Raw genomic sequence first — 144,179 nt, 5'->3', positions numbered from 1 at the left:
CATTAGAGCTCTCACGTGAGAACCCTTTCTTAAGAAGCCAATTTTGAGTGCTGAGTAGTTCAGATCCACTGGATGTTTCTGCTAGTGTTCATTCCTTTAAGGTAGACTCCGCAGTCCCTGAAGTCAGGATTAGAGGCAGTTTGTAGGGTGAAATCTAAGGAGGTGAATGAGCAAGAGGAGTCAGTGAACTAAGACAGCTTCCCTACTGTGGGCCTCAGATGACCATGTACAAAATGTGCCCTGCTTTTTATGCCCTGTTTTCAATGCCCTGTTTTTCTGTCTTCACATGGCACCTAAAAGTGCTGTATTTCTTCCTTAAAAACTGAGGAAGATACAGCTTACACTGATCCTCTGCCTGGGATACTAAACTGCCTGGGCTTTTTATTTTTTGTATAGAGTGGTTTGATTACTGAAATTCAATCATTGTCAAAATACCTTGGTGTGATTTGAACCTCTGTTAGCCCCTTGTCTCCTAATGTATGCAACAGCCGTTGTTAGTATTGTAATATCTTTGCTTCTTGTCTCAAATGTAATGGAATTGCTGCCAGATGCTTGCTAGGGCTGTAGAATGTCTTGGTATGATCTGTAGGTGCTGCTGTCTTTACTAAATTGAAAGTCCTTTCTGGTTGTTCAGAAATGATCAGAGTTCTTTTTATATTATCATTTCCCCCTGCTGCTTGCAGGCACCTGACTTCTGATTGTGACAAATCTCTCTTCCATTTCTTCATTTATAAGGTAATCTTTCCACAATGCCTTCATTTCATTTTATCCTTCTTCTTTTCTGCACTTCCATCCTGCAAGATGTGCTAAATGGATATACTTCAAAACCCTCAGTGCTCCTTGGAAAGGTCTGAGTAGCTCGATCTTTTGTTTTTAATCCTTACTTTTTGATTTGCTTTCATGTCTTTTTAAATCTAGTTAATGAAACTCCACCTGCCAGCGTTCTTTGTGCCTTTTAAAATGCTTTCTTTTATGTTTGTATGTCATATTATACCTGCTTAAACCCTACAGCTGTGTGACATCAGACTATTTACTAAGACTGAATATCTCTTCTATTTTTTTTTCCTTTCACAGTTTCAGAAGCACTTACTGCTGCATATAGCTATATAGACCTGTGGGCTACCTCTGCTTCTCAGAAAATTTTTGTGCTGAGAACCGAGGCCTATAGCATAAAACCCTTTCCTCTGTTAGCAGTCCAGATCAGTAGTAATACTGATAATGACCAAAAGCACAGAGCTCAGTGGACTTATTGCTGGTTATGAGCTCCTCTTTTGCAGTTTCTGTGTCTGTCTACGTGCTGCTGAAACTAGATATCAGTGTAAGGGTATAGTTCCCAAGTAGTATGGACCTCTAAAATGTCAGATTCAGCAAAATCTGCACCTATGAAAATCAGGAAAAAACCTAAAGATATTTTCAGCCATAAACTCTTGACATTCAGGAGATACAGTTAAAATATCTTAACTCTTTTCCTGGAGCTGGCAATAGTTACTCGGGAAAGCTGGATGATGTTTCACTTGTCTGTATTAGGGTACCTCTCTTTAGTGTGTGTGATACACAGTGGTGTGCTATCCTGCTATGCCTTGGTCCTGCTATGCCTTGATCTTTGACACACATTCACATTACCATAGGTGTCTTCCAGATTACCAGTGCAAACCACCCTCAGTCAGCATTCTTACTGTGGTCCAGCAGATCTCTGAATGGGAAATAGCACCTTGTCCTGTGGTTGCAAGGGCATAGTAACATGGGCAGAGCTATTATGGGCTCTTGCAATTTGTGCTCTATTCTGCCTCATCATGTGATTGGTCATCCTCATGTGTTTCCAAAGACTGTGCAACTCACTCTGTTTTCAGATAAATCAGCCCCTTTTCCATTGGCTGAAAAAATTAGCAGGGCTCTAGTTCAAAAAAACATTGTATTTGCCCAACTGAAGAAATAAAAATCAAGGAAAACGACTGAATATGCTTGGGAAAACTCATAATGCTTACAGTCCGCTCTCGGCTAAGATGTAAATGCCCTGCATACACACAGCAGGCATTCAGGAACAGTAGCAAGTTCCATGTTCCCTTAAGCCTGCTTATATCTCTTGCTTAATCCTGGTTAAGGGACAAGCCATTGCAGTTTAACATTGCCTTTAACAGTACTCTCCCACTGCTTCCTGTGAAGGACAGGGCATTCACTGAATGAGGTTATTGTGGAAGTTTAACAGGGCTGTTTCATCATGGCACACCACATTCGTGGCTCTTTTTGATGATGAAGCTGAGCTTGGCATTCAAAAAAGGTGAGAAGTGGGCGGGTAGTTTTTAATACGAGTAGCTGCTCTGTGGCTTTGGGAGAATTGCTTTCAGAAACATGAAAGCCCTTGCCATTACTTTCTTTGTGATATATAGCACTTCGCTGCATTTCTGAGTACAATGCTATTATTTTCCAAGAAATCTCAATCATCCTCTCTCCACCTACCCAGCCTGGACTAAATGCAAACAGAAAATCAGTGCTGCTTTTCCATCTAACTGGTTTGGTATTGGGAGCTAGTAAAGGTACCACAGAGAGAGAGTCTGGGTGGAGTAAAGCAGCACCCCAGGCTGTGTCCTTTCAAGTATTTTCTATGGGGCCCAAGGATGGTGAGGCCAGAGCAATGCTGATGACTAACTCTTGGTGATGGTGCCATGGGATCAGTTGGGAAAGCAGAGAACAAAAATTCTAGTGGAGGTGCAGTTTCAGTGCAGTGCTCCCAACAAATGAGCACACAATTTGTTACCTTGAAGTGTGTTGTGTCTTGTCTTACTGCAAATGCCTTCTCTTTATTTCCAAGCATGAATGAGTATTGATCACCATTTGTCTTAGCTATCAGTGAACAAGAGGTCTGTAGTGTTCTGATATTGCCACCATATAGCTGGAGTCTTTAAGAAAATCTTGCCACCCTTCAAGCAAATTTTGTGAGTAAGCGCGTTTCCTTGGCTTGTCAAATTGCACCACTTTCAATTTTCTGCTGGGAGGAAGGACTAGATACTAACATTCTGAGAGAATTTAAAGAAATTAAAAAGCAGGGGAGAAGGGGAGTAAAAAGGATGAAGATTCAAAAAGTGGTATGGCAGCAAAATGTAGACCAGGTAAAAGACGGGCAAAGGTTTAAAATGTGTCTTATTTGGAGCTAGCAGATCGGTTGGAATAGTCACTAGAAGGCTGCAGTTGGAAGCCAGGCAGAAACACTGCACTTGATCCTTTGCAAAATGTGATCTGCTATAGATTTTCACAGGATCTTTTCAGGGTTCAAGCACATTTCAGTGGTAGATGAGTGTTAGGAAACCACTGAGGTATCTTGTGGTAGTGTGGCCCATAGGTGGATTCATTCTACCTGTGGAGCACAGCTGTTCATTTAATTTCTTCTGACAGGAATTTAGTGTGCAAGCAGCAAAACAACTCAGAAATGGAGATCTGTGACAGGCAAATGGAGACAGCTTGCAGGAAGGTGGCAGAGCTGAATCAAAGCTGTGCCTGAGCTGAACCTGAAGCACTGATGTAGGTGCATTTTAAGAAAGCATGCAGATTTTGGAGCACTTTGAAGAACAGATTTTTATGAGAAAAAGGCTTCACGACTTGCTTATGACAGATGCTTCAGTATTACCCTTCTAGCCACTAAGTTCCTCACTACTTTTTACTGACTAATGCTGAAAAATTTGATTACTGTCTTCCTGTCCTCTCCTGTTTTCTGTGGTATTCATTATAACTTGTTTTTATAGCACCCCAGACTTCAAAGCACAGCCTGAGATGTCTCTGTCCTGACCAAACGCAGGGGAGGGGAAGCACAAAATTTGATGTCTGATCCACAGCATGAGAGCACAATGGTAATCTCAGTCCTGCTGGTTTGTGACATATGCAGCTGAATTGATATGGACTTCTGATTTATCACCAAAGTAGCAATGAAAATTCAGCTGACAACACATACTTTGAATTTCTCTCTGGGTGTTATGAGGCTACTTCTCCAATACTTCATATCAAATTAAAGCAGCTTTATGAAGACATATGTTTAACAACTGAAGCTTTTAAAGTGGTTTATCATTTATGTTGCCTTGAAATCACTTTAGCTCATTTCTGCTCTAGGAAAAGATGCCCAAGTATGCAGACCTGTCACAGCTCCCATGAAGTTTTCCTTCCCATGCTTCTGGCCAGTTCTCCAGCTTTAGTGAGAAGCTGAAAATTGTGTGCAGGTACTTTTCCTATAGAAACCTCAGGCTTTTTGCAGTGGGATGGCAAAGCTGACCTGCTTTGGCTGAGGGATTTTTCACATGACATGACAGCTGGGCTTACCATTTATGGCTAGGGAATAATGGAAAGATATAATGTAGACATTCCCATCAAGTAATATCCACTCATGTGCATGCTTTCTGCAGATGTTCACCTCTGTGGCATGGCTCTGTCTTTCATACATTGGCAGTCTTTCAACAGATGGGATCTATGAATCTTGTTCTCTATTTGAACATTTCTGTTTGTTTTATTTGAAGATTTCAAGGTAGCGGCTTTAAGATATAGAATAACGTAGAAAGCTTCCTTCTGTAGAGATGGACAATAAGAGGGAGGAAAGGAGAAAGGTGTCTGAAGAATAAGAAAATCAGTGTGACCAAGGTTGTGAATTATCTAATTTTTAAAAAATGATTTAAGTTCTTAATACAGATTCCAATACAGTGGAAGAGGATATATATCTTATCTATTCGCAACACAGGATATTGTACAATTGTGTCTCTGGCTAGGCTATGTTTCTGCAATAAGTTCAGAACAATGGCCAAGCCATATCCCTACTCCCATTCCAGTAGTCTCTCATGCCAGAGATGTCTGTCACTGTTAGACTTTTAAAAGCTATGTTCTTCTGTGGTTGATATGCTGGAGGGAAGGGATGCCATCCAGAAGGACCTTGACACGCTTGTAAGGTGGGCTGATGCCAACCTTATGAAGTTCAACCATGACAAGTGCAAGGTCCTACACCTGGGTCAGAGCAATCCCAGGCACAACTACAGATTGGGCAAAGAAGAGATTCAGAGTGGCCCTGTGGAGAAGGACTTGGGGGTGCTGGTCGATGAGAAAATGAACATGAGCTGGCAGTGTGTCCTCGCAGCCCAGAAAGCCAACCGTATCCTGGGCTGCATCAAAAGGAGCATGACCAGCAGGTTGAAAGAGGTGATCCTGCCCCTCTATTCTGCTCTTGTGAAACCTCACCTGGAGTATTGTGTGCAGTTCTGGTGTCCTCAACATAAAAAGGACATGGAACTGTTGGAACAATTCCAGAGGAGGGCCACGAGGATGCTCAGGGGACTGGAGCACCTCCCGTATGAAGACAGGCTGAGTAAGTTGGGGCTGTTCAGCCTGGAGAAGAGAAGGCTGCGTGGGGACCTAATAGCAGCCTTCCAGTACCTGAAGGGGGCCTGTAGGGATGCTGGGGAGGGACTCTTTGTCAGGGACTGTAGTGACAGGACAAGGGGTAATGGGTTAAAACTTAAATAGGGGAAGTTTAGATTGGAGATAAGGAGGAAATTCTTTCCTGTTAGGGTGGTGAGGCACTGGAATGGGTTGCCCAGGGAGGTTGTGAGTGCTCCATCCCTGGCGGTGTTCAAGGCCAGGTTGGATGAAGCCTTGTGTGGGATGGTTTAGTGTGAGGTGTCTCTGCCCATGGCAGGGGGTTGGAACTAGATGATCTTGAGGTCCTTTCCAACCCTAACTCTTCTAGGATCTGTCAGTCATGGGTTTATTTTCAGAATATACAGTAGGACTGTGTTTACACTAGAATCACCAGGGAAGTTTCCCAGGAACTTCAATGATAGTCCTTCATTTTTCGTTTTGTTGAATAGCATGTGTAATTGTGTGAAACCATTGAGAATTGGAGCTTTTTTTCTGGACAGCATGTGCAATTTCATTTGCTGTCAGCAGAATACTTTGTTTTTACTTTAAGGCATTTCTTAGCCTTTTTTAATTCTGGAATCAGCTGGGTCTTTTCTTTAACTTGAATCAAAGGATTCCAGTAATGATTGTCCTAGTAGTGTTGGGTGAGACTCTTCTTACTGTATTTAGAAAACCCTGGAGGCTTCCATGTTAAGATTCCTCATAGGCAAACACACACACACACGAACTATGAGACATTCTATTGATAATTCTCCATTCTTTATAAAGACAGTCTAGCCAAGTCTTTCAGAAGTCTTTAAATTAGGTGAGTTGAATCCTCAAACTGGGGATTAATCCTCTAGAGGAGATTGTTGCTGATACAGAATATAGTGTTGCATTTTACAAGTTGTAGACTTGATTTGTCTTTGATTTTTGTGGGTGTTTTTTTGGTTTTTTTTTTTTTTTTTGTTTAATTGGGTTTTGGTTGGTTGGTTTTTGTGAGCTCTACCACGAATCTCCTGTAAAGTTATGGGAGACTCAGTTTACCCTGTTTACTTCCTAAAATTCCTTCCCATTGGTCTCTTTAGGGCTGCAATTGTACCTGGGAGTGTACAGCAAATTGTGTAGTTGTGTCTTGTCTTCTGATGGGCCCTCTTGTTACCTGTATTATCCACAGAGCAACAAGGGCGGTGTTTCGTGCAAACCTGTTTTCCTCAGGGAACCTCTCCAGTCTTTTAACATCTCAGACAGAGACTACTGGAAATGCTAAAGGTCTTTACCACCTACTGCCTCCTTATCTGATGCATTATGTCCTCCAGTTCATTCTCTTGGTACCTATAATCTGGGAATCCTGTCTCTGTCTCTCATGGGCTCCCAGGCGAAAACAGTTTTTCCTGGAACTTTCAGGATAACCTTTAAAAAAACAAGCTGTGGAACCATTTGAAAATTCCTGCTCAAATGGCAGTGTTTCCCATAGGGAAAAAACTCTCAAACCAGATAAGTATGCAGTTTGTGTAAGGAGCTCTCTTTCAGCAAATAATTTATGAAAACATTAATAAAGCCCAGCTAACATCTTCACTGTGTGAAGTACAAACACTGGCTTATAACTTGCTTTCTGACTCCACAATAATGTACATTTTTCTTTCAGCAAATCAAACATCCTTGGTTGTTTCCCCTTAGGTTGCATTTTCTTTATTAATGCTTCCAGATGTCAGCTGAGCCAAGTTTTCAGGTAGGTACAATGACACAGTGGTATACTACAGTAAATTCCCCAAGCTTGTACTCTGAGTGTTCAGTACAGTGGATGCAGTGAACCTTGGGGGCCTTTATTTTTATAATAGCAATAAATTCACCTAGTGAGATGAAGACTTATTTTACAACTCTTTGATGATAGTAGCACTGTATAGTGCAAAGCCAGTGAAACTAGACATGCTTACATAGTACAAACTTTGAAAAAGGAAAGAAAAAATGTGATTGCTGTGGAAAAAAACCAAGCTATTCAGCTGTCTGAATGCAGAACAGAGGAAAGGTGGGTTTTACCATATAGCCACTCTTTAGGCTCTGAATCTGCTAAAGGACAATACCAAAGGACATTATGTGAGCCCCACAAGCCAAAATGTATCTTGTGTGAGCTTCAGTATAACAGTAGGGTCCATTTGAACACTCCCTGTCAAGGATGAAGGCCCTTGATTAAAGAAAATTACAAACAAGCAAAAATGTTTCCCAGCCTGCTTAGCAAAATGTGGCAAGCAGAGACGAGACCTGAGGTCAGGTTTGCTGTCAGAATGCTTTTGTTAGTTATCCATTATGGAGTTCCTTTGGTCTGGGTCAGATCAAATCTAAACCACTTTATAGGCTTGAAGTCTGTACACGAATTTCATTTTGAGCTCTGTTTTTAGCCATGGAGTTTGGCTTCAACCAACAAAATAAAGAAATAAAATGTATATTTTCTTTTAATTCAGGCCTTTCTTTTTCAGTAGAAAAAAATATGCATCCAACAAGGAGTATTTCTATGAAAATTATTAGTTGAGTGTATTTTCTGACATGGTCACCTCATGAACATTTGCAGATTTTTACAGTATTTTGCCCCCTTTTTGCCAGGTCTGTGGATGTTAAACAGTAGAAGGATACTTCAGATTCCATGATCATTTGTGTCACTAAGTCATTTAAAGTCTTTATTGAAACAGCAGATGGGGTTTGGGAAGAACAGGAAGCTTACAGTACTGGAAGCTGTGGTGTCCTAACACTATTTCTCCCTAGCTTTGACTTTAACTTGGAAAACATACTTAATCCTTTTGACCGTCACTTTCTGTCTACAGTCAGCTTTGATTTATGTAATGAATGCATGATACAATATGAACGTGTTATCAGTGTTTACAACTAAAGAATTACTCCTAAAACTGCAAGCTCTGCTCCTTCATGTCTGTACAGAGCACACATAATTGTGCACATAAATAAGACTTTAACTCAGAATACATGTGTAACCAAGGCAGGAGAATACATACTGTCTTATAACATTGGCATGTGTCCAAGACAACTATTTTTAAAGGATTAATTGCCTAGTTTAGACACTGTAAAAGAGAAATCTTTGCAATAAGATTCAAAGTCTGGCAAATTCATTACAGAAAGAGCTTGAATAGCTAGGTCTGTTTAGCCTACCTGAAAATAGACTGAGCAGAGGCTTGAGTACAAGACATCAGTACTTTCAAAAGTCAAAACTACTAAATAATAAAGGCCTCTTTAATCTATCAGGGAAAGACATGAAGAAAGCTAATAGCTGAATGTTTCATTCAGACAAATTCAGATTAAGAATTGGTGCCTTATTTCTAAGAGTGAGATAGATTGATCAGCTACTGGCGTAACTTTAAGGGATGTGGAGTCCTTATTTCTTGAAGCCTTCAAATGAGGGCAGAGCAATGAAAATCATATTTTTAGATTATATATTTTAGCAAAAAGAAGAAAAATAATTGCCAGGCTCAATACACAGGTGATGAAATTTAAGGGCATGTATTACACAGGAGGTCAGACAAGGGGATCTGATAGTCCTTTCTGATCTTAAACATCTGAGTGAAAGCAGACCAAGGAAGAAAGCTTATTCTCAGTATCTTCAAACACTGAATAAATTGTTAACATTTATCACCCTGCCTGTGATTTCAGCATTGTGCTTGTGAAATGCAACACAGAAACACAGGAACTGGGAACACTAAAACTGCAATTGCATTATATGGATGGCAGGCAAAGCTTTTATCATCCAGCACAAGGCTACTGTTGTACCCTGGAAAAAATATGTCTGTTCTGGCAAACACTGAATCTCACCTGCTTTATGCAAAAGGAATGAGAGGGAAGGAAATATATACACATAACAGTACTTCCTATCTGACATGAAATATGTTTATGTCTTACTCTAAGAAACAGAGCTGCCTGTATATTCATGAAGTAGGTACATTCAGGTCTACAGACATCCTATAGACACGGAATTTGATTAGTATGCATTTTGTGCATCACTTGATGGAAGCTGACATTCCCCTGAAGTTAAATGCAGTAAACCATTATCAGAAGATCCTGCACTTCCACATGCATTATTGAGCAAACCTGAGGATTGGACAAGTGGACAAGTCAAGTAGGAAAAGGAATTTTTCAAAGGTGTCTGGAGATATGTAAGGGAGAGGAATGACATGGCAGTCATGGCATTGGGTAATGAAAGATATGCAAGTGGAAGTTCTAGCAAGCTGTAGCCTTGCCAAAGGCACACATGGGGTGGGAGAATAGCAGCAACTTCATTCATAGACCAGTTATATCTAAGCTAGACTTTGGTAAAGTTCATCACAACATTACAGGATGAACTCCTTTAAAAAGGTCTAATCATGTATCATACACAGTTTTTATGATAGGGTACTGGTGGATTTGTAGTAATGAATCACATAAAAAGCTGATGCAAGAAAGTGAAGAATGTGGAGGTCAGCAGAAGCAAGGCACCGGTTTGTGTAAGGACTGAATTTCTAGGTGAGAGTCAAACAGACATTTATCTGTGAGCTGGAGTTCATATGTAATACTGGAAATCTGTGGGCAATACATGCTTAGCAAATAAGGATAGGCTTATGCATGCGTTTTAAATACTCAGAAAAGCCTTAGTCTGACAAGTAAAAGATTTAAATACCAGACTGTTTGTGTGAGATAATGAGACTTGGTTATGTCTCCTTTATAAAGCAAACCTTACAGCAAACTTGAGCTCCTATAGTGATTAAAATAATGCTAGTTATATTGCTTGTACTTCGCTTATTGGTGGTCAGTATTTTCCAGGGGAATACAGTGAATTTTGTCAATGTTGATGACCAATGAACAATACCAACAGTTAATGGAGGCTGGTCACTTCTATAGCAGCTTACTTTTTGTGATTCATGTTCTTCTTAATACATACCTATCTGTGTGAGTGGTTGAGTTCCAAGAACTGAGGTGAAAATTGCCCTGTTTTATTTTTCTTTCTGGTCACAGTGCCATTTTGCCAAAGTCTTTGATAATGTAAGGAGCTCTATAAGATTTAAGATGACAAGCAGATATGTGCACTTTACTTGGATTTTTTGCAGGTGTTTTGCCCCGGATAATATCACCCTACTAGACTTTTTTAAATTTCATGTAACTCTGTTTATTTACACTGAAATATTTCTGGCCCCAAAGGAGGAACTGTCCCAAATGTACTTGTATAGAGATATATCCTTTTTCGTGGCTTGATCTAAAGCCTATTGGAAAGAGAATGTCTACAACAGGTAACATTACAGGTTAACAGGTTAGGTCAAAGGGAGAGTTTAATTTCTATTCAATTTTATATGTTTTTTCCAGTAAGGTCCTCTTCATCTGGGAGCAGCACGAGGCTGGAGCGAACCCAGAAGAGAGCTAAAAACTGTTCATCCAACAATTTCAGATATATTTCTAGAAGCAAGTAAAAATTCCATGAAGCAAAATGTACCCCACTGTTAGAAATGCTGTGAACAAAGTGTGACAAAGAAATCACTGTCCAAGGCAAGCATGTCGCTTTAGAGCAGAGGCAGCAGGTGACCGTTCAGCATGATTGAACAAAGCAGTTTAATAGAGGCAAGATATAGAAAACAAAAAAATTAACAGCTCAACTAATTGGGGACTTACTCAGCATGCAGTCACACAGCCAAAAGGACTTTAATTCTCTGCATTTACTGAAGGCCCGCAATACTGGTCTTAAATTGTTAAGAACACATTAACACCTTAGTGCAGAGCAAGACGTAGAGCTCCCTGAGCTGAAGTTCCCAGCCATGTGCAAAAGGTAAAATAACTTTAATCCCCTATAAACAAATCAGGACAAAAGTTAGAAAGATTGTTCCTTCTCTCTCCCCACCCCATCTTTTTTTTTTTTTGTTTTCTCTAAACAGGGAGCACATAGTGAATAACAAGTATTTAAATCATGCCTATTTTCTCTGTTGTCTTAAGCTTCACTTTAATGGTGTATGCAGCATAAATGTCAGCAAGTGCAACTAGATGTTTTTCTGAGAGATTTTGACCATGCTACGTTAGAAGGCATTGTATTCATATGTATCTTATGGTTTTCAGACTGCAACCTTTCAAGCAAGAGGGCTGTCTAATGATTTGCTTTTCAACCACAGTTTTGCCTTGAGTAGTTGGTACTCTGCTGTGCTTTCCTGGCCCTGTGGTAGCTTTCCACATATGTTGGTGCAGCCATTCTCTGAACTGGGCTGGGAAAACTGGTTCACTTGAGAAAGAGTAGCACTAATAATATTAAAATGATGATTTCCAACTGGATCAGCTGGACTAGATTCCTGGTCTGTTTTGCAACCTGATTACATAAATCTTTTACCACCACTACCTGCAGTCACAAGAGGAAAAACAGAGGGTAAAAAAGTCAGTTTAAGCAAGTTGGACGGCAAACCTAGTTCTAGAAAAGGAAACATGCTGTTACTAGTAATCATTTCAGGAGGTATAAGTCTCTCTACTGGAAAACATTTAGTGATCTAGTATTAAAAAATTATTGAAAACTTTTTGCTGAGTTCTGGGGAAGGTTCGTGTTAATACTGCTTAATGCCAATACTGTTATGCGATGTGTAGAGCAGATGGGTGGCAGCTGAACTGCGATATAGCGCTGAGCTTGGTAAGCAGTGTTGGCCAGCATTTGCAGATTCAGAAGGGAGGGACAGGTCTATTTTTGTACAGCCATACCCTCTCACCTCAATCCTTGCTGTTGGCAAACGGTATAATTTCCAGCTAAGGGGACCTGCTGTAAAAGAACCAGACAGATTCTTAGACACCATCCATTTAAGACAGTAACAGCTCTCAATGCTGAATGTGCCGCCAGAGCCAGCAAGAAATTTGGTCTTACATGCAGACTCACTGCACAGCTTGCTATAGGAGTCAGTTCTTTAAAACACATCTGATATTGCAGAGACTTGAGCCACAGATGGTCTAGTAAAAGGCACTATTTTTAGGGCAGCATTAGTAATTCTGTTTTGTTCTACCTAGCGATAGAAACAATAAGTATAGGAGACAATATTTTTCATAGCACTGCTTCTAACCCTTATGGGGCCATGAGAAGGCAACCAAGATACTGATAAAATCCTCTGCTGGAAGTCCCTTTCTACATACTCACTAATGACTTGCAGTGTTGCCTAATGAAGCTACCATGGGGTCTAATGCAGTTGTTCAAGTTGCTTGACTCACTGTGGTAGACAGAGATATAAACTATTCAAAATTGGTGCTAGGACTAAGGATCATTCTTGGATTTCTGGTGTTCAAGGGAAAAGGAAACTACTTTTATGTATGTTTTTCTTGCTTTCAGGTGCATAAGGGGTATTTATTTTTAATCTCTTTCTTATCAAGAATAGACATCTTTTTATGTTTTTTTTTTTTTTTTGAAAATTCTCATGCAATTACATGCTTTCCAGATGTTTCAGCTTAGAGAGAGGTGCTACTGTAGTCTGTGGTAAAACCGCAAGCTTTGGTAATATTGCAAACCCTGGGTTCCTCTAAAATGTTACATTTGGGGTCAGGCTTTTCAAATAAACCTCTAATTAGCAGGATAAGGTAAGGACCAGGAGGAACGGTAGCAGTTTGGTCTTGTACATTACTACGCATAAAATTGACAGATTTGGACTGATGAAACCCTACACCCAGGTCCTGCATTGTTGAGAAAATTTTCACAACTTGAGAAGATTTGACCTTTGTGTGGCAGTTTTGCATGTGAAAGAGTGGATCAGGTTATATTCTATTGGAACTATGGTATACACTCTGTATTATTTTTCTCGTTTTATTTGTGTGAATAACTAATGCTTTCATTTTCATGTATTCACATTACAGAAATAGAATTCCTTATTCCAATATAATAATTTCTAGCAAAATAAATATTCTGCAGAGATTTGCATAGCATTAATTCCCTACTTGGGTTGTTATAAATATTTATAAACTGTGTGTAGCTGGAGCTCTGTATGGTTAAAGATGTTACCTAAACCTCTTAGGGGAATAATTTTGTAGTAATTCTTTGTATCATTTGTTATGCTGTGTACACTGGTTAGCTCTGAGGTTCATGTGCCCTTAGCTTTGTTTCTCTTAGACAATCACAGTGGTAGCTTAACTGTAAAAACAGCAAAACCCGTTTTTTAAAACACTAGTCTTCATCAGATGGTATTAATACAAACACTACAGATTGTATCTGGCATCAGTGCTGGCAACTTTGATTTGAAGATCTCTGTGTTAGCTGATTCATACTATCCACTTTCACAGCAGAGTATCTTTTCTGTTAATGTAGATGCTCATCTTGATTTTTGAGCTAACTTTATTTTTGCAGTTGAAGCATGGGGAATTAAATGACTCATTCTAAGGAGCAGGAGCCCAGAGTATAACACAGAAATTATGATTTGGTACAGGTCTTTAATGCCTCTTCTAATGGGAACTGCAGTACAGAATTGAAGTTTGGATGGTCACAGAAGGTCAGACTGATATCCTATAGAAGGGAAAACACTTTTATTCTACATATTTCTCAAAAACAAAGAAAAAATCCAATTAAAACCTTAAACCTGCAGAACACTGCTTTTTCACTTTCTGTATGAGCTACTGTAATATTTCTAGCAGCTCTGAAGTTTGATTGCATTTTTAGAATTAGTTTTATCTAAAAAAATGTGTTCGTAGGTCATTCAGTGTTAATGCTGTATAGTCAACTGCTCTATGTTCGCTAGTGTTTTATCCAGGCCAATTTTGAATATCACAGAGGAAGTGGTCATATAAATAAAACTGTATTAATAGAATAATTGGGTGACATTTAAAATGGTGATGTTCGAAAATTGTTTAATGATTTGCCAGGATTAGTTTTGTTTGTGCTTGAAGCAGGAATTGCAAGTCAGGTTTCTTTCCTGTCTTAGGCGCTGGTACACCAGTGCATGTCAACTTGTGACCATGTCCATTGGACAGTATCTTTCTGCATATACATACGTATATGTAATCACATGGGATGAATTGCTGTTACTGTTTGTTAAATGGCTGCAGATACGTGGTCCTTTTAACATAGCAAACATTCATCTTATTTGAGGTTTTGAAGAAAACAAAGAGAAATATCCCCATTAAAACTGGCTAAACAATTTTGAAAGTATTTTTCATACTAAGAATTATAGATAATTTTGGGGAGCTTTTAATCTGCTCATATATCATAGAAAAGAATGAGTTACTGCTGAAGATAATAGCCAAAATACTCATTAACTTGTTGGAGCAAAGTCTTAACAGTTTTAGGTGAAATGCACAGAATGGAGATGGGCAGTTCCAAGTGGCTTTTCACTTTTTCCAAATCTGCCTTGACCTGATTACTCTGGGATGAACACATGCTCACATATGAATTCTCATTTACTCCGAAATTAAAAAATGAAGTCATTAAGATGCTGTATGACCCCATATTTGTGAGATGAAACTTTTTATTTTAGTAGCAATGAGTAAAATTTCAGCTTAGATTTTTCTTCTTGGGTGCTGTTGTCTTTTCTTAAAAAGTGGCATTCTATGTATTATATTTTTTGTAAAAATTTATGAACTCAAAGTTTTCTGTAACTCTAGAATATATCTATAGGTGTCTGGTAGATATTTAATGACTGCAGACAGTAGGTCTGTGTGAAATGTTTTTTTTAAATCAATGTATAATGCATAATAATTATTACATGTTTAAATCTCTGATTCTTCAGTGCATAGAACTGCAACCTGCCATTGTGTTGCTCCATAGTTTATGACCTAATTTTATGTACTTTAATATTCTTTGTTCTTCTAAGTTTATTTACTGTGCTGAGTAAAATTATATGATCCATAGAACAGATTAAGGAACAGGAAGCTCAGTAATGCAAGTTTTGTGTTTCTGCTACCTGAAGACATTATGATAGGGCTGAGATGATTTGAGGAAGCTATGCGCCTCTTATAAATTCTGGTAGATTTTGTGTAGTCATTTATAAAAATGTACTATGGAATTTTTCTCTAAGGATGTGAAATCATCCTCTGCTGGGTAGTTCAGAACATCTCTGCCAGTTTGGAGCTAGAGAGTAATGTTAACTACAGTGACTGAGCAATAGGTATACTGCGGAGGTTCCAGTCCCCAGTGAGGCAGATAGAAAATTATCAGGGATAGCATAAGGGAATGACTAAGCATGAAGCTTGGGCAAAAAGTCGTACCAGATTACTCAGGGTTTTTTCCAGTCTGGTTTGGAAAACTGATGTGGACAGACACTGAAGAACATTTCTGGGCAATCTATTGTACTACTTGACTGCCAGCTGGTGAAAAATGTTTTTTTTTGAGACTCGTGAATGCTATTGCATTAGTGAAACAAAGAACTCCAAGGAAGATTGTTTACTCTAGCAGTAACTCTTTGTTTTTAAATGCTTTGTAATATTGGAGTTGTACATGTTGCAGCAGTCCATCTTCCTACCCTGACATTCAAGTCCCTGAATTCAAAGCAAATGCCCTTACATAGTAAAAGCCCTGGGGGTTAGCGCCTTTCTAGGTGACCTAGATAGTTTCCCATGAGAATGCCTTGAGATTTGTCCATATACAGCCCCTTGCTTCCATTTAGTCTCAAGCGCTAGGGGTTTTCAGGTGCACCTGTGATTCGGCAGAGCCATATGAGGAGCCCAGGAGTAGAAGAAGGTCTTCCAGAGTTGAGACAGAGATCTGAAAAGTGTGAATTAGCATTTCATTCATAAATTTGCCTATGATAATTCTCCCTAATAAGATTCTAGAGTATATGAGAGACATTTTTTAAAAATGGGTTTGTGTTTCCGTGAAAAATTAATAAACACAATAAGCAATCATAGTACCTCGGTACATACTGTCTTTCACATGAGGAGCTTAAAGTGCTTCACAGCCACTAATTAATTAAGTCTTACAACACACCTGGGATGGAGAGTTTATAATAGCAGTTCATTTTACATTTACATTAAACGCAGGCACAGAAAGGTTAAATGACTAGTCCCCAGTGACACAGCAAGTCAGGGCTAGACCAGAGAGCACAACTGCAAGGCCCTGCTTGGATGTCACTCTGCTGGAATGGTGGAAAATACTTATTACAAACACACATTTCATAGCAAAGTAAATAAGATGTGTAAATATTTATCTATATGGAAAGTTGGGGATAACAAAATGTTCTTGTGATATCGTGAAGTTCATATTGTGCAGATTGAGCAATAAATGCAGAGTAATGCTTCACAGAACTCATTTCACATTAGCAGTACAGAATGATGCCACCAGTCCCCTGCCATCCACTTCTGCAAACGTGTTGTAGATGCAGTAGCAGGACTAATCTTGCTTTGAGAATGTCTGCAGCTGGAGAGAACTGTCTGCTCTGAAGTCCCATATTTCTTGGTGCTGCAAGAATCTATCTGTCCACGCACTTTTCAGGTCTCTAGTATATTATTTTCTTAACCTGAGTCCCCTGAGGTGAAACTGATTAAGATACATTTTTTTACCCAGAGCCAGCGTAAGTGGCTCTTGAAATGTGTTTTATGACAATATTAGGGGACTTAATTTCACTTAAGTCAGCACTGGAAGCTACCTAGGGAATCCCCAGGACATTTTTTCTTTACAAAGGAGATAGCTGAGATTCAGCTTCTCATGTTGGAGTTGCTATTTACGTTAGGGATAGGCTGGAGAGTATGGAACTCAGTCTGGGAACAGGTGATCAGTTAACAGATTCTATGTTAAATTTTTGTGTTTCTCAGCCTGGTCATGTTGGGAAGTTGGATGGGCAAATGTAAGAATACAGAAAAAAAAAATAATGAAAAAGCTCAATTAAAAATAGAAAGTTAAATTATTTAGAAGTATAGAATCATAGAATAGTTAGGGTTGGAAAGGACCTTAAGATCATCTAGTTCCAACCCCTCTGCCATGGGAAGGGACGCCTCACCCTAGACCATGTCACCCAAGGCTCTGTCCAACCTGGCCTTGAACACCAACAGGGATGGATCATTCACAGCTTCCCTGGACAACCCATTCCAGTGCCTCATCACCCTTACAGTAAAGAACTTCCTTATATCCAATCTAAACTTCCTCTGTTTAAGTTTTAACCCATTACCCCTTGTCCTGTCACTGCAGCCCCTAATGAAGAATCTCTCTCCAGCATCCTTATAGGCCCCGTTCAGATACTGGAAGGCTGCTATGAGGTCTCCACGCAGCCTTCTCTTCTCCAGGCTGAACAGCCCCAACTTCCTCAGCCTATCTTCATACGGGAGGTGCTCCAGTCTCCTGATCATCCTCGTGGCCTTCCTCTGGACTTGTTCCAACAGTTCCATGTCCTTTTTACTCTGAGGACACCAGAACTGCACACAATACTCCAAGTGAGGTTTTTGAACTTGTTTGGTTCAAACCGTGTCTAACAGTGTAGCTTCTGCATGGGCTACCAAATTTGTATTAATTTGAAACACACTGTAAGCCTTTGAATTTTCTGCCCTTTCCCAGTGGGAAGGTGCATAATGAACTTGCATTGTTTCCTCTGAACTGTAATTCTGGCTTTTTTTACCAGCCTTTATCACTTTCTGAAGTTAATTGACTACTACCTGCCAATTAGTGGACTCAATCTGTTCCTGGCATGAATTGATGTGGTTTCAAAATAAATGAAATTTATTTTGCAAGTTTGCACTCCATAATGAAGACAGTGTCATAGCTTGAGTGATAAGAGAGCATGCCTTTTTTCATCTTAGGATCTGAGACAACAGGTTTTCACAGACCTCATCCCATGGACTGGTAATTGCCCTGATGGTCGGTTCCCTACGCATGCTATACCCAACAGCATAACTAACAGCACAACTAACAGAACCATGTTTAGGGAAGTTGTCTCAGCTATGGGACACCCAAATTCAATCCATTTTTCCTTATGTGCTCTAAAGAAGAGAACAGACACTAGGTCCAGTTTTCTCCTAAATACACTGATCATAAAATTTTAAGTGTTCTCAAATGGGACTTGCTTATCCTTTCCTTTTGAAGTTGTTCACATTGGGCTAAATGAGTACATTTATATATATATATATATACACACACACAAGTAGATATATATAAACTTCTCTCTGGATGTAACTCACAGCTTTATAGAACTGTCAGAACTGTAGACTACATGGATTGTTGCTACACTGTATATGTTTAAAACATTTTCTTAAGCCCATTCACCTGTTTCTTCACCTTAGATCTTGACTATCCCCTAAAGAGACATTAAACACTATCATTCTTTAAGCTTCCCTTCTTTAACATCCTAGTTGTATCATTATGCGTTTGAATTGTTTTGCTTCTTGTTTGCATAGGTTCATCTTGAATGGCTGATCCAGAGCTAAAAGGTGGATTTTGACATCAAGGAGTGTTAGATAGGCTAAGCCATAAAAATGGGGCTTTGTCTCCTTGTTTGTAACATTTAAATACACAGAGATTGATTGCAGGGTCCTTCCTGAGACCCCCGTCGTGGAACACTGTAACCTTCCAAGAAATAGTGGTCTCTGGTGGGATATATCCAAACATGGAGTTCAGCTTCTACTTACAAGCATGGCAGAGCAGGAGACTTCCACATTAAGTGCTTTTAATCCTGTTAAATCACACAACTTCTTTGTAAGTAATTCAGTCATCTTAGACAACACTCTCCGCTTCGTTGAGACCTACATTCAAAATTCTTTCTAGAAAATGGCTTCCTTTCTGGTTGCTAAAAAAAATGCTTTTGAAATGCCTTTAGATGATTTCTTCCTCTGTGAAATGGTGACTGGGACTGGGGCATCTTTTTACAGTGCGGTGTTACTGGAACCAAAACCCACATCATCATCCCTAGCCTTACAGTGGAGTGTTCTACTGAATGCTGTCAACCCACCAAAGCACTAATTTCTCAAGTACTTATTTTGTTACCATTTAATTTAAGAGTTTATATGCTCACTTCCTCCCATCAATGCAGGTTCCTCAAAGAAAAACAAATCTTGAGCTACATCCTGCTTTCTGTGCATTGTGCATTTGTGCTCTGCATATGTGATACCAGACCTCAGAAGGGCATTTGTAGGGTTGGATGGGGGTTTGGGGTGAAAATGCAAAACTACTGTTTTTCACGAATGATTTATTAGGCATTTGTAACTGCTAAACTCATTGTAAGCCCATAAATTTGCATACATTTTTACTGATGTGACCCAATTACAGAATGAAATGAATTTCATTAAAATGTATACACTGGCTCTCCATGCAGTAAAGTGCTTATTGTTGGCTGCCTTTTATATCTTATTGAGGGAGAAGCTCGTTTCAATGAAGTCTGTAGGCTCAAACATTTTATGTTTAGACTCAGATCTTACCTCTCAGTTCTGTCAATGCTTTTTATCCTCTTTGTAGTCAGCCTCATCATATTGCTTTCAAGTACTAAGGGTAATCCCTGTAGCTTTCACAGGCATTGTCAGCTGCTTTGATGCATGATCCACTACAACATGCAAGTGGGTGCTTCTTCCAGTGTGAGAAGTTTCATAGTATACACCTTATTCTTTATCTTCAAGGTGATGCTGGAGGATGCACTACCTTTCAGCTCCTCCACATTGTTCCCAAATCTATAGGGAATAGACCTCTCTTTTTAATATAGAAAATAGATCTTCTGGTGGTGGTAAGTTTGAAATTGGCAGAAGGATGTTGAATTGAATGCCTTGAAGATGAAAGTTCTTTCTTCACAAATGAGGAACAGCTGGAACAAGTATACAGTATACAGGCTTCACAAGGTCCTTTTCATAGAGAAAACTCACTTCTGTGCAAAGCAGCTACTTAAGTCTTCCTTAAGACCTGCTTTAAAAATAGCTTTTGAACATGTGATCCTTAAACTGTTTTTCTGCCTTACTAGCATAACCCATCCCTGTTAATATATATCCCATTTGGGGGGGGGGGGGGGGGGAAGATTAAACACTGAGTGTTTGGTTTTCTTTTGTCATGTTTTGAGTTAGTATATTTTAGGGGGGCATGAATGCAAAAACTGGTGAAACCCCACCAAAGCAGTTTAGTACATAGCAATTGCTATTTTACAGACGCAATAGTGAAGACTGTACACACAGCAAACAACCCAAGGGGAACACTTTTGTACCAAAAACTTATCTGCTTTTTCCTACTGTATCAGTTAGTTTGATTGAAGATACTGCCACTCAGTATTAAAACTGCCTAACCTACATTGTATGGCAGCCATCTTTAATTCCAGCTGGCTGTGCGCACTTTGTTAGACATGTAATATGCAAGGTTTCATATGCCAATAGCATTTGTTGAAGTCATCTGTTGCTCTGTAGCCTTCTGTCAAATATGCAGACCGAATCTCATTAACTTTAAATGAAGTAATATGAGGCATTCATCAAGAGATGTCTCTCTTTTCTGTGCAGTGAGATGTGAGAGGGAATACTGTGATTTGTATTGCATGTTTTCCCAAGGTAATGTTGCTTTTAAGTTTGTGAATTTAAAATAATGTAAACAGACATTCATACAGTGATGAAAGATGTATTATAGAACTTTGAGGTAAATAGATAGAGACAGTATACATCTGTATACACCTTTATTTCTTCATACCAGCGGCATCACCACTTCCAAACCTACTAAACTCAGGAGACAGAAAAATAATGTCTGTTTGAATGCTAGCTTTCTGCAGAGATTAACACTGAGTGGGACATTCCATAAACAAACACTGATATTTCACTATGGATGTGTTGACATGCAGCAAACTGGCTGCAGTCATGGGAGGCACGTACCTGTCCTCCAGTCTTGTTATTGAGTAGTTTCAGCTATAAATCTTTTTGTGTTAATGAGGAGAGCCCTAAAAAGGAGAGTAATTTTTTTATAATCAGAGTAGACTCAGTACAGAGAGCAGCAGGGCAAGTTGTTTCTGTATGCTCCATATCTGTTGTTCATACCTAGCAGACAGCTGTATTCAGGGAGATCAGCATTAATTCCTGCTCATTAGTTGGTCTCTTTACTAAAAGTGCCAACAAGGGAGCCAGTTAGTGCTGACTGGATGTGATCTGTTTTTTATGGACTCATCTGTTCAGCCCTCAGGGAGGCCAAGACCTACCTGCTCATTTCACACAGGCCTTTGGGCTACTAGCAGATGATAATGGCAAATGATGATTAGCCTCCATTGTCCTGCTCTGTATTTACAGTGAGAATGAAAAGCATAATATTCACTGCCATCTCTACACAGCCTGCAGTATTTATTGCTGGTGCAAAAGGGCCCCTCAGGGCTATGAACACTTTCATTTATTAACCCTAGAAGAAAGACAGCATGAGCAAAGACCGTATTACCACCATCCATGTAATCAGTAAGCCTCAGTCCTACACTGAAGGGTTGAAAGTAAGAATGCTTTGACTGGACGTCTTTCATTTTCTGATGCATTTATTTCAAGACTTTCTGAGATCGCTGGAGAGAGAGCTAATTAACACAGTCATGGGTTTGTGTGCTGTTGGACAGCTGTCCAAAGCAAATGAGCCATGACCAAGGAGGTGCTTTTGCATGGGTCACTGAAATTAGCCATGATTTTACTGTATTTCAATTATTTTTCACAAATGGACTAAGGTAGATTCATTTCTGGCAACTAAATGTTAGAGGCAATCAATTGCTACTCGATTTCTTTGTATATTGTCTTGCTCTCACATTTCAGACTTCACTGTTTGATGGAATTTATGCCTCCCTAGAGAGCTGACTGCACTTTTATTATCTTGCTCTTGCGGCAAAAGCAGTGTCATCACTTCATATGCCTGTGACCCTTCTTGTATGCACAAACTTCTTGAGGCATTCCTTTTTGGTTGCAAATAATCTCTGCCTTTGGATAGTGTTTTATCTTGAAAACTTAAGTATGAGGAGAGCAGATTTGTGTTCTGATCTTTCTTATCTCCCAATATTTCACACTATAAAAAAGAGGGGAGCAGTTCCAAATTGTAGGAATTGAGGAATTCTAGGAATAAGAGTTCAGATAAGAGTTCATCAAAACTTCTTTCCTTAGTTTATAGATCATGTTGTATCTGATACAGCTTACAAACTATTCTCAGTATTCTTAAATCTCACTACTATTAATTAAAATGTGCATCAATATAGAATTGTTTGGGATAGACTACGAGAAAAAATGACCAACATGCAGCAGCAATGCAAAACACAAGTTTTGCATAGGATTAAAGAATTTGAGAATAGCAAGAAAAACCAGTAGTCCAGGGGTGTTGTGCAGGCTGTGCTCTATTGGGATGCTTGAAATAACATTATTCTTTGCACAAATTAAAATGCAATCTACAGTACATCCATGTTTCAAGTGTTTTAAGATATTGATTTCACAACTCTTGATAAGGAATTCTTCCAACTGTTCAGTGCCTCTTAAATCCAGTGTTATACAAGACAATATACATTATAGAATCACAGAAAGTTTAGAGTTGGAAGGGACCTTAAATATAACCTAGTTTCAATCCCCCTGCCATGGTGTCCTGGGTTTACCAGGAGCCGTTTTGCTCCTTCTTAGTGACTGGTGCAAGCTCTGTGTTTTGACTTCCAGCCTGGGCAGAGAGCTGATAACACCGATTGTTTTTAACTGTTGTTAAGTGATGTTTATTCTGGCCAAGGACTCTGTGAGTCTCATGCTCTGCTGGGGACGAGGGGAGGCCGGGAGGAAGCAGAGACAGGACACCTGACCCAAACTAGCCAAAGAGGTATTCCATACCACAGCACGTCATGCCCGGAGAGGTAACTGGGAGTTACCCGGAAGGGCAGGCTCTCTCTCTCCGGGGGGGTCGAACTCGTTTGGCGGTGGTATCGTATTCTCTTGTTATTTTCTCTTATCAATATTATCATTGGTGGTAGCAGCAGTGATTTGTGTTATACCTTAGTTACTGGGCTGTTCTTATCTCAACCCGTGGGAGTTACATTCTCCTGATTCTCCTCCCCATCCCTCCAGGAGTGGGGAGGGTCGGGTGGGGGGGGGTGGTGGTGAGTGGACGACCTGTGTGGATTGGTTTAAACCATGACAAATGGGCAGAGATGCTTTCCACTAAACTAGATTGCTCAAAGCCTCGTCCAACCTGGCCTTGAACACTGCTAGGGATGGGACATCTGTGATTTCCTGGGTGCCTCACCACCCTCATAATAAAGAATTTCTTCCTTATACCTAATCTAAATCTACCCTATGTCAACTTAAAGCCACTCCCCCTTGTCCTGTCATCACATGCCCTTGTAAAAAGCCCTTCTCCAGCTTTCTTGTAGGCCCCCTTTAGGTATTAGAAGACAGCTGTAAGGTTTCCTTGGAGCCTTCTCTTCTTCAGGCTAAACGAGGCAAACTCTCTCAGCTTGTCTTCACAGGAGAGGTGCTCCAGCCCTCTGATCATCTTTTTGGCTCTCCTCTGGACTCACTCAAGCAGGTCCACATCCCTCTTGTGTTGGGAGCCCCAGAGCTGAACACAATGCTCTGGGTGGGGTCAAGGACATCACAGATCTCTATTTATTTTTTAAATTTAATATTGCCAATGTTTCAGAAAGAAAATATTTCTTAATAAGTGCTATTCTTACTAAAGTATTAATTTTGCACTTTCTTCAGCAACTTTTACTGTTGTACAACATTAGAAATAGGGTTACTATATTCGTTTGGCTTCTTTTATTTAGGGGACTGGCAGCCAAGTGGGCAAACTGCATTCTGGGGTACATTCAATACAATATAACCAGATGGTCAGAAGAGGTGATTATCCTACTGTATTCAGCATTGGTGTGGCCTCACCTTCAGCACTTTGTGGTCCCACAGTTTAAGAAGGATGTGGAGGTCCTTGAATGTGTCCAGAGGAGGGCAACAAAGCTGGTGAAAGGGCTGGAAGGCATGTCCTGTGAGGAGCGGCTGAGGACATGGGCTGTCTAGCTTGGTAACAAGGAGGTTGCGGGGTGACCTCATTGCTTTCTGCAGCTTCCTGAGGAGGGATGTGGAGAGGGAGGTACAGGTATCTCTTCTCCCTGGTATCCTGCAACAGGACAAGTGGGAATTGATCAAAGCTGCGTCAGGGGAGATTCAGACTGGACAATAGGAAACATTTATTTACTGAGAGAGTAAAGATTGTAGAACCCATCCAACTGAACTAAACTACTCCTGGCGAAATAGTTGTCTCTGCCTCCTGGGGGAGACCTCTGCATGGCCACTGCAGCACGGAGTTGCTGACAGAGTACCATGGTTGAAGCAAAGCGGTCTTTAATGCACAGGGCTTGCTTCAGAGGCAGTTTCAGACTGCCTGTTGGCTGGCTGTACTCTGACATGCCAAACTTCACAATAAATGAAGTCATCTAGAGCCTAGCGAAGCAGACACACTTTCAGGATAAGTGGGATTCTGTCTGTCCAAAAGAAGGTTTATGGTTACTTGTGGTGTTCTTCTCCCTTTCTTCTTCTTCTTATATATATATATAAATATATATATATACATATACACAATTTTTTTGTTATTGTTTGGCAGTGCAAACAGATTTTGGTCTGGAAGGAAATATCTATACCTCAGCTTCATTTGCAGGCCCAGGGGCATGCGATTCTCCTCTATTACCTAATTGTTGAGTTGTAGCTAAATCACAAAGTGACCTGCCTGATATAGCTATGACAAGCTATTTTTTTAGCATTTACATTGCTGACTAGCAGAAAATGATGGCTGGGTCAAGACTTCTACTACAGTTTTCCTGGGAGATGGTAGTGTCAAAGATTATGACTGAACTTTCCTCTGTCTGGAACATGGAAGAGAGATTGTCTATTAACATGGTCTCACATGCCCCACCATCAATTGCAATCAGCCTAAAAAAGGTGTCATGGGTTAACCCCATTTTTTCGTTTGCCTCTCTCATGTAGGTATTCTTTTTTTCATGATATGCTAAGCTAAATAAGGCATAAGAACTTTCACAACATAGAATGTAAAAGGAGAGAAAAGTAGAAAGCAAAAGAAAAGAAAAAGCCCCTGAGCAAAAGCTCAAGTTTAGAATATTTTTTCATTAAATCTTGGCAACTACTTTAGGAATTAAAATATTACTGGTTTTCAAATTTTACAGTTGACTAGCCTGTGAATTTAAAAGTGTTTGGGGAAGGTGAATAGTTCATTAGCTTGTTCCCTCAATGACACTTTCAAATGCTTTCCTTATGGTGACCTCTATTTTAAATTTATGGGAATTACTTTAGTGTCAAACAAGCTAAGTGGTGCATTTCATTAATGAAAAATTAATGGAGAAGACCTTGGGGTAGTTTGCAGTACTTGTTTACAATACATATAATTCATTAGAAGAACATCAGTCAACCAAGGACCCTGTATGGCTGCAGTCATGTTGTAAATGGGACTCTATTCTCTTTTTTCAGTGAATGAAAGTATGAGGCAGGGAAAAATACACATAAAAGAGATTTAATGAGTCTTTGGAAAAGTGTTAAAAAAGGTACACAAGTCATAAATTTCAATTACTAGCTCTCTACTCCAACCATGCTTATTAGTGTAGGAACGAGGTATCAGTTCATAAAAACAGGAAAGTATTTGTGACAGGCAGGGACCAACTGACTTGCAGAAATCTGGACTGTGGTCCACTGGTTAGAATAAGGGACCAGGGAGAAATTCTTTATGCTTATGTTCCCTCTGCCACTGAGAAGACATGTGACCTTAAAGCAAGTAATTTCTCTCCAGAAATACTTATGCTTCTCAAAAACTTACTTCTTTAGAAGCTCCTGAGGGATAGCCTTTGGAGAGTATCTCACTTGGTCCTTCTACATAATGAACAGCATGGGTGCCTGAAAAATCTAAGTCACATTTCCATGCAAAGTGAAAGGCCTAGTTTATTATCTCAAAAGAAAAGCTGTGCAAAATTGTACAGTTCAAATATATTCTCCAGCTTAAATCAGGCTATGGTTACCCATAGGCTTTGGCTCAGAAATGAAACAAGTCTTCTCTTTAAAACTCTTTTCATCATATAATAGGTGAGGAGTCTTTTAAAGACACTACCTTCCAAGCACTTTGATGCCAAAACACCATCCTGGATTAAACATAGATACTAATAATACTTTAAAGCCTATTTATATGATACAAATCTCCCCATTTTATTATAGGTATTCTTATCAGACAAGTGATCAACACTGCACTAGACAGTGAATCCTGAGTTATAAACAGTATGGTATAGAGCAATTCAGGCATATGGATTCATAAATATGTAGTATTCTGAAGCACAGAAGAATTTCTAGGAGGTCCATGTTCTCTTTCTCTCCACTTTAAAGGAACACAAAAAAGTATAGAGCTTGGGACAAGCTATATGATAATATTACTTTGTAATGATGTCTTGCTATGAAATCCACATATTACTGTGCTGGAAACAGAAAGTTGTTTTTTGAGTGTAGAAAGCGCCTGTTGTAGTTCAGACTTGTTGCAAAATGAAAGACTAAGAGTGTAAGAAGCCATACCTCAGTTTCCCTCCCTGTATAATCAGAAAAATGGTATTTGTAAGATTGTTGTACCACCTTGTTGTTTATCCTTGGCATTGCTTATATGCAATCATTGAACTGTCATCCCAATTCTCATGGCAGACGTATTCTGCAATTCTCTTTTTAGAAAAGAGACATTCTTCTCTTTTTAGAAGAATGCTTTCATATGCTCTGAGCACCTGACTGCTTTCAGTGTGATCCTCCAGGCCTGCTGGGGCTTGTTGGTTGCCAGTTTTCCAAGCAGAGAATGCCGATCTGTCTGCATGAATGAGTAAATGAGGAACGAGAGTTACAGCTTTTCTGGCTTTCTACTGGCAATGGATTAATAATGTAAAGTACTCAGCAAGACAATTTATTTGTTTGTGCTGAGATTAAATGGAATCACTTGCAAAACTATGTGGGTTTATTACTATAATAACTTTCATACAGTGATAACAAATATGAGCACCATAATATCATCCAGATCAGTCCTTAATGGTCACAAGTGCTGTTTAATGTTCTTAAATCAGTTTTGGAATACAAGCTCTGAGTATTATTTTGTTTAATAACACTAATAAAAACAACAAGAAAATATGTAGATGTTGATTATATTAATCGTAGGGGGAGGAGAAGAAATTGTAATTATAGAGTACATTGAGACAGAATTGATGTGACATTAGCAAGGTTTTTCCATTTGCAAGGTTTTTCCCAACACAAACCGGTTGATTCTATTCTGCTCTCATGAGATCTCACTTGGAGTACTGCATGCAGTTCTGGTGTCCTTAACATAAGAAGGGCATGGAGATGTTGGAACAAGTCCAGAGGAGGGCCACAAGGATGATCAGGGGTCTGAAGCACCTCTTATATGAAGGCAGGCTGAGGAAGCTGGGGCTGTTCAGCCTGAAGAAGAGAAGCTGTATGCAGCCTTCCACTATTTGAAGGGGGCCTATCAGGATGCTGGGGAGGGACTCTTCATTAGGGCCTGTAGTGATAGGACAAGGGGTAACAGGTTCAAACTTAAACAGAGGAAGTTTAGGCTAGCTATAAGGAGGAAGTTCTTTACTGTAAGGGTGGTGAGGCACTGGAATGGGTTTCCCAGGGAAGTTGTAAATGCTCCATCCCTGGCGGTGTTCAAGGCCGGGTTGACAGAGCCTTGGGTGACATGGTCTAGGGTGAGGCATCCCTTCCCATGGCAGAGGGGTTGCAAGTAGATGATCTTAAGGTTGTTTCCAACCCAAACTATTCTATGACTCTATGATTCTATGTCTTAAGAAGCTCTTTATTCTCTTTCACAAGGCTTCAAAGTTTTGTTCAGAATGAACCAATATTAGAAGATGGACAAGCATCAGGTTTTCATGTTGCAAGACTGCAGTTCTGCTGTGTTGAGGACAAGTTTATTTAGCTGTGGCTATCCCTGTGGAAGACTACAGTATTTTTCTGCTCAGAAAACTAGGATGAAAATGATAAAAAATTCCAGTAATTATGATATCATCATCCTTTTAGAGAATGCCAATGATTTCCTCACAGGCTTGGCTTAGGACACACAGGACCTTTCCGTTAACAACAAAGCTGATGGGAAAATAGCTTATATTTTTTCTTTTGAACAAGAGAATTAAATGCAACTGCATTTTTGTGTTCCATGAAGAATGTTTTCCACATTCTAGGAGAAAAAAAAATGAAAAAATTGTACTCCCAGACTGTATTTCCTACAGCTATTATTTGCTGTAAGGCTCTCTTTCTTCTTGAAAAGTTGAGATTGTGATACATTGTGAAAAACCTCCAGCCTTAAGAACTTGGGGTATGAAAACTAGTAAGACTTCATGAGACATTACAGCAGCGTTTCGTATGTATTCTGGGTACTTTCAGCTAGGAGGGGATTGGGGTACTTTTCAATTGTGTTTGCTCAGCTTTGTTTTTGGTTTTGCTTTGGTTTTGTGGTGTGATTTCATTTGCTTGGCTTTGCTTTTGTTTTTTGTTTGTTTCTTTCTTTTAGTTTATCAACCAAATAATCTTAGTAAGATTGAAATCTTTGATTTACAGATCACCTGTATGAGGTCAGCTGGCCTACCTGGTTTGTGTTCAGTACTTTCTGCTGCCTTCAAGCTAATAGATTACACCCCAAGGTGCCCCAAGGTTCATGAGGGCTTGCAGGCACTGTGAAGAATGGCTTATTACTAGTACTCATTAATTGTTTTGCTTGCGCTGGAGGCCAGTCCTGAATGCTTGAGGGTAAAACAAGAACCAAGCCAAATATAAACTGGTCACTTCACATCCCACGTGGGAAATATGTCCTTGTAACATCCAAGCCTGCAGTATTGGAGTCTGTGGTCTACATATGTAAATAATCACTCAAAAAGGCCACCTGCTTCCAGTATATTGAATGTCTGAAATACATGTTCATCAAAGGATTTCAATATGTAGGTATGACTGGTTCTATCTAGTTTCCTGTACACTAGATCTAGTGTGTCTTTAGTGCTTTAATTTTATTTTAAAGACATTGGCTTTACATACTATTTCATTTAATAATGAAGCTCATAATTGTGGTGTATGATGACATGGACTTCATGGAGGTACAGAATTGTTTATTTAACAAAGTTACTTGATTATATACTTTAAGCTTACAAGGGTGTTATTACAAATAACCAATAAAAACCTGCCACACAAATATTCCTCTACAGGTTACTCAATCACCATTTTTCGTAACCATTTCCTTATTATTGTTTCTAGCTGATATGTGCTTTAGATGTAGCAATCTATGTTATTGCTTAAGCAATCATCGCTCTTACAGGCTATGTTTCTTTTTATGACTACATATCGGTTAAGCACAAGATATCTTCTGCTCCCAGAACTTCCTATTCGAAACAGTCTATGAGGAACAAACATTATTTATCTCCTTGGTCCACTTATGCCAGCACTTTCTGGTTAGCCTCGCATACGCAGCTGCATTGCGTTCTTAAGATAATCCTCAACACATAATTATTTATCTAAACTAGATTTCTCCAGGTTTCTAAGTTATATTAAGCTATCACTGATATTTCTTTCCACTTCCTCTTTTGTTTTTCATATTTGAATAAGTACCATACAGAGATGATGAACAGTTCAATCATTTCTCCAGTTGTCTTCAAGTCTGAAGTTTTAGTCAGAGCCTGGTAGACTGTATCTCTGAATATGGCAGTGCAAACTGCTACCTCAAACTGTCTCACTCTTCTAAGTGAAAAAAAACCAACCAAAACCTACAAAAGATATAGTCTTTGTAATGATGTTATTCCTTTCAGTCAAAGATTAAGTTTCCAGCAAGGAGAGGATTGTTGAGTTTGAACCATTAATTCACTTGTGAATTTTTAACACACTCAACAAAGTGACAATCAGTGCAGAATTTTCTTCAGTTTCTTGGAGCCACCAGATAACCATCAGACCTTATAATAAGAAAGGCTGTTAGTCATGCAGACTGGGAAAAAAAGCCCTAGAGCTTAAAAGCTGTTCAGCTGTGAGCAATTTTGTTGATTTCATACAACCAAGACAGACAACAAAGCCTAGAAGTCATCATAGACAATATCGAAGAACATTGGAGAAATCTCTTTTCTTGAAATACCTTCTACTTGATAACACCAAGGACTGAAAAGAAACAATGCTGTCCGAGTTTTTAAAAACTGTATTGGAAAGAGAATTATTTGACTGGCCTCTGGCTGACTAGTTCACTTAATAGCTTATATCTTGTCTTTTTTCTAGGGTATCTGATTTTTGGCAGATTCTCAGTGTCAGTTTGGAATCATCTCATTAAGCTCCTAAATCAACACATGAAGAGTAATGAAATATTTTAAGACATTATTGTTGTATACGTTGACAAGCTCTTGTATCAAAGATATTAATTTTTTAAATTAATCTCTAAATTTTGCATCCTTTGACTATGATAATTAAAGAATGTTTCACAGACACTGGGAGTTGCCAGTTCAACACCTGTATAAAAGGTTGTCATGTGAATGCAGTGTCAAAGTTCGGGAGACCATTATAAAATGGAAGGAGAAAATATTTTGCAATCTCTCAGAATTAGGATCTGCGATTCTTATGTAGTAAGGTAAACTTCTGGTAAAGTCAACAGAATTTTTCACCCACTAAGGGTTTAAGAGCATGGCATAAAAATCTGGAACTGGTTTACGAAATGAATAAATTTGCTTCGAACTGTGGAGACTAGTTCTCCCTTATCTGCCTTCTCGAATTCTGGAAAGTATTTTGTGGGTTTTTTTCCCCTAGAATTTTCATTAGCTTCAGGAAATATATGAGAAAAAAATGCAGAGTACACCGCAGAGAACTGTAGGTGGTCTGTTGACATATTTCTTCTTTAGTATTATATTTCAGACTGATTTGTGGAATAATATTCTTAAGTGGAAAGAATTTATTAAAGATATCAACAACTATAAATACTGATATTCTACACAAGATTTATACTAATGTTGTTCTCCTTGTTAAGCAGGGACCATATGCTATTTAGATCTCTATGCAAGAATAAAAAAAATCTGATGGCTGGTAGGTATGCTAGAGGTGAACATACAAGAATATGAGACTGGAACTTATATTGTGGGTAGAAGGTACCTACTGCAATCCACAACCATTTCAAGTGTTTAGTTGCTGCTGTTTTTTAATGGTACTTCTGTCTTTAATATCGTTCCAGAGCCTCACTGTTTTCTCTGATGATTAGTATCCGTATGCCATCCTACACATTTATTCAGAAAAACAGAGAGAGATGATGGGTCAAGGACATTTTTGTGAAAAGCATAAAGGTCGAATTTGATGTTTTCCACAAATAGTTAGCTCACTTCGGTCTAGTGATTCAGCTGTGCTGGCAAACTTTCTTTGTAAAGTGCATTTAGCCAAGGAAGTGACTCTGTAGCTATTTTTGTTCAGTGTGTTTTACATATACTCTTCAACATAAAAATTAGAAAAGCACAAAAGGAAATTTTTATAGCTCTTAGATAAGGAAACAGTCATTGTTCCTTTATTACTTCCTCTGGTCTCTTGAGATTAAAAAGAAGTCTCATGCTAATTTAAACATGTTTTGATCAGTCAGCTTTCAGAGGATTAACCTTCACTTGTAGAAGGTTTCTCCTTGTGATCTCTCTTTTCTCCTTGTGATATATTAGGTAATATATAAAATAGCTCAATTTTGATATGACATTTTTGTTTTGAAATGATGAGTTGTCATGAGTTATTATTTTCTGTTTGGTGGAGATAAATTTCAGACATTATTTACTGTATATAAACATTAAAACATTTTGTGTACCTCATTGTCCCCCTGCAGTGTGTTTTATCACTCTACATATTAAAATAAATGAAAACAAAGAAATAATAAAAAAGTTCATACTTCTCCTAATTGATTATATTCTGTGTATCTTACATAATGTGGCTCACCTGAGTAGTAGTGCAAATGTCCTAAAAGCCATCAGATTCTAAAGTAATCTCATTATCTCTATTTTGCATTTGAATGTGAGAGATATGAGTGACAATTTGGTTTAAACAATAGTTCTGCTTTGGCAGCAATACCTTGCCTCAGTGAATAACAAGTCTCTGTGAACTAATCAAAAGAATACTATTGCTTGAATATGTTGAATGCTCTGGCTCTATTCCCTCCTTTAAATGATGCATTTCAACTTCCCTTTGCCCAGCTCTGGACTCTGCTCGATATGGTCCACTACATGTGTATGGCTTATATCTGAATGATTACTAGGAAAAGCTTATGCTGTTGGACAAGATTCTTCTACAGCTGAATCACCTTTTATTACTCTGCAGGTTTTCCACAATGCTTCTCCATTAGTTCCAGATGGCCAGTAAGACCAGTTTTTATGCTATTTGAGGGAGCATCCAAACTTGGCTGTAGGATGCAGACTAGAGCAGTTCAACCACTTTTGCTAATCCTCCTGTAATAAAATTTGAGATGCTATAGGCTGTGAGGATATATTTAACATTTGCCTTTATTCTTAAGGGAGGTACTGCACTCATAGCCTATCTTTCTGCCCTATGGATAGATTGCTTCTGGAAGGAAAAGTTGTAAGAGAGAAGGTTCCTGTTGATCAGAGTACAAAGACGAAATTTATGTTTTGAAGTTTAGAGTCACAGATGAATTACACTTTAATATGGAAGTGTTCATATCTACTGGTTTTGTTCTTTTATATCTATTATTTTTGCTCATGTTCTCACCTTCAGTGATGCTCAGTCTAATGCATACCTATTTCCAAAAGGCGTTGAGGTGGAAGAGGCTTTCAGAATTAGTGAACTAGAAAAAGTAAAATAGCAAACTTTTTCATGCCTGGACCAAATTTATCCTATAATTAGCCCCAGAAATCCCACATATTCTCCTTTTTTTTTTTTCCTACAACACAGTGTGTTCACTTTTAATTTCAGAAGGGCTAGGAAGCCTACAATAGCTGTTCACTCTGACTTGTGGCACAGTAAAGAACTCGACTCGGCTTTCTTGTGTTTCTTTGATGTATGTTTTAGATGAGTCTATATAAGTGCTTTGCTGTCAAAAGAATTTGTCTCTGTTTCTGAGAGAGCTTTTCCTCGAGATAGGAAATCTCAAACTTTCCCCCAGGTGAACAATGTTATCAATATTACTTAGTACAGGATGGCAAAAGACTGCACAGCTAGAGCTGGAAGAAATTGCTCTAGCAGGCAATTTGCAATAGAAGGGTTTAAGAGTGACACCAAATCACAAAGACATGAGTAATACAGAGGAGGTGTGATCAGCTCTAGTCTCTTTTCCAATTGGAACAATAGGAATTTTGAGGTGACCCCTGCTTGAACTGACTTAAATTATGGAGTGCATACTCCAGTACATAACATAAGGAAGACAATTTTCTGTTACTGGCAGGAAGCATGGAAAAAGTCACCTGAAAATGAGCAACTTGGGAACAGACTTTCAGAGAATGTGATTTCATGTAAAACAGTAATAACCATAGGAAAAAAATTGAGAAGGGAGGTGACTGGAGCTAGAATCAGTGATATATTTAAAATAGAGCTAGATGAGATTCTTAGTAGACACACCACAGGAAAAGAAAATAATAGGAAAGAGGAATGTGAAACAAATGAGGGACGTGAAAAAAAATGAGGGACATGAGAAAAATGGAAAGGATCCTACTACTAATCCTGGATTACCACTGATGTTTTTTTTCTATAATATAATGATTGTGTTATTATTCTGTAATGACAGAAGCTTGCATTTGAAGAAGTTGCACCAATGTCAACTAGCAAATCTTTCCAACAGAAGATTAGGAATCGGAAGCAAGTTAAATAGATACACATAGTTTTGCGTGCAGACTCAGTGAGTGCAGAGAGAAAGGAGTGGGGGTAATGAAAGCAGGGGTCTTACAGAATAGAAATTGAAGACATAGACTGTGCAGTATTTATTGGGTAACTATGCTGTTCTGATTGCCTCTTAGCGGTTACCCTTTCACGTTTCCCCTGGTGGTAGAAGCCATAGCATGTGTGTTTAATCAAGAAATAAGGTATACTTACCAGTGGCTGGAATGGCAGATTAAGACTAGAAGTTGCTTGATTCTTATTTATCTACTGGCTCACTATATGTCTTTTTCTCACTTGCCGTCCCATCTCTGTGCCTTATTTTCCTTGTCTGGAAATTGGGGTTGATGATGCTTACCTGCTTCATAGGGCTGTAGTGAACAGGAGATATACCCTGTCAGAGTGACACAAGAAAGTGAAAATATCATTAAGGATAATTGTCTTCTCTAGCTGATGCCAGTACTGATTTGGAAACAGATACATTTGGGTTTGGTAATCCTCCTGGGAAAATGTAATTGCATTATTTCGACAACAGTGTAATCTTCCTGGTCTTTGAAGAACCCCCCAGTTTCCAGCTGCATAGGGTGATCTTGCTGCAAGACCCTACATTAGTAAAACCTGTTTATTTAAATGCTTCATTCTCATAACTTGCCCAGTCCACCAGCAGATATTTTAAGTTTCTGTGTCATGACAAATACATATAATTCAAGATGAAGAAAAAATATCTCAAAATGAATTTTTCCAGAAAAATATTCCAGTTATTTTTGTGACTATTGTGATTTCTATGAATGTTTTTCAGAAATTAGCCATTATGAACATTTTTTATTTAATCATAGGCATTAGCAGTGATTTCTTCCAGCAGCTGATTTAAACAAAGTAAACAGGTAGTATCGGATTAGTTCTGTCACTTTGCTGGTGCAGCCTTTTGAGTTTCAGCTGCCAGCTAGAACTCCCCAAACCTTGATTTTTCCTTCCCCTTGTTTTCTCCCATTGGTGCAGAATTTCCGCCTGTGGCTTGTCAACATGAGCACACTTTGACTGAACGTGAAATCCCTTTGATTTTCAACAGATAGAAGTTCTACAAGACTGAAAAATATTGGTTAGGTTGAAGGAAAACAAGGCTGAATTGTAATTAATAACAATTAAAACTAATTAGTTACCCATACTGGGAGGAATTATACATCATGTGGTTTAATTCCCTTTCAGTTTCACTTAGCTTTAGGTCTTCTTTTTCCCCAGCTAATATGATACAATCTAGTCAGTGAAATTCCTGCGTTACTGGTTACTGGACTGAAGCAAATTAATGAGGTACCCATTTTCTTTCATATCTGTAAAGCAAAGTGAAGGGGACTACAGCAGATTAATATGGTAAAAGAATATGCCAGCTAACATGTCCAATAAATGGCTTGGGGAAAAAAAAGTGAAATACGACAAGCTTGTAGATTTCCTCTTGAAAAAAAACCTGTGCTTTAACTTAAACTCACCCTTCTGCTCAGTCTTTTACTTTGATTCCTCTGGAAAATAATCTCCTGATTATATTCCAGGCAGTAGAAGTCCCAGTTAAGAAATCTGTGCACATTTAAAGTCCTACAATATATAAATAAAGAAAGAAAAAAGGAGTGGGGGACGAAAGCTCTCTAGTGAATAACTTGCTTTTCATTTTTTCCACCCTTGTCCTCAGTGGGCTCCGGAAGCTTTTCTGGTAAGAGGAGTGTGACTACATATAGGTGAGGAAGTGGTAGGAAAATGCTAATGGGAGCTTTGGAATTGGCTGTATTCTGAATTAAAACTAGCTTTTTATTCCTTATGTGAGTAGTGTTGGGGAACTTCGTAGCAGCCAACAGCTGAGGTGCTGCAGCTAATTAAGCAACTGCCAGAAGAACCAAAAGCAGAAATAAAAGTTCCTTTTTTAGTCTGATGAGGCTGCATGTCAAATCTTTTCTCTCCCACATCAAAGACCTAAGTTGTGCTCTCCAACTATTAAGTTGATTTAACCATGGATAAGAAGGCTGTCTTTGGATAAAGTATTCTCATTCTGATATGGCTTTATCTGCTTAAAAGAGAGTAGCATGTGTTAACTCTTGCTTTGCTGTGGGTTTTGTCACGTCACCCATTCCTGAAGCATGTTTTCTTCTAACCTTGTCTAGGTACGGGAGAATGGACAATAGGGAAGAGGACAATAGGGAGCTTGGGGAGAAGATTACATGTATGAAGAAAAAGTAAAGTTAAAATGAAGCCATAAAGATTCAGTTAGAGCCTGTGTGTTTACTAATCTCTTCAGAATGCCAAATAAAGCCCTTTTATTGACAGATTTACATCTAGATATGCTGCAGAAAAATTAAGCAGCCCAGCCTTAAAATTACTGCACATTTCTCATTCAGGCTCAATGTTTTGGACTGCTGTATGGATTTTGATTTTTATCCCTACCTGATTTTTTTTTTCAATATAAGTATTTGCATTACTTGATTTATGATATATGGACCCCAATTTTATGATTTGGATTCAATGCTGTGCAAGCACCACTGGCATCCTTTCATGTAATTCTGGTTTTGTTTGGATATGATTGGGTTCAGAAAGAAAATTACAACGGAGCAGAAAGCAAGGGGCTGTAATAATTGGTTCAAGAGTGAGCAACAGAGGGACCGTGACATAATGAGGTACTTATAACATGCTAGCTTAGTAAGAGTTGATTCCATCATTTTACAGCCAGAGACAGATAAAAATCATTTCATAGAGAGTTACAAATAGTTTAAAAAACCCAGAAAACAAACAGTCTGAATATACAAGAACATGTGTTTTCTTCTCAATTATATTGGTGTAAAAGAAGCAGTAATTGTCTTAGATTTATGCCATTGGAAAGCTGATGTATCATTCTGATCATGTCTTTTGCAACTTGACATCGCTAAGTATTCTTCTTTTAGTCATTCAACTCTTGTCCATATAGCCAAAATTGTGACATTTACAAAAGCTTAGTCTTTCAGCATTTATAGCTTTAGTGAATTTTACACAAACCCACAGGTTTTCCTAGAAATCATTCCAAACAAGAAACAGATCTTCTAGATGGCAATAATTCATTTGGGTATGAGAAACTGGGTGTAGAGGTGGTGCTTTTCCAACCATTACCTACTGACCATAACCTACAGTGGTCTATATCAAGCAAAAAAACTTCTGGCTCATTTCAGGAGCCTTTCCTCCAACATTTCTGGAAGAGATGACAAGTTCATAACTGTGCCACAGATTACATAAAATATGAGGAAATCCAAGCATTGGTTCCTAAAGACTTTTGGAAAAATGTGTGCCAAAAGTGAAAGCAGCACCCTTCAGAACTGCAAAAACCCATAGGAGAAGTGTTGGCTCAATACAAGAAATTACTTGCTCTGTAATGTTTATTTACCTCGGTGCTTTTAAAAAGGCCTGTAATGGCAATAACCTTGACACAGAACACTGATTTAATGATGGCTCGGCTTTCTTCAAGCTGTCTTCTTTTTAGGTGGTCATTAATCCGCCACTGATGCCAAAGGCTTTTGACTAGTGTGTTTAATTCATGGAGGTTACACAGGGTGCTTTCTATGAAGATCTGCAAGTGTAAGTTCAGGACCAAATTAATTTCTTCACATTTTTGACCAAAAATCTCCAGCATTCTTGATATATGTGTCTGTGTAAGTCCTTTTGACTTAAACTCTGGAGATGAAAAGGGAAGGGAAAGGAAGAGAAAACAGAGGAAAGGAAGGGAAAAGAAAGGAAGGGAAAGGAAAATAGAGGAAGGGAAAGGAAGGGAAAATGAAGGAAGAGAAAGGAAGGGAAAATAGAGGAAGGGAAAAGAAGGAAAACAGAGGAAGAGAAAGGAAGGGAAGGGAAAAAGTTTTGTACCTCTTTGGCACCCTGGTTCCCCTTTTATTTGCCCACACTGATGTGGGGTAGGTCTGGATTTTGTACTACTGCCAGAGCTTTACTTTCTCTGTAAGCATCACCCTCTGTGACTCTCAGTGTGGCAGCAGTTTGGTTGTTTGTTAATTTGCCCCTGACTCTCTTTCCTTCTCCCCTGTAGCTCCCCTCTGAGGGCAAGAGCTGGGCATTATGAGAGGAGTTAGTGCAGCTGTCCATCATGGCAGGTGGCATTCTGGCCACTCTCAGCTGAATCAGAGGTGAACTTGGTAATGGATGAACCTCTGGCCCCATGGTAACAAGAAGAAAGAGAGGGGACTGACTTTTGATCAGTAGGCTGCTTTATAAAGAGTAAAATAACCCTCTAGTGTCAAGGTCAAGAGCTACCGCAGCTGTAACAAACCAACAGGAGCATGTTCATGAACCGTTTAGCACAGTAGAGCAACACCAGAGGAAATTCAGGGTGTGATGCAGATTATCGCAGAATTCCTTAGCACCCTTGTGCTGGTTCTTTAGCAAGCACGAACAGATTTCTTGCTAAACCTTCTCTGTTGATATCTGTACTACCTACCTGCTCTTCTTTTTAAGGTTACAAGTGTGTGTAGTTAATAAAACATTTAATCCTCTTCATTTTTAAAGTGTTAACCTGTAAATAAAAAAGATAAAGTATGCAAGTTTCTGTTGTTTCAGAGCTGAAAGTCTTCCATCTAAAGCTTGCTTTATCACTTTTTATAGATCAGTTACTACATCTCTCTGAGGAAAATGAAAAAGCCTACATTTACCATCCCCCTCCAAATCTGGCTCTTATACAAAAACATCGAGACTGAATACATCAAAAATGTCTCATCTGTTCAATTGACTATCTGACAATGCCAGTCTGGGCCCTGCAGAAGAAATGTGATAGCATAGAGATTTCATCTTAAGCATTTGGATGCTGTGATAATGATGAAGTATGAGCTGAGTGGTAGAGTTTCTGTATACCTGGAATATAATTCCACAGCTACTTTTGTAGCCATAGAATTGCAAAGAGTGTGAAAACAGTGCCAATTAAAGTAATCAGTCTAGCACTTAATAGCACTTTACATTTTCAAATACAACACATTAATGGACTGATCTTTACCACACCCCGTGAAGTATTTTGCTTTGCATTTCCTATATACGTAAACTGAGAAACTGCTCTCAGAGGAGACAGGGTATAATTTAATTTGTTCTTATAACAGCTTGGGATCTCATTGAGAACTGTTCTATGACAGGAATAACTGCTTTCTGGTGATTTTAATTTCTTATTAAATTCAGCCAGCTCTGGGAACCCTTAGTTACTTCACAGGCAGGTTGGATAAAGTAAGAAAGGTAAACTGTCATGAATAGCACTGTCATGAAATAACTTTTTCTAGCACCTTTCCTCTCTGTTAAGTTGTTGTCCAGTCAGCAGAGAAATATGTGTAACATGGGACAGTTAAATAAGGCCTAACCAGTTTTAGCTCCTGAAGCTTCAGCTAGTGCATTTGCCGCAGCATTTACAAGTTACCATCCCCTTCTTCTTTATATTACTTTTTGTGAGGACAGTTGGGAGTGAACAGGAAAGCAGCTGTGATGGCTGAGGCAACTTGGTCATTTACAATGAACAAAATAAGGGGGTGTTGTATTGCTTAGATAACAGAGTAATTTTTTTTTACTGTGGCTAGTGTCTTGGGTGGAGGTGTGAGGGGGGACAGGACAGGAAATCAAACAGAAAACCAACACTGTACAGTAGATGGAGGTGGCTTTTGGACTGTAAAGTGTGTTTTTATTACATCATTTTTCTCAAATAAGTAATTGAGGTTCAACAACTCCTGACAGGAAATGGCATGCAGACAAGCCTTGTTTCAGGCTGAAGTAGAAGCATCTATCATGTAAATTAACTCTGAACCATGCCAGCAGGCTGCATACATTGAAGGGATAATGGGTGGATGATGTATTTCGTTATCCTAAGCCTTATTTATCTACTTCTTCCTTTTTTTTTTTGTTTTTAAGCAAGCAGCTATAGTGATAATTGCCAAATGTCCATACAATAGAAAAACATGATTATCCAAAGAAATCTGAAACCATAATCAGGTACTAAAAGATTAAGTGGGGGACAGTCTCAGACACAGAATCATAGAGTCATAGAATGGTTTGGGTTGGAAAGGACCTTAAGATCATCAAGCTCCAACCCCCCTGCCATGGGCAGGGACTTCTCACACTAAACCATGTCACCCAAGGCTCTGTCAACCTGGCCTTGAACACTGCCAGGGATGGAGCATTCATCAGTCCTTTGGGCAGCCTGTTCCAGTACCTCACCACCCTCAAAGTAAAGAACTTCCTCCTTATACCTAACCTAAACTTCCTCTGTTTCAGTTTGAACCCATTACCCCTTGTCCTTCCACTACAGTCCCTAATGAAGAGTCCCTCCCCAGCATCCTTATAAGACCCCTTCAGATACTGGAAGGCTGCTATGTGGTCTCCATGCAGCCTTCTCCAGGCTGAACACCCCCACCTTTCTCAGTCTGTCTTCAGGCTGCTTTGCATCTGTTTTCTTCCCCATTTCTACTCTGCTTTGTTCTCCTTTTCTCTGAAGAAGCCAACACCACATTTTGGATGTCTGATATTAACCTAAAGGCAGCATTTAGGTGTTCCCTAAATGCTATCTTCTTTTGTTTCCTCTTAAACCATCAGGAGCTGGTGGCCTAGAGGACATATCTGTGTGGTACAATGAAGTGTGCCTAGCCAGTAGAAGAAGCAGTTTATCTACACCTGTTGGAAATTACTATAAAAAAAAAAAAAACAAACCAACATATGGAAAGGGAAGTTGATACTTCATTTCAGAAACTCCAAATAAGTTGATTTAACCACTCACACTGTCACAGCCACTTACTCACAAATACTAGGATGTGCATGCCCAAGTTCAATTTTGTGCCACGTGGGAGATGAGACATGCCAGCTATTGAGCACTCATCGTATTGTGGAGCTCTTGTATGATGATGCTGAATTAGTCTTGGGATGGTCTTTTAAAGTCATTAGGAATTACAGGTTATTACGGGTGTGCCCTCTGATTTAGAATCATGCAGAAGTTTCCATAAATCCTAGGCAAGGTTACTGTTAATTCTCCATTTTGTCTTGTTTTTAACATATGTTTGGCATATATACATGTCGTGGTTTAAACCCAACCACAAACCTCGTTCACTCACTCCCCCCCTTCTTGCCCTCCCCCTGCTCCTGGAGGGATGGAGAGGAGAATCGAAAAGAATGCAACTCCCACGGGTTGAGATAAGAACAGTTTAGTAACTAAGGTATAACACAAATCACTACTGCTACCACCAATAATAATAATGATAAAGGAAATAACAAGGGAAGAGAATACAACACCTCAGCACCAGCCAACAGATAACTTGCCCCACTTCCCCCAGCCGAGTACCGACCGATACCTCCTCCAACCCTGCAGTCCCAACCCTTCCGGGGTAACTCTCCGTTACATCCTGGGCATGACATGCTGTGGTATGGAATACCTCTTTGGTCAGTTTGGGTCAGGTGTCCTGTCTCTGCTTCCTCCCGGCCTCCCCTCCTCCCTGGCAGAGCATGAGACTCAGAAAGTCCTTGGCCAGACCAAACATTCGAGCAGCAACTGAAAACATCAGCATTATCTGCACTGTTCCCAGGCCAAAAGATCAAAGCACAGCACTGTTCTAGCTCCTAAGAAGGAGAAAAATGGCTGCTACTGCTGAACCCAGGACAATATATATCTGTGTTTTCTTTGTGGGCTAAGAAGAAAAGGAATGGCATATGTGATGGGCTGTGACCTTCATGCCATCCTCTTGCTTCAAAGGATAGGATCTCCCCCTAATGACTCATTTGTGCTATGGTCTTACCAGAGTGCAGACTGTCTGGTCTTGACATGAAAGCACACTTCTCATTTCTATTTCTGGGAACAGAATCCTTATATATCAATGCAGACAATTTTTTTTTTAAACACTTCTGTTCTTTCTTCTGGTGCTTGCACACATTTGTTTCCATTCATACCTAGTTTGTGCTAATCTTAGTAACTCTGTTCAAGTCAACGCATGGTTACAAGCTCAACAAAGCATCAGCAGGTGAGTCCAGGCTTACCAGATCATTGTACACTTACAGTGGGCTAGCTTGGACAACTACCTTTGTTGACAGGCTGTCATGGTTTGTTTTTCTGTATGTTTTCCCTGCTGTAGGCATATCAAGGATGAGGGGGTCATTAAGAACAGCCAACATGGTTTTATGAGGGGGAAGTCATGTATGACCAACCTTATAGCCTTCTATGAGGAAGTGACTAGGTGGAGGGATGATGGTAGAGCGGTAGATGTAGTTTTTCTTGATTTCAGTAAGGCATTTGATACTGTCTCCCACAGCATCCTCATAGATAAGCTAAGGAAGTGTGGGCTTGATGATCAAGTAGTGAGGTGGATCGAGAACTGGTTGAAAGGAAGAAGGCAGAGAGTTGTGGTCAATGGCGCAGAATCTAGCTGGAGGTCTGTGACTAGTGGAGTTCCTCAGGGGTCGGTGCTGGGACCGGTGCTGTTTAATATTTTCATCAATGACCTGGATGAGGGAACTGAGTGCACCCTCAGCAAGTTTGCTGATGACACAAAACTGGGAGGAGTGGCTGACACACCAGAGGACTGTGCTGCCATTCAGCGAGACCTGGACAGGCTGGAGAGTTGGACGGGGAGAAACTTGATGAAATTTAACAAGGGCAAGTGTAGAGTCTTGCATCTGGGGAAGAACAACCCCATGTACCAGTACAGGTTGGGGGTTGACATGCTGGAAAGTAGTGAACGGGAAAGGGACCTGGGGGTCCTGGTGGATAGGAGGATGACCATGAGCCAGCAATGTGCTCTTGTGGCCAAGAAGGCAAATGGCATCTTAGGGTGCATTAGAAAGGGAGTGGTTAGTAGGTCAAGAGAGGTTCTCCTCCCCCTCTACTCAGCCTTGGTGAGGCCGCATCTGGAATATTGCGTCCAGTTCTGGGCCCCTCTGTTCAAGAAGGACAGGGAATTGCTTGAAGGGCCCCTCTGTTCAAGAAGGACAGGGAATTGCTTGAAGGAGTCCAGCGCAGAGCCACAAAGATGATTAAGGGAGTGGAACATCTCCCTTATGAGGAGAGGCTGAGGGAGCTGGGTCTCTTTAGCTTGCAAAAGAGGAGACTGAGGGGTGACCTCATCAATGTTTACAAATATGTGAAGGGTAGGTGTCAGGATGATGGAGCTAGGCTTTTTTCAGTGATATCCAGTGATAGGACAAGGGGCAATGGGTGTAAACTGGAACATAGGAAGTTCCACGTTAACATCAGGAAGAACTTCTTTACTGTAAGAGTGACAGAGCACTGGAACAGGTTGCCCAGGGGGGTTGTGGAGTCTCCTACACTGGAGATATTCAAGGCCCGCCTGGACAAGTTCCTGTGTGATGTACTGTAGGTTACCCTGCTCTTGCAGGGGGGTTGGACTAGATGATCTTTTTAGGTCCCTTCCAACCCTTGGGATTCTGTGATTCTGTGTATATTATCTAGACAGTGCATGGTTTGCAGCCTCATAGGTGCTCATCATCACTTTCACAAGTTCTCAAATGGCAGATCAAGCAATGAGGGTGAGTTTTCTCAGTAGCTCAGACAGCTTCACAGCTCACTGAACTGATGTGCAGCATTACTTGCTGCAAAGTAATTTTCTGAACTAATACAGCAGCTAGCTAAAGACCAGCCATCACAAATTTCTTTATAGCAGTACATACCTAGCATTTTGCAGGTCCTGTCAATGGTTAGCAAACACAATATTGTATGACTGTAATCCACAGAAACAGCTTTTGACAGTGGCTGTAGGTATGTTAGAATGGCATCAGCAGGGAGTTAAACCTTTTGCTTCTAAAGTTCATTAATACAAGCATGTGCAGTGGTACAGGGTTGCGTCTGGGTGAATTCTGAAACATCGTTTCCTCCACTTCCTGTCCTCTTAAATGGTATGCTGTAGAATGTTAGAAAAGTCTGTTCCAAATCCACACTTTATTTGTGCAATAGTTCAGAAACAATAGCAGTCACCCATCTTAAGCCAAGCAAGACATGTTGCTATCTACATTAGAAGGCAATAAAACTCACTGCTTTGAAACATGAGGAGAGTGAGAGAAGACAGCTGGAATTATTAACAGTTTCATTGACCCATTCATAAATTACTTGAAGGAATGTCCAGAGAGACCTTGATTTTAAGAGGTGACCGAAATGACCACAGGGAGCTATTACCAATTCTTAAAAGTGAGTAAAACTGTACTAAGCGAGTTAATAGCATCATGAGCTTGAGATCACAAGGTTCCTGTTATATCCAAGAGAACTAAAGCAAATCAAAGTCAGGTCTGGTATTAAATTTAGAAGGAGTGACTTCCAGTACTAGATCAATCTGTCCTGTTTTACAGCTATCTGTTTCAAGTTCGTGTATAGTGCCTGCCAATGATATCTTTTGTATGGTGAATGTTATTATACTGATTTTAATGGGATTGCATAAGTATGACTGTAATTGCACATGGTAAATCGCACAGAAAGTTTCAAAGTAACAGATACTTCTTATTCATCAAGAGAAGTACTGTATTTTTAATGTGAATTCTTTGGTTACTGATAGCATGTAGAACCACGTGGTATTGAACCTGAGGTATTCAATACTATGAGCTGGGGGTTCAGAACTGGACTCTAGCAACAAATTAATTTCTGTGCCCAGATAATATACAGTGCTTTTTGTCAATCATCTGCTTTATGTTGACTTTGGGGTCAGAAGATACGCATTTTCCATTGAAAAAAAAAAAGAAAAAAAAAATTTGTTGTTATATTAAACAACTGTAAAGAATTTGGCATTTTAAATCAGTGTCCATAAATTATGGTTAAAAAAATTATTTTACATAAGTTCTTATGTGCTGATTTATTATTATTGGCACTCCCTGATATTCCATAAACTGCCTAGCAATTTCAGAGAAAGCATTCCAAGTTGTATTGCAAACTATAGCCCATCAACAGCATCTGGCTTTCGTAGTTCATTAACAATGAAGGAAAATGTATCTTGCTTTTTCTACTCTTCTGTTTATATCTTCACCTTCATCTTCTCTGTCATGCCTTTCCCTCTGTCCAGTGCTTTACTGAGGCAATCCAACTCCCTAGCACTTTTCTGTATGTTAGATGTCTCACAGTGTTGAAAACAAAATCATCTTGTGAATCCAGCAAGCACTGCTTTAGTGTGTATATGGGTGGATGGGAGTGAGGAGGAAGAGAAGAAGCCCACTCTTTCGGCTTGGGGTGGTTCGAACACCCCATGTCAAGTAACTATTCTTTGAGTGGCTAGGAATTCTGTGAGAGGATCAGAATGTAAGAAGGTGTTGTGTAATCTGCCTGTTCTTCTAGAAGGTGATTCAGAAACAGATGAGACAGTCCTCTAGAGCTTCAGAGATCAGCTGATCAGAGAATGTCCTGCCTCTGTGTTTCTCACACAGTAATTGAGTTGCACCCTTAAGCTGAAAGCTGCCTTCTAGATTTCTCATCAAGTATCATCAAGTCATGACACTTTCTGAGCTTCATCCAGGGCACATATCTCTATAGAGATAAAAGCTGAGATAGACTCTTCCACAAGGTCTCCTTAGACAAGACAGATAGGAGCTAGTGAACCAGAATGAGAAGCGAGTAAGAAAATGTGCTGTTCATCTTTTTATACCACAGGGGAGGGTAAGCATTTGTGGCTTGAAGTGCTGAGAAATCCACAATGTGTCCTATCTCGAATACACTTTTTAGCATGGTGTGTGTTATAAGTAAATGCAGTGAATGGTGATAGAAAACCTTTGGGCTTGGCAGTAAGAAAATACAACTGCTCTGCTTCCTGTTCAAAATCTTGCTTCTACAGTTCCTCATTGCCCATTAAGAGTACAGATGCAGCATTTTGTTCCAAACAACAGTCTTAAGCAGCAACTGTTGCACATGTTAACTTTGTGGAGATCTCCTTAAGCAAACACAACTTTGACAACATTGGCTGATAAAAGGGGCTGTGCTGACATCTACCTGCACTTCTCGAAAGCATTTGACTTCATACCACATGACATTCCAATTAAAAAATTAAAACTGTGCAAAATTAATGTACTGCATAATAAATAGATTATAATTGGCTGATGGATTTCAAAAAGGGAATTGTAAATGAGGACTCAGAATCCACAGAAGGTATTTCCAGCGCAATTCCCCAGGGATTTTCCTGGCCTAATACAATTCAGAGATTTTATTTATGGCTCAGAAATGAGGAAATAGTGGCTGTAAAATTTGCAGAGAGTACAGTATTAGTTAAGAGTAAACAGCACTAAAGTTTGATCAGTTTGACAGATCAATCTAGTTTATTTGGGAAGTGCCTCTTGTTTAACCAGCACAAATGTTAATGTAACCAAATGCAAGGTCGTGTGTTTGGGAACAAGGACAACAGGATACACATGCAGAGCTGGTACTTGCTTCCAGGGAAACGGTGACCCTGAAAGGAGTCAGAAGTCAGGGTGCCTAATTGGCTGAACAAGAGTTCTCAGTGGGAGGCTGTTGCTGAAAACTAATGTGACCTCAGATGAAAAAGCAGAAAATTATTGAATAGGAGCAGGAAAGCAGGCTCTCCATACTGATGTGCTCTTACGGAATCTTGAATAAGACCATTAAATGCATCCCTGATTGGGAGTAGAATCTGCACTGTGGGAGGCAAAACCAGTGCACAGCACAGGCCTCTGGCATGGTACCCTGAAGTGAAGACACCTGAAGAAATTCTCTGTCACTAGGGACCTGTTAGAGTTTCAGCTTTCCTTGACATGATACAATCTGCATTTAAATGGTAGCTTTCAAGTCGCTCTGTGTTTTTTGCACTGAAGTGTCAGTCACAGCTAGGGAATAATGAACAGAACTGTCCAGCGTCTAATATAGTGTTGCTGAATAATAGAAGTGGTGAAATCATGACTCTTGATTTTATTCATGTTCTAGAAAACTCAAGTCCATTGCCTGCTTGAAGGAGTGGGGAAGAATATAAAAAATTGGTGGGGAAGAAAATAGTGTGAGAGTTAAATAATTCATTACATTACATTGCTAATCAGCCACCTGAGGGGATAACAAACATAAGTCTTTTCCTGCTCAGCGGTGACTTTCCTGGTTAATACTTCCATTCAGATGCTAGAACTTCTATTGAATTTACATTCTAGATGCTGAAGAAAACACTATAGTTAGTGATAGAACTCCAGTGTGTTTCTGTACCTCCTGAGATCTATATTCCACTAAGTGTTTTGAGGCTATACTTGCAAAACTGGGAAAAGAACACTTTACAGAGATGTGGGCTCCTTCCTTCCTTCCTTCCTTCCTTCCTTCCTTCCTTCCTTCCTTCCTTCCTTCCTTCCTTCCTTCTTTCCTTCCTTCCTTCCTTCCTTCCTTCCTTCCTTCCTTCCTTCCTTCCTTCCTTCCTTCCTTCCTTCCTTCCTTCCTCCCTCCCTCCCTCCCTCCCTCCCTCCCTCCCTCCCTCCCTCCTTCCCTCCTTCCTTCCTTCCTTCCTTCCTTCACCCACCAATTAATTAATTCACATTTTCATTCTTTTTAAATATTTAAGTGACTTTAATTTGATCTTTATATTTAGGGAGATGCTGTTGAAGCCCACCCTCATGTGGACAGTGCGATAGCTGTGTTACTATGTGTTGCAGAGACCTGGAGAAATTCTTTCTCCTGTTAAAAAGAAGGTTTCGAATAACCATAGCAACAGTAGAACCTGCTGTGAGTCTTACAGCATGAAGTGTTGCAGATGTCTACTTCTGGGAATCAAGGAGTTAGTCAAGGGTATTTCTTCTGTGTGATGTTGTCCTGCCCCATCTCTCCCAGACTGATCCTAGAGAGCCCAATGTAGAAGCAAGGGAAGTTTCTGACAAATAGCTTATGCTTCAATTTTCTTATGTTTTTGTTTTTTTTTTTTTTTTTTTTCTGATTGATCATGCATTGGTTATGGATTTTTTCTATGCCTTGTTTAAAAGAAATCCATGTGAAATGTTTAATATTTCATATTGAGTATTCAAAGCAAACCACACAAATGCTTGAAGAAGTGAGTGTATTTTGTGGAGAGTGAAAAAGGACATTAGCTCATAGGAAACGATTTGCCTGGCCTAATTAGATCTCCTTCAGGGAGTTCAGTAGGAATGTGACTGACCTGATGAGGGAAAAAAATCACATCTATGCAAAGGTTACCAAACCCCAACTGGGCTAGGTGTTCTTTTATCTTGCAGCAAACACAAAATGTTTCAGTGTAACTTAAGATATTTTTGACTGTGAGGTAGGCTGAGCTCCCTTGCATTTGTCGTGAGCTGATAGTCTGTAGCTGAACATCAAGTGGGACTCAGGTGCTGTGCAGCAGCTTAAGTCTGAACTGACTTGGTGTCTAACTCTTTAGATCCAGCTCTAGGATTGGGCTAAAAAAAGGGCTTCAGAAAGTACCTTCAACTTTTTTCCTTTTCTTCTTCTTATTTTAGCTCTCCAGCCAGCCTGTTTCAGTCTCATGCTCACAGGTGAAAGCAAATTCTGCACTGAGTCAGAGATTTGTGAATCCAGATGATGTCTATTGCTTTTCTCACGGCTTTAGCTGAATTACTCTGGTGTAAAATGTGCATGACTGAATTCAGTAATTGTTAGTTGGCTGTGTCCTAATAGTTTTTGTTTTTTAATTTTAAAATGTTTAATTCTATATTCAGTATAGACTGAAGTGTCTGCCTGCCCGCCCTCCAAACCAGCAATATCATAAATCACATTTCTGCAACAGTATCCTGCTTGCTGAGGTTGTGTTGAGCATATATGTATATATATATATATACGTGTATATATGCAGTCTCTGCTTATGGCCCAGCTTGACTCTACTTGACTCAGTACATAGTCACAGCAGGCTCAGGTCTGCCAGCAAATCCCTGGCAGAGGTGCCAGAGCAGACACCAAGAAATGAAAATATGAGTTTTCATGCTGGTGAAACTGGCATGTGGGCATTCACTTAAAGACAAGAAAGTATCTCTTTTTTGCTTGTGGCATTCATTTCCGTATAAAAAATGTGTCCATGACAGAGCAGAAAAGCCTTTGCTTTTCACAAAGTTATTAAAAATAAACTGTTACACTGCTGAGGATTTTAATTGGAGTTGTATCTATCTGCCCAGCTCTTCCACGGATTTTAAAATACATGTCTGTGATTGTCTGAGTATTTGCTTATGCTCCTAGGCTTCATCACCTCGTACTCGCACAGAAGAAGAGGGGCTTGAAATTCAGCACATCCCCCAGTTTCTTTTCAGGCTGGGAAGGTGGGTAGGGATTTCATCTACCACCAGAGAGCACTGAAACTATGTGCTGGAGTCAGCCGAGCGGGCTTCCAGGGCAGGTACTCCCTGCTGCTGCCTGTTCCTTTCACTAGCTTTCCCTTCCAGCTGGCCGCAGCAGGAGGGTTCTTAAAGGAGTCCCTGAGCAGGACCGCTCTGTGACCATTTTACCCTTCTGTGAGTCGCACCCTCGCAAGTGCTGGGCAAGGGGGAGCTCTACCTTGCCAAAGGGCAACCGGCCACTTGTGCAGCCCTTTGCATTAACCTCGAACTTGAGGTGTATATACGGTCTGAATGCATCTGGCTGTGGACTGGGAAAATGGCACTGCTCTCATTTTGTTGTCACAGTCCTAGTGCTCATTGTTGCTCAACCACCAGAAGAGCGAGCAACACAGCATCTGCCCCAAACCAGGGAGCTTTGACACCCTGCTCCCTGTCCTCTACAAGCTGTTTGTTACTCACAATAAATAATGATAATGAGGTGTTCTGTGATCATTCATGTAGTTTGCATGCACTGAAACCACTGCACTGTGCAAGCTTAATAATGACTTTGAAATCAGATGTCTCCTTTTTTAGGAACAGCAAAGAACTTTGTAGATGGTACAGTGCTGTACAGGTCCTGCCCCTAAAGTAAACATACCTGCAGATGTGAAAACAGCATTTAGGTACTCCTTCTGGGAAGGCTGCCAGGCAAAATTATACTCATCCTTAGTTTCATGCCTAATTGCTGTGGGATATTCACCATTGAATCAAAGTACTGTTGGAGATCCAAAGAATACCACACCAGAGCATCATTCTTTTGTTCATTTTCTGACTGAGTCTTCCTCTTAGTTATAGGCAGTATCAAAGGGCTTTTCCCTTCTCCTCAGTAGCAGGCTAGCAGGGGGCTGAAGCGTAAGGCTTCCTCAATTCTCATCCCTGGGGTTAAAATGTAAATGGGAATGTGGCAGAGGTGTGAGCTGGCTTTCTATGTCTTCCTTTTTTTGCAATAACTCATGCTGTTCCGGCAATGTTGATTCAGGTTGTCAGAGTAATGACCTACTGCCCTGTGGAGGTAAGCTGTTGTTAGAGCTATCGTTTCAGAGTCAGTGCATTCTTGGGCAGCATCCCTTATAGCTTGGCTATCATAGTAGTACAGTAGGAGATACAGATCTTACGGATGGAGACACCCATGATGCAGAGTCTTCAGTGAATAACATTAGGTAGCATCCTAATGCTGCTGCTCATTCAGCAATGTGTGGGTTAAAATGGACAGTCTGTGCTGGGGGGGGTAGTCCTGTCCTGGGTCGGATAGGAGAGAATTTTGTTTAAGTCCTGTGACTTGAAGCAGCATCTTCCTGTTGTTTACAGCCCTCCCTTTCATGTAATTCCAGGGCCATATCCTGCTTAATTTATAGGCTCTGACAAGATCTTAGAGCAAGAATGATAGCATGGTTGTACAGCACAGGCTATCATTTAGTATCTAAAGTGCCGATTTGCTGACAAAGTGTAATCTAATACAGTGTTGTATAGTGTCTGTGTTTGATAGGGAACCTCTAAAAGTCACCTTAGATTTAGAAGGGGAGAATTTAAGCTGTTATATGGGTAATGACAAAGAGAAAAGCAAACAATTCAGGCACAAATCTCCATTCTCCCCCTCAATGGAGATTAAACAAGGCAGGAAAATACAATCTGCCTGAAATCTGACATTTTTTACCCTGCCTGTTATTAAGTATAGTTCCTGTTCACTTCCCCCTCCCCAGGGCTGAGAGCGCTTTACAAGGAGGCACTTGTACACATATCCACACACATATCCCCACAAAGTGTTTTGAGAGAGATTGTTTTGTAGTGTCCCTTGCTAGCAGGGTTGAAAATGGTTTTATCGAAATCTCAGGTTTCAGGAAGGGGTTTATGATTATGCTGTGAGGATTTCATGAGGAGGATTTCTCCTACTGGCTAAGCCAGGGATCTGTCTCTTCAGGACTTGCCAGGCTCTGATGACAAAATGGCATGTTGGAAAAAGGCATGAAAAACTCTTTCTGATTGACTGCAGGCTAATTCCCAAACCTGGCACTTTTTTTTTTGTTTTGTTTTTGTGGTTTTGTTTGTTTTTTGTTTGTATCTTTTCAAAATATGCTAGAATCACAGGAAAAATAGTTTTAAATTGTAAGGGGCCATTCTTTGGTTTAGAGCTCCACTGTCAACACAATGGAATCTATGAGTCGTTTTTTATGCTTCTGGCCCATTTCATTCTTCTTTTTGCTTTCAAATAGCATACCGCTTTAACAAATATAAGCAGGGAAATTATTTCTCACCCTGCTCAGAAGCTTTGAAAGCTAAACATTTAAACTAAACCAGAGATGCTAAGAGTTGAAAGTAAGTTGAACTGTCGCCATCGATTTCACAGAACTGCTCCTAGAGGCAGCAGTAGAATACCTTATTAGTAAGACATGTCTAGAATGGTGGTTTGGTGATATTTCTAACTCTTTTTCAGGCATTTCATGATGACACATAAAACCTGCTGTTTGCATAGCAAACAATATGTATAGTTTCAAGGAGAAGTGACCAGCTATTTGCTAAAAGAGGAAAAGCGATCATAGAATCACAGAATAGTTAGGGTGGGAAAGGATGTTAAGATCATCTAGTTCCAACCCCCCTGCCATGGACAGGGACACCTCACACTAAACCATGTCACCCAAGGCTCTGTCCAACCTGGCCTTGAACACTGCCAGGGATGGAGCATTCACAACCTCCCTGAGCAACCCATTCCAGTGCCTCACCACCCTTAACAGTAAAGAACTTCTTCCTTATATCCAATTGAAACTTCCGCTGTTTAAGTTTGAACCCATTGCCCCTTGTCCTATCACTACAGCCCGTAACGAAGCATCCTTTTAGGCCCCCTTAAGATACTGGATGATGTTTGGGCATCAGTACATTACCCTGAGATATCAGACTACAATAATTGATCACATTAATAATAGGTTATGCCAAGCTGGGCCATGTGACTGTAAGGGAAGACATAGGAAAACTTTGGCAAAATATTTCAAACAAGGACACTAATGTTTCAGTTTTGGGTGCTCATCTTCAGAGTATTCAGTGACAGATTTTAGACTACTGATCGTGCCCAGCTATAGCAAGAAGTGAAGGATATTCTCTCCAGAAATACAGTGGTGATTTTTTATTTTTTTTTCAGCTGAAATTGGTGCACCTGAAATTGGAGCCATCTTTGAAAATCAGCCTCACTGACTTTTATCTTAAAAAGAGGCTACCAAGACCAAGTGTAAGCAAAATCTCTGAAAAAAAGCTTAGTGACAAAGCTGTTTTCTTTAGCCCTGGAGATAAATATGTGAACAGCAAGAAGTAATTTCATGGTAAACTGGACTGAGACCTCCCAGATTTCCACCCCTTGTGATTTTATTGAAGTATCTTTCATTTAATCCCAGAGCCAGAAATCCCTTTCAAGACTCTCTAGGAGATTAAATCTGCATCCACATTTGCCAGATTCAGTCTTTCAATAATTTTGCATTAAGCTGCCTAAGTAAAAGCATGAGTGATAGGTCTCCATTAAAATAAGAGGTTTTAATCTTCTTCACAGAGCCAGTAAAAATATTTCCTGTTACGTTATTCCATAGTGGTAGATAATTTAGAATAAAAACAGATGAGTTTACTGTGGAGGATATTCTTCAGGAAGGAGCAAGAGCTGCCTCTTGCAAGTGTATACCAGCACTGGTTTAAGAGCTGGATGTCAGCTGCCTAACTGAAGGAGTCTTAAGCTCTCTCTTACTGGCTTACCATTGAAGATGGATAAAGGGTAAGTCCAGGACCCCACATCTTCTTCAGTGGAGTTACCAGGCAAGAGCCAGTTTTATTTTCTCTCTTTTAGAAGCAAAATGATATTGAAAATTCCTCCTAGATAAGCAGCTGGCAAGCGAGAAGATTCTTTTTTTGGTTACTTCTACATGAAAATCTATTTTTTTATAACTATGACAAGAGAAGTAGTTACAAAATCTTCACTGTGAATTGAGACTTTTTTTTCCAAAAAGCATGTCAGCTTCATGCAAAATTATCTTCAATTTCAAGACAGTTCCATTAAGAATCACCTTTGAGTTACAGAGTCTCACAGCTGATGGAAGATACACACTTTCTCATTCTAAAGAGATGATGGTAACTTTTATGTCTCCAATCATTGTTTCCTTAATTCATATTGTGCTTTATTCTCTTACACAAAACCTCTCCTTGCAACAGGGTACAGAATATACATTCACATTTCTGGTGCCTCAAAGGCAGAGGACAAGTGAGATTCAGATTCAGCTCTTTGTGGAAAACATGCAATGTGCAAGATACTGACTTAAAGGAATTTTCAAACCCTCCAGTTGTTAAGAAGCATTATGGTGGAGAAGAATCTTCATGAGAAAATATTTGCAAGGTGAACAAGAAGAAACACAGTTGCCTGCTTTCCCTACTTCTTTCTTTTTGATTACTTAAGCTGTGAAATCAAAACACAGTAAATACTAAATCCTTTATGATTTCACATTTGAAGATGACGCAAAGAACTGACTGATGGTAAACACTAGTGAGAAGAGGGCAGTCATGAGAAGTGATCTAAATTACCTGGAAAATAAGGCCAACTCATGAAAAAGGTAAAAGTTCAAATAATAAGCTAAATCAGAGCTGTATGTCTAGTAAATGGAATTCATGCAGGGGTTACAGAATCAGTCCCTGTTCCCAGGAAAGTAGTGACGCGGGAAAAGACATAGGGCTTAGAGTTGAAAATCGATGTGACATGAGACTCCCAGAATACTCCTGTGGGGAAAAAAACCAAACAACAAAAATGCTCAGTCCCTCAAAATGTAAGAAGGAGTAACAAGTAGGATCAGAGAGGGATTTACACTGTACACAGTATAGTGAGAGCCAATACCAGAATATTGAGTCCAGAAAGTGTCTATATTTTAAAGAGAATGTTGAAAAAATAGTTGAAGTGCTAGAGAAAAATGTTATACCGAGAGATTTAAGAGCTTGATCTCTTTGGTTTTTCCTACAAGAGTGACTTGATTGCAGTGTGTACCTTCCCAAGAAGAAAATGCCTGGTGGTAAAGGGTTCTTTAATCCAGTGATGGAAAATGTCATGAAAGTCAGAATGTATAAAGTGACCTGGGTGGGGTGGGTGGGAGGCGGAGGGGAAAGCAAGCAAATTAAACTAGATATGAAGCAAAAATTTGAGCAGTAGTCAAAAATAAACAAGGACAGTGGTAAATTTTCTGTTCCTTGATGTCTCAAAAACAAGACTATATTCCTTCCTGAAATGATTCTTTAGCAAAAATGTGCTTTGTTAAAGAGGAGCTGTTGGGATCCATTCCAGCCCAGATCAAAATAAAACCAGAAGTAGTAAGGGATATTTGCTTTACTGGTAACTAAACGCCAGGAAATACCAGAACAACCAGGTCTCACTTAGGGGTTCTGTTCTGGTAAAAACACAAAGCAGTTGTCACAGGTTCTTTTATTTCAAAGTCCATGTTTTTCTCCCAACTAGTAACTAAAAAAAATAAATCCTTAAAGAGTTAAATAATCTAAAGGTGTTCCCAGCTCCCACATTTAATTTTTTTGATATCAAACATGATGCAACATGACTGGTTTGAATTTGCTGATTTCAAAATGCTAGCCAGCTGCCTCCTCTGCAGTTAAGCAAATTAATTTTACTAAACGAATGGTCCAACATTGCTTCTGATTTGTGGTTGGGGTAAATCACTGGTATCCAGTACCTGATAATTCTAAACAACATACCCTCTATTGAGTAATGAACATAGATCTGGTTCCTCAAAAAAAAAATTCATTGCACTTCTCTATATTAAGTTCAGACACTCATGCTCCAGTGGATCATCAAAAACATTTTCTTGAGGATTTGTAATATTGCCTTTTTTCTTAGTGGCTCATCTCTACCATTAGTACAAATGTTAATAATTTCCTTCCAGCTTCAGCTTTTATCATGATGTATAAATAGAGACATGAAAATGTAAAACTAAAGAAAAACAAACTGAATAAGGAAGACACTCAGGAAATGTTCTCATTACTTACATTCTAAAGAAAAGTGAGTTGTCTGCAGCAGAGTTTTTATTTTACCCTCAAAGATATTCAGATATTCCTATTTGCAATTTCTATGTTCCTTGGTCTGATTGCTGAGATAAGAAGATGAAAGTGATGCATTTGTCTTTGACCAAGACTACTGCTATACTTTTCAAGGATAACACTGGATTTGTTATTATTACTGGATTTTTGGCATGCCTTTACTTGTAGGAAACACTCTTTCTATGTCAGGAGTTTGCCTGCTTTCTCTCATCATAGATAAAGCTGCAAGTCCAACTACACAATCCACTCTGAAGCTGTGTCTGCATTACTGCTGACAAACTAGGCCAGCTGGCTAAATAATTAAGCATGAGCTAGTTGGTGATGTGCACCTGGAAATCATTAGATGCCTGGATGTTACATATTCATAAATCCTGTTTTGGAATAAGGAGGTTATGTGTTGTGTACTTGTTTTCCTGGGTCTCTGCTAGTAAAGTTCTAAGAAAGTGATCTCTGAGAATCTGAAGCATAATTCTTCTCTTCTGGCCAGGTATGATTAGTTATACTTGTTTGCAATAAGAGTGCCGATTAGAAGTTGACTGGGATTGAAAGTGGAGGAAGCAGCCTGGGTCATTGTGTATGATTAAATTTCTTCTGCAAAATAACTTCTGTGGAAATTGAAGAAATAATAATACAATTGAATTATGTATCAGGGTTACGTTCTTGTAGGTCACTCCAAAGATGGAAAAAAAAAGTCTACATGTCATGATGCCTCATACACCTGATGGCCTCATATCAGTGACAGAGTGAGAGCTAGTCCCATTTTGTCAATTTCTGAACTTTTTTACTCCTCCTGATAAGCACAACAGCTGTATGTTTTTCCACAGTATAAGGTCTGTTATGTTGCTTCATCACAACTTGAGAATGGAAAATTATCAAACTAATATAGAGATGATGCAATAAAGTTTTTCTGTTGGTCAGTAAATGCTTATTCTTTGAGATAAATATTCTCATAAGAAGTTATCTGATTCAATGAAAATTGTAATGAGGAGTTTTTGAAATCTAAAATGATATTTGTAACTCAAAATATGGATAAGAAGAAGTCAGTTTAGAATAATATGGCAGAGATAAGCCTGGGTATGCAGGAAGAATGATCAGACTACAGATAGTGCAAATGTAAATTTTTTGGTTGTTTTTTTCTTCATAAAAAAAAAAGAAAGCAAATATATTTTTCCTCTACTAACAGTATTTTCATGCTGGACTCAGGTAATGGGAATCTCTCTCGGAGTCAAAGAATTGTGAGCTGCATTGCTCAGAAAATTAGGAGGACAATTTTAAAGATGTTAGTGAATGATCAACCATAGAAGTCAAGAGGGCTCCTTTCCTTCTCTTCTAGTCCAGCAGTTTTCTGCATTGAAACATTGCATTTGGTTAACTAATCTGTGTTGGATCTTAAATTTATGATTTAGTGCAGCTAAACAATATCCTAAAGTCAGCTGACCCATGGTAACTCTTGCTTTTAGCCTATGTCAAATATGAGATCATTTAGCTTTGCCCACCATAAAATTACTGGTAATATAATACAAACATATGCTTCTAGAGTGAACAGCTTATTTTAGAGGCAGACTATAGGAACCTTTTTTATTCTTTCTTCTGTTAACACTGCTGGTTTAACATTTTTTTCCCTTTATTTTTTGTTTTCCTGGGCTGTCTACAGAGGTCACCTGTTAATCTCAGCTCCCATCTGTTCTTGTGTTTCAGCAGCACAAATCATCAAATAGCCTTTTATTTTTACTTTTTTTTTTTTAAGCCATTGCCAATTTTCTTGAAAGAAGAGGAGTAAAAAAGAGCAGAATGAAGTAACTGAGAAATTTACAGGAAGAAAAGTTGCAAAATGATGGAGAAGATTTTATGCTTTTATGTTTGTTGACAAGTTTAAATTAAAGCTCAAATATGCCTTTCTGAGTAGGTGGTGGTGTTGTTCCTATCCCTCCCTCCACCTGACATTCTGGATTTCACTTGACTAGAGCCGCAAAGCACATTGCTTGGGTGCAGAGAGAGAAAATAAAGATGGGAAGTAATTGCTCATGGGTAAGACCAGGATCTTTTGGGTGACACTGGCTCAATATTCCACAATAAACATGATATTGCCTTTTATATTTTTAATAACCCAAGGGAAGAGAGACATAGGCCATGAAATACAAAGACTTTAGTACCAGACAACTAAAATGTCTGGTTTTGTTGTTGCTGTTGACTTTTGCCCTCCTAGAACAAGGAAAGAATGACAGACATATAACACCCATGACAAACCCAGGTTGCAGCCACAGCAATTTGGTTGCGTTTGTTTTCTTTAAAAATCTGTCTTTACTGTCTGCATAAATGATGTTATTTAATGTCTAGTAAACAAAGTGTTGCCCCCTTGAAAGGCTGTTTCCAAGGGGAGAGATTTAAAATCAATACATCCAAAAATGAAAACTATATGGGGAGGTCTCTGGGAAGGTGTTAACTTGGCATGCTATCTATCTGTATGTCACATCAAATTATGTACATGCCATATACTGATGAAGATTAAGGTTTATGATCTTACAAGGAAATAAGTCTTTAAGAAAGATTTGAATGTTTTTTGATGAAGGCATAGAGCATTGGGAATGAAAAATTATTTAGGTATTAAAGAAAGCTATGTCGGTAATAGTGGGTTAAAGAAGTAAAAGACTGATGGCAGCAGCATCACAGAAAATGAGGGTAAAATGTGATAGTTTTGCTGAACTTTCCAGGCAGAGGTGGTGGAATGGAGGTGGTCAAAGAGACATGATTCCATTATTTTTGTGGGATTTGAGTAAAAACCCTAACTGATAGCTTTCCTATAATGTTTTTATAACCTATGCATCTTGTTCTGACTGTGATTTGCAGAAGAAATGAAAGAAAAAGTCTAAGTGAATTTGCCTGTGTGTATGAAGATCAAAGCCAACTTAAAATTACTGTGTAGGTCAGGAAGCATCCTTAACAGTAAAATTTCCTGGGATTGTGAAATCATTTCCCCAAAGGAAGCTGCTGCAGCAGACCCCTCACTTGGCCCGTTTAAAACTGGGCTTCCAAATAGACTAGGGAGTCTTGTGTAGGGAGCAATCCTGCTGGAGTCATGGAAGATCCAATGTGCTGGCATTCCTAATGCACCTTCCCTTTCTAATGTCTGCCAGCCTGCTAAAGCCCTTTGTGTATCCCAGTTGGTTTCAGAAGAAATTTGGAGTAATTTTTTCTTTTGGCCTAACTAGTCTGGCCACTTGTAGTGATCTTCCATTTTATTTCCTAAAAGCAGCTCCATTTTGACAGTTGCAATCCATGGATTACTCTAGTATTCTCATGCTCCACTGTTAGTGCATCAAGAGAGTGTATAGGCTTCCAGCACAGCTGGAAAACAATAGTCCATTACAGTTCCTGTCTCTGTTAATGCTCTTTTGACATTGTGAGAAATTATGTAAAGAGCCTTAGGATTCTTATTTCTGTTGCCAGCAGCCTACATGAGAGCTTAGACTGGGAGTAAGTGGATAAGTTATGATTTGTGGTGCCATGCTATGCCAAAAGAGGTCAAAAACAACATTCACTTGCATTTACACTTGGTCCAAAAGTTGAAAGTGGAGAGACTGGGTCATTACTTGCAAACTATCTGTGTTACAAACCTCAAGTAGCTGCTTGTGCTTCAGCTTAGATTTTGAGGAAATAAATGAATCCCCAGAGAGCTGAACACTGTGAGAAGAGAGTTAGATTTCCTCTCTTGTTATGTCCTGACTGGGATGTGGCTAATAATATGCCTGCTTATTCCACTCAATGCAAAACCATAAATGTCAGCAAGGCTGTCATAACAAGGAATGTACCCCCTCCACAGCAATGCAGCAAGCCAAAAATGTGCTCCATGTCAGAGTGATGAGGATATTAGAAAATGCTGAGATGGAGAGGCTGTTAAATGCAGAACAAGTCAAAGCAGCTGGGTCACAAATTCATGGTAGTGGGTTAGCTCACTCACACCATTTCTTGCTATTCATGAATATTCAGGCAACTGGATGTCTAAAGAAAGGCTGCTCCTGAGATGATCATTGATATTAGGTTGTGATCAAAAGCATGTGTGTGCATAGAAATGTTTCAGTATTCCTTATTCATGTGTTTAAAGAGTTTCACTCAGCTGGGGATGAGAAAGCATGCCATCAACTTATCCACCGTATCCTGTGAATGACAAGCATCAAGGCAAATCTATGTACAACTCGTAGGCACAGATTACCTGTGGAAATCAAGATCAGTTTAAAAAGAAGTTCTTACCTTAGCCAGTTAGTGTATATAAGTGGTTACTTAAAAACACTTAAGTAAAAGTGATCTGGATGAGTAAACAGCTGATAAACCTTTTGCTCTCATTTCTTTTAATTAATAATGGAAATTGGGCAAAGGACAAAAAACCTATAAGCAGGAAGAAAAAGAACATGAGGATCCCCACAGAGAATGGCATCTTGTCCTGGGTTTACCAGGAGCCATTTTGCTCCTTCTTAGTAACTGGTGCAAGCTCTGTGTTTTGACTTCCAGCCTGGGCAGGGAGCTGATAACACCGATTGTTTTTAATTGTTGTTAAGTAATGTTTATTCTGGCCAAGGACTCTGTGAGTCTCATGCTCTGCTGGGGACGAGGGGAGGCTGGGAGGAAGCAGAGACAGGACACCTGACCCAAACTAGCCAAAGAGGTATTCCATACCACAGCACATCATGCCCAGGGAGGTAACTGGGAGTTACCTGGAAGGGCACACTCTCTCTCTTCGGGGGGGGTCGAACTCGTTTGGCGGTGGTATCGTATTCTCTTGTTATTTTCTCTTATCAATATTATCATTGGCGGTAGCAGCAGTGATTTGTGTTGTACCTTAGTTACTGGGCTGTTCTTATCTCAACCCGTGGGAGTTACATTCTCCTGATTCTCCTCCCCATCCCTCCGGGAGTGGGGAGGGTCGGGGGGGGGGGGGGGGGTGTGAGTGGACGACCTGTGTGGATTGGTTTAAACCACGACACATCTTTAATTACAAAGTATTCAAAGGCTGTACAAATCATATGTACTATTTTGCTATTGATGAAAAGCAGCTTCTTCCACTGAGGAATGTGCCTATGTTTCAGTCTTTTTTCTTTTCTCAATAATTCTTCCTGTTAGGAAGTCTGGAGTTAAGTTGTCTTGCTCTCCTGTCATGAAAAAAAAATCTATGAAATTGAGTTTTTCCAATTATTTGGACACAAAGTGCACCAAGAACAGAGCACACAGACTGAACACCTGTGACAGGCTCAGACACCTTCATCTACCAACCAAAGTTGGAACATTGTTTTCTGTGTTCATGGAAAAAAGAATCTCTTAATAAAACCCTGATATGGAAATGACAGCAAGAGTTGAAAGGGCTATATTTGCCATTTCACCAAGTGTTGATCGAGAATGTGCAAATGTTTTCATTTCTCTAAAGGACGTGTACGCTGTCAGGCAGTCTGAAGCCTGATGGTGCTGATGAGCAGTAGGGTGGTTTCCACTTTCGTGGAGCATGTTTTTAAATTTGGTCTCAGACCATAATCCAGTAATTATGTGAACCTGTGTATATAACCATATGTGTGTCTCTATGGCAGACTAGGCTGATACAAGCCTGGGCTGCTGCACATGTTCCTGCCTTTCCCAGTATTTAGATTTCTTAGGGAGATAATTTAGGAAACTGATCTGACTAAAAATTAATCTTAAAAAATAGAAATTAATTTTAAAACTAGGATAACTTACAATTTGTCAACAGTAGGGACCCCAAATAAGCAAGTGTAGCTGTCTGCTAGGATTTACATCTGCAGTTTAGGCAGCCTTTGTTCCTCTCATTAACTTAGGCATCCTTATATGGCAACAAAAACTGATAGCTCAATGATATTAGGTGAGCCTGAAATAATACTCAGTAACTTCTACACAGTCCTTTTGGAAGAGCCGGGCACAGAAAGGGTCAAAAGGAGGAACAGGCAAAGCAGACAATTGCTAGAACAGCAGCTGTTGACAGCAGCACAGCCTAGCTGCCTGTGTTCCCTGTACTTGATTCCTGAAATGACTGCTGCTGAGGGAGACAGGATGGCCACTGGTAGGCTCGTGGCCTCCTTCAGCAACATGATTAAGCCATGGCCCCAGAGGAACAGCAAGCCTTGGTCTCCTAGCCCCCACATACCATCACAGTTATCTCATCTCAGCTCAGCTCTCAATCTCAACCTTATCTCTTATCATCATCTCCCTCCCTCTTTCTAAAGGAAGTAGCTTGGCCATGCTTCAGCTCATCTTTCTAGGAGGAGGCATTGACTACTGCTGAGAGGTCTTGACTGCACATTGCTTCAGACCGAGCAATCCAGAGGGCACCTAGATGCTTCACATAAAGTAACTCAAATCTGTAAATTGATCTATTGAACTCAAGACAACTCTCAGGAAGTCCGACCCCTTATATTTGGACTATGGTTTCCATAACATGCAGACAGGAAAATTACTATTAAGAGGTCACCAGCTGAAGTACATGGAGTCTATCACGGAAGTTCATGTGCACTTTAAAGGTGCTGAGGATGTACTGTGCTGGCATTTCCTCCTGAGTTTGTATTAGCACCTTGAAGATGAATTTTAGTAGTTTTTATTGGTAAGGTGTTGACTCTTGGCTGCAAGAATGAGGGCCACTGTAGCCAGAAGCTGCGAAAGTCAATTTTGACTTCAACCCTGATGCTTTAGCTCTGGGACTGTGCTATCCCAGACACACATTCGTGGCAGATTGACGGGGCGGGTAGGGGTTGGGGGGGGGGGGGGGGGGGGTTGGTGGCTGTGAAGCAATTATAAGAGCACTTGAATACTTTGCCAAAGCTGCCAAACTCTCATTACTTTCCATCAAAGTCAGAAAACCCAGGTGGGATGCCATGGCCTTGCAGGCTGGTGCCTTGTCTCACATACATCTCCATGCCCAGTATCTGCATTCCTATGCTCTTGTACAAAGCAAAAACTCATTAAATACCATGTTGATTTTCCTTCTTTTATTGCTGGAAATACTAACAACATTTACTGACAGTAACAGTGTTTTCAAGCCTGTATGGAAGCTAACATTTAATATTTCTGTACACAGTGATTGTCCATGGGCATCTTGAAGAATTGGGTTTGGACCATCATATAAAAGCAAGCTGGCAGATACAATAACTAAATGGCAACTGTTTATATGTCTATGCTGCGTGACACATGCCCTCCATGGCTAACAGCTGGTTGAGATCCTCTCTGTATACAGGGATAACTGCAGCACAGGGATATTTGTTTGAAGGTTACTGCTACAAGAGAATTCCAGTGGACATGATTTACAAAAAGGTAAAGGAGATATTTAGAGTAAGCGCGAGGTTTCCAGTGAGTACAGTGTCTTTTCTCTTGTAAGAAGAGGACATGTTTGTATTTAGAATGTTAATTATTAACTGGAAGGAAATTTTTTAGCAAAATTTACTACATGCATGAGCCATGACTACATAATTTCCCTACTGGCATATGAAACAGTGCCTTGCCTCTCTCTGCCACCATGCCCCAAACATATCTTTATCTCCCACAGATACTTCAGTAGAACTTTCACCATAAAGAGACCTCTAACATTTTCATGAGTTGAGGGATACTGAGAATCGACTAATGCATTAATGCATTAGAGGCAAATGATCACCTCCTGCTGCTGCATAACAGCCAAAACATTTATTGTTTGAGCAGAAAACACTGATCCTCTGACAGTGCTGTGTTATGATGTTATCTCAAATGACTGAGATAATTCCATCTGATGGCTGTGGGTATATTACTGTGACAGTTGATCTTTTTTTTCTTTCTTAGGATAGTAGTGTTAATTCTCAAAAATAATGTATTTGCTTCCATAACAGTATTGGTTCCCCAAAACCAGATTTTGACCTTAAAATCTGCATGGATTGTGAATCTTTTTCATCAGTTTTGATAGTGCTCCAGGAATATGGCTGTTATTTATGCACACTGACTGTACAAACAGATAAAAATGAAATACTGTGTAAAAATCCTGTATTAGGAAGATGTTACTGCCCTTATACACTTAGAAGTCTCAAGTGCTAAAGCCTGGCTCACTTCCATATGTCTGCTAATTTGCTGCATGTATCTCTGAGCACCTTTTACACTGAAGAGTGCAGTCCTCCTCCCTCTCTGAGACACTATTTTGGCACCTTAGTTGTCATCAAAAAGACTCTGCAAGCAGCACTTAACAGCATAAAATCCTATTAATTGGATAACACACATAAGAGAGAAAGCATTTGCAGAGTTGCTTGGCTAATTGTTGGCAGGCTCATCACATTGGTAAAATACCCAAAGAGTCTTTCCTGGCCAGGAGGGGAAGAGTTGATCCCCACTGCTACCCTTGAGCCAATCCTTTATGATGATGAGGTACCATTTCCCTGCTTTTTTTTCTGCCTTAGGATTTTATACCATTTTTGTGTTTATCTTCTTGAATCTCTGAGCTACCTGTTGTCCCTGGCACAGGAATCCTGCCTCTGTAATTTTTCCTTTCTTATCTTGCAGGTCTCTCAAGGCAGACATTCTCACAGCTGTTTTTCAGAGGTAAATGATTTCCTGAGAGCTCTAAGTCAAGATGACACAACTGTGACAGATCAGAGTTGGGATGTGAATCCTTGGAGCACAGAGCGCCTTGCCACATGCTGAAAACTGGTATAGGTTCAATATAAGGTGGGATAAGTTCTTGGAAGAGAAGCCCATTGATAGTCACTATATTCATAAAAACCATATTGGCTTCAGATGTCTCTGAGTCTCATGTTACTAAAGCTTGCAAGAGGCACTGAGGAAATCACATTTGCTGTATTCTTGCTCTCCTCCCTAGGTATCAGCAGAGAGGGACCTTTCATCTGATCCAGCATGACTACTCTTATATTTTTGTGTACTGTTATGATTGCTCTGCAATAGAAGAAGGACTAGTTTTGAATGGCTTTTGCTGAAAAAGCACTTCTTATTTGGCAAAGTAACAGTCAATATGAGAGTGCTGTGGGCAGGGGGACAGCAACTATGGCCATTCTATTCTTGTGCTGTCACTCCATTGCTCCAGCAGGACACCAGTTCAGGAGATGGCCTCATATTTCTGGTTCAGGTTCATGGATATTTTGGGGGCTGAGATGGTGGTCCCAAATACGTGAATTCTCTAAGCTCACCATGGACACAGACTGGACCCATCCCCTTGCCTCTGGCCATTTTGGCACTTTCATTCATTCTCCCAGGTGGTCGTAGAAAGAAAACTCCAAATTATAAGGGATAATTGGAGAGTATTTTATGGACAGGACCTTATTATCAGTGGAGTATTCATTTGTATGTAGTGAAATAATTTTTTTTGAAACATTCCTGATCTTGATCTTGATTTTGTATTTCATACATGACTCCTACCACCAGACTGTCAATATCTGGTCTAACATCTCCTCACCACCCTTTCTTTCCCTAGTAGCCTAAAGGCCTCCATTTCCTGACCACTGTAACCAGTGTTCCTCATGCACAAATATAGCTCTTCATAGAGATCCCTTGAAATGCTAGTGAAAATCTTTTTTTAAATGACAAAATATGCCACAGAACAGAACTTTGAACTCTATTGGCTATAATGTCCAGCTATTTACAGTTATCTGCAGCCTGGTTACATCTTGTTAGAAAGACGCATCCTATATATTGCATTTAATATCTACAATATATTGTAGATATAATATATAATGTATATATAGAGTATGTATGGCCACATCTTGGTAGAAGGAAATAAATTCGAGAAGTAGGAAGAAATAACTCCAAGAGGTAGGATGAAATTTCAGGTTCTGTGGGCTTGACTGTCAAATCTTTGTAACTCCAGTCTCAGTAAAAATGTTACTCCTACACTTTTTCTTTCCTCAGAGGTCTGTGCTTCTCTCAAATCAGACAGCAGTGCTGACATTTCTAATTACTCCCAATGGAAGAGGTTTTTCAGGGTCTACCCACTGTGCTGGGTGTTCCTTAACAGGAGAGGGAACACATGAAAGACAAGGTAGGGTGTGATACTGTAAGTGAAATACCAGGGCACTACAGGTAGGTGTGAAAAGAAAGGTCAGCAGAGCTAACAATGTTTGCCACTTTTTTTCTGTAGGATTCGGCATTCCTACTAGTTAGCTAAACTTCAGGGAAAACACAAGACACTTCCAGGCTACAGTAGCTCTTTTGGTTTCTAAATTGCCCTCCTTGTAACTTATGGTGGGTTTATACAGCAAAGTGAATCTGTCAGCAGGAGTGGGTCTACCCACGACCATGCTCTCACTGTTGTCTCTGAAGGAATCTGTGAGTTCTCATGAGCTGTGTCAGCTGGTGCAGAAAATTCTGGGGAAATATGGAAGCCTTTGTCTGCAAAATGTTTTGGGGTGCCATTACTAGTTCTGACAGAGAAAAATGACTTGTGAGTGTAGAAGAAAGGACATAGAACTGAAGCTACTGGCCCAGTCAAGGGAGGCAGAAAAGCCATGAGTGTGGAGCAGGGCAGTGCTGATATTGACTGCCCTCCTAGTGACCAGGACAGAGCTTTGGTTCTCACAGCACAAAACACCTGACTGCCACTGGAGACAACAGCTGCTGTCAGTCAACGTTCTTCTCAGTGCTTGCAGATGGGCTGTGAGGGGCACCTCTAATGTTCTAGCATGTAGAATAAGGCAGGTGACAGGGCCCATGTCTGATGGTGCATTGTTTCCCTGTCATTAGGCTAAGTTTCAGGGTATGAGTAGTGTTTCTTTATATCACCAAAGAATTGTGAAGATACTCCAACCAGTTTGTGAGCCATTCAGATTCTGTAGCAATCCAGGTCTGAAGTAGTTTGTTACATGGTAATGTGTATAAGTATTGTGGTATTCCTGCAAAAGCAGAGAAAAGTCTTCCAGCCCACTGTTTTGTAACTATGGGGAAACACCTGCAAAGATGGGCTGCTGAGATAAAGCTGAAAGTCTTGTGCTTCCAAGAGAACTGCATGTTATCTGCTATTGTTTGACCAGCTCACTTGAAAAAATAGAACAGAACAGAATAGAATAGTTCAGTTGGAAGGGATCTTCTATCAGATTTTTGCTACTGCATTGTTACCATTGGCAGGTGACACTTGGTTTATGTGCAAATCAAAGTGTGATGTTACTACTCAGTGTAGGTGACCACCTACCAATTTCACAGCTAAGCTAATAAGCTAACAGAAAACAGGCTTTGTTGTAAAATCTCTGACACTTCTTACCAACAACAGTTGCTAGAACACCTGGAGAGCAACTTTCTCTCAAGTACGTATGCTTGTCTTGTTCAGATGGAAACCAGAAGGGATGAAAACCATGTCTGGGGTTTGCACATGTAGGTGAGGGTGAAATTTATAGTCACCTGTCTTGATGGAGCTCACTAGCACTTTCCCTTTACTGTTATTCAAGGAACGTTGCTAATACTTGGTGCATGGGCCAAAAGAGGGTTAAGCTCTCTTTCTTAGAGCTGTGCTGTTTCTGCATTCTTTTCCGCCTTCTCACTGAACTGGATGTATGATTGACAGGCATGCATTAAGCAGATGTGTTGAGTAAGATGACCCCATTTTCCTGACTTAGAATCATGTCCTTGGTGCTTAAAATGGGAAGGCAGTAGCCTTTAGGAATGAAAGACTGGATACATGGGGTTGATGATGTCTATACCTAAGATTCATACACTGAACACTTAACAGTGTTGACTCAGGCTCTCTTCCTTTCCAGCATAGACTTGTTGAGCACAGTGTAATGTGGGATTTTGAAGTATGAGGTGGTTTGCAGATGCATGTTGTATATGGCATGTGAGGTCAGTGTGTGTAACAGTCTCCTTTGGTATGTTTGGCGCAGGATATGCTTTCCTGCTTCCCACTGCTGTGTTGATCGTACATTTTATGGCCTGATTTGTCTGCTCCAGATTTCCACCTTCCATTATGGGACTTTTTCTCTCCCTTTATAGTATTTCAAACTTTTTTCAGTTCAGCAAACAGTTTGTTCCCCCCTCTGTCCTTCAAATAAAGTTTTCTTTGGCAATCCCTGTCAGGATAAATTCAATAACTCTTTAACTCAGAAGGATCCCCAAGGAGGAAGCCAAGAGTCAAATGCTACAATTATTCGCGTTTTGGTGAGAAGAATCAGACTTCTCAGGAATCATTTCAAACAAAGCAGTAACAGTTTATTCCTGCTGGGTGGAAGCAGGAAGTGTGCTGGAGGGAACCTGACAGCCTCCTGAGCACCATCAGGAAGCATAAAATGGATGGGCAAGGAGAGGAAGAGGGAGAGGCATTAATGAAGAAAAATGTCTCATTTCCTCCCTCAAACTAATTGGAAAAATGTGTTAGTGGTTGTGGCACTGGTAATTTCTCAAGGTGGTAATAGCTGCAGCCTGTCCTGCAGTGGGACTGGTCACAGGTTGGACCTCTACTCAGAATGGCTGTGATTAGTGCAAACGATGGCAGCTTTGCTTGTGATATAAATGTACACACACAAGCATATATATAAACACACCTACATATACATATGTAAGGTGGGTTGGTTTGTTTCTTTTTTCACTCAGGATCTGTGCCTCGTTTCTACCAATTCTTGACTACACATACATTTCCAGAATAAGAATGGTAGAATGTAGCTGAAAACATCTTTTGTTTCCTTTTTTTTTTTTTTTTTTTTTAATTTTGTGAGGTTATCTTGCTGCAGGAAAATGTAGGGAGGTGTGAAGGGAGAACAGAAGGGGCTTCACCATATAGGTCACTATTTTAGAATAAGAATGGGATTGCTTATAAGTACTGGTGCAAGTTCTGGGCAAAAAATGGATTTCCTTTGACACATCAAGGCATATTCACATGACCCACCCTCTGTAATCTTACTGCAATGTTGATAAGCCTATTTACGTTTCCCTTAAGCGAACGACCAGCCCAAATTCAGATTGCAGTTACCTGCTTAATCTTTTCATGGACTCTGTGCCAACAAAAATGTCTAGTGTAACCCCTCTCTGTCACAGGCTCTGGTCCTGAGATATCACCTCTTCCAGATCAGGGAAGAAGTACAGGGCAGGAGTCAGCTTTTGATGGCTGGAGCTGAAAGGGTGTTTCCTATTCACTGGAGAGTGTTATCCTCCCAGGTGTTTCGTACAACCCCTTTATGTTGCCTCAGTGTTACAGGTCTCTTGCAAAAGATGGAAGAACTGGAGGGGGAGTTGAGATGCAGGCCGTGTATATTCTTGACCACTGTGTTATTGGGGAAAAACAATTCTCAAACTCTTATATGGAGTTTCTTATAAAAGCTTGGTTCAAAAATATTCAGTTCTGCATCCAATTCTATTTTCTGTGCAGCTGATGATAAAAGCAAAACCTACAGCCTAAATGCAATGCACAGGTTCTCTTCTGAATAAAAGGATTGGCACTTGCCTTTCAGATTTGAAATACACAGCGAATATGGAGGTAATTGACTTATATTCTGTCATCATTTTCTTGGCACTTCATCCTCCTGAAATAGATAAATGGATGTATATGTAGTTTTCTGTGTACACATGTCTTTTAGGTGAAACCTTTTTAATAGGGATATAGAGTGACACTATTAAATGAAAAGATGAGTAGTGGATTATGCCGTATACCTAGAAATGTTAATATAAGGACAGAATCTAAGATTACAGATCTGGAGGTTTAACCTGTGGAGGCTTAAGAGAGGCAGCCGCACACTGAAAATTCAGAAACCACCTACCTGGATACTTAGCATAGTTTTGCTTTTGTTAAAGGCAGAAAAGACATTTCAAGAAGAGATCAAACAGCAATCCTCTGTTGAAAACTTCCGATATGCACTTAAGAGCTAGCAACCTTTTAACACCTGAGCACAGCCTCTTTCTAAATTGAACTAATGTGCAAGTTAGAGCATACCTTGCAATGAAGCATCACCTTCCACTTTCCTCATTCTCTTCTGGTAAATGTGAGCACACGAACCTCAATTTGGAGCATGCGAATACAGAAAAGGATAATGAGATCTTCAAGTATCTGTAGGGAAGCCACATTGTATAACATCATATAAGTGAATATGAAATAAAGCCCAGAAAGAAAGTGTGGATAGCTCAGCAGGTGGGAATTAGCAACTGAAACAAAGAGATTTCATTTCCAGTCCTTGGTGGCTATTTCATACAATCTAGAATAGATTTGGAGATGGAGGTAGATCTCTCCTAGAGACCAGTGATTAGGGTATTATCTTGGAAGGTCATGAGAACTGTGTTCAAACCTTTAATTGAAACCACCAGAGCATTGCCACCAGTGGCTTCTACTTTGCATTTGAGTACCAGAAGTCAGTAAGCCATTGGAACAATTTGTCTGGACTGTGCTCATTTCAAGGGCAAACTTGACAGCAGGCTCTAAATCAGCTGAATTGTCTTAGTGGTAGCAATTTTCCCCCATCTGATACCTCTTTCCCCTTCTTTTTCTAAATGGATTATATCCTTTCTGTTCTGTTTTGCCTATCATTTCCACAGCTGTACGTTTTATATTTGCTTAGATATGATGACATTGGTTCCTACATCCTGCATTTGCTAGGGCTCACTAACTAGGTCTTCACTTCTACAGACAGCAGTAATGAGATCACTGTGACTCTGGTTCAGCCAGCCAGCAACCAGCAAGTTTGGGTGTGGTGTTGGGAAGCTCTCATGGATGTTTGGGGGAGTTTGACCACTACACATGCTTGGACAAGCTGTACAGTTACTCTTTGCAGGCTGCACAATTCCTCTTTGCCACTGAAGCATCCGTCTGCATGGCAAATGCAATGATTAGGATGGACAGAGAGATGGTGACACATCTTTGGGGGGATCAGAGTTGTTTGCCTTCACAATTTTTGTTTCCTTTTTCTTTCTGTTATGTGATCAAACACCACCCAAACCATGCTCTCTCACAGAGACCTCACTTCTCTTGACATGTGCAGATCCTTTTCAATGCAATGACTGTGTTAGCCTGAAAACACTCTTTCTACATGTAATTATATAATAAATAGATAAATAAAAAATTAGTCCAGGTCAGAAATGAGGGGTACACCAGTGCTATTGTTGGTTTAGATTTTTTTTCTCAAAGCTATTTATCTCTTGATTGCAGATTTCAATGTTAATTCTACCGTTTCTACATTTGCTACAAGCCCACCTTTCTTGTGCAGACGGCTGGCAGATTCTGTCTGGGCATACTGTATGACACATGCTAGTGGCCCTGCCTGCTACAGGCAGCATACATGCACAGAATGACTCTGCTTCCATTTAAGGGCAAAGTCTGGGGAGTGAGAAGTATGGGAATGGCCATTATTCAAGTGTATATGACATTTGATGTTAATTTAATTTTCTCTCACCTATTGCACAGCAGAACTATGGAAAATATCAAGACTTTCCCTGAGGTGGCTGTCTTTCTGATATAGAAGAAATATAACATATACATTAAAGCAAAAAAACAAACAAAAAAAAAGCATGTATTTTTTAATTCTAATCTCAGCAAGTACTTATACTGAGAAAAAAGGCGGATAGTGATTATGGGAAGGGAGAGAGTTGTTTATTTATGCTGGCACTAACTTAAGTTACAGTGGGTAAAATATGGCAATTTGTTTCTCAGATTACTCATAACTTTTTGCATCTTTTCTTACTCAGTTAAAGTACAGAACATCTAGAAGATGATTCTGTCTTGCACAAAACTGAATTCAAGTGTAGCTGGCGAGACATCAATGCAACACTTAGCTGGCTGTGAAAAGTAGCAGAGGTTCTGAGATCCTGTCAGTGTTTAAGAGGGCAAAGTGCTAAAAGAAAAATCAGTCAAATTCTCAGATTCATTATGACCCATAAGCTGTCTGCCAGAAATTAAATGCCTGGTGGATGTCAGCAGAGTGTGTTGGTGTGTGTGTGTGTGACAGAAGTCAGAAATGCGTTTCTGTGTGTACAAGTGGAGGAAGGAAAGTAGAAATTGAAATTTCAGTCATAAATTCTCCTCTGTTGCCATGTTCAGGATGAGAGGTAGGGAGGACAATCTATACAGGGTGGAATGCTTTCTTTTTTAATTTTGAACAGTTTTTCCTTAGTATGTTTCAGTGTTTCAGGGTGAGTTATACTAAAAACATCATTACCTGATCTGTAGGTTTTAATACTGATCCTCCTTTATTCCTTCAGAGATGCAAACAGCACCCCCTCATATGCCAATTCCTTCATCAAAACTATCCCTACAATGCACAGAGAGGGAGCAAGTTGTCCACTCAGAAGCAGCTACTCAATGCAGAGATGGAGTCAGAGCTTTATCTGCAGTACTCCAGCCTGTCCTTTCTGCAGAGCTGGGGCAGCCAGCCCCCCCCATGAGCAAGTAAAGATGACATTTGTGCCAGCGTATGCAACTTTGGGTACCACTAGTAGACACTGTCTTGCACACAGAAGCTATTGCATAACCACACCTGGGAAGTGAAAAGATAAGACCTGCCCAGCACTGAAATCCGGTCTGTTATCAGATCCCTTCTGTTCATCGCTGCTGGTCAGTCACATGTAGGTTACAATAAGGTGTTATCCATAGGGTGTGTATGGAGTATTTTCACTAGGGAACATGCATCTTCCATACCCTCTTATTCTCTGTCCAGAGCTTCCTAGAGCATTGGGAGAGACAGGAGATCCCATCGCTACTACTGATAGAGCAGCTCTGCAGTCAGCAAATGAAATACTTCCCCTGTCCCCTGTATAATTATCTCTATCTTGAGTCCTGGCCAGCACTACTCATCTTCATTTCAGTAAGCGGACAGGCTGGAACTGGGAATGGCAGAATTAATTTATCACATTTTAATAGAGAGGCAGCTCAGGAAGGGAGGGACTAATGAGATAATTCTGAAGAAATTAGCTAGCTTCTATCACAGGGCTGTCTCCTGTGAGGCGGCTGCAGTGATGACAGATGCCATAGAACATAGCCCCATGCTCCCTCCCTGCCTCTTCCCTTCTCCCTCTGGGCACTACCCTCCAGTGCACCATCACCCCTGATTGTTTCCCTGTCGCTGCAGTGGAGAACCCCTCATGGGCCATGCCAATGTCCAGCTCATGTATCTTCCTAAGTTCAGCATGTAAAGCATCTGGGGTGTGTGGCACTTCTTAAGCAATGAAGAGTTCATAGATGAGACTGGCAAAACATCTCTCACCCATTGGGGCATACGTAGAAGAGCTGGTTTTTTGCTATTTTCTGCCTGATTTCAGAAAGCAGGCCCAGTAGTCCCAGCAGTTCTGCTTACTCAGCGTTCACTCAGGTTCTATTTGCAATTGCTCAAAAGTCATTATTGAAGACTTGGCTCAGCAAGGCACTAAGGCACTTTAGAAAAGTAAGATTTCCCCCCTCCCCCTTTTCCCCCCTCCATTCAGGGAACCACGTGGGATAATGCTTATGCTAAGTAGGTGGCTAACCTTTGAAACTACAAGTGAGTGCTCTTGTTCTGTGTTGAATCAGGACACAAGACTGAATTTCCTTCAGAAGAGTGTCTTGTACCACCTTATTTATGTACACTCAGGTATTTTCACCTAGAAAGGGTTTGGTTGTTTTTTTTTTTTTTTTGTCTTTTTGCTGGCACATTGTTGTCTTCAAACATTTCTTGAACATTTTTTTAACCAGAAAAATGGAAAAAAAAGGGTTCTTATATCCATTGAAAACAGCAAATTCAGCTCAAATGTCACACGTTTCAGATGTGACACTTGAGTCTGCTTCAGAAATTCCTAAATTAGGCAGCCAAAACAATGCTCAGCTGTGCTGCAGCTTGCTTACCTAAATCCCAATCTTTCAACATATATCTTCTACGTGCTTACCTTATATCATAGAATGTATTACAGCATCACAGCTTTCACTCTCTTTCCTAACCCATAAGGCATCATACAGAGCTCTTCAGTGGTTAAAGTGAACTGATTTTTGTGTCTATAGACAGAGTAAACAGCTCCTGACAAAATGGCCTAATCATCTTTAAAGTCATTAGCTTTAACTCTGTATCAATCATTCCATATTGCTGAGCTAATAATACCTAATTATAAGCTGCTCCTGGTGTTAGCACTGCTAACTGTTTTCCATTTAAATGCAGATGTTCCCTGACCTTCTGCTTACTAAGGAAAAGGAAGTAACTCCTTCTTCTCAAAGGGAAGGGGCAGCCTGTCCTTTTAGCACCAGGGGGCGTTTTCACCCCACGGAGGGATGTCAGGTTCCCCTGGGAAGGGCAGGTATTTGGAAAAGACTGGCCAATGCTCTGGGCAAGTCAGGCAGAGCACAGTTCCTAGAGTTAATTACTACTGCAAACACATCACTGTAAGTGCGGTGTTAATTGTGATGATATTGCAGTATCTTGCTCACTATCTTTCAGTGCAAGCCAGTGGCTGAGTAGTCAGCATGCAGTGGGTCGTTGCAGTGGGGCAGAGGAAAGGCCAAACATCTTCTGCCTGAAGTCTTGAAGTAGCTGGGACTGAGCTTGTGTTTTAAATGCAATCGGATAATTATTACATGTAGATCTTGCAAAATCAGTATAGGAAGAGATCATTTGGGTCAAAAGAGTGGATAATAGGTGAGTGGAAACAAGTGATTATAGGGAGGCTTGTAGTAAAACTTTATTTTATTTGCATGTATGTTCATCTTGCAGTACTGCTGAATCAGGAGAGTTAAAAATAATTTTAAACAGGTAACTTCTTGAAGACAATAATTAGAATTTTCACATTGTTTTAATAAGAAAATGAGAAAACTTCGGCTGAGGAGACTTTCTTATTTTTCTTTGTGGGCATTTGTAAGCTCCGGACTCAGCACACAAAAATATTAGCTTTTGTTTAGTGTTAATCTGGAGCATAAGGTGGGGTAGGTTAATGAACGAAATTAAATTCTTCTGTTATTTGGCCTTTGAAAAAGTAATTAAATGTGCCTGATTGTTTATACTTCTTTCTGAAAATGATTCTGTCAGCAAATTTACTTTATTTCTTTGCAGTATTTTTCTTTGTGAGTTTAATTTTTCCTATACCAATATTGTGAATAATAAGGAAATAACATTTTTGGAAAAATTATCATATTCCTCAGTTAGTATTATTACTTCAGTTTAAGAAGGGAAAAGAGTGTTTCCAACTTCACCACTTATCTTTAATTAAAAAAAATCAATGAAATCTATTAACAATATTGAGTTACTGTAAAAAATCTGCAGGTAAGTATATAGAATCATAGAATCGTGAATAGTTAGGGTTGGAAAGGACCTTAAGATCATCTAGTTCCAACCCCCCTGCCATGGACAGGGACACCTCACACTAAACCATGTCACCCAAGGCTCTGTCCAACCTGGCCTAGAACACCAACAGGGATGGAGCATTCACAACTTCCCTGGGCAACCCATTCCAGTGCCTCACCACCCTCACAGTAAAGAATTTCTTCCTTATATCCAATCTAAACTTCCCCTGTTTAAGTTTGAACCCATTACCCCTTGTCCTGGCACTACAGTCCCTAACGAATAGTTTCTCCCCAGCATCCCTATAGGCCTCCTTCAGATACTGGAAGGCTGCTGTGTGGTCTCCATGCAGTGTTCTCCAGGCTGAACAGCCCCGACATTCTCAGCTTATCTTCATACGGGAGGTGCTCCAGTCCCCTGATCATTCTCGTGGCCCTCCTCTGGACTTGTTCCAACAGTTCCGTGTCCTTTTTATGTTGAGGACACCAGAACTGCACACAATACTCCAGGTGAGGTCTCACAAGAGCAGAGTAGAGGGGCAGGATCACCTCCTTTACCTGCTGGTCACAGTCTTTCTGATGCAGCCCAGGATACATTTAATAATAGTAATATAAAATATTACAAAACTGCCATACTTAGCAAGATGTTCTGATATTTGGATACTCTTACATTCACAACATTTTTGCAATGCTTTTTTGTCCTTTTCCATTTCTTTTCATTGATAGAACAGGAACCATGATTTGTGTTGCATTTTAATTAGTGATGTGAGAATTCCATGATTAATAAGTATATTGCAAAAAAGTATCCATTTAAATAACTTGTGGACAGATTTTAACCAATTTTTCAAAACTCAAAAAAGAGTTTGGGTTAGTTTCTGTATAGTCTGGACTTAGATGACTTCTTATTTTGTCTAGTTCTGCTTATGAGGTCTACAAAACCAGTAACTTTCATTCATAATGGGAATGTTTTATCTAAACTCCCATGTGCACTGCTCTTTGGGTGTAATACTTCGTTTTGACTGTGATGTTGTATACATCACAGACAGATGAAGTTTTGTGCACCTAAACACAGCTAGTGTCTCACATAGTTTGACATTGAAGTAGAACATGGAAGCTACTTACAATGGAAGTGACATAAATCCCATGTTAAACAGAAAACCAAGCCTGCTTAATGATGCAAAAACATAGGTCAAAATAATCTCTACTTTAAGAAAATTCAATACATTCCACTCAATAAATAGATTCAAGAAAATTCAGCTTCTGTATGAAAGCACCTGAGAAGCCAATTGTGCTTAAAAGCCTATCTTCTTAACTATCAAGCCTTCTTTACTTGAAATGCTACACAATGTGTGAAGAGTCCCACTGAAGTTCATCGAACTGTATCCAGTGTCTTCAGTGGACTGAAGCATGTTCAAAGCAGTGCCTGGGGACTAAAGAAATGGTTGAGAAAGATCTAGCTTCTCTTATGTAATTTTAAAAAAATCTAGTTCTTATGAGTTTTGCTAAAGAGTTAAAGATTTAAAATATTCTCCCAAGTCAAATTAAATGCTTGTAATATTTATTCTTAGAATGCAGCAATTGTTCCTGAAATCACTTTGATGAATATTGAATAGGATCTATTTTTACTTCATTGTTCAAAGCTTTTACAGCCCTGTTCAATATTTATTCTTCTCCTAGAGGTCTTTTGACATACTGAGATTTTGTATGTCACACCATGGTAAAAGCTAGAACAATATAATTATTACATAGGGTATAAGTTTGTATACTGACATGCTCAGCAGAGAGCACACCCACACTTTCACAGTAGCTGGTCACGAACGGTAATTATTTCTCTCCTCATTATCCCTTTCGCTATTGGAAAAACAAGAGAAATGTTACAGGGAGGTTGGCAAGGGTGAAAAAAATCTCTTGTTCAATAACAATTTCTGTCTTAAAAAAAATATATATATATGCTGAATTTTGTTTTTTGGGGATGGGCAGAAATTTATTTTCAATAAAAAAGTCTAGTTTGCTTCTCTTCCTCATTTGGAGCCTGAGCTTCAAGCATCTTCCATTCTGAGGCAAATTCACCACCCAGACTGGCTCAAGAGATCAGATCAGTCTTCCTAGGGCCCTGCTGCGGAGCTGAACATAGAAGGTCTCTGACTTCCCAACTCTGGTGTCCGTCTCTGGATGAAACTGCCAGAGTTTGTTCCCATATGGTTACCAGTCTGTTCCCTATGTCTGGCAGGGTTGCAACCTGGAAAAGGGGGGTGAACTGAGACTGTGCCCCAGTGAGAGTCTGAGACCTCCTAGAAAATTGCGACACTTAATGTTTTGATCATTTCAATACCACCAGTTATTTATTTTACTTTCCATTTTCTCATTCTGGAAGGTACAACATTCATTCTGCAATGGATAAAGTATTTTTACAAGTTCACAGCTTCCTGAAGAGTGGGACCTCGGACTTTCAGTTACCTCCAGTCTATATCATATCCTGTTCATCCCAATCTGTATGCTAATGTTAGTATGCTTTGAATAGGTGCCAGCTCTAATCTGTCTTTCCTAAAATCATTCTGAGCTCTTAATCCAAAGACAGATTTCAGTAGCTGATATCAGACAGTATTCAGTAAAACTGCTAGATGTTATCACCAGTTGCAAGCCAGGCCCTTGGTTTTGATGGAGTGACAATAAAATATATTAATGAGTAGGTTGTGCCCTTTACGCTTTTGCCACTTACTTCAGTCAGAAGTTCCCTCAGCAGTTCCGCCAGATTCTGATGATTCATTGTTGTTTAATTTATCAGTTTCACAGTACATTTTCTCTTCTAACATTTCAGCTGCTAACAGCATCTTTCTTTTACTATAATGAAAGGGTCTGAAATAAACATCTCCCTGATACCTTTGCTAGTGAAGACTAAACATATTTTTTCTGAAATGTCTTTATTTTCTGTGAATTATATCCCTGCTTCTTGAGGGTTCACAATTCTCTCCTTCTTGAAAGACTGAGTGCTATGAACTGAACAATACTGTTGTTTGAGTTTCCCTTCTTGTTTAATTGCTTTTTAATTTCCCAGGCCCTTCATTTCAGTCTTCCATGCATATGTCTACCACTTGGCAAACACACCAGTACATTTGCAGTGCAGGCTGCCTCTCAAAGTGCAAGAAAAATAAGCACAGAAAGTTTTAAATGGAAAAAATAAGTAACAAAATTTGATTCTCTCTGCTTGCTTCTATGCAGGACTGTAAACATCTTTTAGTAAGGAGGAGAATAAGCTCTCCAGCCATCTTCAGTTTTTACATAGATATATTAATCTAAAGCCTTTGGCAATTCGTTTGCAAAGGAAGACTTTTTTTTTTTTGGCCTTCTTGTGCTGGCATATAGTTAGGAAGTGTCAAGCCAAATGTAATATGAATAATGAGAATAAGCCTAGGAATATATATGATTGCAAGAACAAATCCCAGCAAGCAGGGTGCAGCCAGATTTTACCCTCCCTCCACCTTCACTAGGATGAATAAGAAGAGCTAGTAGTAGGAAGACACAAATACCAGGTATCAAAATTGTTAATAATGCAGTTGCCATGCGATATATTACTTGTAAATTCCTTTTAAAGGGCATGTCACACCATTTAGTACAATCCATTAATCAATAGCTTACAGAGAAAGAAGCCATCTATCTTGGTCTGTTCCTCAAATCTAAACTTTTAAACAAGGAGAGATTTGTTGAAGTTCAGTATTAACTGTTCCAAAAGAAGGGAGCTCGATCATCCAAAAGAGAGCAGACATGGTTGTTTACTTTCAGCATGGGTTGATTTCAGTATGAAATGAATCGTTTGATTTACCTCTTCTCTGCTTACCACCATGAATATATTTCAGATCTCTGTTAAATTACAATAATCTTTTCCCCTACAAAACTAAATTAAAATATAAATTAAAGATACTTACTAATGGTGAGCATTGTTAAATTGTTATCATGGAAACACTGTAACAGTCATCAGAGTAGAATGTTCTGACAGTCCATTTAGCCTCCATCAGACCCTTATGACAGTTTTATTAGAGACTGTAATAAATTTCTCACAATACATTTAATAGGAGAAAGATAATTTTTCCTTATCTAGCTGGCCAAGTTCAAATGTTGCTGTAGTCATTGTGCTGAAGTGAATCTGATATCATCTTTACATTTTGCACACTTGCATATAAACTTGGTTGTCTTTGTACCTGTTTGTGGACCCCTGAGGGTGATCCAAAGAAAGTAAGAGACTGACTGCAAACCACCTGCCAGAGCCACAGATTTTCACAATGCCATCTCTGAGGCACAGTGGCACCATGCAGCCCAAGTACTGTGAGCAACTGTGTGGACAGACTGCTGTTCAAGACAGAGGTCTTGCCTCATTCTTCATGATGGTAAAAAACATACTTCTGTCCTTCCCTCAGCTGTTTGTGGGCTGCTGTGGACATGGTGTCTTTGTGACTCAGTCCCTCTTCTGGCACTGAATACTGAGAAGCACCACTAGTTCTCTTTCATCTTGTATGCTGTGGTCTTATATGCATTCATGAGAGCAAAGCCAAAAGGTAGCTGAACCAGTTACGTTAGCATTTTATGAACCTGAGCCTCCACCTTAAGCCCAGAGCTGGTATTTCACTTAGCTACTGTAACAGGACCACATTTTACTAGGGACCCATGTTGTTCTTTCTGATTCTCCATATGCTTATAGCTGCAGGATTAATTCAGGTCTGTGTGCTACTGCCATTATGGATGTAGTCACTGTGGCTGAAGCCCATCCCCAAAAGGACGTATCTACAAATCCCAGATGAGTCTCCTACTGATCTGGTCTTCCAAATAGCTCCAAACTTAACATGAACTTGGGAGTCCGAAGATGAAAAGAATGGCCTAAGTACTTAGCTGGATCTTGGACTTTGGTCTAGAAGCAGGCCGAACTGTAGAAACCAGGATAACAGTACACGCTACTATTTACTACTTAACACCTTCCATGATGACAAGTTTTGCACCTGGATGATTCTGTGTCTTTTATTTCGTTTGATTTGAATCCTCTTCTAAACCAAGAGAAGAGTGAGCTGAGTCAGAGAGTCAAGGGTTCCTTTACTCTTGCCCTCTCCTACTTCACTGGATGACTCCTGGCCTTTTATTGAGAAAGCTGCATAATGTTTGAACTCTTTATTGATTAAAAAGGGGAGGAGGAAATGAAAAAGAAATGAAAGAATCCATACAGTGAGGTCTATGTATGTGCATCAGCACAGGGAATACAATTAACCCGAGAGAGCAGTAGTAGTGAAAAGGAGCAGAACAAACTGAAATAATAAAGCTGGCTCTGCATTCTACCATGGTGTCATGGACAGATTGTGCTGGAAAGCTTCAGCACTGTGGAGCTTTGGGGTGAGGGGGGTTAATTATCTCTCTGTGAAACATTCATTACAGCACCTGGAACTACATGGAGCTCACTGGGCTGCAAGTTCATTGAGAGGTTCATGATCCTTTGGAGCAAATGCAGAGTCATTCTGGCATGAAACTGTTTCACTTTGCTCCCTGCTCATCCAGAGCTCTGCCTCCTACATGCTGTAGTGCCGATGCTTTTTCTCTGCTTATTCCTGTGATTATGGCTTGGACTGTTGTTTGCTGTGTTTGCGCAATATGCAGCACAATGGGGCCCTGATACTTACATGGAGCCTCTGGGTGGGAGTGTGATACAAATAATAATGCTCCTGAGCAGCCAGGACATTTTGGCAATGCTGTCTTTCAGATAGTGTCATTTCTTCACACACTTCACTGACTGGCCATACTCCAGCATGATTTTAAGCTTCTTTTCCTAACCTTTGAGCCTTATCTTGCTTTTGCCTTTTCACCCCAGTCTGGGCTCTTACTAGTTTGCATTGCTCCATCAGGCCTGCTTAATTGTCTGCTTTTTAATCACAAGTACTCTCTGAGCTTTCATTTGCCCACCTACTTTTTCACAAAGCAGTTTGAGTGGTTAGCAGAGACTTTGCTATTACAGCCTTCTTTCAGTTTCCCATTCAGTTTGATGCTTACAGAAAATCTCATATACAAAGATAGGCAGGGAACTGGTCAATATACACATAAAAGATCTTAAAGACAATCTGGCATTATACAAATGGAATTTGAGCCATAGCTCTGGGGTATTTCTCACTTCACCACCACCACCACCTCCTTTCCATCTCTGCAGCCCAAGGGGCTGCCTTGCTCTGCTGGAAGCTCCAAGGGTGTGTGGAACTGCACTGCAAAAAGGACCAACATTCAAAATAACCTCCATCTTTGTTTTTTTTGGGGCTTTATTCAGAGAAGGTTTGGAACCTTTCCTAAATTTTGTAGCAGATGATTGACTGGCGATGGCAAGAACTCATATCTCTTCATCTAGCATACTAGAGCATTAGCTCTGTTAGGGTAGTCTCTGAGGTTTGGTAAATGTGGCTGTGTTCTTCTTGAGGAGGATGACAAAATTAAAGTTTTTTCTTCCTCCTGCTGGTACTATTAAAAAAGAAAAGAAAAAAGAAGGGAGAATCCAGGATTTTTTTATTTAAAATAAAATGTTAACAACGCGGAATTTGTCATCTAGTTAGCTGCCCCATAGAAAGTTAACTAGATCAAATCGCTTGAGCAGGAAAGGCAAGAGAAATATCATGTATGTGAATCTTCCCAAAGTTTACCTGGGAGTTTGTGACAAATCATCTTGGCTGACTGGCATAAAGTGTTGAATTCTTGGGAAACCCTGCAGTTAAATTCAGAGGCACCTGAGGAATTTATGTTCTTCCAAAGTTTAGTCCTAACTAGCTGGGTATTTTGAGAAGCATGTCTGAATTTAGACATGTAAATCCCAGCTAATCTTCTGTCTCTGCATGTGGGGTCCTTGCACTTCCTGCCTTAAAGTCAAGAGAGAGAAAATCAAAACACAACAGGGAGAGGACTGGCAACTGTGTCAGGACAGAGATAAAATCTTCTGTGCCAGTGGGAACTAGATTAGGCAGAATTTAAGGTTGTAACTCCTGAGGACAGAGATGACAGGCATTTATCAAAAGGTTAGGGAGACTGTATAAAAAGCAAGACAATCCTTAGTCTCTTCTTACTCACAGTCTTTTTTAACAATAAGTAAGCAAACAGTATGAAGGAATAGAAAAACACAGTCAAATGAGAGATGAAGTACAGAAGGGGTCAGAACCAAGCTGTGACTTGAAGGTGGGAGGAAAAGAGGAAAACAAATAATTATGGAGAAAAACATTCACCGACAACATTCCACAGGGATTGCTTAATATCAAAAGCCACATTGTCTGTCATAGCCTTATAAATAAGGTCAGTAGTCCAGCCTGAGATTGCAGACACTGGGCCAAGTAAGGGAAAATAACCTTGCAAGCAACAGCAAACAGCTTCAGGAAAGTCACCATGGACACTGCTGCAAATTCAATGGACACAGGAGAAATGTTTGAAAGGATTAATCCATAGAACAGGAGAGACAAATGCAATGGGAAACTGAGGAGGATGGAAGAAAATGGGCTGAGAATAAGAGATAAATCTCCTTCGTATTTCCTGTAGCATCTAGGAAAATGTGAATCCATCTGTAACATCTTCCCTCAGAGCTGAGGAGCAGATGCAGGGCATGCTGTAAGCACAAAGCCCTGGTCTTCATCTGCTGATGGCATGCCACTCTGGCTGTGAAGAAAGCCCAGTGAAGATACAAACTTCAGCTTGTCTTTACTTGTTATTTTCTTGTCTGAAAACTGCAGACAAATACTGCAATTTTACTTCATAATGGTGAAAGTAAATTGGATCTCAGTTTGTTTTTCTCTAGCCTGTTATTCGAACTAGTCCCATACACAACCCACAGAATGGAAGAGATGCCTGGTACAGTGAAAAATTGGCTTCTGCTTTGCATTTTTAACAGAGTAATAACAGCATCTTCCTCTTCAGATAGCAACAGTTCTAGTTTTCTCTCCGATCCAAAACTTTATGTACATATGAAGAGTCTGTTAGGGAGTCAGAGCGTGCTACATAACCCAAAAAAATTCAGAAATGCTTCTTACTTAGCAAATTTCCTGAACTTTGAGCAACCTTGGCAGCAGCTTTTCTTTATTATCTGGTGAATTCAAAACAGAATGCTAAAACTTTAGCAGAAAACCCCAACAGTAAATCTAAAATATGTGCTTGTATGAATAAATTACCAAATAGATATTGAGTGTTAGTGATGATTTTGTGTATTATTGTTGTTATCTGGCACAGCCTGATTGTATAAATGACCTTAAAATACTTTCCAATGCAGTTTGCTTTTGGAAGATTTTAACGAGGAAGTGAGGTGAGCAAGTTATCAAAAAGGAAGGCAGAAGTATTAGTGGCAGGGCTGAAATACTTCGGATTATAAGAAATAATTTTGTGATATCAGACTTCAAAATCCATGGTAGCTCTTTTCCCCCCTCTCTTATTTCATCACATCCCTTTTAAAAATGTTTCTGAAGGCCACAAGGTTCAGGATGTGATCACATCAGCACTTGGAACCCTACCAGAATGGCTTCAAACAGGAAGTACCACCACCAATGAGATGCAGTTACAGACTATGCCAGCATTTGCACAGCAATACCAAAAAAAGACAAACACACACACACACCCTTTTTTGCGCAGCCCATCAGTTAGCCAGTTCTGCTACATGCTGCAGTAGACTACAAGTCTATGCCAGGGCAACTGATGCATCTCTGCTGAGAAGAATCACAAGATTTTATGTGATACCGACCTGTTCTCATGCATTGAGCTTGTGTCAAAAAAAAAACCAAACTAAAACAGGCTTGAAGATGAACAAAAGCAAGACAACAAATAAGCAGCAGTTGAAGTTCCTGCTTTTGAATTCAAGCCTGACTTGCTAGTAACTTTATATTTGTTTCCAACAAAACACCACACTATGCTATTTCTCAAAATTTTATTTGCAAAGTAGTGTTAATGCAACTTTCTTAGCCCCTTGCCAAGTTGTCAAAACCATGTTTTGTTTCTGTAATGATGAAGATTATAGTATTTTTAAGGGAGAATTCGTGAAAGTCTTCATAGCACTTGAAATTACTTTTTTGGTATTATTGTGAAAGCAAAAAAAATACCACTTTCATTATTTGGAATGATTTTGATTTACCTGGAATGGAATTTTAGAGAGCAACAGTGCAATAAAAAAGAGAGATTCAGTGCTCCTGTCCTGCTTCAACCGAAATGACATTACAAGGATGCACCAAGTGAAATGTAGGTAGTGCAGCTAGAAATTTCCAGAGGCACTATGCTAATTTCAAAGGACTAATATTTCTTCTGTACATTCCAAACAGTGACTAAAAGTGCATGCAAGATTTCTTTGCTTTTTCAAGGCATGTAAAAATCACATCCTTAAAGTTTTCTAAATCATGGTCTCAAGATCAGTTGATGGCTTTTCCTTAATTTGCCACAACCATAATTAGTTTATTGACTAGAATAATGCCTTATATTTTCTTTTAATTAGAAGAAAACCTTGTAATTAACAATGGAAATAATTGATCTCCTTTAAAGAAAGCATTAGAAAGGAATACAGTACTTGCTCATGAATTGTAAAAATGTAAAAAATAAATAACAATTTCTGAAGTAAAGATGGAAGGGAAGGGGAATGCTATCTTCCTCCTCAGTTTTCAGAATTACTTTCTTTTGTTTGCAAATAATTTATGCCAACTTTCTAGTAAAAACATCATTCAAACAACTTGAATTTTGGGTAAGATTCAAGCTAAAATCATTCATTCAGCCTGATCTGGTATATCAATGGGAGTAAAAGGTATATAGGAAATAAGTTGCACTTCTCAATTTGGCTTCTGAAGCTCCATATGCTCAGTAAATTCGTTAAAAACTAAGCTCCTGATTCAAAGGTATTTGAAAAGTTGCCACGGATTGAAAAGGAATTTGGATTGTTCTCTATGACCAGCACCCTTATTTAAGGTATTTCCCTCTTGGGTACCTACAGTGATGCTCAGGACGAAGACCGATTCAAGTTGCAGAACCTGGCTGGGGTACAGGGCTGTCCTGGACTTGAACTAACTGGTCTGGATAAAGAAAAAATAACTCAAAAATCTCTGTGTCCTGGTCCGGTTTAAAATTCTTCTCACATTTCTTTTCTAATTATGCAGCTGAAGCTGCTCTTTTAAGCACCTTGGGTTGAGTTGTAACATAGCTGGCCAGTTACAAGGTGAGATGGGATTGAACTAGTTCTAGTCCAGCTGAAGTGAGTGTTAGAAATTTCATTATCAGACTTCTTTTGTTTGAAGGGCAAATTGGGTCAGTTGTGCAGTCTAGGTTTCAGGTTTATAGGTACAGAAAATTTGAATAGATTCAGCAGAACCAAAAAGTCCTACTTTATGACAAAATTTTATTCCAGAAATTGAGGAGTACTGGGGACTGATGAATCTGCTAGAGACTTTGCTACTCCAAGGAGCTAGATTGTCTGCAGAATGGGCTTTGGTAGGTGTGTCAGTATAAACTATAATATTAGATTGGAATTCAGATTGGTTGCTTTTCCCAGAGCTGGGGTTGCAGAAATCTTTCCTTCTTTAAAGCAGATAGAAATGTAAGTGGATCCTTCCATCAAATTCAAAATTAGTTGGTTTTGGGATTTTTTTTCCCGTTTTGTTGCATTTTGTTTGTTTTTTAATTCCCTTCCATAAGCTCTTTCCTATGATTAGAATAGAAATGGAGGAAAATACACTCTAATAAGGCAAAACTCACACTTTCATGATGAAAGTCTGTTTAGTTTCCATGTTTGGGTCAAGATTTTTTTTGTACTCACCATGATAACATGAACCATTCTGACCTCCATTCATCAGTTAATGGGGCTGTACAATAAAGTGAAACTCTCCAACAGAGAAGAATGCTACAACCACTGTTCGTGATATGCAATGCTATGGCTTATTCTCTGTTGTCAAGCAGAGAAGGGGATGAACTCTTCATCTCATCTGCAGGAAGCAGGGTGCTTGGAAGCCTGTGGTAAATCGTTTATTTTGATGAGCTCGTTTTCATTTGAGCTTGCAGCATTTGATATTCTTCAGTTATTCCCTTACCGAACACCGTTGAGGCTGTGAGTGAATTGCCATTCATATATATCAAGTGATGTGTTTCTGCACTTGTGTAGCATCTGCCATCAAGGATCTCAAAATTCTATACAAACTTTAATGAGTAAGATTTCACAACACTCCCGGGAGGTGCAGAAGTACTGTTAACCCAATTTAATAGGTAAAGAAAGCAAGATGCAGAGAAATCAGTAGATGCATATTCAGACCCCTGCCTCCACCTGCATATATATTCTGCAAACTTTTGTTCATACAGAAATCGAAAATTCAATACCCCTAGAAAAGCAAATTGAAACTTGCATTTGCAGGTTCCTTTGGGAGAAAAGGATTTGGTAAGTATACATTTCAGTATTAAGGCATTCAGAAATGCTCCACAGTTTTGAGTACGCATACAGGTATTTGCAAAACAAAATACAACAAAAAATCTCAAGTGCACTCAAACCCTCATTTTTTTTCTATGCACACTTAGAAGCAGATTTGGGGCTCACAGCTGTCAGATACTGAAACATGTTGTATGTTCTGCAGGGGAATAGGGCTTGCTGGGAGAAACCACTATGGCTTGAGATGGTCTGTTTTACATTAGCAAGTGTCTCTTGCCATGGTCAAGGCTCCCCAGAAAATTGCTACTCCAAGTTAGGCATTGATATTTTTGTGGTACCGAAACATAGACTATTTCGAATTACTGGGCAATAGTTTTCCTTTAAAGAGTCACCGGTGAGTCCTGCTGACAGGTCTGCTGGAAAGCCCTAGCAACAACTGCTCTGCCCTGCCCTTCCCTCCTCCTTGCCGGGGACGGAGGGAAAGTGCCTAAGTGAATCAGTACCATTCCTAAAAGCAACAGTAGGGGACGCTGTGGGGTAAAAAACCCAATCCTCCTTGCTTCCCCCACCTCCCAAGGCCTCTCCAGAAGAACCCACAGCACTTGCCACTTTTAGGAGCTGAAACCCAGCACAAAACTACAACCAGTTGTGTTTTGGGAGAACACAAAGCCCTAATTAAAGGGCCATCCGGGTCACTGCTGAATAATTGTTTTCCACTTTTATTTTCAAATTGGAAAGGATAATTTTATTTAATTCCACTGCAAGAAGAGATGTGGAGGAGCCAGGTGACATGCAATTTGATTGAACTGGATGTGATCTTCCAAATGGAAAGGTTTGAAAAGATGAGCACCATGGCAAAATAGATATTTTCCACGTTTGTAGCAGTTAATTAGTTCAGACTGAGGGAGACACATCACATCAAAAAAGATCTTCCTCCAGGTATTTACCGAATGTCTGGAAACTGAGAACTGACTGTATCTGAGGAGCCAGAACTACATCTAAAAGAAAATCACTGTTGAGAGGTTCCCAGAAAAATAATCTCCTGAAAATCTAAGATAATTAGTTATTAGAGTCTACATATTTATGAGTGATTTAGAGTGGGAGAACATGCTCCTTTACCCAGCTCTTTTTACTGAAATCTAAATCATCTGGATTACTACAGAGTTTTCTGAATGCTTTACTGTTCCTTATCATAATCGGAGATGTGATAAGGCTGTTATAATCCTAAAAGAATCTCTGGTAATGGTGTTTGCAGCTATGCCTGGCAGATAAAGGTAATCAAATGCCAGGTTTCAGGGCATAAACTAATTGCCTGCAGAGGTCGGAAGGAATTGTTTCCTTCCAGGTGTTGTACTGCAACAATTATCAAGGTATATAATGCATTTTGTAGTGAGATGGTGTCCTAGAATGAAACATTTCTTTGAATTTTTATTTATTTGCCATTCATTTATTGCCATCTGGCAGGGCACCAGACCTATTGGACCATGTAACTAACTTGGTACAGCAAATCTTATGGGAAAGTAACTCTATTCAAACATGCAATACAATGTTAATCCTTAAATTTTGACAACAGACAGTATGTTCTGACAAAGACTGTCTTAATAACTCTGCTAATAAATGTGTCTGTGAATGAGAAGGAAAAATAAATTACCTCAGTATTTGGACTACTGTTAGAGAAGAAATACACATTTCATGCATGCAGAGGAACTGGTGTGTCTTTTATGAAGGTGGATTTTTTCACACTGTTTTCATATTGCATGCCATGCATGGATGCCACATGCTAATAACGACGGGGCAAAACTATACGTTTTCCTTGCCCAGATGGCTTCCCTGTAAATATTTTTAAGTCACATCTGCATGGTTAAAAATGTCATACCCCTGCATCTGAACGAATAATGTATCCCCGAAATCAAATTTGTTCCTGATATAGGGCCAGTGATAGCAATTCAGTTTAATCAGCCGTATGTTTGGATAGCTGATTCATTCCAGAAGATAAGGTGCTAGAGAGGAAAATTAGCATGCTGACTCCTTTTAGAGTAGTTGAAACTTGTCACCTTAGAAAACCCTCAAGACCCAAACCACAGTAACACTAGAATGACCAGGATTCCTGTTTTGCCATACTTTTCTCCAGCAGCTATTGATTTACATGCTGATCAAACTTTAGTGCTCGTGTTGCTGCAGACATCAATTTTTCTTACCAATTGGCTGTGAATCTTTCCAGAGTTTATGAAATAGTGGCCATAAGCTAACGTATGCACTGTCTTAAATTCCTGTAGTGCTTGCTGATGCCTAGTACGGCTGAAGTCCTTCCACTGAAAAAAAATCAGAGCATTTGCTGGCTGCCATTAAGTAAACTCTGGTTGCGGTGTGATCTGGCTGATGTATATTTTCTCTTGTTTATAATAGACATGGTAACAGGATTAAGGCAAACAGGAAAAAAAACAAAAGTGTTCTTTTGTTATAGCATGTAAAATATGCTATAAAATATAGCATGTAAAAATATGCTCTTTTATATTTAACATAGAACTCATTGCCATATATTGTATATAACAGGCCTTTGGATAGGTGTTTTTCAATCCAAGGGCCTGAGTATGACTCCCTGGTGAAGAAGTCTCTTTTCCCCAGCTGGGTGAGTGCTTGAAAGGACAAATGAATCAGCAGCTGCCCTGTGTGCACCCCTGTTCTTCCTGCCCAGCTGGCAGAGAGGAGATACTAGGAGAAAGGGTTGGAAGAGGAGGAAGATCATCTCCGGTTGGTATTATTACTTAATCAATAATGAATAAATGGAGGAAAAGTGAGAGGAAGTAGAATATAAATGAGTAAAAAGAAAGTTTGTGGTGGATGATAGGCTTGGAGAAGAATTCAAATAATATGATATCAAATATGTGTTTATTCCAATTAACTTTGTGACAGGCATATTCAAGGAGATTTAAATGCAGCTTTTAATTGGTATACTTTCCAGGGCATGGTAGGTGTTTTATCATTTTAGATAACAGAACAGCAGAAGGGAAAATTAAATTGACAGAATGCAGAGAGAGAAGATGAAAGCTACATGTGACATAGAACTATATTATTAAAAATTTTAGTAAGGAGATCATATCTATTCATTATTGATTTTTTTTTTTTCTGTCTTAGAATATGTATTTACTGCAATTGGCTTTAGCAGCAGCACTCCCCACAGTGGTACAGGCTGAAGCCTGATGCTAACTCCTTGGCTGTACTGATTTTTTTTTGGTGCAGGATGGGAGACCAGATGAGTGGCCTTTCATTGAAGAGCTGTCTCATGAGGGTCATTCCTCAGCAAGAAACAATGGATGCCAGTGCAGCAAAGATTGTTGCTATTTGCATGCCTACCCTGCCAATCACAAAGTATGTGCTTCCTTAAAGTGCATACTTATGTGCTATTGACTTTGAGTAACTCAAGGTTAAACATGTGCTAAACGCTCTGCTTTGCATGCTGAGTCTGAACCAGAGAAGGAAGCAGTGACAGGTTCGTTAGTTCTGTTACCAGCCGCACAGTTTCCCCTTCTTTGCTGTGTTATTATTTAGTCCAGCAATGATCGGAACAGCCACACTTCCAGGCAGCAATGTGAAGTTCCTTAGGACAGCTCATTACAAATAAGACATGCTCTCACGTGCTTGGAAAATAAAGCTTCTGTATTTGCATTTTCCGGAAGGCTGTTTGATGCAAAAATTTGAAGCAATTCATGGACATTGCCTGTTGGTATTTACTGAGAACATTAATTGTCTCCAATCATTGTTAGAGCATCTGTTTCGCATTTTGACAAGTGCACTTATCTCCTTTGCTCCTACCCCTCCCTTTCACATTCCTCGACTAAAGATAATGAATAAATTACAGAGAAATGACAAACGTGTTGATAATCAAGAGGAAGAAAAAAAAACCCACCACAAAACCACCCTGAACTGGAAGTGGCTATTTCTATGCGAAGCTGTAAATTGCTTTCTTTTCTTGTTCAGTGAAACTTCTGGCTTGCCATCTAAAAATACCAGAGAAGCGTTGTAAGAGAGGAGGCTTTCAAAAACAAAACCTTCAGGGTTTCAGGCAGCAAAACCTTCAGGGTTGCTCACCTTGTTGGGGAGAAGATGAGGATGCACTGAGTAATCAGGAAGGGCTGAAAGCAGCGTGAAAACCTGGCAGCTGGTGAGTCAGGATGGTGAGGAGGGAGTTAAAAGGTTTAGTTTTAATTAGGATTTAATGAGTGGATATTATGTTTATGAAATCAACGGGCTGGACTGAGGCAGAGGGCAGAAGGCGAAGCAGAAGTCTTGTTTTTCCATCTTCCTCCTTGGCAGTAGAGACTGCCTGTGTGGGACCCAGTCATTTTACAGCCCATTCACTGAAACAGCGTTCCTAGAGCAGCTTCCTGCTAAAGACTCCCCTTGGCTTTTCCTGTTTGTGGTGGAGACAATAAGAGTGGTACCACTGCAGTGCTGCTGTGGGCCCAGGGTGTGAGCAGTTGAGTGCTCAGTGCTGTCCTGCCCACAGCGAACTGGCCAGCACAGCAGCTGCCCCTCTGGTGTCACACAGCATATTTACTGCAGTGGACAATGCCAATGGCCTTCTAGACCCTCTCATGATTCCTGCCATAAACCCACATTTGCTACTAGCTTAAAGCACATTGGATTGTTTTAACCTTCACACTCCTGGTGTGTTTAATGGAGCAGAGCACTCCACACCTTCCGCATTCTCTGCTATTCCAGTCATAGGATCTGCCCACATCCCAGGCAGTGTAATTCCCTGCTTGTCTGCAGCTTTAATCTCATCAGCAACTGAATCTGCTAACAGTTCCTCTGAATGTACAAAAGCTGCAATATTAGTTTGGTTTCGTGCCCCTCTAGGACAGGCCTATCAGTACTAAAGGAGAAGGAGCTATGTATGAGTTGTAAGACCATCTTTGGCACCTGTAAAGTGGAATAAAATCAGGCTCTTCAGCAAAATTATGGTAGTTTATATGTTTTTTTTAACATGATTGCATAATAATATGTGGGAAATTTTCAGTGATATTAGGATTCTAAACCTCTGCATTTTAATCACTATCTCTCTTGAACTGAGATGGATGTAGTATACAGCTAAATAATTAAATTAAACATTATTTACCTCAAAGTTTGCACAATACTTTTTGCAGAACATGAAGGGCTGTGAAGTGTATTAATTCATCTTTTGGTTTTAAAAATTTCATGAACTTATGGCATTCTTGTTCATTAAAATTTAAATCTGGATAAATACAGGATAACTTCAGCTCACTGTATTTTCATATTTGGAGAAGACTGAGACATATGTACAAACCAATCCCTTCATGAATAAATCGTGCTATTATACCAATACAAGAATTTTTTTTTTGCAATGTGATAATTACTTGAGGTGGGCACAGTGATGGGGATGATTATAATTAACATTTTTCAGCATTGTGCCATTTTAAAAGATCATTGCCAAGCTGCTGGGGGATGTATTTCTAAGTATCATGAACTTCATTACACAGATGAATAAACTCAGGCAAAGGTGAAGTAACTGCTCCCTTACAGCACAAAAAGTCACTGAATGAATTCATCTGGGGTCTTTACAACTCAAAATGTAACATTTTCTTCCAGGCTTGGATAGGTTAATTAACATTTAAGCTCATTAGTAACTCAGGTCTGTAATTTGAAGGCTGTTCTGTTGCCAGTGTGACATGTGTAGATGGTCTCTCTCTGGTTCTGGTTGAACTTGTGTCTGCAGCTCAAAGGAGCCTTGCTTTTGTCAGGCACAGACTCCCTGAAGACCTCTGCAGATGTCTTTTTCTTCTTGTCTGGACTGTAGCTGTTGTCACCCTGGGATCACAGACTGCTGCCTTTGGCTGTGGTGACATTTTAACAAGTCAGATATAGGAGCTAAAAGATTCCACTAGTTTTCACCAGTGCATATTTCCTTCTGTTCCAGACCACTTCTCCTTCAGCAGCGTGATTCAGCCTTGGCTGCTTACTTCATTCAATGCCTTTCAGGTTTAACACATCCACAATGTTAACAGAGAAGTGTAGACATTATTACAAACATGTGGTGGGTCCCCAGGAGATCTGTATGTTGTTCTTTGACCTGGTGGCATTGCTTGAGAGCATTCCTGTCTGGGATAGAGGCAGTGTGTCACTACACTGGGTGTTGGAAGATATTAGGTGGGATATTTAGCAGAGGAAGAGATCAGCGCCGACAAGGGATATTGCTCCAAGGCTGAATATAGGGAAGCTAATTGGGTACATGATCACAAGCCGCCTTATCCTCAGCTACGCCCTGGTGCTGCAGTGGTGCTCTGAGAATGGTGCTTGTTCTACAGAGATGAGCAATAGGCTCTGCAAAGCACAATCAGCCTGATAGGTGTTGTTGCCCTTTGAATTCTCCTTTTTGTCGGAGCAACAATGAAAAATCACTTTGTGTGAAGAGCTGTGAGCCATGATAACACAGTGTCAATTATAAATGCAGTGAAGTATCAGCAGAAGAAGCTTCTAATCACCCTTAAATTCTGAGTCCATCCAGAAGTTTAAGACTGAACCCTCTCCTTTTGAGATTATCCCCTTGAGATCCAGGTCAAGCAGGTTTCCTAGAAAACCAGGAACTTTAGAGTCCTCATTTGAATGCAGTACTTTATGCTTTTAAGGTTCATAAATGTTACTATGCCTCAAACTCTTGATTTACCTTAGGACAGTTCACAGAAGCAAAGGTATTCTTTATGGTTTGGGGTGTTGGGCTTTTTTACTTATTTTGTTTTGTGGGTTGTTGTAGGGGTTTTTTTGTTTTGTTTTGTTTTGTTTTGGTTGGTTGGTTGATTTGTTGGTTTTTTTCCCCCTCTTATTTTTCTTCTGTACCTCTTAGGATCATAAAGGAAGCACAAACTCCATTAAAATTGGTTAACCAAATATGATTAGATCAAAACTTGTTTTCACATGAAAAAAATACCGAGGATCTTCTCCTCCCTTCCTCTATAAAATAGGAGTTCAAAGAAGCTGTACTTTCAGATACTATAATTAGGCTTGATTCAAAAAAGAAAAAAAAAGAACCCTTTCGTCTTAATTAATATAAGGGTTCCTTGAGAAAATTTCAAATGCCTTAAAGAATGATTTTCTTTTAATTTTTAAAAGCTTCTCTTTAATTTAAAAGTTAAAAGGCCTTTGAGGCCAATACTGGTGATGGTAGCACAGCTGAACTTTTTGGAAGAGAATAACTCTAATATCAGCAACTCATTAGAAAGGAAAAATAGTTCAGTGGGTAGGAAGCTATCTTTGGACTCACAGTGTGATGAAGTTTCTTTAGAGAACACCAAATTAATGAGAAGCAGTTTTCCGGAAATAAGAGTGTTTGTGGGTATAGTTTCCTGCTTTAAAATGGTTTCACTAAATAAATAAATAAATTATAAAAAAGGAGAGGTCAAAATATTTCATTCTGACAATTATCAGACAAAATGTAAAACATTTTGGCATTTTAAAATTATGCTCTTGTTTTGAATTTTAAAATTATCTAAAGTCATAAAATATGTTAAGGAACCTTTTCTTTGGCTGAAAATTTGATTTTCAGTTGAAAGAAAGGTTTGGGTCAGCAAAAGACATGCTCTCTCTCAACATATGTGCTGCATACCCCTCTGCATCCGTGAAAGACTTTAACTATTTTTGCTATCAGTACAAACTGAAAAATGTGTTCAGTTTTCCAACTAAAACATTCAGTGTTTATATAGCTGTCTTTTAGGAGCGTTGGATTTAGTTTCTGGCTCTGCAACAGAATTTCTGAATAACCTTGTGGACTTGTAACTAGGTTTGCATAGGATTCACAAGAAACTTATATCAGATTTAGGAGTGCAAACTTTAAAATCTGATCAACTGTATCTTATTCTACAGGTGCTGAAAGTCCAAGAATGTTTTAATTTTTAAATGGTGTTTCCTTAGGTGTTTGAATTATAATTTTGTAGATGAGCACTATAGTGCTGCACTACTCTTTAGGCTGCAGGTCGGGCTTCTCTCCTAGAGTCACTTCTCTAGCCTGTTCATTTTGCTCTGGAAAGCATTCTTGAAGCACATTTACCAGTGGTGTGTGGAGGATTGGCTTGTCGAAAAAGGTCAAAAGGTCACGTTCCCATCAACGAGCTGAAACAAGACATCTGTGTAGAACATGGTGCAAACCTCTCACACCAGATAATGAGGAAATGAAGGACACCGGCAAACAGCAACATGCTATGACCAATCACAGCCAAGGCCACTAAGTGATAAGTGTATGAGAAGGAGGATGGTGGGGGGTGCACGGTGTAGCTGCAAAAATGTAGAAGTTACAAACCAATGATCTTGTAACATGTAGAAACTACAAACCAATGATCTTGTAACATGTAAAAGCTATAAGCCAATGATCTCTCTGTAACCAAACTATAAACATGCAAGCAAGGTATATAAGTATCTATCTGCTTAGCAATAAACGAGACTTGTTGGTCATCATCTGATGAGCTCGTCTCCCGGCGATTCCCACAGTGGTGCTTCAGACAAAATGTAGTGCAGCTCCTGTTTTCCTTGAAAACACAGATAAAATTTCCCTGTGTGAGGTTGTCTCCCCTTCCACTGCAATGTGAGTGTTTGGAGTCCCAAGGAACAGAGGGTCAATGGGGTACCTCTTTGTTCTCCATCCAGAAAAATGTAACTCAGGGGAGGTTTGTGTTCATAGGAAGATTTCATGGAGAGTTCTTGTGTAGCACATTGTGGCACATGTGTTCATTATAATGGCACAAAGATGGGAAAAAAAATGTGGTCCTTGATTATATTAACAGATTGTCTTCATTCACCAGATATGAAGCAACATGCTCTGAGTTTGCAAATCTAGTCCTTTTCAGACTGTAGTATATGATCTGTGTGCTCAGGGGTTTATTCACTAAGAATGTAGGAGATTCAGGCTCAGTTGTTTCTCTTAGAGGACTCCCATCCACATTAAATTTCAATTTCCTCTGCTATATTCTGGCAGAAGACTACTCTTCAGGGCACCTGGGGAAGCTCCTTGTGAGGGACGTGAGGGTCAATGACCAGCAAGAGACAGAGGAGAATTGGCTGCATGGACTAATGAGAGAGAAGTATTGCAAGAATAGTCATTGGAGCAAGCACTCCTTGTGCTAGATGTTCTTTGTACCATGGCCATCAGATCCTGACTGTTGAGTGCACAAAATTGTGCTGCATAAGAGTGGGCAGCTAACTAGATTGCAAAGAAAGTTGGATTACTGAGAAACTGAGGTATCTGTAGTTCACCATTGGTTCACCAGTCTTCTACTCTCTTGGCTATGTGGGGCCTTTGAAAGTCAAGGCTGGCTCAGCATTCATGCTGATGGAAGGACCACCACATCAGATTTGTCTGGGCTTTTTGGCAATGGATATTGTACTACATCTACAGGGGACAAACAAGTCATTTTCAGTGGGGAAAAGTAAAGGCACTTTGTCCTCTGCCCTGCCTATAAAATATGGAAAGCATTCATCATGTCCCTAACAGTACACCTTCCTTTAGTTTTGTGCAGTAGGAATGTCCCAGATTTCATATAGCAGACTAATCATCCTGAGTAACAGAATAAACGTAATATTATGTTCTCTTAAGCCTTAATTTAGGTCCCCTAAGACTGCTGGACAACACTCACGGAACTTACCAGAGAGTGGCTAAAATCCTTAGTATTCCTTGTCATTAAGACTCTGCAGTAGCTTCATTTTTCAAATTGTATTATTCAAGAATATGTTTTATTTTTATAAAGATTTCATAATTTATAATTTTTCAGACTTATATCCTGTATTTCCCTGTTAGTCTGGAGGATTTAGCAATTCACCTTTGCAGGAAAATAAAAAAAAATAGATAAAAAGAGGGTAACATAAAAATTGAGCAGCCACTGTTACTAAAAAGTCAATGATTGCTATGAAAGAATGTACAGACATTTAATACATTTAAGAAATGTAGGAAGATGCTGAAATACTCATTTTGGTAAGAATATTTAAAACTAATTTAACATGTGTAAGTGATGATAAGTACGTGAATGAACCACGTGTAACAGCAATATTTGTGTGGATTCTCTCTTAAGTGTATACCTGAAGAAATCTTTACATTCTCAGGTAAAGAGACTTGCAAACTACTCACAGCAGTACTGGCTGAGGAACATAAGTTTCATGCATGAGTCAGTTTATTGCCTGTTTTGTAAGATGAGTGTTTCGCCTTTTTTATACATGAAAGTTTCAATTTCCTAACCTCAGCTTTCACCTGGGGACATAAAAGGTAGGTTTTGGGTTTGGCAGGTATGATATTTTTTTATTTTTTATATACATATGCTTGTACCAGGAAACTGGTAGGCATCTCAGATGTAATCTTGCATGAATATAAATTAATAACAGTTCAATTTACAAACATGCTTAGGAACATTAAAAAAAAGAAAAGAAAAAAAAAGGCCAAGAACAGCAGCTGAGAACTTTTCCCTAATAAAGTTTATCTAAATGTTTTACATCAAGCATTTCTTTTAAGTCAGCACTTCTTACACAATTACTTCATTGTCACCATTCCAGAGTTCCATCTCTAGATAGTTTCCTAGATATTTTATCAGGGAAGATATAATTTTCTTTCAAAGTATTTTCTATCTCCAGGTAGTTCTGGTACCTTTGTGGAGGGGTATCTTCATTCAGATGCTGGTCAACATGCTTTGTGTGGCTTCTAGGTGATCAGACTCTGAGAGAAAAAAATTTAGACTAGAATCTCACTGTTGATGACTAATTCTTTAAATGCTCTTTTTGCCACATACAGTTGGTGATATTTGTGATTTAATCAGGAAGAAAAATACAGATAATCTGTCTGAGAGCTATTGAAGTCTTCTGTACATGTCAGAGCAAACCTCAGTGGCTTCCAGAAGAGGAACAGAGTGGAGTCCTAAAGACAGCATCATTTAAGTTCAGTGTCTTGTCCACTGGGCAGGTAATCAAGTCCAATCTTCCATGTTCATGATCAACTGGTAGGTAATCACTATGAGATAAATACGTGGTGTCAATCTCTGCTAACATGTTGAAAAACAAACAAGATACATAGCCTTGTTTAGGCTTTGACAAGGTAGTCCCATCAAACAAACAAACAAACAAAAAAATCACTTAAATTAATTTACCAAAATTAAATGAAATTAAAATTTAAAAATTAAGCAGGACCAAGCCAAGGTCAATATCCCAGAAAGAGAGCAATTATTTTTCTTTATAGTGCTTTCTTCAGGAAAGATTTAGAAGAAGAGGAAGCCTGAGACGATAATGTGGAAAGAGCTAGGAACTGGTACACTTGATCTGAACCAGAAAGAAGAGACCCTACCTGTACCCAGCATACAGCAGGCAACCCTTTCCTACAGCATAAAAATTGAACAAGACTGAAAGACAAAACTTCTCAGCTCAGAAGTGGTCCTGTTGGGAAACATGATGATGTGGAAAAAAGTTTATATGCTATTTATGTCCATTATGTCTGTTCTGGGAAAAGAGAGAAGCTTTCTCTCTCCAGGACTGCCCATAAAGCATGCTTCACCTGTATACTGGTAGCTTGAAATTAAAACAAAATGCCTCATCAGTTAGGAATAACAACCTACAACATTGTCAGTGACTAAATTCCTGTTGCTAGGTCTCAGTTTGAAGTATATTATATTTTAATTACATTACATAGGATCCCGGTTTAGTAGGGCAAAAGAAACATAAAATCCTAGGACAAAGCTATTTAAACAGAATAATCTCCAAAGCTAATTATACATAATAGCCAGTTGGGGGGATGATTTTCCATTTCTTAATATTAACCAATAAATACCTTCTGGCATTATTTTTCCATTTAAAGTAGAAAAAAGTGAGCTTTAGTAGACACTATGTTGCTACAGCAGACATAATAACATTTATATGATGCTTCATAATATATTACAAATTTATACAGTCATTTTAATATGTCTTATATATCTTTGTTAAACAGTTTAAGCACATATTACTTATTTTGCTAAGATTACCTTTGCTATTAATACTTGTTAGTTGTACTTTCTAACGGTATGTACATGAGGTATTAACAGCTTTTATATCCTTTTTTTATTATTTTTTTTCTCAGAAACTTTTTCAGTGTTTTCAAAAAATGGTGGGCCTGCCAGTTCACTTTTTTTAGGTAGTAAATTCTACTGAAATTTTTTTCTAGTGTGAAGAAAAAAAGAGCAGCATATTCAAAATAACTAAAAAAATTAGAGAAATCAGAAAAGAAGATGGAAAAATCTTTGTCAATTTTCCCTCCCCTCCTTTTCCCCTGAATAGTGTCTAAAGGTTTTAGTTGTTTAAATGCCACAAGCATGTTTGAAATTCAGGTTCAAAATAGTTTGACTGTTCTTTTCGGTGATTTTTAGTTAATGTGTGGAACTTTACAGACTTAAAGGGATCATTGAATCGGTTACTAAAACTTGGCTGCAAAAAAAGCTGGAGAATGTATTTTCATTTTCAAAGTGAAAACTTTTGGCCATTCATTTCAAGGTAATGTCTTGAGAGTAAAGGCAGTTTTGTTTTATTTTTAAATAAAGATGTGAAAACAGTGTGTCAGAAGTGGTGGTTTTGTACAAAAAATATTTCCACTGGCAAATCTGGATTGCAATCAAACTGCATAATCCAATTCTGTTCCCAAGCAGAATATTTCTGTCAGGAGTAGTCTAAATTTACTGTCACCAGTCACATTTCAGCACACTTTCAAGAACTGGCGCATTCAGAGTTGTTGGTGGGGAAGCTGTGAAAGATAAAAGGAGAATAAGCCCATGTAGCCAACCCATCATGTATTGAAATTACAAAGGAATGGTTGACCTTAGGTTGCATAATGGAATTAGTTCAGAACTGTCCCCATTTTATTCTCCAAAATGGAGCCTTTCATGTATACATGAAAATATATTTGCTTTCAGAGGCTGTTTGTGGAAGCAGGATTCCAAACTTATTGAGTAGGTGGTTCAAATTCTGATTGCATTTACTTCAAAAGAAAATCAACAACACATCCCATTATCTCACCAGCATGATTCTGGAAATGTTTAAACATTGATAAATGCTGACTTTTCCTTTACTTTATTCTATTTGAAGTAAGCAGTTTTCCTTCTTTCCTTTCTTTCTTTCTTTCTTTCTTTCTTTCTTTCTTCTTTCTTTTCTTTCTTTTCTTTCTTTCTTTCTTTCTTTCTTTCTTTCTTTTCTTTCTTTCTTATCTTTCTTTCTCTTTCTTCTTTCTTTCTTTTCTTTCTTTCTTCTTCTTCTCTTCTTTCTTTCTTTCTTTCTTTCTTTCTTTCTTTCTGTCTTTCTTTCTGTCTTTCTTTCTGTCTTTCTTTCTGTCTTTCTTTCTGTCTTCTGTCTTCTCTGTCTTTCTTTCCTTCCTTCTTTCCTTCCTTCTTTCCTTCCTTCTCTTCCTTCTTCTTTCTTTCCTTCTTTCTTTCCTTCTTCTCTTCTTTCTTTCTTTCTATTCTTTCTTTCTTTCTTTTTCTTCTTTCTTTCTTTCTTTATCTTTCTTTCTTCTTTCTTTCTTTCCTTCCTTCTTTCCTTCCTTCTTTTCCTTCCTTCTTTCTTTCCTTCTTTCTTTCTTCTTTCTTTCTTTCTTTCTTTCTTTCTTTCTTTCTTTCTTTTCTTTTCTTTCTTTCTTTCTTTTCTTTCTTTCTTCTTTCTTTCTTTCTTTCTTTCTTTCTTTCCTTTTTCTTTCTTTCTCTTCTTTCTTTCTTTCATTTCTTCTTTCTTTCTCCTTCCTTCCTTCCTTCCTTCCTTCCTTCCTTCCTTCCTTCCTTCTCCTTCCTTCCTTCCTTCCTTCCTTCCTTCCTTCCTTCCTTTTAATAAGCAAAAGTGACATAGTCTCATGTAACATTTTTTCCCCAGAAGCTTCATATTTTGAGGGGCTGATCTTGTGTTATTGCCATTACCAATGCGAAGACATTCATATAAAATTTTTATCTCAGATCAAAAAAGCAAACCCAAACTGGCTCCAGCATTGATGCCCTCTGGAACAAGATATTTCCTGAGGGAAATCATGATTGAAGGATATTACTGGCCTTGGGCAAAACTTCCAGCATTCAGATTTCCCAACCAGTCATCAGCTTTGTTTTGTTTTGATCAGTATTTGTCAATTCTTACTTTGCATATTCTCTTTATGTCTTTGATATATTTTTTTTCTTGATAGAGTGTATTTGCTGCACATTTTAGCATCAGTTAGGAGGAAAGGCACGTTCTGAACCTTATAATATTTTATCTTAGGTTGTACTATTAATTATTTAGAATTTTAAGTTTATTATTGTTGCTTGTCCTAAGGGGTGGTATTGCTCATGTTATTATCTGCATTGCAGTAATGTCCAAAGTCTGAATTAAGCTATCTGTTGCCTTTTGCTAGGCATTCTACAAAGATGATAGGAAACACCCACAGACTCTTCTCTTCTTCCTGCTGACAGCTAAGGAGAACATTTATTCTCAAGACAGTATTTGTAAATATGACTAAATTTAAAGCATATATAAAGGTCCGCTGTAAATATGGATAGTCTTATCTACTAAAAAAAAAATTGTTCTTCATAGGTTTAGCCTTAAATGGTTAAATAAATGTCAGTTATCTGTGGAAAGTTATTGAAAACCACTTCTCTGAAAAATGACAAATATTTATTTAAAGGATTTTTGAGCATTGGTTGGTCTCCATTATCAATTTCACTATGTGTTCCTTTTCTAAAAGCCATTGAATGTATTTTCAGTTATTGCAAAGTTCTTGCAAGCAAAAGTTTTCCAAAACAATATTAAAAGAACCCAAACAAACCTAAGATAATATATTAACTAAAGGACTACTGAGTAATATTTTCTACATTGACATATATTCTCAGGTACCTGAACACCTGAATTTTAATTTTGTGTGTCATTTCTCAACTTCATATACAGCAAGTAGAAGAATTTTATTTTTAAATATTAAATACTTTGCAGTATATTAAGAATAGTATTTTCATAAACTGACAGAAGTCTGCCAACGTTAGCAAGAAAATGGGACAAAGCTGTACAATCAAAAACTGGTCTGTTATAGTATATGCACGGGGAACATCTGCCCTCTGATTTGCTTTTTGCCTAATTAGTAGGGTTGACTGTCAGATTCAGCACGCAAAATGTAGCTGTCCAGTCATGATTATGTTAATTTCATATATAATGAGCCTTATGTACCATAACTTTACATCTTTAAATTCCAATTCTCTTCACCTCAGTTGCATTGCTGTAATGCAGACTAGCTCTTCCAACAGTCATGCTCAATATGCTCCCTATAAAATCCTGTCCTTGAAAAAACAGAGAGCAGAAATTATAGGTAGAATTTCTACACATAATTGAATTTCTTTGCAAAACTCTCATTGGCTGTAACCAGGTAAGGATTTTATCCCATGTTTTTCCTGTAAGTGTTGATTATGTGCACCATAGTCTGACCACTATTGAAAATAATTTTGTTCTTGAGATATATTCTTGTTTTCACAATACCAAACAGTCTTAGTCAATGAGTTACTCTGTTAACAGTTTTTCATCTTGGCTGGTCACTGAATAATTTGTTTTCAAGGCACATTAACAGTTTGTAAAAGGCTGACATGAAAATGTCAGCTTCATTGTGGTATCTGTCAAGGAGAAGTGTAGAATAGCTCAAAAAATAGTTTTCTCAGTTGCTAAACTTAGTTTTTAAGTTTAGTTATTAAGCTTAGTTTTATATGATTTGTAAATGTGGTTCTTTCTTTGAGAAGAAAAATATGTCAGTTTCCTAAGAAGTTAATTAAAACTACAAACCATTGTGTTCACTTACAGATCCAGTATTGAATAAAAATGACTGTTATGAAATCCTTCAAAATGAAATATATTCTCAGACATGTTGTAGCATTCATATTTTAGAAATAGATAAGGATTTACTGATGAGTTAGAAGGGAAAAGGTGAGCCCAAATAGTGAAGTACAAATTAATCAGAATTTATTTTTTACTTGTGCATTTATGAAAGCCAAGCTAATCTGAGTTAGCTTTCTTTCACATTCTGACAGAAGAAATTCATATTAACTTTTCAAAGATTAATAAATACCACTGAAGTTCTCACTTAACTTCTGGATTGATTAATTCACTTTATGATTATAGGAAAAGACTAGGTGTCTAAATTCAGTTTTTCTTTAGATGTTGAATTTCAGCTAAAATAAAGAAAAATAACACTTTGTAAGACTATTCAGTTGAATATTTGTCTTTTACAGTAAAAAAAAAAGTTACATTTCATTTCAATGAATTAAAGCACAATTTTTATAAAAGGATAGGAAGTACTGACACGATAATTTTTTTTTTTAGTGTGTAAATGAACAGGAATGTTGGCTCCTTAACAATTCAATTCTGTCATGGTACAAGAGTAGACACTTTGACAGTGATGAAGCTGCTGACTTCCCTAAGTTCTTTCTGATCTTCTCTGTCCTCTAAAAATGCTGCATACGAAAACTCACCTTTAATCAATTGATGAGCAGATTGATTTGTTCCTACCCCTCCCCATACATGAAATGATCTTTCCAGAGAGTGGCAATTCGATAACTGTGTTAATTTCATCATTATCTCCTCCAAGTAGGGTGGCAGAATATCACAGCTTTAAGGAGGAAACAAATCATGTGAAAAAATACAGCTTGGACTGTAGAGTAAAAAGTACTAATGACCAACAATTTAAATAATGCCAGTGCATCCTTTGAAAAACTGGTGTCTTATTCACTCTTTGAAGTCTTGCCCAAGTCAATAGTTACTGAAAATAAATGCCTGAAGTATGTAGCAGTGAAAATGCCTCACCATGTCTCATTTTCCCACTTAGCTTATGCATAGCCATACCTCCAAAGAAATGTACGGAATTGCACTGTATGATGATGCTGTGACAAAGAATCATAACATCTCCCTCACCTTTTTTTTTTTTTTAATTTGAAAAAAAATCTTTAATGTTTCCTTTCTGTGTCATTCTGAACTTCCAAATTGTTATTGCTCTACCATAAGTCTTGTTGCTCATGCAAGAATTGCATGTGCTGGCTTGCATTACATAGGGCAATGTGAGAAGCTCCTTCCCTGCCGTTTCCATGCGCACAACCACCTTACCTTTTGAAAAATTCTTTGATTGTGGATCAAAATGGAATAGTTTTGTGAAGTCATTTCACTGTCTGTGTCTGGAGACATAGAGGAGAGGAGAGGAGATGGATTTCTTCTCTCTCATGGGATGTTCAGTTGCTCACAGACAGGACAGGCTAACCTTTAAATGTTTATAGAAATTAATATTTTGTTTCTCACCTACTAAACAAGGAGTGGGAAAGGGAAAAGGGAAGGGAAGGAAAAGCAGAGTGAACTGGAAGTTGGGAAGCTGCCCAGTGTCCTTTTCAGAGTTCTTTCTGCCATGGATATACTGTGTTTGGTCCTGAAGTCATAACCTAGGCCTACATTAGAAAAAAGTTTTCACTTACAAGCTGGTTACTTTTTGCTGTATACTCTTTAATCTAAAAATATCTCATACTGCAGTAAATGCTTTTGCTTTAAAAAGGGACAAAGTTCATAATAAAACTGTAATGAATTACATATAACTTACTGTTATCTAATGTTGGATTATATTGGCATAAAATCAGCTGAAGGAACTCACAAGCCTTTCTGCTATATTGTATTATAGGGCACCCGAATATATTATGAAATTACAAAGTTAGTGAGAGCGGCCTTTAGGGTAAGAAGAAGCCTTGGAACACAGTCTCCACCTCTTGCTCACTGCTAGGCTTTTAATTCCTGCTGCTCGCAGAATTTAAGGATATTGGTTGGACATGTAATAAAAGCAGAGACAAATTTTGGTTTTGAATCCATGCCTGAATCATAAAATTTACTTTTCTTCCTGCAAATACGGTGGGTTTGGCCTAACCCTGTCTGTAGTCAACACTGAAAGTTTTGGATTACAATCAGGTTTCCAACTCTATTTCTTAAATCATCTTTTCATCTAATCACTTGCCTTGTTAGATATAATACTTACGCTGCTATTTTCCTGGGCAGTCTTATTGAAAGGGTGAGTCAATGCCCACAGTCCTCCTTCCCACTGATTACCTCTGTTGCTTCATCTTTACAAGTCCCAGGACCTGTGCATTGATGCAGTGTAGAGCTGAACTCAGCTAAGAACCAAGCAACCTGCAATACTCCATGCTGTTCCTGAAGCAGAGATGTGTGCTAAATATTCTTTCTGTTAAATGAGAAGAGTGCTGTGGAGTGAGAAAGCTGCAAAATGCCTCTTGCCCAGGGGAAAATGATTGAGTAATAACTCATTCTGCTGATATGTTATGGTTGAGCCTCTCTACCCCCAAACTGTAATTATGTGCTCCTGCGGATTCCCTTTTGCCATCTCTGACATTACTCTAGCCAAGCTGTGAACTGATTCAGGAAACTACAATGACAGAAAATTAAAGCAGAAAAATGAAAAGAGTTTTCTTCTGGTTTGACTCCATGAACAATCTCATTGTGGGGCTGGGTAAGTGATGGTGTTGGCTTAAAAGAGGGGTAATGACAGGTCACTGGAGCAGGGAGTGAGGGGAATAGGACATCCTTTTGATGGTAGGTGATTGTTACATCAACTTAGCTGCATTGTCCAGCTGCACCTTTGTCAGTTTTTTCTGGGACTGAGAATACCAGAAGTAGGGGACTACTTGGCAAGCTGTGCATACGCTAAACTAGGAAACTGAAAAGAAAGGCAGCAGAGAAGTTGAAGATGCAGATGTAAATGTAATCCTATGGGGTGATGGGTATCCTCAGGCACAGGTATGATAGGAGAGGAAAAATTGGAAGTCATGAGCAAGACAAAGAAAATCAGAAAGACCCAAAATGGCTTTTTTCCTTACTGTGTTTGGAGAAATAGAAGCTGGTATGTTTCCTTCATAAATAAATATCCTTCTCTCAAAGAATATCTTGTATCATTCATTTCCTCTAATGTAAACAATCTCAAGTTCTGGCTAACTGCATAAACCAAAGTGTTTATAAAGTTATTGTCATAATCTGGAAAAATTAGGCTGCATTGGTTGTGTATTTTCTTAGTGTTGTTATAGAGTAGAAAAAGGTTTATTTTACAGACAGCCTGTCTCTAGCAGGGAAAGCTTGATGCAGAAGAACTGTACTGCAACTCAGTGGTAAGTACTTACTGTTACCAAGGGAGACTTTATCATTATAGGAATTATAAATCATGTTAAGCAAAAGCAGCAGTAATTATGGTTTTATTTGTGGGAATCAAGACATACAGTTATGAAGAAAAATGAGAGAGAGGGATTGGGTAGCTCATAATGGCTGACAACAAATTCATGATATACGTACATAAAAAATGGTTGTTATACCTCAATGTCACTGCAGCCATCACATACCGAGCCAGAACTAAAGATACAGGTAAACATAGCATCTGCCTGGCTGTGCACAGCTGTAAAGAGCTATCAAAACCCAGCTGCAGCTTAGTGGCTCTCTCTGAAATCTTTCAGGAAGCAATTGCTAAATGCCTGTATTGACATCCCTTTTGACAATTGCCTAATCTCTTACAAGTTGCTGGTAAATGCTGCTTTATATCATCTTGTCACAGGCTGTCAGGGGGGGAAAAGAGCATATTTTTCTAAGTCTAGTTCAGGTATAGTTTTTTCTCAAAGCCTCCTGTGCAGATTTGCTCTTCTCTCTTCGGTTACAAAACCACCACCAATGGGGAAACCTTGCTGATGTTTCAAATTCAGAGATATAATCTTGTCTGAATAAATCTATCCTACAAAATTTTTACTTGATCTCATACTTGCCATTATACATCAGAATGAATTTTAATGGTAATTTAGATACTCGCCTTCCTTCTTTAATTTTTAATACAGCTATTGGAAGTCACAAAATACAGTTTTATCCCTCAGACCTTGAATGAGCAAAAAGGGTGTTTGAGTTTGGACTATATTCCATTTTAGATTAGTAGGTCCAGGCAAGTTGCCGAGTCAAATCCTGAATTTCTAATCACTTAAATTTGAAGTTCTTCATATCCAGGGTTGTTTTTAATATCTGAATGTTGCCTAACTCTCCTATATACACAGTAGCTTCTAACCTTATGCTTTTTTACCTAAATAACATCCCCCTCTTATCAATAGGTACCAGAAAAATTTTTGTGGCAGCCTCGCTTGTTACATAACACAGCCAAATTTGAAGTTTTTCACAGCTGTACTTTGCTTCATTATACTTATCTCTTTGCTGTTTCAGACCTGAAAAGTGGTTCTGTGTACCAGGAAATGTCTGTCTTTTCTTCATTGTGCCAATCTAATGTCACTGCTCTTTAAAAAAATCTCATCTTTCTTGCATATGTAGGCATAGCCCAGTACTTAAAAGGAAGTAACAGTTTAAGATATGCCTTATCATATTTGTCAGAAAGCTTTGTGGGTTTTTTGTTAGTTTGGTTGTTTTTTATTTATCCTCAGCTGTCCTGCCTTGCTGATTTCTCATCCACTGCAGGAATAAAATACGGGGGTACTTATCATGTTCCAGTCTGTGCTGTTTCTAACATGCACTGAAACTTCAAAATCCCGCTAGCTTTATCTTTTCAGTGGGATTCTGGGGAAATAAAACTCAAAAAACCCCACAAACCCCAAACCCCAGAACCAAACCCCTCCTTTGATATTCATAGAAACACTAGTTTACAAAGTGACAAAGCATTCTGAGGAAAAAATTATGCTCGTGGTATTAGCTAATAATTGAATAACTCTGGCACAATGCACATGATGCACGTGAAGTTGGTGGTAGAAGGGTCCCTTTGATCTCAGCATTGAACAAATGGTAGTGCTGGTGATGTTTATGATCTTCCCAGCTCTTAGAGCAGAGCATAAGCACAAACAGGATATTGATACTTTTATTGTTGTGGGTATTTAGAATTTCTGATTCTTTTGCATTGGCAGAGTTTTGTATCAAAAGGTTAAAAATGGCAGGACTGTAGATGTATATGTAACCACAGAGACTACCTGGAGCCAGCAGTTCATTTGCTTCTACTGGTACTCTACATTTTAACACAGTAATCAGATTCAGCTCTAATTCAGACATGCTGACAGACATGGGAGTGGCTGGAGTCAGAAACAGAAACGTGTCCTCTGCACCCTTGTAGCTAATCCAGTCAGTGTTTGGATTTTTAAGAGCTTTAAAACCAAGTTGTTAATAACCCTTCTGGCCTGAAAATGTCATTTAAAGTTTTGGAAGGAGAACAGAACAACTCCCCAAACCTCAAACATTATGAGTCTGTTCTCATAAAGTGCTTTTTCTCATGTGTCTGTCAGTTTGTTTGTTTTTACGGTTTCTTAATGATACAGTACACTGGAAAGGAACAGAATTAGTCAGGTTTTAGAAAGTGAGACCATTCATAAAATCCCTTTATAGGAAGCAAAAGTTTATAAGAAGTTGAACTTATTCAAGTCAAGTAGGAAACTGGTATTGTCCTTTTGATTCTTTGTAGTGTAATGTTCCTCACAAAGATCCAAACCAGAGTTCCAGCCCTAGTTCTCTTCAGTCTGTGAGATCACTGAGTGTAAAACCACATTACAACACAGACTTACCTGCTTTATGAAGAGAATTTTTCAAGTGCAGAGAGTGAAATTTACAGTTACTTAAAGCTTATCAGTGTATTTGCATATTTTGTCAAGAAATTTCTTATGTGTTTGTTCAGTGTAAAATACTATAAAGAGCAGGAGAAACCATACTGGTTTTAAAAAACTGGCTGATATGTATTTTAGGTTTAAAAAACCACAAGCTTTGAGGAAAGATAGGAAGAATACAGGAAAAGTTCTGTTGAGCTGCCTGAAGTGATGTTGATGTTTGTTTTCTGTGCTTACAAAAGCTAAACCTGAGTCTTAGGAAAAGAAAATTTAATTGGGAAAATGCTGAAGCAAATTCAATTTTTTATGTAGTAATTGGTGCATCTATATCACAAAAAAGCAATTAGTCCTGGAACTGCTCTAATGCCATAAATTCTCTCTCTTAAGGGTCTAACACAGTCATGTACCTTTTCTGTAAAAGATTAATCAAAAGATCTTAAGAGACTTTTTCCTAGGCAGATGTGTTAAAATATAGTCACTTTTTTGACTGGGAATCCTTCTTGGTAGAAACCAGAGGATTATTTCTTTTTCAGATGTCTGAATGCAAGAATGCTTTTCAGCTTTTGATAAACCAGGGAGAGAAGCAAGCGCAATAGCTCTGGGCACATTATCTTTCCCTTATGTGAAATGCTGTCTAAAAGAATTTGGGGATTATTTATTTTACATTTATCTAGGATTTCTAGATGTGTAATTACCTCACAGTAGTTCTAGCCCAGGTGCCACACCTGAAGAGCTCAGATGTCTGCATAGATCGGTCATCTACCATCTTATTGGTATAAGGAAAACTTATGATAGAAAATAACTTTAGTATGTCCCCAAAACATTGAATTTACAGGGCAAGCAGACTTCATCAAAGTAGTGTAAGCACAGTAGGTCCAAAATTTCGCCTGCATAGGACATCTCACTTAGCTGGAATTCTGGTTCTTCCGTGAATATTTTTAGGCTGAAGTGGGCTTTCTCATACTTATGGGCTTGTTTTATTCTGTGTAGTTCTGAAGATTGTGTTAAAAAAATAGAAAAGGAAAAATCTTAGTAAGGGAAAAGGGACATAAAGAAGATGCATGGGGAGGAACAAAGACTGACGGAGAAAGGAAAACAAATCAGGATGTATTTCAGCCTGATTACCTGATGAAGGTTGTGAGGGGTTTTCAGTAACTTGGATTAAATTTCTTAAGTCTTTCTTAAGTCTCTATATAGAGAAGGAAGAAACCATCTCAGTCTTCATCATAGTATCCTCAAAGAATCTGTTTCAGTTGCCAACATTTCGCTCTCCTAATTTCAGAGCAAACAGAGAAACAAACAAACAAACAAAAAAAAAAATGTCTGGAATGACCTATCCTGTCATCCTTTTAGTCTACATTTTAGCCTGATTTCTGCTGTATCCAATTTTATTCCCTTGATTTGCAGTTCCACCCCACTCTTTAAATGTCATCTTCAGATTGTTTTAAAAATACTGCTGAGCGAATTTCAGTCTTTTTGAAGTCTTCTCATCCATATAAATTAATAGGATATGCAGTAGTAAGTAATGAAAAAATATTGTCTTACTTTCCAAAATGAAACGCATTTGGTGTAGCATTTTAGTCTCAAAGATTGTAGTACTATGCCAACATTTTCTAGACCTCAAAAAAGCTTTGGTAATAATCTTCAACCTCAAAGATAGATCAAGCTTTGTGCTTATCGTGTCTGAACAAGCCATCCCATTTCCATTCGGTACCCATCAAGTCCTAGGAACAAAACAGAGTATTCAGGAAAAACATAAACAAATAGCCTATTGTATATTTCTGAATACTACTTAACCACTTTTCTTTCTTATAACTGAGTAATGTTTTGACCTGTTCAAAGTTGGTACTTTTGTGCAAAGTCAGGATATTTTATTATCTGGGTTAAAAGTTTACCAGGAGAACAGATTAGAAGACAATAAATCTGAATTTATCTTTTGCTTTTATATGCTCAATTAAAAAAAAATAAAAATCCCTTGTGATTGAAAAGAGAGAAATCACAGAATCACAAAATAGGGTTGGAAGGAACTTACGGAGATCATCTAGTCCAACTCCCCTGTCAAAGCAAGTCCACATCTGATTGGAGCAACTCTGATTAAAAATATAAACTGTAACTCTTATTTAGGAATAGCAAGTGACCTGGGAAAATCTCTGGGCTAGATTTCATATTTTCCTTTTTCCATTTTAGTCATAGAATCACAGAATAGTTAGGGTTGGAAAGGAACTTTAGATCATCGAGTTCCAACGCCCCTGCCATGGGCAGGGACACCTCACACTAAACCATGTCACCCAAGGCTTTGTCCAACCTGACCTTGAATACCGCCAGGGATGGAGCATTCACAGCTTCCTTGGGCAACCCATTCCAGTGCCTCACCACCCTCACAGTAAAGAACTTCTTCCTTATATCTGACCTGAACTTCCCCTGTTTAAGTGCAAGCCCATTACCCCTTGTCCTATCACTACAGTCCTTAATGAAGAGTCTCTCCCCAGCATCCCTGTAGGTCCCCTTAAGATAGTGGAAGGCTGCTATGAGGTCTCCAAGCAGCTTTCTCTTCTCCAGGCTGAACAGCCCCAACTTCCTCAGCCTGTCTTCATGCAGGAGGTGCTCCAGCCCCCTTATCATCCTCGTGGCCCTCCTCTGGACTTGTTTGATCAGTTCCAGGTCTATGGTCTCGAACCAGATCCTCTCCTACAGTGGGCCTGAGGTCTTCATTCTCACAGTCCCTGTGTCTGCCTTCCAAGACTTGGGTGGTGTGGTCAGAGCATTTGCCAGTGAAGACTGAGGCAAAGAAGTCATTCAGAACCTCAGCCTTCTCCAAATCCAGGGTAGCCAGTTCCCCTGATAGCTTCCAGAAAGGGCCCACGTTGTCCCTAGTCTGTCTTTTATTTGCAATGTACCGATAGAATCCCTTCCTGTTATCTTTAATGTCCCTAGCCAAGTTTAATTCTAACTGGGCCTTAGCTTTCCTAACCTGGTCCCTAGCTTCCCAGACAACATCCCTGTATTCCACCCAGGCCACTTGTCCTTGCTTCCACCTTTTGTAAGACTCTTTTTTCTCATGAAGTTTCCTCAGCAGCTCCTTATCCATCCAAGGAGGTCTCCTGGCCCTCCTGCTGCACTTCCTTCTAGTTGGGATGCAACACTCCTGAGCTTGTAGCAGGTGATCCTTGAATATCAACCAACAGTCTTGGGCCCCCTCCCTTCTAGGTCTGTATCCCATGGAACCTTACTAAGCAAGCTCCTGAAGAGGCCAAAGTCTGCTCTCTTGAAGGCCAGGGCAGTGAGCTTGCTGCACGCTCTTCTCACTGTCCTGAGGATCTTGAATTCGACCATCTCATGATCACTGCAACCAAGGCTGCCCTGGAGTGTCACATTCTCAACGAGCCTTTCCCTGTTGGTGAGCATGAGGTCAAGCATGGCACCTCTCCTTGTCGTCTCCTCTATTACTTGTAGAAGGAAGTTGTCTTCCACACAATCGAGGAACCTCCTGGATTGCTTGTGCCGGGCCGTACTGTCCTTCCAACAGATATCAGGGTGGTTGAAGTCCCCCATGAGAACAAGGGCCTGTCAGCGTGAGGCTGTTCCTGTCTATAGAGTGCTTCATCCACAGAGTCCTCTTGATCGAGTGGTGTGTAACAGATCCCCACAGTAATGTCTCCCATTGCTGTTTTCCCTTTAACCCTGACCCACAAACTCTGTGTTAACTGATCACCTGTCCCCGGACAGAGTTCCGCAACTGACATAAATGGAAATTCTCCCCCACCTTGCCTGCCAGGCCTGTCTTTTCTAAAGAGCCTGTAACCTTCCATTCCAACACTCCAGTAATAGGAGCCATCCCACCATGTTTCTGTGACACCAATTATATCATATCCCTGTAGACGTGCATACATCTCTAATTCCTTGTTTGTTCCTCATACTATGGGGGTTTGTATAGAGGTATCTGAGGCTAGCTCCAAATGAAGCCGGCTCATTGGCTGGAGTGGCTGGAATATCTCTACATTGCTCTGAGCATTTATTATAGGTGCTGGCAACTGATTGGGTGTGCTGGAATGGAATGATGCCCCTCTCCCCCAATACATCTAGTTTAAAGCTTTCTTGACCAGTCTGGCAAGCCTCCTACCACTTATAGTTGCTCAGTAAGATTTAACCTCTGTCAGGAGGACTTGTACCCGGTGTCTTCTTTTGCTCACATAAGGAACTGACTTATGTTGCACAGGAAGGAGGATGGGTTGTATGATGATGCTTTTTTTCCTAAATAAATGCTTTTCGTCAACTGAATGAAATGATGGCCCTATTGACTGGGTTGTGCAACTCCGTCTCACCTCTTGTCTGACAAAGCTCATTGCCTGATTTCAAAATATGTCCTCCGTTCTGGGAAATGCAGGGGTGTATCCTGGCAACCCTGAGACTGGAGCTGACTCTCTTGGGATGGCAGGGTAAGGGTTAGATTTAGGTCAGGTACCTGTTTCTTATTTCACAGTGATAATCATCATCATTGTGTTCAGTTTAAGGCTTTTGGAAAATAAACATTATTTTCCATTTTTAGTATGTTTCTCAGTTATCTGAAAGTTTAAAATGTATTTACCTAAAAGCTTTCTATAATCTTGGTTAAAATCCAGTAACCATACAATTTTAAGCTTGATGGGGCTGTGTAATTGAATAACAGCAAAGCAGATATTATGCAGCACAGAAAATTTTTGGATTCCAGCTTCATGAATTTTTTGTTTATTATACTGAAGACCAAGGGAAAAAATTATATTTACAAAGTAGGAAGCATAATTTAAAAATATTCATTTGACATCTGCTCTGCTAATCTTCCAAACACCGAGTCTCTAAAGTGTCCTGTGTGAATGCATTAAGCCATGTATTGGCCTTTCCTGGTTTGCATAAGCAATTGAAATTGAACAATTTACGTCCACAATTAGGCACTGGCAGATTGTTTCTACAAACTGAAATATATTTTGACTAGTTATGTCAGAATAAAACTTTGTGGCAAATTGCACATTTCAGCCTGTCAAAACTGATAGGATTTCTGGGGTATACAATTAGGCCAAAGAAAGTAAAAAATAGTACATAAATCACTCTACATGAAATGTGTTTCAGCTGCAGCAGTGCTTTCTAATACTAGGATTAGCTATATCAAAAACTTACATGGGAATCCACCTTTAACTAATAGTAATAATGTGTTGTATTACATGACACTGATTATTCAATTTCAAAGTTATGTACTGGTGCCAGATCAGATTCTGGTCTGTCTGTGATTTTTACATACTGCAGAGTTCAGGCATGAACAGTATGAAGACTATTAATGGGATGTAATAAAGAAATGAAAATGTCATTTCTGTATTTCATCTAGGTTTAATTTCAGACTTTGAATTTTTCCTTTTTCCTCTCTTCCTCTGTTTCTAGTCATCTAGTGTTTTTGGTTTAAGCTAAAGTCTCATCTTTTAAGGTCATATGAAATAAGAAAAAGTTTATTACAACACCATTGATTTGCATCAGTGTTCTGGTACTAGCAGAGGCTATGCATATGAGTTTGCATGAGCAGAAATGAATACTCTTTCTTAAACTGAATAAAATATTAGCAGACAAATCATGATGGAGTTACTGTGAAATCATAGAGACTATAGTCAATGAAATGGAGACAAAATATGTCTAGTCAAATATTAATGAATTTAGAATAACATATGACATTTAGAAAGCAAAAGGATTTTTCCTGTAGGTCTTTCAAGGCAGTCCCACTGCCTTGGCATTCTTATTGATAAAGTAATATCACATCACTGTTTGGAAAAATTGTTATTTAATTATTGGCATGGATTGCACTAGATCAAACTGAGCAGTCAGTAAACTGGGTAGCCATAAACTTACTCTTCTTCTTAGTATCTTCACGAGAAATATGTAATCTCCTTTCTCAGCTAAATCATTCCCTGCTGAAAACAAAATGTGGCTTCTCAATAGGGACAGACAGCTATCCACCAGCTACTGCTTGGAAGTTTTGTCTGCCTGTAGGCAGGAGACAGGATAAAATAGGGTAAATGCTAAAGTATTCCCCTGTGTGTCTTGGACAAACATCGGTAAGGGTAAGTCTAGAAAGTGAATGCAGGTTGAAGCAGACAGTGGGCTGGAAAATCTTTTTGTTTATCTGATGCTCATGTGAAGAAGTTTTGTGTGTTTTTGTGCTTATGCTTGGGAACCTAAATTTCTTGATAGCATTTTCATGTAATATCTTCTGTCTTCAGAACTCAGTGACAGCACCATAAACTTATCAGGAAGTATAATCCATTTTATGCAATACATTTCTGGTCCTGAAGCTGAAAGTCATCATGTTGATAGACAACAAAAATAAGTCTTTTGAGAATCAAGGCTACGTTATCTTACAATAGCAATTAGCCTGTAGTTCTTTATGAAGTGTAACCTTGTCACATAATATAGGGTGAGTTCTGGCCTGCAACAGCTAATACTGGCCTCTGTGTTTAGGGTTACATTCACAGACGTATCACATTGTGTAAATGATGTCAAACTTGGACACCATTAGGTGCAGTATTAATTGGATCATCCCTGGTGTCTCATATCTGATTCTCTATCAGATCCACAACACCTAAGATCAATAAATAAATTAGGGGGGTAAATTTGCAGGGAGAATCTTTTTGATAATCATACATAATGGAACATAACTGCCTAAGCTCCTTATGGGATCATTATCTGTCTGTCCCAAGACCAGCCTTCTGATATTTAAAAATCTTTAGATACAGCTTTACCTATAAACTGTGTTGACAGTGCTGAAGGATTTCTTTATACTAACACAGAAGCCTTGAGAAATGATAAGCTACTTAAGGAATGTTATAAACAATATCTATGAGCTTGGTATTTCAGGTGCATTTCTGGACACCTCTAAATATGAAAGAACATGCAATTTTAAAAAGGTCTATAAAATTTTTTACTACAGCGATTTTGCTATATTAATTCTCCTCTCCTCCTTAATGTCATAAACTTTAATATTCATGTAGACTCTTTCTTCATATTTCATGAATACACTGTGTATTTGGACAATAAAAACATTCTGCAAACTCAATCATAATAAACACAGTAGTATAGGGAAAAAAATCCAGAAACAGCAAGTCATAACAAAGCTGTATTAATGTGGCTAGCCTGATTAACAAGGGTGTGCTTTCATCTGCTACAACGGTGAAGGGAGTCACCAGATTGGTACTGTGGGATAATCTGGCATCCACTAGAATCCGCCAAAATGGTGATGGTTGAAACTTCATGCAAAGAACTTACAAAGCCTTTGCTCTCTTATTTTATCTATCTTTTTTTTTGTGGGTTCTTTTTTTAATTTGTTCAGCCTGGAGAAGAGAAAGCTGCCTGGAGACCTCATAGCAGCCTTCCAGTATCTACATCCCTGGCAGTGTTCAAGGCCATGTTGGATGAAGCCTTGTGTGGGATGGTTTAGTGTGAGGTGTCCCTGCCCATGGCAGGGGGGTTGGAACTGGATGATCTCAAGGTCCTTTCCAACCCTGACTGTTCTATGATTCTATGATTCTATGAATACATTAATGGAAAAAACAGGGTAGCCACAGTACTGCAAAGTAAAATATAAAACACATGGCTGATGTGTAGACAGGAAAGAAGCTGCTCTTAGCTGGCTGATCCTGAATTGTTAACAGCAAGAAAGGCACTGAGGACCTATGACGGCAGCCCATGGGATTTCTGCAGCAGACAGAGGTTAAACGCTGCACTCTGAATAAAGTCCCTGGGCAGAAGCTACCTAGCCTGGCCCTCTAGCTTGTACATTTTATCTTCTGTTCCAGACTCCAGTATGCTCCTGGGCCTGTTAAGTAATTGACGCATTTTGTCCCTGAGGCTGCTGCCTGTGGAGAGCAATCTGATGATCTAGATCAGCTTTCAAACTCCCTGAATACTTCAGGAAATCTGGGATGAAAAGCTCTAAGAAGTTTTTCATTACTGTTCCAATTTTGGCACATATTATTTGCATTTATATGATCACAAAAATCCTCTCAAGTACAGAACCTGCATAAAAATGACTTAGTGCTAAAAGAAGAGTTTTTAGCAAATGTAGCAACAGCACAAGTATACTCATATTTTTTGGTTCAGGCTCTGCAGTTCTGCCCCCACCCAGGATATATCTCACTTTGGGTGTGCCAAATGATGGTTTGACAGAGGCACCATTTAACTGTCTTTGAAAAAATCTTCAGTTGAACTGTTCAATGCTTAAATTGGACACTTTTATTTCAATATTTAATTCTTAATTGTTCCCATAACAAGGGTGTGAAATTCCTCTGTTTATTCTTTGAGCCTCATTAGACTCTGATTTACAGGAACTAAAAATAGAATGCAAAATAGTATGAAATTTCTTCTTTTCTTTCTAGAAAACAGAAATAGAAATTAAGAAGAAAGAAGAATAAGCTAGGAGAAATCAATTTTTAGAATTAAAATTTGATATGCTTTTTCTCAGATGTTACTCACAAGTGCATGCTTAGATAAAGCCAAGGATATTCTGAAGTATGTAAAAACAATGACCTCAAATCCCTAAATTTCTTTTTGGTTGTAAGCCATTTTCATCTTTGGAAATACATTTGTGCCAAGTGTTTCAGAGAGCAGTTTATAGTCTGTGCTATAAACACCCTCATATGCTATACATCTAGGGTGGCCTTTTAGCACAGAAAAATGTTGACTAGCACAAGAAGCATTGTGATTCAATGATATAAACCCAGAGCTCCTTTATTTCGCCCAGATGTCTCACATTCTCCCCTTTCCCTCTTTCTGGTTTTGTCAAATCACTTCAGCTTACTATTGTCATCTCTAATACTGCTTGAGTATTGCAAAGGGATCTGAGCAAGGAAGGATATAAATAGGCATCCACATACTTGGCTTTATGTATATGCCCATACATTTTAAGCAAAAAAAGTTTGCTCAAATGGAATTATTTGGCATACAGTATTTTTACTAGCTTTCTTTTCATTGTCAAGTTGGCCTTGTGTGCAGTAACAAACCATTCATACATTTTCTTGGGAAAGAAGCAGGGTGAGGTGTTGATCTTGAGATCTATGCCTCTTTGACAATGATACATTTAACATTCATATCACTGTCAAAGAGTGACATTGTTAAACATCACAGACAGTTCTTCCATATTAGAACCAGATCAAAGTATTATCACAAAGCCTGTGCAGGCAATATGAATTTTCAGTAGTGAGGCATGTGCTGCACCTTTACCTCTGGCCTTTATGCATCATACCTGACCAACATTCATGTACTACTCTTTCATTCAGCACTGTTATACATTTGGATCTTAATACATACTTTCAAACTGCAAAACCAAGCCCCATTTATAAAACTGCCAAGAGCATGAAGTGCGTTGATTTGTTTCTAAGATGCTCCAAAGATGACAGCAGCTACCTGCTGCAGATTAAGAGGATTTGATTTTATTTTTTTTATTTTTTTTTTTTTTGTACAGCATAGGGATAAAAGTTACTTTGGTTAATTTTTTCCCTTAAAAATACCCCCAAAACCCCCCAAACAACACCACAAAATATCTTATGCTTGTGATGGAACATTAAATCAATATGAAGCACAAACATTAGTGTGTAGTACATACAAGGAAAAGGCTGTATAATCATGTCAGCTGAGGATGATACATATCATTAGACCTTAGCAATAGGAGATGATAGGAATATATGTATGAGATATACATTTTGTGCACAGAATCAAGTCATATGTGGCCACCACACCAGTAAGCTCCACCTCTGAATATTTCTGTTTAGTTTTATTGTGAAAATTTCTTCTACTGCTGAGGTAACAGAGAACTCAATATTGTACCAGACATCCTCTAAAGCTGAGGCACAGGTAGGCCAGAGGATATTGGTAAATTGGAAAATGCAAATGAGGATGGCATCATCATATTTACCTTTGGAGTATTAGACCAATGTTAAAATATTTTCTTCTGAATTTTCTACTTTCTAAGCTAAATTACCCAATCAGTGTGGACAAAAACAGAGTTTGGATTGGTTTCTATTATTATTGAAAAAATCAGATTTTTTTTATTTTTTTATTTTTTACAGAGGAAGATTTTAGGACTAAGGGTCTGAATATAATCTTATCAAAGTCTCTACTGACTTCAGGACTGAAAGAGCAGTTAGGGTCCTTTTACTGACCTGATCCTCAGGAAAAATACTTCTGTAAAGACAATAGAATATTTTTTTACACTTTATTTCTGAGAACTCTGTAGAAATATCTTCTAGTCCTAGAAACATATGCAAATTTTTCTCTGGCTCTGTTTCTACACCCTTTTTATTTTAGCACTTTAGATAAGTTTAGTTCAAGTGCCAAAACTCGTAATTAATTGCTGGCATATGACCCAGTACTGCTTACCTGCAATTTAGTTATAGTCAAAGGAAGCGACACTAGCTCCTTCTTTAGACAGCAAAAGAGAAAGAGCAACATCAGTCTTTTTCTTCCCAGACTCCAAGTGGGTACTACAGGTTCTGGAAAATGTATTTTATTATATACATAGTATTTCATATACGCAAATTCACCTATAAATTAAGTTGAAGCCATGTTCAGTGTCAAAATGATAAAACAACTAATTCTAATGTTTTTGCAGCATTTAAATTCTTTTTCTGTCTTTGTTTGTTCTTGTTCATTTGTTCTTTTGCGTGGATAAGAAATAATTAGTGTAAACCAAGGAGTGTTATTAAGCCCTTCTAATGACATTAGATTTAGAGCACAGAGGAGCTAAATAACTCCTTATGACATGAGTATGGGCTTCACATCTAACAATAATCACCTAAACGTCCTCTACAGTTAATAGGTATCTTCAGGAGGCAGTTCATTCTATTGTAGGAAAGGGTGTATCTGCTGCTGCAGGTACCTCCTTCTTTCTATTGAGTACTAAGAGTTTTGGCAGCTCTCTTAGAAGAGAGGTTTGCTTTTGGATCATAAAATGAAATGCATTGTTAGTCTTCAACAGGGATGGGAGTAGATTCTGGGAATATTGGAAGTACGGTGCCTGTATGAGCCACTAAACCATTCTTCCCATCTAAAACATCATATCTGTTTTATTTTTCATGAGATTCATATATTTCATACTGATTAATTGATGATATGTATCCTGGACATTTCAGAAAGCTAGTTTTTGTGATTTAGTAGTTACAGAATTGAATTAACTGAGAAAAAATATGTGAAGAAGGAAGCCATTCATAATTTATGGATCAGTACTGTTAAAAAAAAAAATCAGTTGTCCCTCCAAAAGGCAAAATGCTGCAGTTTCCCTTCTTATTAAAGCAACTTTGTGACTGATTGAGGAATAGCCATTATGTAAACAAACAAGTAATTATTTTTCCCTCTACAGAAATAATTAGTAGCAGAAAATATGAATGTAATACCAATAATACCCTAATGTGAACTCATCTGTCCTTTGCAAGACCTGCCTGTATCTAAACAACAGAACAAGACATAAATGTATGATTTTTGCAAGATTTTGTGTTCGTGCCCTCAAACATATTTGTGTCCTACCTCACTGGTGATTTATTTAGTTCAGTTTCAGTCTAAATACAGCTTATATTCCAGTTTTGATTTTGATACAGTATTCATTGAAATTATAATGTTTGATGAGTTAGGATTTTTTATAGTTAGTTGGCTAAACCATCTTTCAGAAGCTAATTAGTTGTATATACATAAATATTTATTTTGAAATTCTGAATTTTTGTTATTTCACTTTTTTTTTTTTGTTTAGAGAAAAATCTGTTATTAGAATCTCTCTTTTATTGCACTTCAGCTTTCTTGACATTAATACGGTTTGCTTCTTTTACCTTCACTTTTGATAACCAATTCTTTCTAAGCATCAATAAGTTAAATCTGCCTGGGATGGTTATGATAACAAGTATGACATTCATCAAGTTTATTAGAGAAAAGCAGTTCAGAGATTGTTTCTTAGGATTTCCTGGAAGCTTATTTGTATTTTGTATCCTTCATTATCTTGTAAGTAGGTATTCTTACTAGAATCAATATCTACCTTATGTCATCCTTCCAAGGCTTTTACTCAGAAACATGTGAAAATATATTATTGTTTGAGCTTTCCCTGCACACTATAGTCGCCATGTTTACATCTCATTTCTCCTTGTCTTCTTTCTTCTTTGCTTTCTCAGTCAGACAAATAAAAGCCTTTTAAAATGCAAATAATGATATTTAAAATAATAGATTCTTTTGTGCAAGAGAAATATGAAGCCTGAAAGAAAACTTCAATCCACAACTTTGGAATCTCTCTCTGTAGGAGCCTGTTGCTGATATAAACCATGGTTGCATAGAAATGGGAGCAGGAAAGCAGCAAAGATGTTCCATTTATTTCCGTCTGTTGTTTTCTGGACTGATGAAGATAAGCAACACCTAGATTCAGCTTACTATGTCTATATTCAGTGTTATTAGGCTCTGTGTTTTGTGTTATTTCTCTGAGCATCATGCACCTGGCATTTTTACTTAGTGAGTAAAGTGACTATCACAAGTAAAATTTGCGAAGTACTTTGGAATCTCTTTAGAGCAAGAACATCTGAAACACATAAACCAGTTTATTTTGGAGCCTGCACACTGATCAGTGCTTTAATGAGATCACTTGTTTGAAAATCTTACTGCATTTTGCCCAGCCTCCTTGTGAAATAAACTTTGAGTTCTGTGACAGGACCTTAAGTCAGTAAGAGCTCTGAAGTGAATGTTGTCCTTATCATGAGAACACCAGAAACACAGAGTTTCAGCCTCTAAACTTACATTTTGGTAAACACAAACCAGTGAACTAGAACACAGTGATTCTTGGAAGAAGAAAAAAATCTCAGGTCTGCGGTTTGAGACTGACATACTGAAAGGATCTGAGAATCAATCTTTCCCTTCCTGTCTGTGCCATTGTCATGTGGCCCCTTTTTCTTTCTGTCTTGACCTTGCTTCACGTACTTTCAGTATCTTCCCAGCTGCGAAGGAAAACTCTCTTTTCCAGGTTACTTTCTGTGCCTCCTGGTCTTAGGAGGCTTCTAGTCCCAGTAAGCCTGCTGGGTGTATGTCTCTTTCCACTCCACCTGTCATCCCCATCTGGTCACTTGGACCAGGCAGAGGAGCAATCCCAGGGAAGCCCTTATACAATGTAAAGCAGCCCAAGACAAGAGAAACTTCTCTGCAATCTCACAAAAAAAGCCTTGTTTTAACTATACAATTGGCTGGGAATGAAACAGCAAGACATATAATACCCTTTAATTCCTTGTAATTACTTTTCAAGTTCCAAAATTCACTTTTTTTTACAACAGATATGCTTTCATCTTGATATGGATTTTTAGCCTTCATATAGCAAACCTCAGTAACAAGCAATTTCTTTTTTGTCAGGAAAAAATTGCTCTTTGTATGATCTTTAATATTAATCTTTTCATGATGTTGATGCTAGAGTACCAAGAGGGTTGTGCATTTTCTTTGACTTTATTATAATGGATGTGTTACTAAGTCTTTGTAAATGACGTAGATTTCCCAATTACATAAAGAAGTAGAGCTTAGAAAAATTCAAAAGATCCATATTGTGTCTAGACCAAACATAGTAATAAAAAACCACAGAGAATAAAAATTAACCTGTGTGGAGTTCAATTTGCAGTAAACACGAATTAAATTGGGACAAATCACTACAGTTAAAAATATTGAAGGAAAGAGCATAAACTGCAGTTTTCAATTACTTTTTCTGCAGCCTACAGTTGAAGTTATTACAGCTGAAGTCCACTTTACAGTAGGAAAATGAACCACAGCTGGTGATGGCTTTGGTGTGAATAAATAAGGAATGCAAAAAGACTGAAATGGTAATGTGGGCTTATACTCTCTGCCAGAGGCAAGGAAGGAACTCCTTTGAGACCCAGAATACGTAACTCAGCTCTGAGTTTGTTTTAAGGTACTAGAAACTGAACACAGTGACAAGCTAAAATGAGAAACATTCTTTTTCAGAATTATTACCTGCTGATTGTCTGGCTGGTGCATTTCATTTGCTTGTTCAGGGTTAGCACAGAACTTTCTCCAAGGTCAGGCTGGTTGGCATGATTCAGGTAATTTTTTTTTGCTTTTCTCTATAGTGCTGCTGTTTTCCTAAAGCCATCTCGGAATATGACTCAGGACTGCTGTCGTGTAAGAATATACGCTGTCTTTATATTTTCTCCTCATTGCATGGTTGTAGCTTTTGGAACTCTTACTATAATTCTACATTTTGTTACAGGAAGAGTGGAAGTATGTTCTGGGGTTATGGACAGCAGATACTTGCGGATCTGTGAAGACTGCTTTCATTTCAGATGGTGTTTAATTCAATAATTTCATCCTTACATACTTACTGTTCATTGCATTCTCTAGTGATTGACAATTTATATTTCTTCTGTGAATAAAGAGCTATCTGGCAATCATCAGGCTTTGGGAAGAGGTATTTTCAAAGGGCTGCTGATCTTCAGTTGGCCGCTGTGTTCCCCAGACATGTCGGATATGTGAGTGACTTCAACAGCAAATGGTATAGGACCTGTCGATATAACCAAAATGCTCAATTTCCCATTTTAAACTCTAAAACCTGTAAGCACTTTCCTCAAGATTTGACATATGCAATTCTCTATCCTTTTCTGAGTTGGTGTCTCTGGTATTTATTTTGCCTCTTAAGCTGCACTATCACAATATTTGAAATATTATTCATTGAAATACAAATAGGATTTTTCAATACCAGAAGAATCATAGATATTTTTAAATATTCAAAGCATAATTTGCTTCCACTTCATTTGGAATTATTTGCATTTCAGGGACATGAAAAATCTGATCCTGACCTAGAGTGACTACGAACACGAGTCTCATTGATAAGTCTCTATAGATCAATACACTTCCCCATTTGCAGTACCGGAGCCAGATCTGAGTAAGGTGGCACCCATACACGTTTGCAGGGAGACTCTGAGGAGTCCTGTGATCAGAAGAGTTGCTTTACTGTGCCAGAGTTAGATAGCACTGCCATCTCTATGTTCTCCTGATGTAATTCAGTACCAGAGCTAGGCTGTCTGATGGTGGCTGTAGAATCCAGCCTGTAGTGTGCTTTGGCTTTTCAATGGAATGTGCATTTCTCAAGAAGTTTTCAGGGTACACCCAACAGCAACTGCTTCTAAGCCTCAACCTCCTTTTCACACAGCATTTTTGTTCTCATGTTTTACTGCATTTATTAGCAGTCTATTACTGCTTTTAAAGGAAATTGTGGATAGGCAAAAATCCCTAATTTCCTGATTTTGATTAGCCAGTAAAACTGCGTTTGAACCTCAGTTTGGTCTAATCACTGAATTATGCAAGCAATTGATATAAAGCTTATTCTTGTAACAGCACATGCACTTAATGAGACAGAATCAAGACGTGAAACTAACGTGCATGAGAAGATCATGGGCTTAAGCATGTACTTGGAATGAGTAGAGTCCCTACTGTATTTGCTACAGGTATCAATGAGCTTCCTCATTTAGAGAAAGAAAAGTTAAGTCCTTCACCATGGAGAAAGGCAATGGGGTCTTTTTCAAATGGCTTTCTTCACTGCCTTCCTATAGCTAATTGACTGCAAAGTTTAGAGGAAATGACCTTGCTTCTCCTTGGTAAATAAGAGTATGAGAAATTTGTACTTACAAAGAGCAAGTCTAAGCGTCTGATAAGAACATTTTCCTTTGGGGCTCAATGATGGCTTTTCAGGGAGCCTGGGGATGCAAAGAAAAGCAGTTTCGGTGGTGTTTAGACAAACACCCCCCAGCCACAAATCAACTTGGTGTAAGTCAGAGTGATCCTCTAAGTATCTAGGCAGAACTGTATCTGCCCACCAAGTAATTTGGATATGTGTCAGAGTGCTGCTGAAATCATCCATGAAAGGAGTACAGCATGCAGTCTTCACCATGGCAGCTTGAACCTGCCAGTCATGGTTTCTCACCTCCTTTAGGAAAGTACTGGGACTTTCACTGACTTTGATTTTTTTGAGCCAAGTTTTCATCTGGTAAAAATCAGGATGGCTTCATTAAAGTCACTGACACAATACCAGGTTCCTTCAGCTGAAAATCTTCCCATAGCTCAGAGTGAGGGCTTTTTAAAGGCTGGGACTGTTACTGTCCTTCACACACAATGGTGAGAACTGGAATAAAAGTCTGCTGAATGCTCTCTCTTTTTAAACTACAACCAGTGGCTATTCCTTGTAGATGACGTCTGGAAATATCAAAAGCCTGTTGAAAGGAATTAACTTGATTTCAGGCTTAGATTGTCTTTAGTTGAATTTTTGTTGTGCTGACAATAACAAGTTTTTTGAGATGCTCCTGCTTTGCAGTTATTTTAATGATCTCACAGTGATAAAACATATAACATTCTCTTATAGTTCCTTCTCTTCTTTTTAGCCCAAATTTCTCCATCTCCCTCTCTCTTTCTTACTTCCTCGTTGATGATATATTATAAACCAAAGATGATGAATTATAACCCAAATCAGCTGCTGTTCACTGATATGTATATAGATCAACTGTATATAATTTTTAATACATCTATATTTATTTACATATTTGATTATATATTTGACAGGCATATTATATACTCATTTTTCAGTATACTGGCAGTGTGCAAACAGCATGAATGAGCATCATCCTCTCACTATGATTATGGGTTGGAAAGATGGCTCTTTCCTGTATTAGGCAAGTGTCATAAGATCTTCCGGAAATAAGCTCCAGAAGACAGAGACAGCTATTTTTACATTACATTTCACAGCATGAGACAGTTTTAATCTCTAAATCTGAAATATCCAAATGACCCTAGGCTGTTCATTTTATATTAAAGCAGTAATGATCCCTTTTCCATGCAGCAGTGACATTCCATCTTTCATCGCAGTGTGCATCACGGCCATAAAAGAACCACAATAAAAAGTTAAGGAAATTTGTAAAAAGAAACTGGCATTACAAAATAAACACATTTAGTGAAGTGAGATTAGTGTTGACATGAAAGCTCTCATCAACTGTAAGACTAGGTACGGAGAACCAGATTTCATCTGTGGTGTCACCTGCCAACGACCCTTGATTCCAGCTGGAGACATGGTGTGCAGAATTCAGCATGTGTTCAGTAGTCAAACTGCTGGCACCACATTGTCAAAAATGCCATCTGAAACCTGACAAGTGAGAACATAAGGAGATGCATGCCTGTGTGAATTATACTAAAGCTCTTTGAGATATCACCTGAAAGGTGTGGAAATGTCTACCACTAATCATACGTAGGCCAATACAGCGCCACCCTCCTGTGCTGGACCCACTGAATCTCATCTGGACACTAATGACTGTGGTGTAGTTGCAGCTGATGGTCCGTCACAAATGTATCTTGTCTCCTGGTATGCCTATCTGCCCACCTCTGTCTGTGGACATTTTGGGACATACTAAGCCACCAGCTATGTCTGGGCATGGAGTAGGAGCCAAACAAACAAATTGTATTTTGATATAACAAGCATAACTTAATTAAGAACATAATTTTCAATTTCCAGGAAAAAATGAAAAAAAAAAAAACCCAAGTGTTTTGAGGCATTTCTGATTAACAATTTCACGTCATAGTGATAACAAAAATAAATGAAATTAAATTACAAAACAAAAGAAATATAAGAAAGGTATTTTAGAAAAGTCATCCTTCTGGTGAAACCAGTGTTCAGCTATGTATCTGATGCTAGTATCAGCTGTTCATCTGCCTGTCTTTTGGTACCAGAGGTTCATATTTTGGGAGCGAAAACAAAGACTACTGAAATGAAGCAGAAAGCAATCACTGAACTTTCCTAATATGCGCATATATGAAAAGTAGCTTATAAGGGAATTTTTTCACCATGGTTTCCAAAGAACGAACAAGCATGAGAATTTAAACAATGAAAAATAAGCTGTGTTCAACAAATGAATTACTGAATTTGAGTTTTGCATCAGTATAGATTGCTACAGCCTCATTTTTCACTTATGCCGTGGATGTTTTAGAAGTCCTTATGGCATTTGCTGTAGAGAGTATGGAGTACCCAGAACTGGTATGAGTTGAAAGGTCTCCCCTGAGGTTAGGTTGTCTGGGATTCACCAATATGTCTAAGCTTGTAACAAAAGTAACATGATGATAAAATTAAATTATCAGATATTATCTTCATCTTTAAGGTTCCTTGTCTCTGAAAGGCTCTGTTTTCTCTAGAAGACTCTGTCAACTACAGATGAACAAACCTCCATCTGCTCTTATGTTTTATGTGATTGATAGAATTCAGTGTAACACTGTTATCTGACCTACCTGTCATCATTGGGGGAATGGCCTTGCATTGAGGGGCAAGACTCCACAAATCATCTTGCATTACACCAAGGTCAAAGGGTGGACTTCAGCAGGAAAAGTATCAAGCTTCTGAGCACAGTAAATGCAAGGTAATTTTAGGTAGCTTTCATTGTACACTTTGTGCTGTGGTTTTATAACACAGAAAGAATCAGCAGCTAAAAACAGTCTCATTTTCCAAACCTCTCTAATCTTTCAGTGATCCTGATTCTTGATCAAAAATTGGTATTTTTGCATATTTCAAAGGGAAATTAATACAGCTAGCTTGAAGTAGGAGCTGAGATGGAACCTGGTACACTTATTACAGTTGCGTGCCTGGAATGCTGTAGCTGGTTCTGATGGGATGATGTAGACCGGCTGTACCAAAAGCATGTATGCGTTCTGGTGACAGGTGTACAAAGTTTGCATGCTTCTTTTACATTACTGAGAAGTAGCTATCTCTACAGCAATTTGTAACAGCATAACAACAGTTCATGACAGAATGAAAAGTAGTAATTTAAACTGTATGAGCACTTTGGGATAAGGGGATGTTATAACCAACTGTCTGGGCATTTACTTAGAGGCTGAATTAATGTCCTTGTTCTTCTCAAAAGCATCGACATTTAGTTGACCAAAACTTAGATAAGCCACTAAACCCTATTTGAATCGTTACTGCTGCTACTATGCCGGAGGGAAGAATACTCCTTTGAAACAGCCAACATCCTTATCATCTGTCTTTTTTTTTTTTTTTGGTACAATTGATACTTTCTTTTTCTATATTAACTGTGAATTTAAGATATTTCCGATTCAGGAAGCTGGGTGAATGTAAACCCTACAGGCTTTGTAGGCATGATAGCTGGCAATTGCTCTGCTACCACCGTTTCTTTATAGGCTTCTGTAGATCAGTTCATTGCCAGGCATCTGTTACAGTGGCACTAGGTTTTTAATGTTCAGCAAGGAAATTTTCCGGTACTGGTTTATGTAATGAGCATTTTTACCAAATTCCAGATACTATTCCTTGCTTTACCCTAGCTTTCTGGATGGTGTGTCCTGTTCTGCCTGGCTCCTTATTTTTCATCCCATGCCTTTAGATTGTTCATTGCCTTGCCTTTTTCATTACTGCCAGGTCCCAGTCTTTTGCTTCCAGACTGTTACTCCTGCTTCTTATCTGTCTTTGCTGTTGCATTTTTGTTGCTGTTGTTGTTGCTATTTTTTTGTTTGTTTGTTGAGTTTTTTCCTGGACTTGGTCCATTTTTCTTTCACAAACCCCTTCCTTTTACCACACTGTGAACCGCTAATGATAGTAATTTCTTGCAATTTATGTGTGAGTTCAGGATGCAGGAAGGGAAATAACTAGATGCATGGTCTGCACACTAGCTCTAAGTGCAGTCAGGTTCTTCCAAGGCATACATTTTCAGTGTAATGAGGGAGGATTGTCTATTTACAGAACAGATTATGCCTAAATTGTTCTTTGCATGCATGGCTCTGCTCTGCCCACCTGTCCCTCAATGTCTTTCCTTAGCATACTTAAAATATTTTAGGAACCAGCAAGAACATCAGATATGCTCATGGAACAACACCCAGGACACAGTATTAATGGAGCTGTGAAATAAAGAGCTAGAAAAAGCTAATCATACTCTTCCTGCTGCTGAATCTTGTAAATCTGATCTTTTCTTGTATCTAGGAGAACAAACCATAGAATTGTATTTCTGCTGCTCCACAGTAAATCAACCCCTTCACTATCCAACAAACCCAAACCCTATAAGCCAGCTGTTCAAAAATAGCAAGTACAGGTTTATTTCAGGATTTCAGATGTTTCAAAAGACTATTTATTTGAATAAGAAGCAATATGTTTTCATATAGATTTTTCTCTCCCGTCTATGATTAGTCCTTCACGGGACATTTTGTCTTATGCAGAAGCATGCAAGGTATAAGATGCCTGGATGCAAGAAAGCCCAGCCCAATGTGTTGTTTTATTATAATAAGCTACTTTAAAAGCACAACTTTATGCTTAGATCTGAGTGGAGACAGATATTTTTCATTCCTGTAATTGGGTTAAAGACATTAATGGCATGGTATGTTATTGGCTGCTAGTACAAACAAACAGGCAAGCCCAGTAACCTTTGTACTCTTCTGCACTTTTCTTTCAATGGCCTTGGGAGAGGCTTTGTGCAGTGTATGATTTTAAAAAGTATTTATGAAGAGTTCATCTCCTTTGGGAAAAAAAAAAAAAAACAAGCAGATTTAAAAGCTACTTTAAAGGTAGTATGAGTATTGATATGCTACAGCCCTCCAGTGAAATACAAAACAATCCTACAGGTACACCTGGTGTTTGCCTCAAGGCTCTAGTTTGGTGATTTCTTCAAGGTAGCTCCCTTCTTTGGGGAATTAATTACAACCTGCTGATCACAGACCCTGCAAGCTGCCACAGGCAGCTTCTCATCCCTTCTATAACGACAAGCTCTTTTCAACATATTTGCATCTTTTGGTCACCTGCTCCTTAGTTTCGTCACCAGGGTAAGCAAAGCGGGTTATATTCCTTTTTCTTTTTTTAGTCATAAAAATATATGAAAGAGCCCAGTCTCATTCTAAAGAGAAGATAAATATAGATATATTTTATTTGATTTGATTTTGCATGATTTGGTTTCAGTTCGGTTTTTTTGGTTTTGTTTTGCTTTATATAATTTCATTTCATTTTATATCTTAGGTTGAGGTTTATGTTTACCAAAGACTGCCTCTAGATGGACTGATTGTCTTTCAAAGGTGTTGTATATATTAAGGCATGTATTATGTATGCATTGATATTATTTCATTATAATTCTACCAGCCCTGGGAGCATTGTGGATAAAGTCCTCAGTGTACTAAGCACAGAGTTCGCCGATACTAGTTTTGCACAAATGTGTACTTGATTCAAACAAATGGTAACAGTTTAATATGAGGCTCATAATGAATTAAAATCTGTAACCTGCAAGAGCCTGCGTGGCCTAACACATTCTAAATATTATCAAATTTTCTTGTTCATTTGAACTTTCAGTTAATCGCTAAATAGAAACATGGCACTATAGTTTGTTTCTTTTATCAGTCTACTACAGTTGCTGTTAAAATAAGAATGTATGTGAAATGCACAACCTGAAGTTTAATTGTAAGCCTTTGTACAACATATGGTGTTCTAACTTATTTCCAAGCTTATGTTTATATTCCTGCAAATGATACTACTAGGAAAAGGCTTGCATTGCTGTTTTAAAAGCCCTGGCTTAGGTTTTTTTGAATTATTCTTCTGAGTGTATTAGAAAAAACATAGTGACCTTCACTGGCTTCATGGTTGTAAAGTAACTGGATTTATATCACATGATACCCTGTTTTACTTTGGTAATAGTTTCAATGACTTCTGGAAAAATATTATAATGTTTCACTTGAACTGAAATATTTCTGGATGCAGAACACAAGAACTGAGATATACTTCACTGACATCTCAGAGGGAAAAAAGGCTTTTAGTGTAAGGAAGCCAAGTAATAAAGCTGCTTTGTTCTTCTTAGTCACACTGATGATAAATATCACAGAGTGAATGAAGCACATGATAAGCACAAGCATGATCTAAGTACATGAAACCTCTGATACTTCTGATAGTGTGCTGTTATCTACATTTAAAGCCAAATTGAGAAAGATAGAAATGCTTGCGCTGTATTAATAGGTGTCTACCATTTTTGCTTATATAAAGAGGCTTTTAAAATGAAACTAAGAATCCTTAAATCTACAAACCATAAAAAGAAATGCTGGAAAAGTTTCTAGAGACTCACCTATTTTATCCCCTATACCTGGCAGGGTCAAATTGTACAGCAGCTGTCTGACAGGAACAGATGGTCAGGCTGGCTTTTTGCCTTTCAGGCAGCACTTTGGTACATGAGAAAGGAGGGAGCCTGAGAAAGCAATAAACTTTGAGATATATGTACAGAGAAACCCTTCTCTAAACATCTTTCCCTTTGCTTGCCTTGCTTGCTGCCTCCTCCTCTCCTCTCCTCTCCTCTCCTCTCCTCTCCTCTCCTCTCCTCTCCTCTCCTCTCCTCTCCTCTCCTCTCCTCTCCTCTCCTCTCCTCTCCTCTCCTCTCCTCTCCTCTCCTCTCCTCTCCTCTCCTCTCCTCTCCTCTCCTCTCCTCTCTCCTCTTCCTCTCCTTTCCCTCCCCTCTCCCTCTTCATTCTTTTTCTTTGGCAAAAGTTATCCTATAAAAGCTGAAATACAGTGAAAAAAACCTTATTCATTGGAAAACTAATTTAAATTAATGAAAAATGCCTAACTACTTTTTTATTATGTCTTTTTAAATTACTTGACATTGCTCACATTCTTCTCTTTGTTCTGTACCTTTTATTCTTCTGTCTCCTCATAAACTGTTATTCCACAGCTGGGACCACATGTCACAGCTATATGCCTTTCACATCCGGCTGTGTCTGACATCACTGAACATTGCTTTAGAGAGCCATTAAGAGCTTCAAGTGTTCATTTCATTGCAAGATTTAGTCCATATGTAGCAGCCTTTACAATGTGAAGAATGTATCTGTCTGTCTGATGTTTATGCTGCTTGAGGCAGTTCAGTGAATCTGTAAATGAGTGTTTTGCCCACTAAAGCATTTGATCTTAAAGGTTAGCATTTTATGCTTTGATATTCAGGAAAACTCTGTATGCATTTTAAAGGTGCTTCTACTTTCTTAGAAACAAAATCTTTCCTGAAGTGGAATTTGTCATGTAAGAAACAGTGCTTATCAGCTTATATAACAGCTGAGAAAAACATGAAGCATCCCCATGACCTGATCCTCCATTTAGGGTGAAATCAACATAGTTGAGAATGTACTAATTTTTCCTTATATGTATTACCTAGACCTGTGTTGCTTTTTTTTTTTTTTTTTTTTAAGTGGATTCTCCTGAGTTGTTAAAGTTGTTAAAGGGTGACTGTTTTGATTTTTGATCCTTTAAAAACTTTTTAATGAGTTTCCTTATTAATCTTAGCAATAAATTGGCTAGTCTCATTAGCTTGCTGAGGAAAGATAATGAAGTATCCTTTGCTCTAGGAAGGCAGTAGTCAAGTGTAAAGAAAGTGGAAGATGTTTCTGCTGCAGAAATTCTTCTAATGTGAGGGACAGGTTCTGGGGTCTCTGTGATTAATAGCCATAATTAGTTTACAAAGGCTCAGAAAAAAGGTTATCTGATTTTCTGATTTACTCTACACCATTGCTGGGCAGAATCAATAAGATAATGATCAGCTTTAGCCTCACTGTGGGACTGGAGAAAAGGGGCAGAGAAGAATGTATTTATAGCTTTTTCCTTTTGGTCACTATCCATGTGATAACTCAGAATTGTTAATGTTGGCCTTAGATGCTGCGGAGTGTCTTACTCACAGTACCTATGACTCATTGATTTTAGAGAAGTAGCTACAAGTCCATCTTCCAAGGCATATTTTATCACCTGGAATAAGATGATGCATCATCATCAATCTTGAGGGTCAGTTTCATGATACGTGCAGAAGATATTTAAGCACAAACAATATGTCTCTGTTTCTTCAGGAGCCTTTCAGAATACCAGTATAGCTTTAAATTAACTCTTGAAAAAAGAGCCTGTACTGTCCATGACAGTATAGACCTCCTGGAACATCTTCCATGAGCTTTCGAGCAATCTATTGATGAAGAAAGCCATATTCAGATATAAAGCTCAGGATTATCATGCTAAGCATTAGGAACAGGAGAAACAGGTGTAGTAAAATAATGTATGTAAAGTTAAGGCCAGTGTATGAGACTGAGACATGACTATCTCAGGATATGAAGACTAGAAAGAATCTTCTGGATCACTAAATCAATCGTTTCATACCTTGGGAGTACTATCATGTTTAATGGTTGATAGAGCTGACCTGAGCACAGCTTGATTTGTATTTTCATTAGGTTTTATATATATTTGATTTGACAAAAAAGGCAGCAGTCATTACAGATTGTGAATTTAAGCCTATTTGATACAGAACTAGCATCTGACATACCTAGGTAGAAAAGAAAAGAAATCTATTAAAAAGGAGACAGTAAAGTTTCACAAGAGAATTCTCAAACAAAATAAAACCCCTAAGACTTTGTGAGTGCAGAGATCTGAGGATCATCTTTGGGCCAGCTGATAAAAAGAGAGGGAAAGATGTCACATTTAACTCTCTCACTAAATTCCAAGCATTCAGAAAATGTTTATGCTTCATAGTATCTGCAACCTATCCCCGTTTACATAGTGCACACCATGCTTCTCTACTAAGTCACAAGAATTTCCTTTTTTTTGATACATTCCTATCCAGCTGAGTGCCTTGGGTTGAATATCTCTGGCATATTTCAACTGTTAAAAGAAGTTCTTTTCTAAACCATGTGATATGTATGGGACATATTTATCATACATATTTACTGCTGCATAACCATGCAAACTCTAAACCAGCTCAGAAAGCATTGTAAGCCTTCCAGCTACTAAAGTCTAACAGCAGAGTCCCTGTGTTTAGACAGCCATATGGTCAGCCATAAATAATGCATTATTTAGAAACCTTTCAGATTTGTTTACATTGGACCACTATATCCAGTGCTGGCTAGTATATTTTGAAAATCCTACTCAGAGTCAGACGAATGTCAAAGATCCTTTGGAAAGAAGGCTTTGAAAACCAAGGTCTTTAAGGACAGGACCTATGTCAGCAGGGGTAAATGTGTCGGCAATAAACTCTTTGCTCAAAGTAAGGTAAAGGTTAAGTATACATCATAAAGAGCTGTATTGTCCACTAATAAAACACCCCGTGCATGCAGCTGTCATGTGAAGCTTTTTTTAACAATCTTGAAGACTGTTCAAAGTATTTTGTAGAACAATTCTTGCAATGGTGAGAAATTTCCTCTGAATTATTCACTTGACAGCTGGAGATGCAGCTGTTAAAAACAGCCCTTTAGGAAGAAAAGAAATTAAAATATGTAGGGAGAAAAATAATAATAAACCAAGGAAATGTGGAAAATTAAGAGCTTGTTTGAGTGAAAGAAGCGTGTGCAGCGGAAATATGCTAAGGAATGTGCCAGGAAAAGCCACATTTTTCAACATTTTATCCCGTTGTGTTTTTTTTTTTTTTTTTTTTAATTCTGTAACTTGTACACATTCAGGAGAGGGGAAGCAAAAAGCAATTTATGCAGCTCGATATCAGATTGCGCTTTCCTGACAAGGTCCATCACCCTCAGAAGCTGTGAGTGTTTGGAAAGGTGGTGATGCTTGCAAATCAGCTAGCAACAGAAGCATCACTGAGAAATCTGATTTCTTTTAATTCAGAAAGGAAACATGATATCAGCTTCCATTTTCATGTTGTGTTTTTTTAAAATACTGCATTACGTTAACAAAATGCTACCTGGCTATTATTTATATTTCAGATGACACCAATTCATTTACAGGCTGTTTTATTGACATTATGGTAATACTTCAGAAATCATACAGCCTTTGTCACTTTGTCATGTCAGGAATTGTACTATTAAGTAACAATTTTCTATTCCAGAAAACTGGCTGTGAGGCAGGATGTGGTATGTGTATCAAACAGGCCAAGAGATAAAGAGGAGTGGGAAAAAAAGCCAATGACAAAAGACCCAGAATTGATTAGGAAAACAAAGCTCTAACAAAGTAGCCCAACAAAATTTTGGTAAATCTCATACCATGATTCATATTCATAAGGACCTGCAGGAAGCAAGTGAAGGGCATTACTTGGGACATATCTTACATATTAAAATGTAGAATTTTTGATCACAGTAAGAAAATGAGAACCCACAAATTGTTTAAGTTTTTAAATAAAAATTTCACACATAGGTGTTTTTAAAGAATTGTGGTGAAAGTCTATTGCTGTTGGAACAGGTATGCTACGGTGTGAAGTCTTTTGATAAAAGATCTGCAGTTTTCTGATTCTGCTGAGTTCAGACACTCTAAAATGATACCTAAACTAGCAGAGTTTGGAGAGAGAGAGATGATTATATGCTGATAATTCAGAATATTCTTGAGGTATTTTACTTGGAGTCCAGCTTTACTTCTCCACTTCATTACAAAAATGTCTCTGCTATGTTAACAGAGGTGCACTGACATACCAGATATAACAAAAGGCAAAATGAGCTCGACTGTGTGCAACTACAAAGGTTATATGCACACCAGCTTGTTATATGAGCTGTTTGCACTGTACTGCTGCAGTTTTCTTTTCTTAGCATGTAGTTGTGATGCATTTTCTGCGAAATAATACTTATTTGGAAACTGAACAAAATTCAGATCTCACAGTTCCTTAATTATCTACTCTGGATCTGTGGGCAACCTCTCTGCTCTTCTAGGAAAGGGCACTGACATATACATGCAGCAGCAGCCCACACAGGTGGTGAGCCTATGATTTAGAGCAGGCTTGCTCTAATCACTGGATGCAATTGGGGCTGAATTAAAAGAGGAAATGAGGAAATAGCCAAAAGCCTGGCTGTTGAGCCAGGGAAACCAGCTAATTCCCCTGCATGTAATTATAATGCCCTGGATATTTTCACTGAATATCAATATATCGCTCAGGGAAAAGGTGCCCATTGGCAGTAATCAGCTTCCCACAGCAGACAGAAGAGCTCTAGGCTCACAATATTGCTCTCTGCCATATGTCTCTCTATCAGCCTTTGTAGAAAGTTTTGTGCAGAGAGAGGCCACTGTTTCTTCAGCCAAATAATTGTTTGTAGTAGATAGACTCATTGAGGAAAATTGGATACCCAGGTTGCACTGGCGAAACCTAGTCCTGTAATCCTAAAGCTATTATTGATTTCATAGCTTCTGTTACTAGGGCCAAGAAATCACACTGTGTCCAGAAAGCTGAGAAGACTTTCAGCAAGAGTTGAATGCCAGACTTTTACCTTTCCAAATAAGACGGAAGAACAAGGGCCTGCTCAATTTGAGGTTTCTCTTTCAGTGAAGGTCGCACCGAAGTGCTTCAGTGGAGAGGTCTATGCACTCGATTTACTGACAATTTGTTAGGATCCAGCTTTGTCTCTCCTAGACTGTGTGAATTTTGATCGTGTTTTCCTATTAAAGTGCAAGGTCTAATTGTTACTTGGAGGAATATTGAGTCATTATTATTTAATCAATATGCCTGTAATCATAAATCAACTGTCTCTGTGTTTGCTTCTTTAGCCCTTACTTGTTGCTGCAGTTTAATCTTATCTTTTCTCAAACCAAAATCCTTGTTCCTTAAATCAGTTGACCCCTTGATTAATTTACAATCCTGATGCTTCACAGGGATTGCACGTCATTTATTTATCCAGCTACTAGATGGAAGGACCCATGGTGTTCCTTGAACATATGGTTCTGCTCCCACTGAGATAATCAGCCAAGCTTTCATTAGCTTTAGAGATGCAGCATGATATCCCAAAAACATAGCTTAACTTTTCAGACCAACATAGGATAATCATCAGCCTAAACAATCTAGATCTGATAAAGCTGAAAGTGTGGCACAGAACTACTCTGGAAAGAGAAGCAAATGAAATAACTATGCTTCAGGACTAAGGCTTCTCCAAGAGTAGGTTATATTACATAGATTTTTAAAGGCTAACATTGGTACTAGTCTTTTGTAAAAGCAGCTTGGGATTCAATATAGGACTTCCTTAAAGAGGAAGGAAAGCAGTTTTCTTTTTTCTTTTTTTTTTTTTTTCTGGGTGAAATGAGTAGAAGGAAATTTGTAAAATGTCCAATTGACTAGGAATAACAGTTTCTACTTCTGGCAAATATTTAGTTGAGAGACTCCTATTCTGACCTCTGAAACTGGAGCATCCCTTCTAGTTTCCTAAAGTTATAGTTTTGTCAGAAAGCATTTTACAAGAAACAGAGACAAATAGAAGCAGTGCCTTGGGAAATACGTGGAGACAATAGTTTATTATCCAGTGACGTCAGTGATGGTCAATGCAATGCTAAAGTCAGACTGGGGCCAATAGACAAGGCACAGATGTGGGCCATGCTGGCAATCTGGAAGAGAGAATTCTGGGGAAAAAAAACAACCAACCTAGTGGAAGTGCCTATCATCTCACACCCTGCCCTGTTCAAAGGAGGTATAGGGTGAATCTATCCCAGATGTATAGAGCAGACTAAGTAGTCTACCAGAATGCTTAAGAAGGGTGTCTATCAGTCAGAGGGACAAAGAGTTCCCACATGTTCCTCACCCTCTCTCTCAGCTAATCCCAGGCCAGCTCCTCATTTTGAACAGATTAGCACCCAAGCCTCTTTTTCCTGTCTGGCACTTCAGTGCTTGTTAAGACTGTTCCCTCTGTATCACTTGCAGTTGGGCCAGCTGCAGTCTGTGACCTTCTGGTTCTGCACAGGTTGATGCATTTGGAAACAGCTCATGCTTTGGCATCAGTTCATCTTGCTCCCTTCTGGTGTGCTCAGAGGCCGAGGAGTCTGGCAAATCTCCTTCGTAACTCACACCTTCAACTGCAGCAACTGTAACAGATGCAAGATTACTTTCTCTGCCACTCTCAACTACTGAACTGAGTTTAACTGCAATTCTGTGGAAGTGGGAATACATTATTTTTCGTGTGTTTTCCGTGCATCTTGCTTTGTTGCTGAGACACACTGCAGCAGATGTCAGCCACAAAAGGGAAAAAGGCATAGCCTGTCCCTTTTCAGGGACAGCAGCAGGGCTCTGAATTCAAATTTCTGAATTCAAGGCATAGTTGAGCGTAAGCCCCAAACTTAGGGACAGCTGAATCAGTCTGGAACTGTTTTGCTTGTTTGACCAGATATTTTAATTAAGTTTCTCTTTACTGCAACATTCTTAATAAGCAGGAAGTGTGGAATAATTTTGCGTTCTATTTTTACTTCTGATTTTCTAGAAATTGTATGATTATCATTACATTTGAATTTCATATGCTCTCTAACTTTGCCAGGTAAAACTGCCAGGAAGCCTGCATAGATGAGTGAGGAGCTCCTGGACAAACAAACACAAAAAGGAAGCCTACAGAGTGTAACAAGGACAGGTAGCCTGGGAGGAATACAGAGTGATTGTTAAAATAGCCAGAGATGAGGTTGGGAAAACTGAAGGCCTGGTAAGATTATATCTGGCCAGAGACAACAAGCTCAACAGAAAAAGCTTCTCTAGGTTCATTGGTGATAAAAGAAAGACTAGGCAAAATCTGGGCCCCCTCCAGAAGGAAGTGGCAGACCTGGTTATCCGGGACAGGGAGAAGGCTAAGGTACTTCACGGCTTTTTTGCCTTGGTCTTAACTTGCAAGTGCTCCAGCCACACCACTGAAGTCACAGAAAGCAAAGGCAGGGACTGGGAGAATAAAGAACCAACCACTGTTGGAAAAGATCAGGTTCAAGAACACCTAAGGATCCTGAAGGTGCACAACTCCATGGGACCTCACGAGATGCATCCACAGTTCCTGAGGGAACTGGTGGATAAAGGGGCTAAGCCACTATCCATCATATTTGCAAGCTGTGGCGGTCTGATGTGAACACCAAAGCCACTGACTGCAAAAGGGGAAGCATAACCCCCATTTTTAAAAAGAGAATAAAGGAAGACCCAGGGAACCACAGACTGGTCAGTCTCACCTCAGTTCCCAGCAAGATCATGGAGCAAATCCGCTTGGAAACTATGCTAAGGCAAATGGAAAATGAGGTGACTGGTGACAGCCAACATGGACAACTAAGGGCAAATTTTGCTTAACAATTTTGATTGCTGGAGAAGGACTTTTTACAAGGGCATGTAGTGATAGAAAAGGGAGTAATGGCCTTAAACTGAAAAAGCATAGATTAAGATCAGCTAGAAGTAATTCTTTACTGTGAGGGTGGTGAAGCACTGTAAGAGGTTGCTCACAGAAGCTTTAGATGCCCCGTTCCTTGCAGTGCTCAAGTCCAGGTTGGATGAGGCTTTGAGCAACCTGGTCTAGTGGAAAGTGACATTTTCCATGGCAGGGGTGTTGGAACTAGATGGTCTTTAATGTTACTCCCAACCGAAACCATTCTATTATTCTATGTATGCCTGGCATATCTTTATAAACTCTGACATCAGATTACATGCTGAATAGTTACCACAAGTGAGGATCTGTTGACTTTTTTCTTAAAGCAGAGTGTTAAATCTAATGTCCTGGATCAGTTTCAGCTTGGATAACTGGTCTGTACCCAGTAAATTCTCTTATTCACTCCAGTTGGTGGTAATGTTATTCATCTTCCTGTCTTAATCCAAGTTTCATTATCTGTTGTTAAATAGTCACTGCTGCTCAGATATGACTATGTTTCAGCAACAGCTAAGCAATTCTCAGCTAGTCTGTAAACCTGATTGCACTTATTTTGCAGGCTAATAAATATGAAGAGCTGTTATCCTTCACCCTCATCTGAACCTTCATAGCAGCAGGAGCGCAGGCAGTGATTGAAGGGCTCGGCAGGTGCTGCTACAGAACATCTGGTGAGCTGTGTTGAGACAGGCTCCAAGTGGTGCTTTCTGGTGGAACTGTTTGAGTTACTTGCTGTTAGAGTCATTGTTAGAGATTATTTTTATATGCATAAATAATTAAGAGAAATGATCTCAGCAGGAAGGCAATGCATGCACAAAGACAAATACAATAAGCATGGCTGCTGAGCCCATTATAATGTTTATAGGACTCTTCTCTCTTTTTCACAACATATCCTGCAAAACTGAATTACTTTCAATTCTGGGTACATGCTCAGCTGGGCTAGTGAATGCAACTGTCCAAAGAGAAAGATACTGATAAACCATCTCAGAAATGGAGGGAAAGCTGGAAGTAGGGAATTTCAGAAACAGGGTAAAAAAATGAAAAGAAACAAAAGAAAATAAAAATAGGAAAGGACTCATGTTGGGTTCAAAGGCTTTGTATGGAAGAATCTCATCCAAATCCAATCACATACCTAAACCGTGTAAATGAGTGGCTTAAAGAGGTCTTGAAGAAGGCTTTTATGTCAGAGAACTTTCCTGCCTCATTTTTTTCACCTTCCCCCCAGTTTTATTGGATGGATGAACAAGAGGTATTGTCTCTGTTTACAGATTTCGACTTGTTCAAATCACTCTCAACCGGTTAAGGTAATTCATGTGCATATTGATCAGTGCTGTGAAATCTCTGAGTTCTGCTCTGTTTCCAATGCAGTTGCATCACAGTTGCAGTTGCAGTAGTGGTGAATGGCACAGTTAATAGCTCACTGCTGAGGAGCAAACACTGGAAAATTGTCCTTGATAGTTTCCCAACTGATGTAAATCAGAACAGTGCAAGTTGGATCAAAATAACTGTATTGTTTTGCACTGGTTATTCTTAAATAGCCTGTGAGGGTCTTTGAGAGGAAAGAGATTGGGAAAAAAATAAAAAAGTTAACAAATAGTAGCATCATCATTTTCTGAAGTCTTAAAACTCCCAGTGGAAAAGCTATATAGGAGACTTAAGACCAAACAAAACCACTCGAAGACTTTTTGTGTGGAAGATGTTATTCCTGTTAGAATAACTTAATTAGAAGCTTAGAGCCATTAAAAAACCTACACAAGAGTGTAATGAAAACTTCTCCATGAGACATTCTGGAGTAGGATCAGAATTCCAGAAATCTAATACGGCTCCTGTCTGTGCTGCAAAATGCAATTTATTTAAGCAATTAGTGGTAAGGGATACTACAAATTAGATTAGTCCGACAGCAACAGAAAGCTAATATTTCTCTTCCACTATCTCTTCCCACTTGTGTCTTCAGAATATACTTTGAAAGAAGGCATGCTTGCAATAAATATGTTACAACAAACTAGAATGGATTCAGTTATTGCACCAGAAAGCTGTTTGTATTCACTGTTTCTGAACTGTCATAATGAACAAAACAAAAAATGAACTTTTTTTGAGCCCCATATCCTGTTGTGTTCAACTTAATTATATATATATATGTATATATATATATATATATTAATAGGCTCTGACAGCTAGTGCTGGTAGGAAAACACAACTTTTAGAACAGAAAAAAAAAAAAAAAAAATTACCAGAAGGAAATCTATATAAGCTGTCTTTGGTTTTACAGTAATATTTGAACCCTTATCTACATTTAGGGTACTTTTTCCCCTCTAACCACCATCTTAGAATCATGGAATAGTTAGGGCTGGAGAGGAACTTAGGATCATCTAGTTCCAATCCCCCTGCCATGGGCAGGGATGCCTCACACTAAACCATGTCACCCAAGACTCCATCCAACCTGGCCTTGAAACCTGAGGGATGCCACTCATTACTGGTCTCCAACTGGACATTGAACCATTGACCACAACTATTTGCGTGCAACCATCCAGCCAGTTCTTTATGCACTGAGTGGTCCACCTATCAAATTGATGTCTCTCCAATTTAGAGACAAGGATGTCATGTGGGACAGTGTCAAACGCTTTGCGCAAGTCCAGGTAGATGACATCAGCTGCTCTACAGCTGGTCATCAGTTCCATAACCACATCATAGAAAGTTACCAAATTGGTCAGGCAGGATTTCCCCTTAGTGAAGCCATGCTGGCTGTCACCAACCACCTTGTTGTTTTTCATGTCCCTTAGCATGCCTTCCAGGAGAATGTACTCCAAGATTTTGCCAGGCACAGAGGTGAGACTGACTGGTCTGTAATTCCCTGGGTCAGCCATTTTCCCTTTCTTGAAAATGGGGGCTATGTTACCTTTTTTCCAGTCATTGGGAACTTCACCTGACTGCCATAATTTTTTTAATATGATGGACAATCTGCCATTGTTTAGTCTGAATACCTTCTTGAGGTTTTTAGATATGAACATGCCTCTTGAGCTACACAGTACTGCAGTTCTATAAGCAGGTTAAGCTGATGAACCGTGATATTTCTGTCCCACCTTTTATTTGAACCTGATACTCGGCCCCCCTCACTTAAGATCACATTTTGGCATTAGCATTTGTGGACATGCTGTGAACTAGGGCAAGTAATGACTTTTTTTTTTTCCTGATGATAATTTCCTTGATCCAGCTCACTCACTGCTATCCATATACACTAGTGTGCTGGCACAAGGGAGGGAAGAAATATGGAAAATGAGCAGATGGAAAGAGGCCACCAAGAAGACCCTCCACTTGCAGCAGCAGTGATAGCTCACATCAGCTCAAGATGCTCTTGGAAATACAGTCTAAATTCATTTCAGTAAGTCACATGAAGTGTAGTTACAAGGCACAGCCTAATGCATCTTTGTCACTAGAGAGATCCTTTTCACTAGAGAGATTTTGTTGGGGAGAGATCCTGCTCCACCCTGCTATTTCACCCTTCTCTTTCCAGACACATCCATGCCTTTCTTAAGCTGGCTTTGGTGTCTGCCAGGCTCAGCAGTGACCGAGTTCAAATTCCTTAATAAGCAATCACCTGCACTAGCAAAAGAAAATAAATGTTCTTCTTCAGGTTTCAGAGTTGAATTGGCTCAGAAAAGGGCTTGACAGGCACCAGAACTGGTATAAAGGAGGGGGTAGGTTCATGTAGTCAGGAGAAAGAACAAGTCCTCCCCTTTTGACAGTGGTGAGCTGCTATATTGGCTCAAAAATAAACTATAATATTAAACATTCCCAGCAACATTCCCAGACAATTAGGCCAACTGGCACACAATGGCCCATTGACCATGCTAACAAACTCTCGTAAACTCCAAAACAGGCTGGCTGCGTGCTAACTGCCTATTGGGAAACGTCCCTGGAATGAGCTGTCCTTGGGAAAGAGTTAGTTATGACCTGCCAAAATTGTAGCAGGCAACGTTTTAATAGTTCCCTAGTATGGATGGTCGAGTTCCAGTGGCTGGGAATGTTCCCAGATGCTTTACATGTAGCCAGCCTGTCTTAACACTGTAGGAACCCAGATCCCTAAGTACTAAAGATTTGCCCAGCAGCTAGGTGAGCTTGATACACCCAAATCTTGGTTTTCACAGTACTCTTTTAGGGTTCTGGAGTTGTTTGTGTTTGAATCTGTGTGTAAGAGGTGTAAACAGGGAATTGGTGTAAAGAGGACAACAAGGTAAATTCCACCAATTTGTGTGCAAAACTCACACAACTTGCTTGCTGAGAGAGTTTGAAAGGTCAGCCCTGGAAAAACAGGGAACAAGAGGAGATGGTGTTATTCACTGAATGTGCCTGTGTCTGCTGTATCTGCCTTCTGTAAGAAGGACAAAGAGTAAATGTCTGTTACTGCTTCTTCTGACTAGGGACTCACAGATTTGCTAGTTTTTATTATTTCAGCACCAGTCTCACACTAGTGGCAGTCTCACACTCTGCCTGGAGGAGAAGGAAGAGCAAGGGGTCACCACGCGCACAATTCACATCCAGTTGGGGATTCAAAGTTGTCTCTGGCAGTCTAGCAAAGACTACTGCAAGCTGATTTCAGGGGCTTATCACAACCAACACTGTTCAATCTTAGAACTTTCCACTAGTTCAGTCAGAAGATGCCCCCGTCCTACTCTCCTCCTTGCTCTCCCTGATACAGCTCTTTTATTTTTGTTGTTGATGAAGATCTGTTGTTAAGAACAGGAATTAGCAGTGACCATTCTTTCAATTTCAATTGAAATTTTTTGATTTCAGTGACTGCCATGGCTCTCAAAATGCCTCATGAACTGTGGCTTGCTTTGACTCAGATTGTGGCTATGTATTTTCAGGGTCTAATGAGGAGTTGTTATGTCATACTGCTAAAGATAGATAGAAGCAATCCTGCATTATTAAATGGGTTAAAATAGATGACTGTATGGGCTGGCTGAAACTGTGATCTTGGTTTTGCTGCACTGAGTGATTTTTTTTTTTTTTTTTGCATTTTAGATTTTAAAAGGAAACAAATTAAAGGTGATACTATTTTCTGATAGTTTAGATGATCTTAACCATGTCTTTGCAGACAACACCAAGCTGGCTGGGAGTGTTGATCAGCTGAAGGATTGGAAGGCTCTGCAGAGGGATCTGAAGAGGCTGGATCGACGAGCTGTGGCCAATGGTATGAAGTTCAACAAGGCAAAGTGTCAGGTCCTGTGTCTGGGCCACAAGAACCCATGCAATGCTACATGCTTGGGGAAGAGTGGCTGTGGGGATATTCAGAAGAATTCAAAGTGCAATGCATCCAGTTAGTCAGCAGAATCAATGTAATATGATCACAAAATCTTCTGTATAGTACAAGCAGCTGTCTGTGAGACAGAAAGGATTTCAGCAAATGTAATGGACCAGACAAGGTCTCTCTATCCCTCAGCTTGCTGCTCATATCCTGCAGCATGTAAAATAATGTGTCTATTAGATCAAAAATGTAATCAGGCAGCTGTAAGAGGAGCTAGAGGCTGTGTTATAATTCAGAAAGCCTACAACAGTCATTCCTCAGTCATAATGCCAGGCTCATCTCCAGGAATGGATGAATTTAGATCATTATCTTTTAGATGATATGTAAAACTAGTTTTGGCTCTGATTTTCTAAGATCATTTGACCTCATGTGCCAGGCTAAATTCTTACTAGGGCTGCCAAAATCCTGTCTTTCAGATTCCCTGTGCAGCTGGTAACAGCTATGGCATTTTTGTAATTTTTTTTTTTCCCTTCCCTGAATGTTGCTGTGCTGCTCCAGGGATCTGACAGAGAGATGCTGTGTTTCTGTGTCAAAATTACTGTATTCCAAGCTTGGGAGAAGCAATTTGGATAAACTGATCCATCAGTTACCCACAGTCTTCTCTTTTGGGTCATTTGGTTGTTTAATATGAATGGGATCCTTATACATGTATTAAAATATAATTTTTATAATGTAATCCTGAAGAACATGCCATTACAGGTCATTATTTAAAAGCAATGCTCCACATTTATCTTGAAGACTTTTGTGTCAGTTGAAAAGCAGAAATAGTACAACTCCCCCCTGTCTTAAAATAGCCCTGCTGTGACTTTTTTATATTCTGACGCTGGATTATACAGTCCCCACTTTCACCTACTGTCTTGCAGGTTCTCAAATAATAGTTTGCACTGTGGCTCTGAGCTATCTCAGAGCTCTACCTTTATCTTCAGGTGACAAGGGGCAGGGGACTCTCAGCCTCCTGTGGATTAGCCCGTATAACTCTTCCTACAACGTATTCCCTTTCCAGATGACCTTTGCCACAGCTAGCAGAGTTCTTCACACATCTTTCCAAAATGTATTTGAACTAGATTAAAAGCTAAGAGTGAAGCAGTTCTATATATATGGAGCTAACTTTGTGGCCAGAATAGAAACTATGTTATGGATGCTATGGAGAAAGACTTTGAAGTACTTTTAATGCATCCATAAATTGAATGAACAGTTCGTAGTTCTCTGTATTCTCTGGGAATGACAGTCTCCCTTGGTGAAGCATCACCTGTCAAATGCTCT

At 39.0% G+C, this 144,179-nt stretch overlaps 1 long non-coding RNA gene across 1 annotated transcript; it reads left to right on the top strand.

Moving 5' to 3' along the window:
- The first annotated feature begins 62,479 nt into the window (after nt 1-62,479).
- On the top strand, nt 62,480-142,752 carry LOC136017548 (uncharacterized). Its single transcript, XR_010613976.1, has 3 exons — nt 62,480-62,700; nt 63,907-64,071; nt 142,707-142,752. It is a non-coding gene; the product is annotated as an uncharacterized LOC136017548 (long non-coding RNA).
- The last annotated feature ends 1,427 nt before the right edge of the window (nt 142,753-144,179 follow it).

The sequence above is a fragment of the Lathamus discolor genome, chromosome 6 (genome assembly GCF_037157495.1).
Source record: "Lathamus discolor isolate bLatDis1 chromosome 6, bLatDis1.hap1, whole genome shotgun sequence".
Classification (NCBI taxonomy): Eukaryota; Metazoa; Chordata; class Aves; order Psittaciformes; family Psittacidae; genus Lathamus; species Lathamus discolor.
Note: the sequence above shows the minus strand (reverse complement) of the source record. Positions and strands in the feature narration are given on the sequence as shown.